This window comes from Fundulus heteroclitus, chromosome 16 (genome assembly GCF_011125445.2).
Source record: "Fundulus heteroclitus isolate FHET01 chromosome 16, MU-UCD_Fhet_4.1, whole genome shotgun sequence".
NCBI classification, from domain to species: domain Eukaryota; kingdom Metazoa; phylum Chordata; class Actinopteri; order Cyprinodontiformes; family Fundulidae; genus Fundulus; species Fundulus heteroclitus.
In genome coordinates, this window is record NC_046376.1 from 36,752,014 (window position 1) to 36,896,192 (window position 144,179).

Genomic DNA, 144,179 nt, shown 5'->3' on the forward strand with positions numbered 1-144,179 from the left:
TTTTTGCACATCACAGGTTTTCACAGAATCTGTTCTCAAACTAAGGAAAACTGAGTGAGCAGGTCTCAGATGACCTGAGGAGTCCACATGATCTGGGGTTGTTGGCAGAACCGATGTGCAAACAGGAACTCGGGAGAAGCAGGGTGAGTAAATATTATTGGTATTACTTTACAATAAGGCTCCCCTTAGAGAATAGTTTATAGATACAGTATTGATTAATCAATAAACACTATAAAACTAAGTGTTTCTTATGCATTACCTTATGCATTCATTAAGGGTGAGCAAGAGACCAAACTGGCTGGTTTGTGCTTACATGGTAATAAATTAGTCAGAAATGTTTAATATAAGGAACTCTAGATTAAATATATAGTTGAACAGATTCTATTTGGCAAGACTGGACATATTTAATGTTTTACCACAATATTTATTGGGTGAAAAGAAAACTTACAATGACAGGTAAAACAGGCCAGACACAGGCTTAATACTAATCATCTTTATTGTCATTGCAACATATTCCAATGAAATTTGTTCTCTGCATTTAACCCATCCCATTAGGGAGCAGTAGGCTGCCACTGTGCGGCGCCTGGCAAACAATCTGGGGTTGAGGTTCTAGCTCAGGGACCCAGAGGTGTCTGTGGGAGTTGAACCCAGAAACTCTGGGACACAAGCACAATGCTCTGAACGATGAAAACCAATGGTCTGAATAATGGGAGAGAGAGGAGAAGGCAGGACGAGCAGATGTGACAATCAGATGGAAAACCTTCCATCTGATGAAAGAAGGAAATGAGAGAGAGCTGAAGGAGAGGAGAAAAAGTAAATGACACTACACACTTACACAAGTACATACTTCATAGAGGGACGTAGGGTGTAGTACGGGTATTGGGACTAAGCCCAAAGCTGAATTCTCACACTACACTTTAGACTTAGACAACTTTATTTGTCATGTTGTATGCTTAGAGTGCGTACAGAACGAAATTTCGTTGCATACATCTTGTAAATTGCAGTAAAATTAAATTACAGTATAAGGTGCAGCAGTGATTTAAAAGTGAACAATTGAAATGTAGACAATGCAGGAGAAGTCCCAGTGTACAGGTGAGTATTTTTAAAACCATTTGTATGTGCAGAATTAGGGCATTTGTGCAAGAATACAGCTTGTAAATTACAGCAGATTTAAAATACAGTACAAGGTACAGCAGTGATTTAAAAGTAAAACATTTGAAATGTAAACAGTGCAGGAGAAAGTCACAGTGTATGTACAGAATTTGATTGTGCAAAGGGAATTTGTGCAAGAATGCATTTAGAAACTAAGAGTTCGGCAGCATTTGTAATGCTAGAAGCATTACTCATTACACTCATTACACATCTAAAAATAAGGTGTGTATGTATGAGCATTCACTGGACATGTGAATGCTTACTAAAAGAATCAAAGTTACATGGCTTACTAAAGGAATCAAATTACAGCAATATTTCTTTTTGATTACTTAGTTTAGATACAACTGATAAAAATATATATAAAAAAATGATGAGCTGTATAGTGTGTTTTATGTCAGAGTAGGGGTCCTGCTAAGAAATAACTGAGAGACATGTAGATCTCAATTTTTGTTGACATTTACTATTTACATTTTGTGCAATGAGATTTAGCACAAACATGTTGTACTGTGCAGCCTTGCTTCTGTCAGTCTGTTAGAGGGCAGCTATGGCTAAAATGTAGCTCACCACCATCAGGGTGTGGGATGTGTGCGTGAATGGGTGAATGACTGTCTGTTGTGTAAAGCGCTTTGGAGTCGTCGAACTTCATAAATAATAATAATAATAATACATTTTGTTTAGAATGGACTTTACATTTCAAATAAAATGTCAAAGTGCTACAATAGCAGGGGGTTAAAAACAGTTCCCAAATTATAATAAAAACAAAAAGGCAATAAAAAAACAAAAGCAAAATTGAAATCATAAGTGTTAAAAGGCAGTTTGAAATAGGAATGTCTTTAGGTGCTTTTTGAACACCTCCACAGTTTGTGAGGCCCTCAGGGTCTCTGGGAGGGCATTCCATATATGTGGAGTGACTGCCTGGAAGGCCTTGTCTCCCATAGTGGAGAGTTTAGTCCTAGGTTGGTGCTGGCAGTAGGTAGAGGTGGAGGAGCGGAGGCTGTACAAGCCATTTGCCAAGCCATTTATATATTTTGCTGTAGTCCTCAGGCATGCGCTCATAAAATAATAAACGTATAGGCTGGTCAGAAACCAGCAGAAGCCATACCCTGCAAAGGACTCCAACTGCAGCTGATATCCTCCTGCGGAGGATGAGGAGAGCCCACCTGCCCCCGCCCATCCTCACGACCTTCTACAGAAGCACCATAGAGAGCATTCTGACCAGCTGTCTCTCTGTGTGGTGTGGAGGCTGCAGCGCCTCCGACTGGAAGAACGTGAGGAAAGTGGTGAGGACAGCAGAAGGGATCATTGGGGCTCCTCTTCCCTCCATTAAGGACATTTCATCTCAGCACTGTGTGTCCCGAGCCCTTAACATCATCAGGGACCCCTCACACCCCCACCATGGACTGTTCTCCCTGCTGCCCTCTGGGAAAAGGTTCCGCAGCATCCGCTGCATGTCCACCAGGTTCTGCAAAAGCTTTTCCCCCACTGCCATCAGACTATTGAACTGTTGATCTATAAACTGGTCTCAGCATCACATCTGTACATCTGAGCCACCACATCTCTATCTGACATTACCAATGCTGCCGAACTCTTAGTTTCCCTTTACACAACGGAAATGCATTTTTGCACAAATGCCTTTTTGCACCAGATCTCAAAAACACAGCCACACAAACAGCTGACAGGCAGCAGGAGTAATGGCGCACACCGCCACCTGCCCAACTATAAAGGCGTCTGCCCCACTCATCAATCAGTGGTGCGCTCTGATCAACACCTAGCGCACACAGAGTAGGACCTGTATTGACTAATGTATACACTCTTATTTTACATTAAGGATGACTCATATCAATATGTTTTTTGGGTCTTTTGTGATTTGCTGCAATAAGTTCTGAAATAAAAGAGTACATTTCTATTGTAAATGCAACAGTTACATTTTCATTGTTATTTTGTTGTTTAGTTTTGTTAAGCAACAACAGTCGCTTAACAAGCAAGGCTTTTTTTGTTGTAAAATCAAAAGCTAATATAATTTGTAATGACAGATGGTTCTGGTGGTGCTTCATTTGTTGAATGAATGATCACATTTTGATCTTACATTTTCAAGTGTATTCGTTTAGATTATGTTGCTGCATGAAGATTATAACTCATATGGCACTGTTAGTACGAATAACAAAAAAATTAAATCTATGTAAAAAAACAGACTGTGAAATATAAAATTTTTAGTATACTGGATTACAACAGTAAAAAAACATCAAAAAAGGTAAGAAACAGTAGATCACTGGCACTCTAGCTGCCAGTAACCTACTGTAACTGCGAAATAATACATTAATACACAGTAATCACCAAACAGTAACATACTGTAAATTTCATGACAGTAATAGTACTGTGACATAACAATAAATTGCTGGCAACCCTGCAGCTAGTATTTTACTGTAAAAATTCAGACAAGATATCTGGAAAATCCCGACTTAGTCCTCTATCTTGGTTTAGTGAAACAGCCCTCAAGGTTTTTTTTTTTCTTTCAGAAAAAAAACAACAATCAGATAGCTGCAGCTCATCAAATATGGTGGTACCAGAGTCCAGACTAAAACAATGAAATAGATCGTATCACACTTGTCCTTATATCCCTGCAAATGGTTTAAGTTGTGTTGAGTCTAGTTGTATCCTGATTTCTAACTTTGTATCTAAGGGACCAAAAACAATTAGTTTGGTCTTTTCTGCATTAAGCTATACCAATTCAGTCATGAATATTTTGGATAAATCGACTCATAGCTTAGTAAGTGGAGACACAGAAATACAATTCTGTGTGTCATCCAAAGGGGAAAACTCCATTTCTTGGGGCAAGTGATTCCAATTCTCGGGTCATTTAAATTAAAAAGATTGTCCAAAAGATGTTTTACATGTTGCTGAATTAGTTTCCATTAACTGTACTCCTTTTTATGACTTCTACTTTTGTCGGCTATAAAATCAGGTGTCAAATTACCTCAAAAGTAAGGCAGGAAGGAATACAGTTTAAAAACGATCAAAGTTTAGGAGTTTACACTTTCCCTAGATCTTATAATGGTCCCACCTCTTCGGCTTTTAATCTGATGTTGATGGTTTTTGCTTATTGATCAGATTGAATGTTTTATAAAGCTAAATATATATATACAATCATTTATTGCTTTATTAGAGTTAGAAATAATGTACCTACACATTGTATCCTGCATAAGAATCAAGGCTATTTATTGTCATTTTGTGTTATCATTCTGAAATTCTAGATGAGACAAACACTGGCTCAGGATGCACACAGATTACGTATGGCACACTGACACAAGACAGGTTTCCACACTTTTGTTTTTGTCTTCTATGAAACGAATTGATTGTACTGACCTAGTCCTTACGATCTAATAAAAATCAGATATGAGTTAAAAAGTCAGATAGCAGTCCCTTTACAGGTGATAGATTACTGTGGTGTTGCATGAATTAATCACCCAAACACATACCATCATATGGCAATTTTAGACCTTCAAGTTACAGAACTGTGTGGTCTGCACGGATTTCCAAACAGACATTCAGTGTGCAAATAAGCATTACCAGTAGTGTGTTTAGAAACATGTGCAAGACCACAAACTGGGCTGGTGGTTCTTTGAAAGTCTGACACAAAGTCTCCCATAAAAAAAGCCAGCATAGCTTTGGGTACATCGGCTTTAGAATATTTATTCAAGAATGTTTTGAGAAGACTGTGAGGATGGGCTGGTTGAATGGATTGTATAATTATATTATTATTATTATTATTATTATTATTATTATTATTATTATTATTATTATTATTATTACACATTACAGCCGTCAACTCCAGCCTCGGGTAGCGGTTTCGGTACGTGTTGTGATCCTCCAATCCTATAGATGGCAGTAATATTTTAGAGATTTTGATGTGTCCGCCGCCAAAATGCTCATTTCACAGAGGAAATATTTTGCTTTTCGGAAGAAGAGCCCAACAAAGCGGCCCTGTATCTTTTCAGCAAGAAAAGTGAAAAAAAATCTTCCGAACCGACGATGTACGCCAGGACAAACACGGGCAGCACGCATGGAGATTTTCAGGACAGAAACGGAGTGAACTACGTTTCGTCGACAGAGTCTTTCGGTCACTGCTCTCAATTGTTCTGGAAAAAGGACCCGAACGATTCCGGAGTAAGAAAGCCAGTTGTTCCCACCACCGTTAGCTAGCGAACCCAAGCCACAAACATGCAGCCAGCGGCGGCGGAGACTTGCTCTGTTTGCCCAGTAGTGACTGAAGCATTGCTTCTGCCACCTACTTATGGCCCTGGAATGCAACCTTTGCAACACTCGGCTTCTCGCTGCTGCAGCTGTGCAGCAGTAGGCTTGTGAGCATCCGGCTAGCCTAGCAACCGTCATGCTGAGCGCCTCCTGGCCTAGTTTGACCATTAGCTGCTCTGTGCTAGCAAACAGGCTAGCCATTTTCTGCAGCCTTCCTCAAACTGTGTTCTATACATATACATGCATATGAACCGCGGAGCGCGATGCCACGACAGTGCTGCGAAGAGGCTCGCAACGATGACAGCTTTGACATAACGCATCAGAGCGACTTGTAGCATAGCCGAAGCTAATCTGTGATCTACTAGGTTTCCTTAAACATATACCGTTAAGTATGTAGAACAGGGCAGTGTGCTCCTTTGCTTAAGCGGAACGCTAGACGCTGTTCTAAGAGTTCAGCTGTTTAACTGGAGCTGTAGTGGGGCTCTGCTGAACTCCAACATGGCCAGCGCAAAGTAAACAGGAGCAAGCTGGTCGGCAGGAGTGGCTAGCGGAAGGCGGCCCCAGGAGGGTGTTTATGTTGATCACTGATGGCCGGAGTGTGGCCACGCTGAGACCAGCCCAGCCCCACTCACCACAGCACCCTCTGAGCTGTCCACGCTGGTTATTATGACTTTCTGCATTCACCGCAGCTCGGTCTATAGGTCACCGGTAATCCATCACTGTATTCCTAAACTGGATAGTTCATGTTTGGAGAGGTAGGGCGCTGTTGAAAGATGACGGTCAGTTAACACCCTGCAGGACCTGTCTCCATTCTGTTTAAATACAGAGGCTGAAAGATCAAGATGATGAGCAAAGTGTAATTTTTTATTGTTTTGGAAAACAGCTGCAACCTCCAACTTATTGTTGTTTATGCAAAGGTTATTCTATGACCCATTGAATGACTGTTCATGAATGATAGCGGTCTGATACCAGTATTCCCTGTGAAATGTACTGCAGAGCAGAACATGTTCAGATCTAGTGTTAACTTAGAATATAAAGCCGGGTTAAAAACAACAAAGTGTCATTTTCACCCTCTGTATTAATTTGATATGTTGCACTGTACTTTTTGACCATTTCCTTACATAGGGTTACAACAAGCACTTCTCACGTTCACCTACACATTGATTGTTCTTCTCTTTATGTCAGAAATATTACTTTTAAATACAACCCAAAGGTTGCACAACAGTTCTGTGCTCCATCAGTAAGAATCAACCAAGTAAAATCTTTCTGGTTATTGGACAAAGGCATCTAATGCAGAAACGGACTGTTGTTGCTTCGTAGGATCAATTAAACCTCCCTAACTTTTCTTTCCCACGCATCCTGAAATGTAGAAGTGCACAATATTGCAATGTCTTTTTTGCTGACAAAATCTATTTATCACAAATAACTGGTGCATCTAAGCAAAAAACCCAACATAATTCTAGACGTTTAAAGTGTAACTCACCCAGAAATTGGCTGTTTTTGCAGATAAACTGTATAAACTGGACTTAGGGTGTTACTTTAAAAAATTATTTCCTCATTTATCAGCGGTTTAACGGTAGTGAAGCTGACATTTTTGTTTAATATGAGTTTGTGAAGCTGACTTTTTGGTTAGCTGTGGCCACCACTGGTCATTATTACACAAATGGTCTGAATTTATATTCATACATTGCTGCGCATATCAGCAGACAACTTGGGGTTAAGTGCCCTGCCCAAGGGCAGATTGACATGTGGCAGGAAGGGGCTGGATTTAAACTCACAACTATTGACCCACAGTGGTCCCTGAGCGCAACCCAATGGGCAGATGTAAGTCTTTGTAGTTTTGAGTCTCTAAAGCGTTTGTGCCTTCTTTTACAGCCAAGTTCCACCATCAGCTGGTGTGATCAGCTGCCTCCGTCCTCTGCAGCCCTTTCTAGTTCCAGTCTCTCCTCAGCGTCACTTTCTGGCTCCAGTCTCTCCATGGAGTCCCGAGCACCGGCGCCTCCACCTCCGCCGCCGACCACAACAGCCTCGGACGACATGGAATCAGACGAGAGGCCGTACGTCTGTGACCTGTGTAACTGCGCCTACAAGCACGCTAGCTCGCTCCTCAACCACAAGCTCACCCACAAAACTGGAGACTTCAAGTGAGTGTTTAACGCTCTTAGTTTCTACACAGTGCTATCTTTTGGGTTTGCTCTAACCTCTTAACTCAGGGTTTCCGCGCGGTAGTAAAAGGTAGTAAATGAAATGAGCTCAAATTAAGGTCAGTAAAAGGTAACAAACAGAACCTGACTTGGTAGTAAATTTTTCGTCATCCCTACAATATATTCTGGCTTTTCTATTGATGCTGGCTTTTTGTTTTAACTTTGTTTAACTATAAAATCTGTATAAAAAATGATAACTACGGCAGGACCTGAATCGACGTTATAGACCCAATGGTCCCGCTGTCTGATCTGCTGTCTGATCTGCTGTGTGCCTGCACGCTGTTGTTTATATTCTTAAAAAACGTATTTCCTGAGTCTTCTGGAAATGCGTTTGGAATGTTTATGTGTGCGAGGTCTTAGTGAAGACAAAGTCACAATTACACCTTCAGGTAAATGGGGTAAAGTTTTGTCGTGGGTGAGAGATGGCCCATCATCATACATGGGTCAGTGCTGTGAATCCACCGCTCCCCCAGAAAAGGCTGCTTCTGGATTTTGTGTTGGTTGTTAAAAGTATTGTAGAGGTAGTAAAAGGTAGTAAATTCAGCTCTGCCATTCCTGTATAACCCTGTAACTACTTTTGCTCAGGTGCGACTTCTGCAGCAAGCCCTACACCAACTACATGTCTCTACGCAACCATATGCGAATCCATGGTCAAAAACGCTACATGTGTGATCTCTGTGGGAAGGCCTTCCGCCTGGCGCGGTACCTAAGGAACCATCAGAGGATACATGACGACGGACCCAACCGCTTCGACTGTCCATCGTGCTGCAAAAGCTACAGGACCATGCTGGAGCTGGCACAGCATCGCTGCAGCGCTGCTGCGTCCAACCAGGTACGTCTTTGGAAGGTAGCACTGCTGATGGTGAGGGCTTGATTAACGTTTCTGGAGTCACGCTTAGAAGAACATCAGTTGAAACATGTTGGTACCTTTATGTTTTTGAGTTAGACCTAATGTGATCTTGCTTTATGGCTGGAAACCTTCATGATGATCACACACAGACTTCTAACGACTAAAACAACACATTTGTCTGTTGTTGGTAAACTGTTTGCACATTTAACCATTCATACACTAAAATACCTCTTTGAAAATATTAAACGATTTCTTCATTTTTCTTTAAAGATTGTGTATAAAAGGGGATTGTCTGTCTTTTAAGTATTTTGAAATCACAGAGTTAATTTTGTTAGGCATTATTACTGCACTACTTTCAGCCATTAATACATTTAAAATCCAACATAACTTTCAAAGAAAACAATGTTTCTGCATTCTGAGCTTGAAGAGTTTGATTCTGTTAAAGGTATATAGCCACATTATATGCCTATAAAAAGACCAAAAACCGTTTGATCATGATAAAATAACATTATATATACCAAGCGTCCATCCTGATAGTGTGTGGATAGTCCTTTTTGAGCCTAAAAATAACCACCTCAACAGGCACAATCAGCAGATATAAACAGATGTGGCTCCATCTACTGGCAGTAGCGCAGAATTCATGTGGTGACATATAAATCAAAATGAAATAATACCGGACCGAGCCTGACCCTCTGAATAGCCTCACCGTAAAGCGTTGGCTCAGCGTGATCGAGACCAACCATTATTAATTTAATAAAGCGATTTACCGCCACTCTAAGAGCCTCATATCAGAACATCACGGAGAAAGAAAATTCCCGTTCATAAACGCAAACAGGGGCACAGCACCAAGGTAAGAACCAATCAATCTATCTATGTATTTCTAATGTTGTTTTTCCTTCAGACTGTAGAGGCTAAGAAGAGCATTGCTATTACTGTTATCACAGTGTTATTAAGGACTATGACTCACGTCAAACAACTCTTGCAGTCGCATCTGATACTCGGCAGCTTTAGCTTCCACTTCTTTGAACACCAACGCTCATACTGTATTCCCAACGACGTTTCAGTCGTTCCCTCTTGAAATCAAATGTTTTTTTGCGGGGGGTTTTCCACTGGATCTTGGACCTTTCTTCACTGTTTTCTCACTTCGTTGGGGATGCTAATAGCTGTTAGCTGCTTCCTAGTTTATCCCCTGCTGCGCACGTGCAGTGTTATAATTCCGCTGTTATTATAAATATACTCAAAGGGCTTTATTTACTAACAAATTGAGCAAAAACAAGCCAAAAAATGGCAAAATAAAAACTAATACGTCAACAGGATGTTATAATCTTTCAAAAAAACTTTGTATCATATAAATAAAAAAAATTTAAATAACGTGGCTATGCACCTTTTAAAAATTAGAAATATCTGCAAAAAACTGATTGTTTCTCTCTATAAAGATCTGGTGATTAGGATGTGTAAGATTTATTGTAATTTTTAGACTGGAAAATTCTAAAGAATGCTGGGAATTGCCCAAATGTTCTAGTTATAAATGTGATGTAAAACGATGAAGCCTAAATATTTCTGGAGTAAATTGAACTGAAGCATTTCACCAAGTTGCAAATCAAAAACTGAGTAAATAACGTTCAATTTCCAAAATCCATAGTAGAGTAAATTTATCTTGAATTTGGTTTAGTAGATGAACATGCAATGCCGTTTCCAACTGCAGATCTTAATGTCACAGTAAATGAGATATTTGCAAACTAGGGAGTCTCTGGTCAAAGGGCTAAAGGTTGTGGTTTCTAAGTTTTTGACTACGTTGTGTCATTAAACACTATTATAGATGCAGCTCAGTCAGAAACTCATTGAAAAGGTACTTTATTTCAGTAATTCAACTCGGAGTGAAAGTCAGTTATAATATGGATTCATTACACACAGTGGGGTTTAATTTCTTTTTAAGTGGATTTTGAGGATTCTGGCTTATAGCAAAAATAAACTCGCATTTTTGTGTCTCAGAAGACTACAATATTAAATACATTTTTAAAAAATATTTTTACAAAGAAATTTCAGAAATAAGTTTGATTCCAGCTTACCTCTTAAACTTGACTTTGTGCCTATAGGCCAGGCACTTAACCACAATTTGCCTACCAGTCAAAGTCTTGATGAATGATTGTGTGAAATTTGTGGGTGTGGCTAGGTGAAAGAGATTTGTTGGATAAAAGCTCTTAACGTGGTTATTATGGCACTATAAAGGCACCGACTAGAAGTTCAGTCCAATCATTTTTGTCATGGCCATATTTTGGCCAACACAATCATGGAGAAAGCTGCTGAGTCGACAGTTGTCCAGCAGACCATCATTACTTCCCTGCACACAAGAAGAGTCAGCCAATAACGATCATTGTTAAGAAGCAGGATATTCAGTGTTATATCCAATCACATTAAAGGAAAATTGAGTGAAAGGAAAGAGTTAATGAAAAATACAGACTAATTAATCTAAATAATATATGGCAAACTTCTGAGTTTTTATTTGAATTACTGAAATATTTATAATTATCAAGATATTTAATTGTATTGATATCTATACTAAATAACAAAATTTAACCTTACTCAGAGTTATTTGACATTCTCCGTGCTGTCCAACATTTCTCTGACTTGCTGTTGTTGAAATCTGCTTGTAAATATGCTTCAGTATTTGTGTTTTATACAAAATGCTTTGTGAGCATAGAATAAACATTTGGTGTATGTGTGGGGCTTGATTAGATTAGAAAAAGTGAAACTTATTAAGGTAGGCTGTAACTCAGAGGAGTGTTTTCTGTTCAATACTAGCTGAAGAATTTAGTGTTTTACAGTCAAGCTATTGATGACATGTCTGGAAAATGCTGTTTTCCCTGAGTTGACTTGGTAAGGCTACTTAGAGCCTCATTTTTGGATAACAAAAAGATGGTAGAAGAACTTGCATGCGTGGATGTTGATGTACATGGCTGTCATAAAATGTAGTGTTATTCTCCTTTTTAAATGTGTGTATGTAACCTAATGTGACATGTTTTTCCTTGACTCTCTGTCGGCTTCCCAGCTTTAGTTTTCACCAGCTTCCTAATGGGGAAGAACAGACCCACTGAGTGTAGGTCTGTTTAGACCCAGTTTAGGCTTTTTTCAGGGAGAGGTTTAAAACTGAAAGATTGGAAAATAGTTCAGCAGATTTTCTGCACAAGTGTAGTAATCCAAACTTCTATGTTTGTGTTTGTTTTTGGTTGTTTGTTTGTGTGTGTGTGTGTGTGTGTGTGTGTGTGCGCGCTTATGTGTGGGATTGGTTCATAAGAACCGGTTCAACTGCCCGTCCTGCTTTAAGAGCTACCGAACCATGCTGGACCTGGCCCAGCACCGCTGCAGCGCCGCGGCCAAAAACCAGGTTGGTGTGAGCGTGAGTGAGCATGTGTGAGAGGCAGAGGCAGCTGAAAGGCTTGGAGCTGAGAGGAAAGGTTAACTTTTACTGGAGTTCTACATATGATTGGCACTACCAACATTTTATTCACCAAAAGTTCTCAAACACTGACCTCAATTAAAACTGCAGCAGATGGAAATTCTTCCCATTTCTCACATGGACATTACAGAACCCAAAATCAGCATTTCCTTTATGCTGCAATCTGTCACTATGTTGCTACACTGCTGCTATTTTAATAGTTAATACATTCAGGTGAATTACTTTTCTGGATGTTGTGGTTGAACTATACTGGGGTAAAAACCCTATGACCAAAATGATCCTTGTTTTCAGACGTATTTCTATCTCCGGCTAGGATCTTGTACTATAAGGCTGGGGCGCTTAGCATAGACAGAGCCGCTCTGAGGCCTCACACAGACTCAAGACCAGTCTCAAAGTATCAAAACTTAACTTATACAAGATTGTTTAGTATATTGTGGTCAAATTGTATGCTTCTGGAGATTCAGCTGTGAGATCTTAAGCATTAAGGGTAGGCAATCATACACAGTTCAGACTTGATGAAAAAACTTTGCTGTGTATCTCACTTGTTTTGGAAGTGACAATAAAGTGCATATTAAATGACCGAGCCATAAACATTCATACATATTTTCACTTTTCTTCCCCAGTTGATGTTTAGGTGCTTTCCGTGTACAGCATCCTCTGCATTTTTATCTAAACTTGTATACTGGTAAATACATAAATCCTTAACTGATGTAACGGCAACTGTAAGATCACTCCATCCATGTGGAAGTGTTCCCCATGCTGAACTGACCCCTGACAACAAAGATGTAATTGTGGTGATAGTGAAGCTCACAGTGTTACCAGAGACATTTTTTGCCTTGAAAATGTACATACAAGTTATAAATAGTGTAAGTGAAGTTATTTCAAGGTAACCAGGGAAAAATCAACATTTAACTCCAAATTTAAATACCAAACGTATTATAACTAACCTAAAAAATTTATCAATAACGGTGTTTCCTGCAGGAATTTGCTTAGGCGAGGCGGTGAGTTGTCGGCCGGCACAAGTTTTGCGCGGATTACTGGCGGGGGGGTTGTTTCGGCGTCTGCATCGAGCCATTGCAAGAAAGCAACAGCAAAGAACCGCGTGTTAACGTCAAATAAACATGCAAGCATATCTATTTTTTTGGAATGTTTGCGAGGCGGTAGCGTGAGTTTGGCGAGGCAGCCGCCTCGCCAAGATAGCGCTGCGGGAAACCCTGCACTACTTATTAAACTCTGTGCAAAATCTGAGTTCTGCTAACTTATAGCTGGTAAAGACTACGTTCACACTGCAGGGAAATGCGACCTAAATCTGATCTTTTTGTTCATATGCGATCCACAGCCATCTTTTTCATGGCAGTGTGAACTTCCATGTGTGGTACTAATTCTGACACGTATCGGATATTTTTTAAAGCGTCCGCAGTCTGAAAGCTCATGTTGCATTGTTCCGTCTGTCACGTCACTCTCCTGTCTCGCGCTTTAAATCCACACACAGCAGTAGCAGTTAGCGTGCTATAAAAGACCGTCAATAGCTGTGCTCTTACCTTACTTCCTGCTATCATGTGGTCTTAATATTGTCGGCTCCCGTTGATCAACAGCTTTGTAATAATAACAAGGAGAGATGCCAGCTGGTATCTGGGTTTGCTTTTTTTTAGTTTTTTTTTAACAAAACTTTATTCAACACTTCTAGAAACAATTACATTCACCATTACTTCCGTAAACAGTGCACTGCTCTGTGACGTCTCCTGAGATCTGCGCATGCGGGTCACTTTACGGTCTTGAACCACTCAGACAGACTTCTGATGACTGCCACATTTAATAGTAGCAAAAAATCGGAATTGAGCATCAAGACTTGCAGTATGAACGTAGCCAAAGATTGAAATTATGCGAGCAGAAGTTGCAACAAATAAATATCCAAAACACATAAAACACAGCAGTACAGGCATGAAGCATCACCTATTCATTTAACTGCCTACCTGATACAGGTAATTGTGAGGAAACTTAACATAAAAAAAAGAAAACCTTTTTTGCTTCCCTTAAAAAAATATGTCTGGCTTTCAAATTTATTTGTATCGTAATTGATACGCCATACAAAAAAAAAACCTTTTCCTCATGTTTTCTGTATTTTTACATAGGATGTGTAAAATATATTCATTTGTACATTGTAAATTGTATGTTTAGAAAAAATACAAATTTTGTTGAAGAGGTAGAGGTCTGAGAAAAATTTGTATCAAAAATGATACATTTGGAGTTATGGGGTTACAATTTTGAACAGAAATTGAGTTGCCTTCACACAGACAAACAGGCGGTAGATCCCTATCAATCACTGTTGTGTTCAGCTCCTCATGAGGTCCGTCAGCCGCATATCCATACATCTTTCTAGACTCCTTTTAGGTCTTGGGAAAGGAATAAACACCCTCTAAACATTTGGGATAATGTGTGTTTGAATCGTACTCTCTCCACTGAAAAAGTTTAACTATATCTACTAAAATATATATATATATATATATATAATAAATATATATATATATATATATATATATATATATATATATATATATATATCCTGGAATGTGGTTGGAGGGGAGCTTCTGCAGGTAAGGGGCGTTTCACTTTAGCACAATTTGAGATCTCTGATTGATCAGTTGCTGACAAGCTTCCAAGATTGATTGACAGGCGATGTCACGTAGCATTTTCTAAGACCAAATACAAAAAACAACTTCAGTCTGATAACATTTTCTTAGTAAAAATGATTCTACATCAAGAAATAATTGTTTTTAACCAAATCGTTAGCTTCACACCAACTGGGACCCTTAAAGCTGCAGTAGGGAGTTATGAGAAAACCATGGACTTTGAATAAGCCTTACAGGTCCCTCCCCCTGCTCTCTGTTGGCTACAGCTCTCTCTTAATAGCTCCTCCCCCACAAAGGAGGCTGTCATGCTGATCCAATGTTCACCTGTCTGTTTTCTGAGCAGGTGCCACTCCAGAATTCAGCAGTTTTCCTGTAAAGTAGCTTGTTTCTCCAGCATTTCTCCATGCAGCTGCACGCAGGACTGGCAATCTTGAGCTTGAGTGACAGTAGAGCTGTGTGGAGGAGGGTTGTGAGGAGAACAAGAGTGATTGACTCTGCTAACAACCAATCAGAGCCAGGACGAATGTCGGGCTCTGATTGGTTGTTTCTGACCGTGAGCAGTGTGGTTCTGCAAATGGCTGTAGGACCACTGGGAGGAGCCAGAGGAACTTGATTTTTCTTTTCCTCTTATAGTTTACTGTCAGGACAGTTTTAATAAATATGTCAAAAATACATTTATACAAAAGTAACCAACTTCTGCTTTAAACAGTCCTAATAAAGTTATACCTGAAGTGGGTTTTTATGTATGCTTTTATTTTTTTTGTTTATCCGCATTTCTAAAAGCCTTTAGTTAGGTGACCTTCAGTTTATCTGGCATCCAAGTATGACATAAATCAAAGGTGAGCTGTGATGGACTGGTGACCTGTCCATGGTGTACCCCACATCTCGCCCATTGACCTCTGGAGATAGACAGCAGCAAGCCATTTTGACTTTGACTTTTTTAAATATATGTATAAGTCAGTAGCTCACTTTGGTTGCATATAAAGTTTTTCTGAAAGATTGTCACGTCCTGTTGGCGTATTATTTATTGTTTTGGGGTTTTATGCTTTTTTTGCTGAATTTGTTAGTAAATAAAGCCTTTTGTGTTTACGATTTTAACAGAAGTACGTACTGCGCATGCGCAGCAGGGGTTAAAACAAGGAAGCAGCTAACTGCTGTAAGCATCTCCATACGAAACAATGAATCTAGAGCTAGTGAAAAAAACGCAAACAAAATATGATTCCAAGGGGGGAAAAGACTAGAACGTTGGCGTTCCCTGAAGCGGACGCCAAACCTGCCGATTACACAGATGTAACCGCAGAGTTGATTGACGTGAGTAAATGTTCTGATATAAGGCTCTTAAAGTTGCTCTTAGATCGGTTTATTTAAATAATAATGGTTAGTCTTCCACGATGTCGAGCTGCCAATTTACTGCGAGGCATTTCAGAGAGTCAGGGTCGGTCCAGCATTATTTAATTTTGATTTATTAATTAAGCAAACCAGAACTGTGATAGTTCTGTAATACTGTCGCTAGATTGTGCCATGTCTGTTTATATCTGCTAATCACACCCGTCAGTCCCTCCCTGACCAGGAAAACAGGTAGCCATGACTGACCTACCTGGAGTGGTTATTACCCGCTCCCTCCAGGAAGTATCTATCTATCTATCTATCTATCTATCTATCTATCTATCTATCTATCTATCTATCTATCTATCTATCTATCTATCTATCTATCTATCTATCTATCTATCTATCTATCTATCTATCTATCTATCTATCTATCTATCTATCTATCTATCTATCTATCTATCTATCTATCTATCTATCTATCTATCTATCTAGATATATATCTATCTATCTATCTATCTAGATATATATCTATCTATCTAGATATATATCTAGATATATATCAGACTCTTGGAAGGCTTAAAAAGCATGATTATAGAACTTTTAATATCAAGAATCTTATTCTTATGAAGAGTTTCAGTGTGAATGCTGTTTAGTCTGATGCATCCAGACCAGCAGTGTTCACTATTAACATTTTAAGTAAAGACCAACAGACGTTTGACTCAGAATTGATGGTCTGTATTGGAAGGCGTGTTCATAAGTTTGTTGTCTAACACAGCATCTATTAACTAGGGTGTGGTAAAATGTTAACAAAGTTTAACTATTACTTATTTACCTAGTTTAGCTGATAAAGTGGAGATAAGGTCATTAAAATAGTGCAGTGTTTTGTTTTTTCCTTCAAAATTAGTGCACTTTTTAGAGTGTATAATGTTAAAACCAGTTAGACTGATCCCTGATCATCTATCAGGGATCAGTTCTTTGTTAGTGTCTTGGCTGGAAGACCAGTTGGTCCAGAACTTAATGATTCTTGAATATCTTTCCAGATTTTATTTACTGTTTAGGGAAAAAGTGATCAGTTAAATTAAAGACTACCTAAATTCCAGCGCTGTCAGTGTTGCAAGTCAAAAAAGTTGATTCAGTGACCATCCTAGGAAGTTCTATGAACACACAATAATAGTAAATAACTTATTTACTATTATTTTGTGTTCATAGAAACTACCTAGTATGGTCATAAAGTAACCTTAAAGCAGGGGTGGCCAGCTCCAAGCCTCAAGGTCCGATGTTCTGTAGGCTTTAGATGTGTCTGACTTAAATGACAGCATCATTAGCAGGGTTCTGAAGACACATCTAAAGCTTACAGTGCACCGACACTGGAGGACAGAGGTTTCCCATCTCAGTCAGATTCTGTATCTATTAAGACTTAGGTGTAACAGGAGAGTTTGTAAAGGTCTGTGTGAGTGGGTGTGTTGGTGTGTATGTGCATTTTGATAACTTCATCTCATATTTGTGGGTTTAGAGTAAGCAGGCCACTGAGCAGTAATTAGTCTGGGAGACATAAACTGTGGGGAGCATCAGAAGCTGAGTGTGGAGGCAGAGAACTGAACAGTCACATTCATCTGTCACTTCTAAAAGCTCACACTGTGATCTGCTTGCATGAACGGTGTGCTGTGGATGACAGAGGTATATAAAAGTTCTGTTCTTTTCTGTTTCTTTGCTGGTCTTCAATCCAGACTGGCGGTCGGCGTTCCAATTTCTCTGTGACCCCGCGCCGTCAGCAGCAGCAGCAGCAGCAGCAGCAGAACAGTGCTAACTCTATGATGCAACCACAACACGGAGGACACAACCAGCAGGATCCTTTACCTTCCCACTGTGTCGCAGCCATGTCCCAGGGTGGGCAAGGTGCCGGTGTGGCCGGCCAGCCAGTGCCGGACCCTCACCAGGTATGTAACACACCCCAGAAGACTCATCCGTAGAATTACCAGTACAGGTTAATTATCAGAGTGCTTTCTGTTTCTGTGCACCAGCAGGGCCGCCCCAGCCCAGTGTCTTCTCAGAGCAGCCAGCCAAGTATGAGGAGCTCTTCAACCAACAAACACGTCCCCTCTAGTGCCACCCCATCCTCCTCCTACTCACTACTCCAACCCCTGGTGCCTGAGGTAAAGGAGATGAACTCGGGATACACTAGACTGAGCGCCAACCCCATGGTAGGAGAGTGCCCCCGTGCATCCGCTTTTTGCTCTCTGCCGGCTCCCAGTCTGCTACTAACACTAGGATGGGGTGGGGGGACTAACACTTAATGCTCTGTGTCCACTAGGGGCCTCTGACTACAGCTCAGGCCTTTTCTCTCTGTTAACGGATGCTGTTGAAAAAATATCTCATAACTACTCAGTTTTAATTTACTTGATTTATTTTGTATGATGTAAAACTGATTGGATATCTTCAGAGACATCTGGTATACACCGTCTTAGCTCTTCAGGTTATCACGTATAACCTGAATCCTTAGGGAATTTAAATTGTACGCTCAGCTGAACTTTTGTTTTATAAAGATTGGGACGGGATTAGCTGTATGTTTATACGGCTAAAGCAATAAAGGCTTTGCATTCTTGAGGCACCAAAGTACCTGTCCTGTCTTGTGGGATTCGTGTGGACAGATGCGCAGAGCTCAAATTTTGCATACACGGTGTCACAATATAAACTGCTCGGTGGGAAGAAGTCCTCACATCGAACTGTTTTATATGATACACTGAGCTGCTCCAAACAGGCGTCGCCATGGTGTCCAGCATCACAGCCCCTCTCTGCACCACACTGACAGCTTTGCAGAGGGTGCCTGCTGGAAAAGAAACGGCTCTAGACACTCAACTAGCTCATCAAACAGGCTACTGTCCATTCCCCCATTTTCTACATCCATTTCTGCCAGAGGCACTGGCAGAAAGAGTAGCAAATAAGAATTTGTTAGAGAAAATGTAGGCAATTGGTCCGCTCGACTTAGTAAAATGTCTGCGGACGGTCCATGCTCACAGTATGCGGGAGCCTTTAGTGCATTTCTGTAGTGGCCCCTCATCTGAATTCTTTTACTTCAAACGGCAGCTCTGAAGCTTGCTACATACTCCACGAGAACAGAGAATTTTGTCCCTGTAGTTGGGGTGGCAGAAGTTTGTTTTGACTCCGTCTATAAGACACTGAGCTGCAGAAGTCAGCCCCACTAAACAGACTTCACTGAAGATCGAGCGGTCAGGGGAGGGGGGCACAGAGAAAGCCAAGCACAGAGCAGGCGGAGAGCTGAAAGTAGAGGAGCAGGAAGAAGTAGTAGCTCACGGTGTGCTCTGGCGCTATTTGGAAAGACTGCAACACCAGGAACATGCGGCGCTACTGGGGGTTTCACCTAATTTCACCAGAGTTAAACAATGTGACTACACAACTACAGGAAGGTTCCACAGATGTATGAGACATTTCTGCTTTTCCAACCTAAACATGGCCATCTGTCCAATCACATTACAGCAGTCGGCCATCCAATGAGAAAGTTCTGCCCAGACGTCGTGTCGAGGCCAAGCAGGGAAGACCCTCCAAGACAGGGCTGAGAGATCAAAATGACATTAGGGCTGGACAATAGTTCATTAACAATATATATTCATTGATAGACGTATATCGATGATCGAAAAAAGGGTCAGTAAAAAGTTCAATCGGAAAACAGTTTTCCTTCCTTATGCATTCTAGCCATGTAGGTTAATATTACGTTCAGTACATCCTCCCAACCAATCACAACGCAGACCCAGGAACCAAGCTCCGCCCCTTCAAACAGTTCAGAGAGCACATGTTCTTTTTTCTTTTTTAAAAACTTGCAGTTTTGGTAAAAATCTGAATAAAGGGTTGAGTTTGAATTCATTGTTTGTGTGTTCTGTATATAACAGCATATGCAACAGCATAAAAGGGCCAGGACTGCACTTAAAATATATGTTTTGAGTTAGTTGATAATTATCGATATCAATCAATACTATTTCAGTTTTATCAATATGCTTTTTCTATATCCTAAATTATATCTTTCGCTACAGGAGCGAGAACAAATGTCTCCTTTCTCGTGGAGTATGCAGCCTCTGTTGGTCTGGACAGTCTTAGAGGCTGTGCAGGTTTTTTTCAGAGACAAACAAGCCAAACTACTTTATAAAATAAATGGTTTATTTTTGGACACATTGCCATTGCAGTTTTCCCGCCTCTAACTGCCTTTTGCCAGTTTAAAAAGTCTCTTGCCAGCAAACAGAAGGTGTTTCTAACAAAGTGCTCCATTTAATATGTGGTCTTTCTACCATTTTGAACAGTGTGGCACCTTCATGGCCTCTGTTAGTTTAGCTCTATGCAGCAGGCCAGCTCTTTATAATAGAGCTTGTCGTGATGGCTTGCTGCCGGCGTTGTAATTTCCCCACCAATACACACAGCCACCTGCAAAGAAAACAAGCAGAGGGAAATTCAGCTGACCCAGGGATTCTGTGTGTGTGGGTCCTCTGTGGCAGTAGGAGGCTCTCTACTACTAACCACTAACGTGGGGCCGTGCTGCAAATTCAGTCTGCTTACCATGCTGTCACTCCTGCTATTTCTTCCATTTCTGTTGCACATCTCAGTAGCTGCTCATCTGTGGAATTTCAGAAACCTTTCTGTTTCACTCCTACTATAATGTTAATGCTTTCACTATTTCTGCTCTTTATAGTATATTTTCACTATATTTTCACTAGTGGTGTCCCAATACCAGTAATGGTATTGGTCTGATACCAGCATCAGGTACTTGTAAAAGTCACCCGATACTCTGAACCGATACCAATTTTCCTCCTGGGCTGGGCTACACTGCAACTCAAAGGTTAGATACCACTCTGTGCAACACACCAAGAGCTTGTTTGATGACCCTCCTAAAGAAAAAGGAGAGAAGATAACTGAAGCTCTAACTGAATTCATCGCCCTTGATGGTCAGTTGTTTTCAGTGGTCAGTGATATTGTTAAATTATTTGTGATCTATGAGTATCAATTTATTAAGTACTCAGTATCGGTACTTGGAATCAGCAAGTATCTGAACTCAAGTACTCGTACTTAGATTGCTCTGGAATAAACTGGTATCGGGACACCCCTAATTTTCACTTCATTTCTTAATGATTATTAAACAGGCATACATTTCCTGTCCCCTCAAAGAGTCTCTCTCTCTCTCTCACACACACACACACACACACACACACACACACACACACACACACACACAGCAGATGAGTACAGAAAACAGAATCTGTAGAAACAGTCATTTAAAAAAAAAAAAAGACATTACATGCCAGCATCAGAATCTTTGTTTCTTTTTTTTTATGCCACTAAAGGAAACAGTCAAACATGGTTTTCCAGAAACCGTCACCTGTCTGCACTGCTTCATTTTAGCCAGTTTATGTTTTTTTTGTTTGGTGTTTTTCATTTTTGCACCCTGTTTCCTTCTGCTTCTCCAAAACATTAAAAATGGTTGATGTTTTTAAAAGCTGCTCCACTGACACTGATGTTTCATTAGTTGTTTTTTCTCTCCACCTCCTCTGCTTCTTCCCAATCTGTCCTCTGACACAACCCTGTCCCTGGCTCTCCTCTCCTCTCCACCCCTTCCCTCTCCCACCTGCCTTCTTTGCAGAAGCACCAGGACACTTTCTCCCTGGCCCCCCAGCGGCCCCTCCCCACCATCAACCCCATAGGTCACTCTCTTCATCCAAACGGCGCGCCCTCACTCAAGCCTTCCCCTGTGCCACGGACCATCCAGGCCATGCCCTGGGAGCAGCGCTCCCTCTACAATCAGTGAGACTCCTGACAGCCAAGTACTTGTCATCAAGTCCGCCACCCAACAACACAGCCTCTTCTTCCACCCTGCCCTTTTCACATCCAGCATCGAGGATCGAGGACTCCTGAATGCCCCCTGCTTTCCAAACCTCTCCTGTGGGATGCTGTGTGGGAACGGGGAGGGGCACTGTTGACAACTAGTTGAGATTGATTTCTGAGTAGTTAGGTTTAAAACAATGTGTTGCCTTGACCCTCATGTATGATCTATGCCATGTACTGGATATAAGTTAAAATGTCTTTACCCTGACCTGCCCTCTTGATAAGAATTTATCTCTCCCATCCTTCTTACCCCATAGTTATAAAAATATCTATCCTTCCCGTTATGAATAGTGGAATCCCACACCCTTTTCCTTATGTTGAATAAAATAGAAAGCTGTTTTTTTTTTTTTTTTTTTTTTTTTAACCAGGAGCCAATTCCAGATCCGGAACAAGAACCAAGTTGTTGTTAAATGTTACAAATTTCTTCCGATGGTCCAGTATGTTGGATTTTTAATAAATGCAGTTTCTGGAAAAGAAAAAAGGGGAAAACAATCTCTTTTTTCCCCCTGTAACCCTTTGACGTGCTCCAAAGTGAGCATTGTGTATATTGTGCATCAGGAGCTGTCATCCAAGCTACTGGACTCTCAGCAATCACCTGTTATGTCCAAGCACAAAGGACCACAGCTGAAACCACCGGTTTTAAAGACATCTTTATGGGGAATTACTTCTGGGAGATGCAGTATATCTCCAACTCTTGGAAGAGTTCAAACTGACTGTTACAGTGTTCAGCACTTTAAGATAAGTGCAGTCAAACTATAGCTGTAGCCTACGCCCAGGCACTGTAGAGCTGTGGCTGCTCACATGGTCAGAGACGTAATAATGTTACAACAGCCCCTGATCCAGACTGGGCCGGTTGTCCCCCCAGCAGTGTCTAGAACGGATCAGGACTGAGCTCAGCAATGCAGCCAAAATCCAGTTTTCAGCTTCACAGTTAATCTCTGTATTTATTTAAAAAAAAAAAAAACGATCATGCGTGCGTCTCCCTGTTCCCAGGATGGATTGACTAGGTCTCAGTAAGCAGCCAATCATGATTGACTTACGTTAACTTTAGAGTATTTTGTAAACTGTTGAATTTGATGAATAACGGTTCATTCATGGATCCAGCATGTAGTTAGTTTATCTTGCTAACATGATGGTTGTTGAAATACCCACAATTCTGCTGTCACTGTCTTTCCTCTTTTAAAAGTTGTTTCTATTTTTATTCCTGACATGTTTTCATTGTTGCTTTCTCTCCTTGTAAAGTGTCTTTGAGTATTTAGAAAAGTGCTATACAAATAAAAATGTTTTATTATTATCATCAACAGGCAATGATTGAAGCCTACTCGTGCCACTAAGTTCTCATGTCTGTTTTATGGTTAAGGGACTCCTGGTTTATTAGACAGGATTATAACAGTAACATTATTTTAGGAATTGTCAAAGAAGTTATGGGGGTTTTGTCATTCTGTGGGTCTTGCCAGCATCTGCACAGAGTATAGTGGGCCTGGTTGCCTTGCAGTGTCAGTTTTCTTTACAAAGGAGTAAAATGAAGTACCTTTTCTGTTGCAAAGTATCTGGGGAGGAACATTGGGCAGGCTAAAAGGGAGAGTCAGAAACAACTGTTAAAATATAAAGACACTAATAATTAAATGATACTAATCATTTAATTATTAGTACTGACACTAATTATTAATACTGACACTAATAATTAGATGAGAAGACAATAGCAGGGGACCAAACCTGAGCTGCTAATGTATAACTGGCAAAATGCAGAATTCAATCAAAGGATAAAAGCGCACCACAGTGTTATCTGTTGAAGACTGAAATGCATGCAGGTTCTAGAACAGGGGTCACCAACCTTTTTGAAACTGAGCGCTACTTCATTGGTACAGTCGTAAAAAGACCCACCAGTACTGACTTTTGAACTAAAAGGAGTCAGAGTTCACCTTAACTTTATGTAAATTAAACACATTTTTCATGCTTTGTTATAAATATTGCCGTTTTTAAATCTATATAGATGCAAGTGTGAATAAACAGGAAGAGTAACGGAGAATAAAATAAAGTTATTTGGGGCTACTTGGTGCACGTGGGCACCAAGTCGGTGACCCCTGTTCTAGAACAAGCAAACACAACCCCCACCCCCGACTGGCAACCAAAACCTGTTTTTACTTTGTCATTTTTGGTAGTTCCAAATTTAAAACTGTCCAAAAGGTTAATATATCAGAAATGTGTTGCCATAATAGAAACATCTCTAGTATCAATATGGCAAAGGACTGATTGGACTTGAGTGTATCAAAGATTGTCATATGTTTTAAGTGCTGTGCATTCTGAGCTCCGCGATAACACTGGGGTACAGTACTCGCCTTATGAAGTGCACTTAGTATTTGGTAAGATTACTTATGTTGAGAAAACCTTAATTACGGCAAATAAATCTGAACCTGTACTTTTAATCTGACAGAAAAAAGCCTCTTGGAAATGCATATTCTAATTTGTTGAATATGGCTATATGTATATAAATATACACACACAAGTTGTCTATAAAGTAGAATATTGAAAATGTCTTCCATCCATCCATTTTCTGTCACGCTTATCCCTGTTGGGGTCGCGAGGGGTGCTGGTGCCTATTTCCAACATCAGTGGGTAAGAGGCGGGGTACAACCAGGACAGGTCTGAAAAATATTTGTCACTAAATATTTACAAAGTGAAACAGATGAATGTTTCTATTTAAGATTAGAATATTGCACCAGACCCACAAAAAAGCATAATTTTTCATGTAGAAATGGGGGCTTGATGAAAGGTATGATTAATACCGGGTTAAAGGTTGTTCTTTTCAAAAAGTACTTTTAAGCTGACAAAAAAAGCCTCTTAGAAATGCATATTTATTGAATATGGACAATGAAACTGAAACACCTCTCATTTTAGTGTGGGAGGTTTCATGGCTAAATTGGACCAGCCTGGTGGCCAATCTTCATTAATTGCACATTGAACCAATAAGAGCAGAGTGTGAAGGTCCAATTAGCAGGGTAAGATCACAGTTTTGCTCAAAATATTACAATGCACACAACATTATGGGTGACATACCAGAGTTCAAAAGAGGACAAATTCTTGGTGCACGTCTTGCTGGCGCATCTGTGACCAAGACAGCAAGTCTTTGTGATGTATAAAGAGCCACGGTATCCAGGGTAATGTCAGCATACCACCAAGAAGGACGAACCACATCCAACAGGATTAAATGTGGACGCAAGAGGAAGCTGTCTGAAGGGGATGTTCGGGTGCTAACCCGGATTGTATCCAAAAAAACATAAAACCACGGCTCCCCAAATCAGAATTAAATGTGCACCTCAACTCTCCTGTTTCCACCAAAACTGTCCGTCAGGAGCTCCACAGGGTCAATATCCACGGCCGGGCTGCTACAGCCAAACCTTTGGTTACTCGTGCCAATGCCAAACGTCGGTTTCAATGGTGCAAGGAGTGCAAATCTTGGGCTGTGGACAATTTGAAACATGTATTGTTCTCTGAGTCCACCTTTACTGTTTTCCCCACATCCGGGAGAGTTACGGTGTGGAGAAGCCCCAAAGAAGCGTACCACCCAGACCGTTGCATGCCCAGAGTGATGCATGGGGGTGGATCAGTGATGGTTTGGGCTGCCATATCATGGAATTCCCTTGGCCCCATACTTGTGCTAGATGGGCGCATCACTGCCAAGGACTACCGAACCATTCTGGAGGACCATGTGCATCCAATGGTTCAAACATTGTATCCTGAAGGAGGTGCCGTGTATCAGGATGACAATGCACCAATACACACAGCAAGACTGGTGAGAGATTGGTTTGATGAACATGAAAGTGAAGTTGAACATCTCCCATGGCCTGCACAGTCACCAGATCTAAATATTATTGAGCCACTTTCGGGTGTTTTGGAGGAGCGAACAGGTACAGGTACTTTTAATCTGACAAACGTGCCTTATCAGACCCTGTTCTAATTTATGCCTATATAAAAAATAGGTTTTGAAATAAAGTGGACTTTCAGAGACAATGCTCTTTGCAATGAATCACAATGCATCTGGTAAGTGCTCAATCATCTGAAAACAAGGTGATCGCAGAAACTACAGGACCCATTTTCAAAAAACGTGTCATGCCAGAACTTTTGACATACTGCATAACTAAACCATCCTCATTTGTTTCCTCGTGCTCTACATATGAGTAGAGAAAAATATAGTTTGCTTTTGAAACTGGCTTCTAACATCCATTGGTCACTTTCTGACGCAGTCCTCTTAAACACTTTTCTTGTTTCCAGTATGGAACCAACTCAATCGAAATGTATAGATACAAACTTAAAGAAAAGGTTGTATTTTTATGTATGTATGTGTATTCTTAACATAGAGGAAGGAAGGTGGTAGAGAGGCATATAGCTTGTTAGAAGGTACCCTCCTGTTATGTTCTTCAGCCTTCTTTTCCATTATGTAGCATTACTGTTTAATTATTCAGGTTCTGGGAAGTTGTTCCCATTCTTCCTGAATCTTGGCTGAATCCATCATCATCCCTCCAAACATAGCTCTGGTCAATGAACAAGTAACTTCTGTCTGCTGACTTCATAGACTTCTTTCACGAGGGTTTTCCCCAGTGTATTAATTCAACTGTATTTATATAGTGCCAATTCATCTCAAGGCACTTTACAAAGTCAATTCTCTTAATCTTCTAGACAGATTGGTCAAAAGGTTTATTGTCTGTGGAAACCCAGCAGGTTGGATTGAGTCATTGACACGCAGCATTCACTCCTCCTAAAGAGCGTAGAGCCACAGTAGACAGTCATCCTTCAGCATCTCACTGCCGGGCCTTCTAATCACAGGAGCAGACAGAGAAGATTTAAAGAAGAGCAGCAAAGGGGGTTGGAGAAGACAGACTAGAGACACAAAATAGTACAGCAGCATACATAATCCAGGAATCTTTTCTATGTTAGAAAGGTAATAGCAAATTACCTGACAACCGCCCCCCGCCTGATGCTGTCACAGCTAACAGAACGCCAGACCAGGTGTACCTAGAGAAAATGTATTTAGTTCACTAAATATTTACTATGTGAAACAGATGAATGCTTTTATTTAAGAAGAGAAAACAAGACAGCGAGAACATAAAGTTAAAAGTTGAAATAACAAATTATGCAAAACTGGAGAACAGTAGGAGAATTCAGCAGAGTGAGAAAAAAAAAACCCTGATGTCCTCCTGCAGCCTAAGCCTATAGCAGCATAACTACAGAGATAGCTCAGGGTAAGCTAAGCCACTCTAACAGTGTCTGTTAGTGCATTGTGGAGCATCTGCTCTCTTTCATTTTCAGATCAGTAAACCTCTGATAACAGGGACACGAGAAACCCAGGAAAAAGGCACTTGCTGTGCCTGGCTTACCTGCTTGAGAAGGTTTTGCAGCCTATTATAAGTTGATTCACATACATTTCTGTGTCAATATGCATAACAGTGATCATCGTTTATCATAATCACATAAGGATTACTTTTCTGCTTTGCTGTTACTTCTACTTGTGAAAGCTCAAATTAACTGATGTTCTTTAGAAATATGGGTACATTTCTGTGCAGAACAGAATGACTGCACTGCAAAAACAGAGCTAAAAATAAGTCAAATTGTCTTGGAATTAGTGCATTTATCCTTGATTTGAGCAGCTAATTAAGATTATCTGCCAATGGAATGAGTATTTTGACCCCTAAAATAAGATAACAAGATATACTGCACCTGAAATAAGATGATGGAGATGAGTTGTTCCTATTTTAAGTGCAAAAAATCTCATTCCATTGGCAAACCATCTTATTTACCTGCTCAAATCTAGGACAAATACACTCATTTCAAGAATATTTGACTTATTTTTAGTTTTGTTTTTGCAGTGTGCTTTCATTGCCTGCTGCTGGGGATTATGGACATCAGGATTTATAGAATAAAGACATCAGAAATCTCTCTATTTTGGGATGAATAAGTATTTATGTCTCAACAAACCGTGCTCTTCCTTACTGCAATCAGATTTTGTTTTCTTTTAAACAGTACCTGATAACTAAGGACAGACGTGTCCAACTTTACAGCAAAGAGCTTTATTTTCACAGGAATTTGAAGTTATGGTTGTAAAGAATTGCTTCATTACCAACTAAAGGGTCGTTGGTTCAATGCCCACACTTCCTCTCATGTTAAGATATACTGCTTTCAGCAGCAGAACTGAACTCAACAACGCTTCTGTCTCGGTCACAACATATTAATTCTTGATTTCCACTTTGTTCATAAACTTCATCTGCCATATCTCCACTGGAATTTGCATCTAGTCACGCTGTGTGGAGCCCAATCATCCTGAAGGTAACGGTTTTAGAGCACATTGTTTATACCAGTATCAAAGATCTTTAACAAGATAAATTAATAAATGTTTTTTTTAAGGAAGACAACACACCAAATGAGCAACATTGAATCCTTGTGCTAATCATACAGATCAATTTAGATTGAAGGGTTCATAAGAGCCAGAACTCAATGATGGTTAGTTTACATTCAGTAGTGAGTGGACAGAAGATTTTATGTAAATGTTAAGCTATTTAACTGTAGAATGTTACATATGTAGGCTTTTGAGGTTGTGATAAAATAAAACTCCCAAACCCTGCATCATCACACAACCCTGCGTATGTTCAGACTTCGGTTTTCTTGCTAAAGACGACTAAACACGGTGGATATGAATGATGCCAGGAGTCAGCCACTGACACTTTAACTTTTAAAGTTTAGGGAGGAGAGCTGGGATCAATGTCTCTTTAAATTTAAAGAGGTTTTTTAATAGACAAAATCACTAATCATACAATAATAATAATAATAATGATAATAATAACAATAGTAATAATAAAGATGATTATAAAAACCGTCCCACTTTGGCTCTGACTTTATCCTTCAGTCTTATTTTTGAAAGGTTCCAAAATGCAGCGTGCACGTGGCGGGAGCGCGCATCGGAATGAAAGTGTTGAGCCGGAACACGCGCCTTTGTCACGCAGATTGTACGATGTTCGGCTTCTGGCCGCGCGAGCCTGTGGTGCGGGTCGCTGGGAATTAAAATCTAGAATTGGGTGGGTGGAGCGTTGCTCCGGTCCGTTCGGTGGTTATCGATCAAAAAATGTTTCCTATTTCGATACGCGGCTCCGTTGCGCCATTTTTTTTATTAGTACATCGGCTCGTTACGGGCCTCTGTGCGTCCAGCACCGGCTAACAACCGCACCGTTTTTCGTTAACACGCCCGCAGTAAACATGCTTATCAATTAATTCTGACGGCTGATAATCAATCGACGGGAGCAGAATACCTACATGAACTGCCAGATTGCGTTTACACGCCGAAAACGTTTTAATTAATTAAGAATATCTTTAACTTGCCCTCTAATAAAAAAAAATCCGGGACACGTTTCTGAGACAAACATTTAAAGAATACGCTGTTTGTTTTCGTGACAATTCTTAGATGTTGCTCGATGTCTGATTATGACTTATTATAGATGTGTGAAAACTGAGCAGGACTATTTATATTGTTAAGATGTGGGAGAATTTCTTAAGGCAGTAACCTTCAGGTCTGTGTTATATCTGATAAGAGGAATAGTTTCTGCCTTGTTTGACGAGTTTCCCCCCGGACATATTTAAGGCCTCAGCGCGGTCGCCAGACTGGAGGCCTCAACTGCCACAGCACAGGCCTGGGTGTCGTGCTACAGCTTGACCTATAGGTGGCGGTGGTGAACCAGACACGGAAAGAATAACGCCTTCTTGATATCCTAGACGGTTTTAACAGGACTTCAACAAATGTCCACGTTGAGAGGTAAACTGCATGCTTAGCTAAACCAAAGGAACACAGTACTGTAAGGTTTTTTTGTTGTCTATTAGCGAGCCAAATATTGTAGGAGGAAGTTGAGTTGATAAAACAGTTTTAGGAGGTTTCTGCGTCCCGCCTCTGCCTCCTGTTTCTACCTACGCTGAATGTTTTTTTTTTTGTTCGTTCAACGTTGCAAGCGAACTAGTCTTTGAGGTAAGTTGAACACTTTAAATAATAATATACCATGATGAAAAATAACTTTTCGTGCCAGTAGTTCCACACTAATGTATTGTCCATTTATGAGATTGTTCTGGAAAAGGCACCATGTTTTAATGAAACTTATATTCACCGACCGTTTATTAAAAAAAGAAGAGGTTTTTGCGTCTTATTGTGATGGTTCACGTTTGTTGGGCTTTGTTCCCTAACGCTGTGAGCTCCCTCCCCCTCTCTGCTCCCAGCTTCTAGCTCCATTTTGTGAGGCAACACAGAGCTCCTCTCCTGTGGACTCCTCTCCGCCACATGAGGGCTTCTGGGCCTGATACTCCATCGAGATCGGTGAGTCCGATTCACAATCCGCTAAACTCCCATAATAATAATAATAATAATAATAATAATAATAATAATAATAATAATAATAATAATAATGGTGTTTTGAGCGGCGATGGTGAGAAGTTGAGACCCACCTGGAGGAGCACATCCTGGTCCTAAATAACAGATTTAGATTTCAGTTAGAAGTTTGCGAGCAGCCTTAGAACGTCTCTTCCTCTCTTTTTAGTATTTTGTAAAAATATTTAACATGGGAGTTGCTTCTACAGGTATTTATGGCTATATGGCTACACCACACCCCTTCATGTTCATATGTTTATGCGTGTTTTTTCTTCTACTTTGGTAAAATCAGTTAGTTTTAATTAACACCAGAGACCTGCTTCGTGCACTTGTAGTCCTAAATAGTACAACCAGTGCATGCTGTTTTATTCCTATAATCTCTCATTACCTTCTTTTTCTATTTTAGTTTAAAAGGAGGGTGTACTTTAATAAACAGTTAATAAATAAATAAATAAATAAATAAATAAATAAATAAATAAATAAGACCTCTGTTTATTCAGTCAGATTCCATGGTAGAAGCATCATTTCTTCCAGGGAGTTGTACTCAAGATGGCAACATAAACATCAACTAATACAGCTGCAAATAAAAACTTTATCAGAAAAGATGGTGTAAGAATAAAATGAAATTAAGCAACTAAAGTATGACATGGTAAAATGTATTGTACATAAAAGGAAGAATTTGAGGGACGTTTTAAGTGGCGCCTTCAAAGATATGAATGGAGGTAAGAGTCTCTGAAGATATTATTTTTTAAATTTTACCAAATGTAATTTTCAAGCCACAGAATTTTGAAGTTGGACTTAGTGCAATATGACAGATTGTTTGAAATCTAAGTTAAGTTATCCAACAACTGTACCAAAGTTAATCACAAGGTGTATTTTTTTATTATTTTTTTTTATTCATCAGATGTTATTAATTACCCTAAGAACATGCAAGAGTAAATGCAAGTAAAAAGTCCAAATCTACAAATCTAAAGATATCAAAAAATCCAAATATTATCTACTAATGACTAGATGGTAATATTTTAAAGCATACATTAATACAATTTATCATTATCAACATAAAACCCAACAAATGGTAAAATAAAATAAATTTGAAGTGCTTGAATGTTAAAAGGGAACAGAGCCAAACTATTCCAGGACCTGTGTTGTCTTGTTTGTTCTGGATATTGAATCTGTATTTGCACATAACCATTTTTCTTTCTATGCAGCAATAAATCCATGGTGAAAGGTGGATTTTTATGATGGCTGAAAACTGTCAGAGATCACATCCTGTTTCCATGATGTCAGCGCAGGAAACAAGAGCCTCCTGCAAGTTAGGTAGCCTGCTTCCATTTTCTGTTTTTTCTGTTTTTTTGTGTGATTCTAAAGAGTGAACTTTTCATCTCCAATGTTGAACTTAAAGCATTAAGAGATGGCCCTGTAATGTTAGTTCATATGGACTCCCATCAGAATCTGACAAATTCTACTGCACCTGTCTGTGGAGGCTTTGCCTGAAATTTTGCTCTAGATACACTTATTAGCAATCCAAGTGGCAAAACAAAAATGACGCCAATCATTTTACAATTTTGAAGTCTGGATGAAAAACAGTTATTTTTGTAGACATTTTTGTTTCTTTTGTTTTTCTTGAAGTTTTCTTGAAGTTAAACCTGAATACTTTGTTGGTTAGGCAGGACTTTTTACCAGTAATTACCTCAGATTTAACTCTGGAGACTGTTGCCATAAGATCACAATTCAGGTTGAGCAATCATCAAAAGTACAAGCAAGCACTTGCAGAAGTTTAGTTTCCAGCTGTCCTCTTGTCTTGATTGCAGGTCAACATTTCTACTGGTAGACTATAAACCTGTTAGGAAAAGGGTAGTTCATGATTATTTATTTACTGCTGGTCTGTGGTTTTTACAGTTGCTAACAATTATGTTTTAAAGGCCTGAGCACCATAGAAATATCTGCTGGAAATCTGTGGTAAACTTTTGCATCTAAATGTTAAAAATGGACCAAAGAAATGTTAAAATTTTAGTCTTAAGAAAATTCCAAAGTATGGGAAGCGTAATTAACTACGTTGGATGACAGAGTAACCTTAAATGTTCCGAAAGGAAACAAATAAATAATAACTTATAATAATATAATAAATAATAACTAATAATTTCCGTTCCATTTCTTGCCATGGACTCGTTAGTTTCATAACACAACAAGATAAGTTTTGTAAAACAGGCTTAATATATCTTTATTCTTCCTGTAAGATGAAGATGACAAAAGAATACCTTTTTTTTTTTACTTAACCAGTTTTTATTTAGTTTTTTAAAACTTCGTGAAAACTCTTTTTATATCAACAGGTTAACTGAATTAGACTAATTGGTTAACAGTAAGGTGAATTTTTTTCCCCTCAAGATAACTAAAAAGTAATTTGTCTTTTAAAGTATTGATTAAATCATTGTAGATTAATCAAACATCCACTTGCTGAGTTTCAGTTAGCAAAATAACAGTTTAATATTTGAAAATTTTAATTTAAAACTGGAAAGGCCAAAAAAAGATGACATTTATTGTGGAAAATGGCACCAGCTGATAACAACATACCACCTTAAGTCATTTAAAGCAACTTTCATCATAATTTAATGATTTTATTTAATTAATCATCTTTATTATCTTCAAAAGGGCAATTATTTTGCAGCATGGCTGGTTTAAAAGTAGTTGGCCTGACAGCACCGCAACATAAGCCAGAAAAAACTATCAAATCACATCAGGATTTCCCATTTAGGATAATCTTAAATTTTATCTGATGATTTAAAAACTAAAGCTCTAGATCAAATGCAATGAGCAAGCAGTGTTGAAAAGTTACTGATTTACTTCAGTTTGGCTCCTGTCCACTTGGGAAGCATGTGTGGAGCATAGTTTTCATCCCCCTTACACTCCAATTTCTTTGGAAGTGACAACATTTGAATGCATTACTAAAGCAAATCTTTTGATCTTAATTATCCTCCTGCTTTAGGCTTTCAACTCTTCTCAGTAGAGGTATTGTCAATTCCCATGTCAAATATTTTTGCTTTTTTAAAGAAGTAACGTTGTGAACCTTGCTGTGTTTTTAACAGGGCTGCTGTAGTCCCGAATGGTCTGGAAAACTGTTTAAATGGAATTATTTCAAAAATAAGATTTGGTATGAAAATTAACTTTTTCTACCCCATTGTGTAAAAGTTATAAAAATCTGAATTTCTGAAACTGTTTTTTTTTTTTTTTTTTTTTTTTTGTATTTACATTCAGATAAAATGTTTTTTATTTAACTTACCACATCAGAATGTAATCTATATGAAACATGTTTAGATGAAGGGAAAATTCCACACTGATTAAAATAATTCTAACCGGGGACACTTCACAGCATTTTTTATGTTTAGCCACTCTTGTATCAGGGATTTAAAGTGGACCACTGGTTCTTAAACCTGACTTGGCTTACGGACCAAACAAACCATGCCTTGACACATTTATTTTTGTATTTTTGAAAACAATATAAAAGTTTAACGGATCACATTCAGTGATTTAAATAATCTAATGTGAATTGATCCAGTCCAGATAGTGTTAGTCTTACAGTTGACAAATGGAGCAGATGCCAACATCTGTTCAAACCTAGTTAGGCAAAAGTTCAGATTGTTGTAAAAACTGCTGGGGAAAAATCTAGAAATCTGATTCTTAGAAAGTCTGGAATTTCGAAACAGAAAATTAGTAGGAAGCATATTTTACTGAAGTTACAAATTAAACAGTCCATCTCCCACAGATAATGAAGGTGGAAAAAATATTTCAGTGCTTAGAAACATACATTTGGCTTGTAGGAAGTTGGCTTTATTTACTATCAGCGTCTGTGCTGTTAGTGGAAGCTTGGAGCTGTCAGGGTTTTACCTGAGGCAAGGGATGAGTCCATGTTGCTTTTCTGCCCCTTAAGTCTACATGTTATGCATACACTCGTAAACACAAGTAATACATTAACATCTCTACATCATTAGCTTCTCACATCACAAAGGTGACTTGTCCTGGTTATAAATGTATGTCTGAGGTCACCATATAGGAGAGCTTCATCTGGCAGAAATAAGTGGCAGAAAAGGTGATGTAAACTGAAAACACATGCAGGATGTAACTGTGTCTCTGCACTGAGATGTTGGATCTCATTAGTGAAACAACAGGTCCTGGAAATGTGCAGCAGAAACATCAGATTACATTTAGGCAGCATAGTCTCCTTCACATTTACACCACACTGTATGGCAGGCCCAGGTATTCTTTACCTGGGGCCTGAAAGCTCTATTGACCGGAGCTCTTTACATAAAACAGGAGAGAGAAGTGCAAAAAGAAATGTGAAACATATTGCCAACATGTTCAGATTTAGAAATGGAAGGAAAAACTTGGTATCTAATTTTGAAGGTCTTTGCTTTATCTTTATTCTCCTTGTCTGAATATAATAGACTGTCTAATACGGACTGTTGTTTAAATATGTTTGTCTTTGCAGGGAGGAAGTTACTTTACAGAAGATCTGCAGACCTGCGCTACAAGAGAAGCCTCATATCTATAAATGACCCCGTGAAAACAATCTTGTGATTTCTTTTTGGTTTATTTCCCTTTCAGATTCCATTAAAAGCATTCTTAAAGTTTTTATGTCTGTTTTCATTTTCTACATTTTGGGAGCAAGTGTACTCAGAGTTTAGGTCTTCGCTTTGACCCGAGGCATCCTACTGTGTTACAAACATCAAATAAATGAGATCTGTATCTCCAGTCATTTTCGATGAACTAGAAAACCATCGAAAGATTTATTTCAGGAACTGGATTCACTAACAGAAACTCGACATATAGATAAATTACACACAGTTTTCAAGCCTCTATTCCTGTTAATTCGGATCATTGTGTGCTTACAGTTAATGGAAACACAACATTTAATATTAGAATATTACATCAGACCAATAATAAAAATTTCAGAACTGGCTTTAACCTCCCAAGCTTGTGCATGCAAACAGGGAACTGACTCCACTTCTAAATGAAGATATTTTAAATATAACCATAAAAAGGAAACTTAGAATATGGTTCCTAATTTATTGAATTTGACTGGACTTGAAATGTGTATCTATTTGTTTTTGTCAAATGATAGTATGATTAAAACATCCAACTGTTGCTGTGATCCTGTCTCTAGAATCTGCGAGCAGGACAATCCACTCACCTGTTAAGTCAGCAGCTTTCAGCCATAAAGCCATTTGATGAATATTGCCGATGGCTATGTTTCTGAACCCAGTTTCTAATCAAAAACTATTAGTTTGTTATATACTAATTACAAAAGCGGTTATTGGATTTGATTCAGTTGCTCCTCTTTAAATGGGGGAAAAATTAGGTGTGCATTGTAACCCTTGGTATTTTCAGCTTGTAGCTGCAAATAAAGAAACGTGGCAGATTATTTTGGATAAAAAAAAACTATACTTGATAAGATCCCGTCATATTAGTTCACATCCGTTTGTGGAATTAGGATTATTTACACACCCACACTTCAATCCTGCAGATCCTTAGAATAACTGGTGCTCTTAGAATTGTGTGTATTAAAACCTCTTTATCTTTTTCTCACAGGTAGCAGATCATTTGAAGGTTGAGATTGGCTCCCCAGCTTGCTCTGGTCCTCCCACATGGAAAATCTCTGATGGAGGCAAACCTATATAGTGTGGAAATTAATTCTGGCAGACATATTCAAACTGTTGCTAATCCAACCAGATCTATAACTCCATATCTATTGCAATGCATAACTGTACTCTTGCTGCTTATCGGCTCTTAGGAACACGTGTAGGGAGCAGGTGTGGGTCAGAGTCTCTGTTCTTAAAGAAACTAAATATTGTCAACAACACTTCAAAGAGACAAATTGACTTGAGTGATAATATGACCTGGAATGTGGTGATCTCACATTCCATGAGTGAGAAGCAGAGAATACTGGAACATATAAACACTAACTGCCTGTCTAGGTCTCCTTCAACATTCCCGTTCAATTCACCCCATTTCTCCCCAACCTTTGACCTCTGCATATCAGCCCCTCCCCCAAGTACACAGAATGCTGCTCATATGCTCCTCTGATGCAGAAGGGACAAACAAGATAAATCATTTCACAGTTGATCTTTTGTTACATGTATGGTGATATATATATATATATATATATATATATATATATATATATATATATATATATATATATATATATATATATATATATATATATATTTTATATATATATATATACACTAGCTAGTGTAGAAATCTACAACTCTATCTTTTCATACCTTGTTTGTAATTTCTATCCATTCTACTTTGAACTCTGCATGCATGTTATATGCTCCAGGTATTCCTTTTGGTACCTTGAAGATTAAAGATAAATTGGGTTTATTCTAATTTCTTGTTTGTTATACTCGTATACTTACTTATAGCCTGTTATTCTGTTTATTCTAAAAACTTCTCTTGCAGGCATGGATAGAAAAGCTGTCAAACTTGCATGGAGCCCTGTGGTGTGTGAGGTAAAAGTTCATGGATCCCGACTGAGATTATATGTACATATGTGTAAGACAAAGGTCTAACTCTGCTTAAAACAAACCTGATTGTGTAAAGATTTGGGAAACATGCACGCCACACGGTCCTGACTGGCTGAAAACAAATTCTTACCTCACTGGGTAAAAGTGGGACACTTGATATACCTTAAATAAAATCATTTTAAAATGATTGTCCCTTTATGTGCAGCAGGGCCATGTATGCATATATATATATATATATATATATATATATATATATATATATATATATATATAAGCATATGACACAGTGGACACCTTTTGTCCCGACAACATGTTGCTGGCATTTATATTGAGCCACAGAAACTGACCTTTGACCTGTTTGCTTCACTCAAAGTAGAAAGGTGGGTTGGGGAAAAGGAGCTGAAGTTTTCTCGGGGCATGGAAAAACCCTGAAAGTTATAAACTGTTATAAACAGATAATAGAGATCGATAAATGCAACAGCTAAGTTATGGCATTTATCTATGATCTATTAGTGCAAGTTTACCATTTTGATCCAATAACATATTTGTTGATTGTGAATCACCCCAAGGCTTTTGGATGCATTTACATTTTTCAATTAAGCATTCCCACTGTCCAATAAAAACATAAATACTAAGAGGTTTGTATAAGCCGTTATGTCGTTAAGAAAAATCCCAGAAGCCTTGGATTGTCGCATTTAGCATGCAGTGTTTGCTGTAGTAGGCTGTTCTGGAGCTACATTCAGGGTTTGGGTCCATCCCGTCAGTTGCAGGCATCTTCTAAACAAGCAGCTGAGCGATGCCACGTAGCAGCCGCTGATCGTGGCGGCATGATCCACACCTATCATCGTGTTAAGTTAAGTTAGATTCAGGCGAGGAAGCGGATTATAGCCACGCAGCGCCATAATGACACAGCCCTACTCCACGTAGCCTGGGTCGGGGGGCTGGGACAGGCCTTTGACGGCTACAGCCTCCATTTTGAGAGGCTGGAGGTGTGAGACACACTACGCCATGTTATCTGTTCATCTGTGCAACGCAGTAGGAAAACTGAAGCAAACGTGAACACCCGCCATCCTGGCAATTCAGCGGAGGCGCATTTGGACTGAAGCCGCTGTCCGTTCACATGTGTGGCGCAACCTCTGCTTCAGCTGCAGCAAGTTAGAGGCAATTAGAAGTTTTAAGGCACGGCCAACCGATGAAGACCAGACAGGCAAGGCTTATGCAAAGGTCCAATGGAAGGCGCCATATCTGACAGATTGTTCCAATTAATGCGACCTCTGCCGAAGCACACAGTTGATCAAAGTGACGGACGGTCAGCGAAGCTTGCGGGGCCGTAGAAGGAACATTTGGGGGTTTGTTTTGTTTCTGTACGTTTTGGAGGCTTCATTAGCAGCCTGGGGTAGGAGAGGAGTGGCTACACAATAACACCCATTTACACATTACCAGGCGGTGTAGGAAATATCAGAATGTAAAACAGAAATACTGCTAACTCGTACAGGCTAAACTGCAGACAAGCAGCAACAGCTACTGGTTAGCACGTCAGCCGGCGAAGACAAGGCGGCAAAGATCCATAGCATTTCCAGTTGCACGCAAACGCTTTCATCTGGCGAAGAAGCTAGAATGTGAGTGGCCCCGCCCCCTTCCGCCTCTCTAACCTACTCCAAACAGAACACGTGGTCGGGACTACGTCGTGAATCGGAGTCTGAGGAGAGGGCGGCGTCATCGCCAAGCCGGCAGCTCGCTGAGAAAGACTGGGGTAGAAAGGAGAGAGAGCGAGAAAGGACAACAGCAACATACTCCCGATTTGATCCGGTCCCGCCAGAGTTTTCCACACTCTTCAACGCACAGACCCATCATTCACCCAATAGCTCCAACCCGCTAAAAGCCACAGTCCGACAGACAGAGAGCCCGCAGGCTGCTGCTTCGACTGCTGGAGCCGGCTTCGAATCAACGGATTTTATGTCTACTGTTCCTCTGCTCCAACGGGATTTACAAATATATCCACTAATCTCATTGTTCAATTTTTGATTTTTTTAATTATTACTTTGGCTTTCATCCGATTTGCAACTTTTGTCCAGTCCTTCTGGTTATCAGTCTTACACCTTTTATTCTTTAGCGTCAATTCCAGTTTCTGTTTGAGAGCGGCGTGACAGGGGAGCTGGTTACACTATTTGATTTCACGATCGAAACTTTTTGGATTCCTTAAATTAGAGCTTTTTGGCTGTTCTTCTCCCCCCATATTTTTGGACTCTAAAAAAAAGAACAAACCACCATGCACAAACTATACATTGGGAATCTAGGCGACAGCGTGACCGCCGAGGACTTGATCAAAACCTTCGAGGATCACAAGATCCCATACTCAGGACAGTTCCTGATGAAAAACGGCTATGCCTTTGTGGACTGTCCTGACGATCAATGGGCAATGAAAGCGATCGAGACGTTTTCGGGTGAGTTGAAAGCGATAACTATCCGCCAGAAGCTCATTTTTAGTTTGATTCCTATTGAAATTGTAGATGCCGATGTGCAGCCCCGGCTCCACGCTCACCCTCAACAGTGTGGCCCAATTTCATTCTTGCACTTCTAGGCTTCTGTGAGAATGTAGCACATAAATACATGGATGCTATTGGGGAACTTCTTTGATAGTGGCATGAGGGGGTACCACACACTATAGGCCCAGGGGAGTCATTCAACTTTTACAGGGGGTCACGTATAGTGCAGATTTCCAATCTGTGAACGTGTATATCTAATTTACGTTGCTGTAATGTGCCAGACGAAATAACGTCATGCTTTTGTTTTATGAAAAAAAAAAAATGTTTTAACTGCTTGCCCTCTAGGAGGCTTGATTGAATAGTATGATTTAGAGTGAAGCTTTACTAACCCCATCCCCCATGAAAACGAGAGTCAACCATGACGAAGATGGATGGATAATAAGCTGACCTATGTTGGACAGTCTAGAGAATTTAAAAGCCCAGTTTATATCTCCAGTTCCCTTTCCCTCATCAGTGCAGCGGATTTTCATGGTTTCCTCCATGTGTAACATGAGGAGAGGCGAGGTCGCCATGCTAGTCAGCTGCTTCTTCTTCAGCCTTAAAAAATATTTTTAACGAGTTTCACCTAAAAGTGGCGAAGACAAGTGTACGCTTTTTTAATTAATTTATTTTTTATCTCAACGTTTGGTTTGGAATTACGCATTCGTGTGACAGGATACCTTAATACTACACAATCATCCTTTGAAACATTTAAATGTTCCCTTGAGTCCTCTCTCCGCCTAATCGCTGCTTAGGTTTGTTAGGAAGCTGGAAAGTTGCTAGTTGTAGTGACTCCTTCACTGGAGTTCTGCAACTTAAACTTCAGCCCCTTCCATAGGCCTGCACAGCTAGTAAACAGTTAGCATGTAGCCGCATTTCCCTCAACTCCCCTTGTTTGTTTGTTTCTCAGGTAAAGTGGAGCTTCATGGGAAACGTATCGAGGTGGAGCATTCTGTACCCAAGAAGCAAAGGTACTGAAAACCTAAAAAAAAACACTTTTTACACTTCTTTTCCCTAAACACACCTGCCGTTTCATGAATATCCCCAATGAAATTGCCGTACTTCCAGCTTATTGACTTAAAAGTGTGCGCTATAAAGTGTGGGTGAATTTTCTGCTGTGTAAACTCTGCATGGGAAGCTAGCAGAGGAAGAACAGTGCTGTGTCGTGGGTCTGACCGCTGGCGGCCATTGCTGAGGAACTGCACTGAGAAGCAGCCAGCGTTGGTCACAGAGCTGCCTGCTGAGCTCTGGAGACTGCTGCTTCTCTCCTCTCTCTTTTTAAACCGACGGATGTTAGTCGGTTAGTGATATATTAGCACGGAGATGCTGTAAAGTATGAACTACAGGACAGATTCTGCACAAAGTCAACTGTTGAGTTCCTCAACAGGCGCCCCTGCCTGCTTTAAATGAGGCCCCAGTATGTCGAAAAGGCAGGGGGTGGGGGCGGTGTGGGATGCTCTGCAAACATGTTCTTTAATGCTTTTATCGTCTGCTTTAGAGGACTTATTTTCCGTGTAGCTTTTGGTCAACGTGATTTCTGCATGCTTACAGTGTGATCCAAATGGCGTCTGATTTTTGTGTGTATTGCTGCTTACCACGTATTTCCGTGCTGGTAGTTTTCTGCTGTTTGATATGTTGAGATTTACTTTATTTGCACCGGAGTCCTGAATAAAAGAAACTACTTTTGGATGGAAGTCTATTTTTGGTTTAGTAAATGCAATATACTGCATTTTCCATAACTAATCTAGCTGTAAAATATTCCCTGTATTTTAGGGAGTCGATTTGAATTCAGTATCACCACGGAGGTCTAGACAATAATGGCGTCTAAAATCCCTCGTTTACGTGACTAGTCCGGTGTTCATTGTAGCTCATTTGTTCCGTATTGAGATCCAGAGCAGACCCATTTTCAGCAGCTATGGAATTGGCTTTTAGTCCTTGATTCGTGGCTGTAACCTTTGGCACAGATACAGCCCAGCTCCGCCATTCGGCTTTCTGCGCGCCTCGTTTATGTGCTCCATAATCACAATAACCCGAAAACACGGGGTGTTAAAGAAATTCCACTTAACTATATTTATGTAGACGGCTCTGTATATTACAGACACTACATATTTAATTAGAAGCAGTTTTTTTTAGGTGTCCGCCCTGCTGCCTGATGGCACAATTAACAATGTGCAACATTGGAGAGTCGCTTTTACGTTCGGCTCTATGGAGCGGATCTCCAAATGTGAATTAAACTCGGCCAGTCCAGAGAGAGGAACGCTTTAAACGTTAGAATTGTCCTAATAATTATTCTGGTGTTGCTGTGTTGGGCACGGGACTCCCAGGCCTTCTGTCTGGTAACCTTTATGTAAAAAAGAAAAAAAAAAAGGTTTGCAGGGATCACCGTGGGCGGCAGGCTTTCTTTGCGCGGCGCTACAACACGTGTTTCCATCAGGCGAAAAAAGAAGCTCTCCACGTCAGGCAGTCGGCAAAATGGCGAAGCTTTGAGTTGAAAAAAGCTGGCTGCAGGAGTGTGCAGGCAGCAGCCTTCACCAACCCCCACCCGCAGCGAGTGCGCATGGGTCTCCTCTGCGCCCGACGCACCCTGTTTTAGCGGCACAACAGAAATACGGATTGTTTGCGGGTCTGGCGCTCATGTCATTCCGCCATCTCTCTCTTGGCCCAACTTCGGGAAGCCCATCTTAAAATGGCCGTTCCCACAGTCTCAGCAAGAGCAGGATCATTCAAACGTTGTCAGGAAAAAATGCGCAAATTATTTCAATATTAACAGCCTGCTTTGCGCTCAAGCACGTACGTTTCTGAGACCATTAAACGACGGGGACGAAATTTCCAAAAAACGATTTCTTTTATAAATCAGCAGTGGGATCCCATTTAATCATTGTGTATAGCTTAAATAAGTCATAAAAAAAAACAATCCAAATATGATGGGCTGTCTCTGTTTTAATATTGCATTCTTTGCAGATTATTTGTAAAATTAGATGTTTCTAGTGTGTGTGTGTGTGTGTGTGTGTGTGTGAGATGGGTGCTGGTTCAATCCCAGATCGGTACTGCAGTCTATAAAGAAGCGTTTGGCGTTGCTTTAAAATTTCATCAACACCTTTAGGTTGCAGGATTCAGTTGTTTGTGAAATGGGACCTCAATGGAGGTGTGTGTGTTTGCTGGAGGAGGAGGAGGGGTGTTCAGAGGGAGCTGTGGAGGGGGAGGGGCAGGCCGCTTTCTACAGCCTTCAATTCTTTCTTTTTATGCTGCAAGTGGCAGGTCTGAACTTATTAGCTTCAGGGGGAGGCAGGGCAGCCCCTGACCCCTGGTCATGTTGTGAACTTGGAAGCAGAGAGTGTGTGTCTGTCTATATTGTGTGGAAGGGTTTTAAACATGCAGAGACGGCAATAGAATCCATCAGGACGTGATTTTGGAATGTGTGTCAAGCTGCAGTGAGTTGGTGGAAGGTACTGGTGGGGGAAGATTGGGCAGGGGTGCAAGGTGGGGGGGATTGAATTGTGTGTCTGTGCAAGTCCACGACGGGCTGTTTAGAGGAAACTAGGTGGTGTGTGGAGCACACACAATGTATGGAGTCCATATTGTTGGGGGGGATCCCTTTTTAATGTGTAACAATGATTGGTCGGAGAGGTGGGCACACAGTCTTGTCAATCCCTAGTGTGATGGTCTGAATATGGATCCCATCTGCAAAATAATGTTTTTGTGTAGATCAGCATACAAATAAAAGTATTCACAAAGCATAATGAAACTTAGATTGATTTGGATGTCAAATGCATCATGACAGATATGTAGATTTGAGTTAAAATTATGTTACACTAACACTAGTATTACAGGCTTGAATTTAATGTGTTTCACTAGTCTTCAATATTCTAGTAGTTGTGTGTGTGTGTGTGTGTGTGTGTGTGTGTGTGTGTGTGTGTGTGTGTGTGTGTGTGTGTGTGTGTGTGTGTGTGTTAAATATTTGTTGAGACTTTGGTTAGTTTCATACTAATCGTGTTCTAATTTATGGGACACAATATAAACTGAAGCCTGTTTTCTGACTCATTAACGTGTTAAATATTTTACTCAAAATTTCCTTTTGCAGCTGTTTAAATATTTTCTACATGATTGGCTTTAGATCATGAGCTTGAAAAAAAGCCACTACAGATGATTTATCATTATTAATATTATTTTTCTAACATTTTCTCCTTTATTTAGTTTGAGGATTTGTTGTGCGTTGGATAGTAACTGCTGCACATCATGACACTACATATATACATTACTTTTTAAATAGCTTGGATAATGGAATAACTGAGTAAGTTTCTGTTTTACCTTGAACAGTTAATCGAGTGAAAACAAATTATTTGCCCATTACATTGCTTATTTTCAAGATTAAATTAATATCTTAATTGATAGAAGGCAGAATATTTTAAGTGACCCAAGGTACCCATAATGCATCACTCCAACTGTCCTCTAGCTTGTCTGGCTTCATTTGGGCAGAGGAGAATGTAGCAGAGAAAACAACAACGCTCTTGTTTGGATTCTTAGCTGAATTTTTTTTCCCATCAACCAAAGCTGAAATTGTCATTAGAAAATTTCTGGCATCTTCCTGAACTCCGCCTACTGCTGCCACCTTCACAGGCTTCTGCAGACAGAATGGGTGCTGCATCTATTTTTGACCCCCAAAGTTTTTTTTAGCACATTAGAAAAATTACACACGTCAAATTTACAGCTGGTCATATGAAGGGGCTGGTTAGGAAGTGCATGTTTTAGGTTTTTCATTTTCAATTGACTAAAAGGCTTATATTGACTGTTCAGTCTTGGGTGTGTTTTAGTGGTGTTCCAGTTTTGTATATTGGAAGTGTAGAAAATCCTCCCTCTGAGGGGATTTACTACTCCTTTCCTTGCTACAACTAGTATGGTTAACCTTGGTGTGCTTGTTGTCAGATCATAGATCCCATCGCCAGCCCAGGCCTCATTGTGGTTTCACTGTCTGAAAGGTTGAGTTGATGAGTAAAACCAGCTATTTTTGACTGGAGCTAAGGTTCCAGTTGGCCATAGATGACTGACAGTGAGCTGGAAATGCTTGTGCAGACTGGTAAAGTACAACAATCACATCAGTTTGTGTTCTCTGCTTGTTGCTCCCACCATTTGTGATTTATCTGCAAAGTTTTTGCACAAAAATAGGATTTTTAAGAATTACTTTTCCAGCCATTGCATGGCTATAGCCATAGCAAACTGAAGACTAACATAGAACCAGACTAAACAGACATTTCTATGAATATACAACTAATTTTGGTCTTCGTGTTTTTTTTTTTTAATCCAATATAGAGAGAGCTCTTAATAAAAAGAGAACTTTTCAGACACTAGTATATCAGGTTGATAGACTTACACTTTGATTGTAATTGAGTATACTTATTTGCACTGCCAGTCCCTGGACCTGAATGTGATGATATGATTGGATTGTGCTGGAATGAATGATTTGAATATTTGGACCAAATTAGATTCTTTTTTAAATCTTGGGAGCATGGCGTCCTGCACTGAGTTGTAAAATAGGGGAGGGAGTGATGGGGTGTCTGATTTGAACTGGCAACCTTTAATCTGCCGGAGGCCACACAACATGATGGATGTGAAGGGCGGAGAGAGCATATTTACATTTTCTACATGGAAACACATATGTTATGCATTGCTACCCCAAGACATTTCTTCTACTTGTTCTGAAATGAGATTGTCTTTTTTTTTTTTTTTGTCAAAGTTCAAAAGTTCACATGTCAGATCCAGTTATTGTGTATGATGGTTAAATGGGGGCTGAAAGCAGCAGAGTTGATGTGAAGCGCTCCTAAAGGACGTTGGCCAGAGCTCACAGGCTTCCAGGAGCCGGACGTTAGTTAGCTTTAAGGCTGTGTGGAGGTGGAAAATACTACACCACCCAGATTTTATACTTCACTGCTTTGATAAACATCTGCAGGTGCATTCAAATATTGCCCTGGAGAATAGCGGTTATTCTTCCCCACGACATGAAATGCATGCGTGATTAAAGTGTAGATAAAACGCATGGAGCATGGGAGACACTGTGTAGCATTCAGAGAGAGGAGAGAATGAGGCTTTGAGAGGGAGCCATGGCTGCATTTCCTCCCCTTGTGAGGCTGGCTAATGGGAGGGGGCGGTGGGTGGAGGGAGCAAGGGGGGTGCGACCAATCGTCTGGCAGAACTACCTGTGGTCACCCAGCTCTCTGACTAGAGGAGGGAATGGGTCCTCCCCCACACGCATGCTCTGACAGCTCTCTTGGTTTGAGTCCACGTTTACTCGCTGGTTTCCGTCCTTCTCCAGTACAGTATGTTCATTTCTCCCTCTCTCTTGTTATGCCTTGCTGTCCCTTGGCGTGTTGCCATGTTCGCTGCACCACCCTAGTGCTTTCCACAAAGAGCCGATGCTGAGCGATGGAAACAAAAGCAGACTGCGAGATGAAGCGATCCGGGGAAAATGGCTGGAAGATGGATCCATGTGGTTTGAATTTGAGCTGCATTTTTGCTGCGTCTCGGACAAACAGTTCGGCTGATAGAAGGCGAATGTGATCGTCAGTAGACCTCTGTGTCCTGCAGGGAGGAGAGCAGTTGTTTCAACCCGAAAGAGAAAAAAAAAAAGTCAGCTTGAATGAGTGTTTCCTCTTATTCAGCTCAGCTAAGAGTTAAAGGAGAAATAAATCTTCAGGAAATCCTGTGTACATGCATACACTGGTGTTTCTAGTTTGAGGTATGTATGAAAGGCATTTTATAAAAAGCTGTCTGCTATTTCTCTTCAAATCACATCAGAAAACATGAGTTTTCATGGAAACTGCAAGAGTCCCTGATTTGTCTTTTTTATTTTTTTTTTTTTTAAATGGGCGTTTGTATTAAACACGCTGACTGGCGAAGCTAAGAGTGACACATGCTGGATTCCTCTTGATTATCTTACAAACAATCGTCAGATGTACCAATTAGATCATTGTGCTTTTAAATAATTTCAAATAAGTAGTTGAAAACTGTTGTTAATTTTGGGTTAGCTTAATGTACATTTGGGGAATAAAAGGCTTTAGTGAAACCTCAGACCACCTGCCTGTTGGGTCTGTCTTACTGCACACCGTTTGGCGTGCAGGAATTTGGGAGTGATACTGTAACAGTGTTCCAGCTGTTGGTAAAATGCTTTGGTTATGTAACGTTCATAACCCAGCAAATACGCTGTCAGTGTTTGCTTGTGACTGGCCCAGATTTTCCTGCTGCTCTTAACTGTAGTGGCAGTTTGTGTTTACTAAACGCTGCTGCGTTCCAGTCGCTTTATCTAGCTGGGATTCACAAAACACACATTTTTGCAACATGAACTGGACCAAAAACTCAGTGTATTTGCAAAAGTCTCTGCAGACACTAATAAGGGAAGTTATTTTGAGGCATTTTGCTAGGTTATTATTTCTAAACAATGTATTGGTAATGCTATCACTAAAGTCTGTCCATTGGGATCATTATGGTTTCTCATTCCATTATAGTGAGGATGGACAAGTGAGATGAAGCAAACGGAATGTTTTTGTTTTTTTAGAAGCATGACAGGACGTAGCTCATTCTACATTGAACTGAATTACTCTCCCTAAACATTGTCAAGCCGAATGTTAATATTGTAGCTAAAGTCCAACTCCAGCTGTCTATTGCTTTCAATCAGCTAGAATGCTGCACTGCAGGAGAACACAGCAACACACCAGCAGATGAACGGAGGGGGTTTCCCTACAGCTGCACTTTTACGCTGCATTCAAGTACAACCGCGACGCTGGATCGTCTTAAATCAAAAGAACTCCACAGTAATTTTTAACAAAAAATTTATTTCCAAATGTCAGCACAATTTTATTGGAAAAAAAAACCCAGTGGTTTTATTATTGTATATTTAATTCAATTCAAAAATATTTCTATTTAATCCCAAATGGAAATTACATAAAGTTCAACAAAGTTAAAAATAAAATTCTATCCATGCATCCAGACATTGGCTGCACTCGCTAATCCTAGTAGATGATTAAGTCCAACCAAATCTTTGGGCAGTTCAATCTTGGCCACTTTTTAAAATTCTAGAACATAATCAGATATATGTAATGTTCATTGCACCACTGAATAAAGTAAAAAAAAAAAAAAAAAAAAAAAAAAAGTCAATTGAATGGGACCTAAACCCAATTATTCTGGTTTCCATTTACCTGTGACTCCACCCCCAGTGATCCAGTGAGTATTCCTCTTTAGATCTGTACACACAGTTTGCTCTGCGTATGTGTTGCACATTCTAGTGTTGGGACGGGCCGCTTTGAGATTCTTACAATAAAGCAAACTCATAAAAAACACCCTCAAATTGCTTTAAAGTTAAAATGGCCAGGAGCAAACAATTGTATTTATGTAGTATATATTTTTTGACACAAAAGACCAACGCAGAAATGCTGAACAGACGTCTGCTAAATGTAATACTATTAGTCACCTACTTGTTGGGCAGAGTATTAAATGTTTTTGCTGTTCTGCTCTTTATAGCAAGTGTAACAAGCAGATATTAGCTGCTTAAATCTGGAGCACATTGCTCCCAGTTTTTAAGACCCATTTTTCTAAGCAACCAACTTTGTCTTCCTAAGAAGAAATATAGTGGTATAGTCATCTTCTTTCAGCCAGCTGACAATCCTTCTGCTACAAAAAGTAGGGGAGGGGCATTGCTGCATTATTTTGCACCCCCAGTCCCTTTCTCTGGCTCTTTCTTTGAACGGTAGGAACAGGTAAGATAAAGATTGGGGTGGTTTGGAAAATTTTTATTTTTTTTTTAAACCTTGGCATTCGTTGGTAACTCACCAGTCCTTACTCTCATGTGAACAGAACAACATATTTACAGAGAATTTTGCTGTTAGTGTACGGCTTGTAAATGGCAGCTAATACTGACTGCCAGTGTTTGGGATGATACGCGGATGCATAGGAAAAAAACAACTGCCTACACAAGCAAGGTACAGCAAAGGTAAATATGGGGTTTTCCTTGAGAAAATCTGGTCTTGACTGAGCCATTCAAACAATTTATTTCAATCGGATCTTATTTCTAAACAGAAGCTCCAGATAATAATTGCTTCTGTTAGCTTTGAGTAATGTAGCTGTTCCCTTACAGGTGGTGGACCAAGTGCTTCACATTTTTCAATCTGGAGTTACAGTCTACTTTTACTTCAATAAAAATAACATTTTACTTAATTACAGCGGGAGGCCATTATTGATTTGCAAACAGTTTCATCCATACAGTATTTAGCTTACAGTTCAAAAGCAACATATCAGGTTTTCATGTGCATGAAAGTTTTGTAATTGTATCTCATTAAGCATATGCTTCTATAATCTTCTGCAGAGATTTGAACCCTTGTTAATGATTGAGGGTCAATTTGGACCACAGTTGGGCCTTTTACACAGTCTGTGAGACTAATGGAGCTAGAGCCGTTTTCCTTCCTGTCTGAGTTGTGATCCTCCAGTCGGAGAAACGCGTAGGGCAGGAGTGTCCAAACCTTTTGGCTTGTGGGCTGAAATTGTCAAGTCAAAAGCACTCGAGCTCAAAGCAGAGCTCTAACTTTATAAAGGAGCAGAGGAAAATGTTTCTCTACGACTTGGAACTGCACTGAAATATGTTACAGCCTGAATCATCAGCAAGCTAGCTTTACCCTACCATGAGATGTTTAAGCAGAATTAGAATGTGTAAAACTAATAAAACATTTGATATACATTGAAAGTGAAACAATGGGGAAAAAATTTGATATAAACAAAAAGAAAAAATAGTTTAGCTAGCGTATACTATAAATACAAATTTGGGTTTAAATTGACTCATCGGAATAAAGTTATGTCAAAGAAGTCTTTTTTTTTTTTTTTGTGCCATTCTAAATTGAAGTGGTTTTATGTCCAAGATTAATTATGCTAAAGGGGGCTTACAAGTGGAAAATTAGGAATTATCAGTAAATAATTTTGATGGCATCCTGATTATGTTAATCACATCAGATTAAGAGCTAGTTTGGTGTCACCAAACACTTTTTTCTATAGCATGAAATTCAGGCATTTGCTCCTAAAGGCTTTTGAATAAAGGGAGTTCCGAAATACCTGGAGTGCCGTTTCGCTGTGGTTCTCCGATAAAGTTCACATTAATATGACGTTTAGTGATATTAATGTGAATTAGTGATATCACGTGTATGTCCATGTACCCCTGTCTGGGTGGTGTGTACAAAAAAAAGTAAATACAAAAATGAGACTGGTGTAAAACTTTTTTAAATTGTCATAAAGATTGTTTTGTTGTTTTTCGCTTGGAGAGAAAAAAAAAACCCAGAAGTGGTGGCCTAGTGGTTAGAGAGCCAGACGTTTGGGTCTGGCTCTTTAACCACTCTGAACTGCAAGATAAGTTGTACGCAATTTCTGACCAGGTTCGTCCTGGAAGCACACAGCTCAGTAAATCAGTAAAACATTTGAATAAACGGTGTACTAACCCAGGGTAGGAGCTCAGAAGTACAGCAAACAGATAAAGTGAAACTGTGATCTTCTTTGTTTGTTCCAGCAGCAACTGCAGCTTTACGTTTACTGCCCGGCTCGTTTATGCTGGAGGAATTGCAGCAATCCGCGGTACATACACTTGTGTGAACACTTGATCTCAAGAGTCCAGTGTTCTGTAGAGGGAGCCTCTACGCAGTCAGTGGGTCAGGAAAATCTGTACGGATCTGTCCGTCGGATTAGATAGTTCGGTGTGTTTCGGCCTTAAGGGATGGGACGAGACAAATTTCCCCTCTTATAAAGGGGAATGTCTATTCAAGTGGATGTGTGTTTAAAATTTTCTCAACTTTCAGGTAGATAGATGTTGCCTAAAGTATTCAGCAGATTGTAAAGTGCTTCATTAAAAAAGAGCTTTATCAGTTAAGAGGTAAACATTTAGAAATCATTGTATTTGGGGATTTTTAGGCTTCATTCAGAGACTTGGAGTGGAGAGATGTGGCCACATTTTAAGGAGGAGCTAAATAAAGCCTGTCTCTTTAAGAAGCCCTCCCCTCCCTTGCCCTTTTCTGATTGTTTCTTCTCTCTGGTTCAAACCATCTGTCCCTTGTTTCTTTCTGACGATTTGCTCTTTCTCTCACCAAAAATAAACTGCACACACATCTGGTTACATGCATGACACACCAGGAGGAATGGGAGGGGGAGGGGCTGGAGGAACAATCAAGACATGAAGACAAAGGAAGGACGGGGTGGAGGCGTGTTGGTTGGGGCCCAGGGGCCGAGTCTGTGTGGTGGCTGGGAGCCCGTGGTTATTATGCGTTTGTGAGCATGCACAGAGAACTGCTGCAGTCATGGCCTGCATCAACAAACGCTTGTTTCCCCTTTTTCTTCTCTCACATTTTGCAGAAAAACCCACTTAGAGTAAATTTCAACAGGTGTTTCTGAGAAATGGCTGCTGTTGCCTCTTGTCTGTGCAATTTTCATGTATTCCTCATTCCCTTTTAATGATGAGTTTGTCCGCCGGTTGTTAGCTTTGGGTTGTCTTGGCCATAGGCCTGTGGGCCTTGAAGATTGGTGACTTTAAGTTTACTATACTTAAGATGTCTGCAAAGCTTTCATTGAACAATAGGAGAAACCCAGAGCTACGATATAGCAGGGAGTAAATGGTTGTATCCTTCCACCTCCTCAACACTTGGATGTCTTCAAATTCTGAATTTGGGAAGCAGAAGCGAAATGTTCATGAGCTCAACGTTCTATACCTGCAAAGTTTTCCAAAAATCCATAACAACTAATGAGGAAAAAAAGAAGCATCGGCCTCTCTGGGAGTCACACATTATAATAACCTTGAGTAAAGATTTTATCATGGACAAAAATGTATAAGATGATCTAATTGTTTTCATTTAAAATAAAAATATAACAATTAATGAAACAGCTGCCAAGATTATTTCTAATATCCTGATTACTCCAATTAAAACTGTCAACAGTAGTTTTAAAACAGTGTTGCATAAAAAAGTCTAAAAGGTGTTTTTTTTTCATTCTTTATTTTCCACATCATCACAAATCTTTATATCAACTTTTCAAATATAATGTCTAAACAGTTTTTCTCCAGAAAATAAATTACCTTAAAAACGTGAGATCGTCTACAAGTAGAAAGTGCCAACTCCAGCATTATGAGACCAACTACAATGAAGCCTTGATCATATGTAAGAAATAATAATCCTGAAAATTCAGAATATTGTGAATATAGTGTGACTGAACAGAAAATGGGCCTTGTTTCAGTGATGGGAGTAAGAATCTGTTTCTGTTAATCCCTGTTTGTTTTAATTCCCTACAGTGTTTACTGGGCTTAAAATGAGCAGAAGCAAAGTGAACATGGTGGTGTTCCCATGAACACTAATCAAACATTGGTCAAAGTTCGCTCCCACTTTAGTTCAAAGAAAAAATGTTGCAGATGTACATTTCCCACTTCAGACAGACGTCTGACTTCATAGGGGGCTTTGTCTTTTCTATCATCTCATAAGTGTCTGTGACTCTGTTAAACCAAGGAAACTAACGGGGGGTCCACACCTCCAGTTTCTCTTCACCGACCCTTCCAGTACCCCTCAGAATCTCCTGGCCGTTGAAAACTTCTAACCGGGCTAATTTGTCGCTGAAGCAGACACTTTATCTGGCAGGATTGGTTAGGGAGTATGGCTGGGATGAACAAACACACCCAGACACACACGTGCAACAAGAAGTATTTTGAGAAAAGTGTGTTGACTACAACTGAGAAGTCATCATTTTAATGTATCATAAGAGTCATGCTGAAATAATAATCCACTGATTTACCACTTTATCACCCCCCCCCACCCATTATTGATGGGGATTGGGACTTTTTTTTACTGTTGTTCCTACGAGAGCATCAGTAAATGCTTCGATGCTCTGAAGTTTTAGATTTATAGCCAAAGCTGTGATAGATAAATAAAAAAAGGTATTTAGTGTTTATTGTGATTCCAATAAATACTGCGTACTATCATAACATCTTATGTCTAATTGACCCACACCTAATGTTTAAAAAAAGATTTTTAAAAATCTATGTGCATGGATTATTGTAGTCAATGTTAGTGAATAGTCCAGGCAGTCCTGATCCACACCATGGCTGTTTGTGTTTTTATAGCAGGAACCATCTGAAAAACAGCCCATCTTTCATGGCTCTGTTATTGAAGAACACCCACAGCTCCAGGATGGCAGCTGTGGGTGTTCTATCGCCACAAACCTGTTGGTCGGTTCTATCCTTGAACCGAGCCTTACACATATTGTTGTTCATTCAGGTGATGCTTTTATTTTCACAACTTTGGTTTATTTGATTTGATTTTTGGAGCTCTGACTTAGAGCTGGAGCTCATTGTGTGTGAGTGAAGATGAATGATTACAGTCCCAAAAAGGTTGTACAATAAAATGTTTCTCTCATTAATACCACAATCTTTATGCTTCATTGCAGTGACATCAAACATATAATTTGATATTTGCCTCCTGACCCAGTTCTCTGGTTTTATTAAGCTATTGTTCACAAAGAGCAGCACTGCTGTGCTGGACCTGCCTCAGTCAAACTCTCTGGAATCTTCAGTTCATTTTCATTATTGTTGTTCTCCATTTCCAGTTTTCTGTTAGACATAACAAATGCCTCACACCTTGTTTTCTTTTAGATGTATTCATTTTGATGCACAAACTCATCAGAACTTGATAAAACAGTCCAAGAACTGATCGCTGGTAATGGCTGAATACACATGGGCCCGATACCGGGCTGTATCAGAATTGTTCTATGGTTTAAAGCCCTTCTGATGACAGGCCAGAGACAGTCCCAGAGTTTTCCTTGGCTGGTTTGCCCTTCCCCCACCTATTGCTCCACACTTCCAGTCAGCTGTCTGAAGAAGGGTCTCCCTCACTTAAGACTAATTTAGCTCAGACTTAAAAACTAAAGCCAGTACATTTTACTTTGATGTTCTATTGAAGTATTTGTATCAGTCACAGATAGTTTCTATAACATGCAATAATTGTATTTGTTTATAGTAATAATAAATGTTATTTTCATTTTACAATGAAATCAGTTACATCTTCATATACATTTTCTTACAATTTTCATCCAGGCAAATGATGCGTGATATTTTTAAGAGGACAATCCCATGAGGATTTCTCACTGCCTACGTCTATAAATTAAAGGTTTGTAATAATATTAATAATAAAATGTTGATGTGAATGATTACATTTTTTACCAGAACTTACTGATTTGAATGTGAATTTCAAAAAGGTTTTAAAATGATCTTATATTAGTTGCACTAAATAAATTAATTATCGCATAAAGCAAACGCAGCATGTACATGCTGAATTTAACACAATATCCTAACGGCTGAATTACTGTTCATATTAGGCAAAAGGGCCCCCATAATGGTGACTCTTGACTTTTCTATCTTGTTAATTGTGTGGGTTTTGGTATTATAATTAATAACTCAGTTGTCCCACAGACAGTGGGGTGGGGGAGGTCAGCTTATTGCTCACGTTTTCCTTTTTACACACCCTGTAAATAGAAATCGGGATAAAAGTTTTTTACAAGGTCTGTTAAGGAAAAAGAACGACAACTGCTCTGCTTTTTGTATCTATTTTTGCCTTTTTGTTCTCTGAAATATGCAATGTAGTTTTTGGTGAAAGGTGGAGACAGTAACCTGTACTGATATTGTGTGGGTTCATTGGAAATGTTTCTGTTGCTTAACAGCAAAGAAAATGTGTGGTTTGTCTGATGGAGGATGTCGACCCCTCAGTGACCCATTAGAACTTTGGGGGTAGATCAACCATGATGCCCTGGCCAAAGCCTAGATCTGTGGAATCATTCAGCACTCTTCTCATTCCAGAGTTCTCTAACTGCTGGCCATTTTGCAGGGAAAACAAACCTTTGGAGCCCTCTGGCTTGGACCAAATGCTTTTAATAAATCTACACTTGTGCATCATGTGATGTCGTTTTTAACTGTAATTAGCTCTGCCAGTTGGCTGTGGTCTTATAGAAAAATTATTCAAGTGCGATTTGGAATAGATTTCTTTGGATTATGTTTCAGGATGGTGAGGCTAGTTGTTGATACAACTGAATTAGTTATGAATTTCTCTGCAGATGAATGTTTCCACTCTGTTTATAGGCCAGAATCAGTGGAAGGTTGAGCTCAAAACAAAGTGGAGATACAGAAACAAAATGCAAGTAATATAATAAAAATAATTATTGTAATGTAGAACAGCAAGAAAATGTGTTCAAATAGGGATAATAAATAAAAAGTTGTGTGAGATTAAATATCAAAGATAATCTTGAATGAAAAAGGAATTAGTCTGAGTATAAAAATGATTTTGGGTTAACTAGGATTTGAATCTAGATTATCTAAACAGGGTTTTAGTTTCTGACCCAACAGAATAACAATAATTTCAGTTTTGTCTAAGAAAAGTAACTAGAAATAAAACGTTTATTTTTTTTGTAAAAGCAAAGTAAGACACCATGCTGGTCTGTCAGATTTCCTTTGTTGATGTTCTCTGTAGTGACCCTTCCTGTCGGCTGGTGGAAGTAAAACTAAAGCTAAACTGACTGCCGCCATTTTCCTCGAGCTCTCCTACTTCCGCCTCTGTGTTCTAAAACAACAGGCCTCGTGTGAAACCATCACAGAAAAACACATAGCTGTGCTTACACACTAAAATAGAAAATTTAACTTGGAAGTGGTCCTTAACGGCACCGTCTAACATTCAAACACAGTAAAAATGTCTTTTTAGTCCATCCTGGTAAATTAGACATTTTAATTTCTAAAAAGTTTAACCTTTTAATCATACGGGTGTACATATTGGGACTTCCCTCATTTTGTATTTTATTTTTCTTCTGCACGTCTTAACCCTATTTCTTTGTTTTTATATTGTTACAATTTCTTTTTTGGAGTGTAAAACCTTTGGAGCTACCTTGTAGACCCTTCCCCCAACACTGAGCAGAATATTGTGGGGGGGGGGTGCTTCAGACAGGGTGTGAGAGGAAGGATAGGGAAGCACACTGCCTGCTTGATTGCTGAAAAAATGCAAAGAATTCAGGTAAAGGGGGAAGAGAAGCTGAAAGAACCTATAGGGCAGCATTGCTTCTCATTGGCTGCTGCTCGGCTCTGATTGGTTCAGAGCCCTTTCTATAGTTGTATGTATATAGAACTGTGTTTTTTTTTTCTTTTTACTGCTCCTGTATGTAAACTGTCGCTCTGCCAGCAGCAAGCCTGTCTGACCCAGATTGGTTTCTGTTCTTCTTCTCATCTCTAACTCTACACATCACATATATCAGCAAAAATCTGTTCATTCATTTTCCCTACCCTATAATATGATAGGTAGTGTACAAACAACCTAGAGGCAGTACAGAGTGACCAACAACCCTTTCAGCCACATTTGATTTCAGACTGTGGGAGGAAGCCAGAGTACCTGGAGAGTACTTGTGCATGCAAGCTCCATGCAGAAAGAGCCAAGGCTGGGATTCAAACCTGGGACCTTTTTGCCCATTGCCATCAGCAAACATATCATTGATGAAAAAGTAACAAGTATAATTTAGTAGAATAATAAGTTTAGTAGAATTTTCTGATTATTAGTAATTATTAATTATTATTATTTGTAGTCTGGGGGCTGACTACAAAAAAAAAAAAAAAAAAAAAAAATATATATATATATATATATATATATATATATATATATATATATATATATATATATATATATATATATATATATATATATATATATATATATATATATATATATATATATATTAGTGTGTTTTTTAATGTCCTGTAATCAATTGTTCTGCATTAGTTCAAATGTTAAAATGAATCTAGCAAAATATGCTTGGTTTGATCTTAAGCACCCTGTTGGTTAATGACTAGCAGCAGCATTTTAGTTGGTTTAGATTTTGTCTTTGTCAAACGAATTGTGCTGCCTTGGAGCTGCTGCAGTCACATGATTTGACACAGGATGGGGTTAGGCCTCATGACTGAGTTTTTCTTTTTATATTTCTTTTTGAGTTTCCACCAGCATGGGCTTCATCACCCCAGAAATGAATGAAGCAAAAAAGAAGAAATGCTCTTATGGAAACTCAAAGAGACCTCTTCATGCGTTTGTGGAAATATGTTGGTTATATTTTCATGCATATTTTATTGTTATTATGTCCAACAAGAATTTCTAAGTTGGGTGAAAACTGATCAAACAAGATTGTAGGAATCATGTTTTTCTTTCGTTCATAAATCACAGATCAAAACAGCGTTTGGTTTGTTATAAAATGTTCTTTACTGGGCCGTTCTAACTAGATACTGTGTTGAATGTAATAATAATAATAATTTTAACCTGACTCGACTCCCTATTGATTATTTATAGTCATACTAAGCACTGTTTGCACTATAATTGTTCAAAATTAAAACAGAAATAAGGGGGAAATGGCAGAAAGGGAAATGGAAAACTACTTTCAGTTTGTATCTCAGTTCTGCTATCTAGAAATAACTAAAACTGCTGAATTGGGTAGAAAAATTAAGTGGAAAAAAACAAGTAACATTTTAGAGAAAAACTTACCAGATGGAAAATTAAATGTTTGGGGTATAATTGTTGGCAGACTAGATCTAATTCTGAAAGTCATCAATAAGGTTTTCCTGCAAGAGCAGATCTGTTATACACAGCACACTGCAGGGACTGTCAGGATTTAAACACTGCATTCTAGAAACTATATAGAAAATAAAAGAAAAAACACTAATAAGCAGCATCTGTTACATTCAATTTAAAATGATCTATTTTTCTTCTTTTATTTCTATTTTAGTACACCAGCCCTAAATATCTGAAAAATGCAGTTCCTGTTTTAATGAAGCTGAAGGAGAATGCAGGGCTAGTCACTGTAAAGCTTAGACTAACCTTTAGAATAATCCAGAGAATCACCCAAAAATAGATGGTGAAAGATTTTTATAATCTGGAAACCTGTTTTTCCCCAAATTGTCTGAATTAAGGAGGCCATCTTAAATTTTATAGGCCTATGTAAAAATGTTTTAAAGCAAAACAAATGACTGTAGCCTATTCTAAAAGGTTTAGTGGTGGATTTAATACTTTATCTACTTCCAAGCTGTCCTTTTGCGAGACAATGAATCGAAATTTAAGTGACGAGTTGGACATTTTTGCAAACCGAAACCGTCCAGGCAACATGCACATGTTTTGTGGAGTTCATGCAGTTTAAGATTTTAACTGAAATAAAAAAGCAACACCTGTTTTTCTTTGTGGAAGCATCATTTTTAATGTCGGTTGTGCATTCATGCAGGGCTGTGAACCCAAATGGACAGCATGTAGTGGTAAAAACAAGGAGCAGAATGTCTGTGGGTGCATCCACTCTCCATCCTGTCCACGCTCAGCGTGCACGAAGGTCTGTCCGACTCCTGCAGGAACTCTCTCCTCTGCTCCCCGCCATCAAGCAGCGATTTTGAAAGAGTTAAAATGGAGGCTATGCCTGTTGGTCACATGTCTGACACGACGGCATGTGCTCCGGACTCGCGCACGCACACACACTCATGCACGCTCCCGGGCAGACATGTATGAGCTGCAGCGAGAGGAACGGAAGCAGGATCCAGAAAGGAATCCCCTCCCCTAGCGAGGATGTGTGTCACAGCTCCCGCCTCACGAGTGGGCGTGGCCGAGTGGGGGTGTGCCGTATCACAGCCACTGCGCTGGCTCACGTGGCAGGGAGGTGTGTGTTCACAGGGGGGTGGTGCTCCAGCAGTAGTAGTAGGACATTGTTATGCTGACCAAGATCTTTCGAGAAAACTCCGAGGAGCTTATTGTCTTTGAATCCTCCAGAAATCCTCTGACGGGTTAGAGCATATTTCTCCATCTGGAAAGGCTCCTTAGGTGTGACCAGGAGTTCTGTTAGGGTTAGGGTCTGAGCAGAGAGCCGAACGGAGCCCAGGAGAGCACCAGGCCCACTTTTCCTGAATCAAAAGGCCTGCTCATCATCTTAGCTCCACTACTACATGTGAAAAGTGTTAATGATAAACTTAATCGTAATTTAAATAAGACCATAAATGAATGACGAAATCGGTCTACTTGTTACTTTAATCTTCCTAAAGCAATATAATTCTGAAGGAGGGAATTTAATTAAGCACGGTACCCTGTTTTCATTTGTTAATTGTGCTGACTCTTTGCTTATGTCAGAATTGATTAAGTTAGAAACTGAACTGCTGTTTTTTTTCCTTTTTTTTTTTTAGTGTGCAACCATAAAGTTCATGCATAGCTGTGGTGTTCTGTTTAAGAAAAAAACAAAACAAAACAATTTTCCTCCAGAATAAACTCCACAAAAAAATCAAATTAATTTGTAATTAATTAATGTCTATGTCTGTCAAACAAACTCGCATTCTGTCATCTTAAGTAAACACAACCTGCTGCAGTTTAGTCCACAGCTTTGTATTTACGGCCATCCATTTTGATTAGAGTTAAGTATCTAATGTTTTGAAAAAGTGCTTACAAGAAATGTCAGAATATGATGGATTTGTGCATTCTCAGCATGAATATACCCAGATGCATACAGAAAACACTCTGTATAGACTGTTTTAGGAAATGTTTTAGTTTAAATGTACAAATAGTTTTGACCAAATAAACAGCTAATTTGAAGAGAGCAGTAAAATAAAAAGAGCTGTACTACAAAAGTGAGACAGTACTCCAAACACTGGGCAGATGGATTGCCCACCCCTCAAAAACACCATCTAATCCTTTTACTATTTCAATGCAACACTTGTTAGATGTAAAGAAATGGGACACACCAATTAAGACTATCTCAATCTTATTTTTCCCACACATAAATCCTATTAAATCGAGTGTAGATCCTCCCTTTAAAGTCCATATGCAGTAAGTTGATGTACTGAAGGCTCAGCAGCCTAGTAAGAAGACAGTGTGACTCAGTTGGCCCTCTGCTGGTCCAATCTGTAACTACTTGAGGAGATCCAGGGAGGCGAGGCGTTCAGCGGTGTGGACAGAAGACGGGCCCCTCTCCGTGCTGCTTCTCGATTGGCTGCTGCTGGACCCGTCCCCTTCTCCCGAACAGCGAATCAGGGACGGCTCTCTATACGCACTCACACACCCTCGAGTTTCAGGCAGCATGAGCTCTCCCCTCCGATTCTGAGGTTAGGGTCCCCATCTCAGCTTGAAGAAAGAAAATAAATATTGTGGGGGGAAGAAATTGTAAAACATTTATGACCTGATTTCTGATGAATTATTCTTGAAATTTAACCAAATTTCACCGTTGATTAAAAAAATAGATAATTGATAAATGTATTGAGCTATTAATGGTGATTTTTTTTTTTTACAACCAAGTTCTGTTTATAAATATCGTTTTTGTCCAGTATATAAATATCGGTTTTTATTCTGAGTGTCCAAAACTCTTTCCCCCTTTTTTGTTAAATTAAATGACGCTTATATTTAACCTTTTTTTTTTTTTTAAAGTTTTGCCCTGAAACCAATATTACAAAAATTTAAAGGATGTAAAAAGAAAATAAGATGAAATAAATGCTTTATCATTCCAAGCTCCAAACTGTATTTTTCCTTCTGCTAGTTTGTTATATTCTAGTTTTCCAGAAGTTTCCCTACAAAATACTGCTAGCTGTCAGTTGTTTGGTCAGCTGTTAATTGAAAAACAGGTAAAACATTTTTTAGTTTATTGCCATGTTCTTATTTATTTATATATATGTCTGTAAAGTTTTTGATTTGTGTAAAAATAAAGTGATGAAAAGGATTGTGTTTTTTTTCCTGCTAAATTCTTATTTTTTGTTTTGAAAATAATTCTCAAATGTTAACGCATAATTTATATATGTAAAGAAATGTGTTTATATTGTAGCGGATAAAGCACCAAGCAAAATGATATGTAATAATGGAAATTTTCTGTGGAACTTATTGTGAGCCAAGCAGATTTCTGCAGTTCAGAATTTGGACTATCACTACAAAAGCAAACTTTTAGTCTAATCAGTTCTTCTGAATTTTAGTGAACTCTTTCCCACTTTAGTTTTTGTTGTTTTCTCTGAGTGGACTTTGAAACATTTAACTGCTAAATAATTAAATTTGCGGGCTTAAATTAAATGCAATGTAAAGCAGTGTTAGTGAAACATTCATTATATGCAGTTAATTGAGTGCAAGGCTTCTTTTCTTTCTTATCTGGGTAAAATCCCGTTGGTTTATTTTACAAATAATTATTAGAATCCTCTATATTTCGTTTTTTTTCTTTAGCCAGGAGTGATTAAAGGGAAAATGTGACACTTCATATTTCTCTTTAACAACCTCTAAAACCAAGTTACTCTTGTAGTAATCTAGTCTTCTTGCCCAGAGCGGATCATAGAGGAAGTGATAGACGGGCTTTCAGCGAACCCCGAGAAACGGTTGATGTTCTCCCTCCCACCCATATTTGAGGCACTGAATGAATGAATGGTTCTTTCGTCCCCCGGTCGAAGCGGTTTTGGCGCACTTTGTGAACGGTGATGCGCGCTCCGGGGCTCTTCACGGTGCGCGCGCCACGCTGCCAGCAGCAGCTTTCAGTCAGGCGCGCGCCCGCTAGATCGGGAGGAGATGTTGGATCAGACAGAAGTTCTTTAATGGTAGATAATGTGAGCGTGTGTAAGCTGTACAAATGGCGTGGATTCCACCTATTGGTGAAAGCAGGCGTGTTCCTGCTGGATGCTGTGGATCTCCTACTTGTAATTCAAACAGATTCAGGACTTCTACTGCAGCCTAAAGCCAATGAATCTATCAGCGACCTCTCCGGGTAGTTCAGCTGTGGACAGGATATCTGCACAGCCCATTGTTCTTGTTCTTCTAGCATCTATCTGTTTCCTCCCCCCTCCATGTGCATTCTGCTCCTTTTCTGGTGAATTCTCCACGTCACGTGACCACCCACTCTAGTAGTAAATGGGCGTTGCCTGCTCAAGATGTCGGCATGCTGCCTCCCACATGTATATATCCTGTGTGAGAACATGAGCTGGACGGGAGGAGGGGGGAGGTGGTGTTGCATTTCAGCAGAATATTGGTTCTACATGCGCCATTTGCCGAGCTTTTTTACAGGATGCTTTTGTTAGTGATTTTTTTTTCTATTGAATGAGTGATAAAATATATAATTACAATCTTGGTTGGGTTAAAGGTTTCTGATGTGACCTGTAACCTCCTCGCCGGGTAGTGGTGCATACAGCTTCTACCTCACTTGGTCTTGGTGTTTTAGATCTTCATGGTTTCCTGTTGCTCTGCCGAGATCCCGTCAGGCGCAGAGCCTACAGGGAGGAGCGCAAAATGGCGACAGGGAAGGGGGGGGCGCCATGGCCGTAAGGTGCTGCTTTTTCCAGGTTCATCATACATACATAGGTCCTCAGTCTGTAGAAAACTGTCAACCCGGATCACATCATACCATGACGTCACAGCTTCTTTCAGGGTAATTCCAAGCAGTGTGGCTCTGAGCTACAATTGCAGGGTTTCTGCTTTTGTAGTCCTTAGCTAAGCCTCCCAGCCAACAGCTTTAATTTACTGCATAGATCTTATACATCTCACCTAGAACTGAACGCCACATGTTGAGATTTATTTCAACTGGGATGAAATCTGCTGTTTTGCCAACACCAAGCCCGTCGGCCGCCTCTCTCAAAATGGATACCCTCACTTGTTTAAAATGGAGCCGTGCAGCAGGCGGGGGTGGTGGTGGTGGAGAACACAACCTGAACTTTGACCCATGGCACCCCCACCTCTCCTTTGGCCTTAATTAGTTTCAGAACAGAGGTCTCTCTGTCTCTCTTAAACATGCTTCCCACCTAGTCTAATTTAGATAAAGGGATATTTGCAGATGAGTTTAATTAATCACACCTAGATTTACTCAGAGTTGCACATTGCAGTGCTATTTTCACGTATGCTGGCCACATGAACCAGCTCTGAAACATAAGCACTTTCCTGGGAAGTAATGAACAGGAGCAAACAGGGTTGGAAAGCACAGAGAACAAGCAAACAAGCCAGCATGACGAAAATGATAAAAGCTCAAACCGCCACAAAATGTGTGCTTACGTTTTTTTAAAGCAACGGCTTAACTTATTTAGCAGACTTCAACTTTTAAAGAGTTAATTGCGTGTAAATTACTTATCATTCATTTTAATAAATTTCCCTCTTTGTTGATGTTTAGACCTTCAAATTGAACATCAAACAAAAAGGTTCCTAAATCACTACTTTTCCAAAAGTCTTCACAGCTTTGTCAGGTCACAAAGTCAGATATAAGCAAGTTCATATTTTTTTATGTTATCAATTGTGTATAATAAAAAATGTTTAAGTGCCATTTTACATAAAAAAATAAATTGCACCTTATGATTTATTATTTGTGGAACTAATTGTAATATTAGTAACTGGTCTGCAGCATGGTAACGGTCTTATTGTTGTTCCACTCTAATTAACGCTGGTGCTTCATTTCTTCCCCCTCTGTTGGCATTCTAAGCTTCCTCCACTTCCATGCTAGCCGTTGTGTAGATTTGTTGTCATGCTTAGGTCAACCTTACACATGAGTCCACTCTGTGACATCTTCCTGTAGTTTGAAAACAAGCTGAGTTTTTCAGCTCTAAAACTGTATCTGACAGCGAGTATGAAGGTTTTGTGCTGATGTGTTGCTTTTTCTTTGTTTTCCACCATTGCTCTGTGCCATATAGGCCCACTTGTTCACTTTGGTCTTGGCTTCTCAAACATTTTTCCAGAAGTCTTGTGGTTCATCCAGATGAACTTAACTGATCTATATTGTGTTGCTTTGTTTTGGCTTTCATTGGGCAAACCTTTCAAACTAGTTCTTTCATATTGAACGTTACCATTTAATGCGTTAACTGAGGCCTGTAGAATCCCATGGAGCATTCAAGTTTTTGTCTGACCTGCTGAACATGCAGGAACATGGCTGATGACCTTCCTGTTGGGTGATACAGACACAGCTAAGGTTTGTAATATGCAATAGTTTTTCTTTTAGTTTTTAAATCAATGTGTGTGCCGTGTCATAGCCATGTTATACTATCTATCTAATATTCTATTTCCAAGTTCTTATAACTTTGTAAGGACCTACTGAGAGGTTTATACTTAATTTTACTTTGACAAGACTAGATGTTGGGTTAATGACTGGGTTTTAAGATGGCAGCACCGTTAACACACGTGTTGGCTTGTGTTTAGTTTCCTCTGTCTCCTTGCTCGGCACCACTGGCAATAAAATATTCATCTTTCCTTTTTTTGCCGCTTAGATTGCTCCTATAAAATATTAAGCCTCTGCACTTCTGTGCTTTTGGGTCGGGCCCCAGCTCATGCGTTCTACCAGGGGAGATTTGAGAGCAAACTGTGTTCTAATTGTTTGGTCTTGTATTGCAGCAGGTAACGATGGCAGATCAACTTGCAGGCGTCATGTCTGGATGAGCAGCCTGGCTTATTTCTGTGTAGCCTCATGTTGACACCTTTCTCGCTCAGACATAAGGGCTGATTTATAACTCACAGGACAGATTATGTGAGAACTCCGCACAGGTGGATAAAAAATAGCCTAGAGTTGATTACATTGACATGTATTCTTAATTAAAAGGGATTAAAATGAAACCATAAATGGGTTCTGTCAGTAGGTGGGGCAATGCAATGTCTTGCAGAATTGTTTTTTGATTTGGCAGCTTCTTCACTGTGTTGGACACACTACTCTATGAAGAGTGGTATAAAATGTTGATATTAGCCCTATAATGCCTGAATCCATCTTTTTTAAATATTTATGAGCCTACCATTGGAATGTGCTTAGTTGGACTGGAGTTCTTCTGGTTTATCCTGCTGTGTTAACTGCAGCACAATAGCAAATGACATAACGGCACGTTATAAACCACCACCCAGACAAACCGACCCTTGTAGAAGGGAGCTAACTCTTCAAACCATTTCGGATGCATTCCTCTGGGAACAAGTACAGTTTTTTTTTTTTCATGGGAAACATATTGAGCTGTGTGAATGAACAGAAAATGGAAATTAACTAGAAAAAGATCACGTGTTTTTTCACCAGGGTGCCAATTTTAAGCATTCTGAAAAGAAATTACAAACATGCAAAAAGATCCCTGCTAGTTTTGGACCAGCCAGAATCCATATCAGCACCGAACTAAGCTAGCAAACTAGAGAATGTCAGTGATGCATTCAATCACTCACACTGGGCCACACTGAGATTCTCTTAAATCACATTTATTTATAAGCCATTTATAACATGTTTTGTGAGGTTAAAATGGTTTAATGGACACAAACAATTTTTTGAGCATAAGTGATGTATGCTCAATGCCTGCACAAAGACATCAAATAATTTCAACTCCCTAAATTGCACAGCAGTAAATATCAGGCTGCTCGCTGGTCTTTGTTGCACACATATCGCTGTGCCTCATAATCCTCAACAAACTGTAAGGATTAACACAGTGGGCTGTCTTCAGCCAGCTGCTCTATACACGCTGACACATGATTGCCAAGCCCGCTATACCAGCAATCCTATCTTGAGCATTATCAATAAGTAACGTCAGTAGCTGTATTTTCTTAGGATGTTGAAAAAGGTGAGGTTAGTGTACAGCATTCTGCACTCCTACAGTAGATGTGTGGTGGAGAGCACGCTGACTTCATGCATAGCAGTGTCACTGAAGCTGCACAGTATTCGACAAACAGGTGGTGCAGGTGGTGAAGTCTGCTCAGAGGACCATCGGGTACAGCTCACTGTCCCTTTCAGATATCTACCAGATCCAATGCAAGGAGAGAACTGTCAGCATCGTGGAAGATCCCATCCTGCACATGGAGGGGTTTCCCTGCCTCCCTTCAGGGAGGAGACGCTGCAGCATCTTTGCAAACACGACTGGGATGAAAAACTGCTTCTTCCCTGATGCTGCTAGGCTGTTAAACTGTCCAACTGTTCTGCTCTGTTGTATCTCTGAATAGCATCACACTTTTGCCCTTTCACTTTACTGTGAGTAATTTTCTGCTGTTGCTTCTACTGTTAAATCACTCAGTCTTTACAGGTTGTTAGGTTTTAAGGTTTTATTCAAGCTGATTTTAATTTTTCTACTGAGTACTTACCAATTATCACAACTATTATCTTATAGTACCATTTAAACTGGTTCCAATCTTCCAACATTTATTTTTTTCATGTTGTGAATTACAATAATCATAATATAAAATCAAATATTAGTGGATGTTATTGAAACATTGAAACCTTTTTATTCGGGGGAACTTTAAGATTATTGCCTCACATTGACCCAGGGCCGGCCCGAAGCATAAGCGAACTAAGCGGCTGCTTGTGGCCCCCTGGCCACCAGGGAGGCCCCCAGGAGGCTCGGGCCGGCACTGCGTTGACCTTATCTTTCATTAGCCGATGGTCTTCTTGCGACCAAAGAATACACATGGTCTTCTTTCTAAGTTAAAGGTATGTTAATACTCGAAGAACTTCTAAGTTTCTTTAGACCTCTTGGAGAATATAAAGTGTGGTTTGTAGAGCAGTCCTTGTTGGTTCTTAATTTAGGTGAACCATATCCAGGAGCTGCTGTCATTGTGATCTCATTTTATATGCTGATTGTATGACCAATGAGGTACTGATACCCCAACATTTGGTACCACTGAACCTAGTAAAACTTGTAGAAAAGTCATGTTTGGTAGCTGGATAGATTCTGACTTTGCTGTAACTGACAAGCCTCTGGATTTTACACAGTACATGGATGTTTTGATTCCTGATAGCATGTATCCATCTCAAGCTGCCACGGGCAGGTATAGCACATGAGTTTTAGAAAAAAATAATTCTATCTAATGCTGCCAGTGAAGCCATCTTGTTGAACCACAGATTAACCCGTTTCAGTGTTCCACTGTGAATCAGTCTGGGTATGGATGCTTTCGATTGTATCCTAATGTCCCAGACATGTTTCATCTTTGACTAATATCTTGGAGCAGCCCCCCAGGTGTAGCCTCGTGAGACCATCCTGATCTCGCGAGCTTTCAAGGTTTCACTCGCAGATCAGTCTGGCTACTCTCCGTTGAAGAAAATTTGGAGCCGTTCACCAAACGAACGTCCAATCAGCGTTGGCTTTGAGGCGGGTTGAGGTGTGACGCAACGGGAAGCGCGACAGTTCAGTCTAAAGAACATGGCGGCTTCAGCCGATGAAACTAGCGTTAGCGTGGCTATCGAGCAAGTTTTATCGGAATTACAGAGTATTTCTTTGCTGAGCTAACGAGCCTTTACCTGCAGCAGCAAGAGTAGCTTGGCTTGTGGTTGTGTTTTCGTCGTCGCTCGTAAGCGACGACGAATCTGATTGGTTTATTTGGCCCGTCAATCACCAACACAGGCCAATCAGCTAACCAGTATTTTCGCCCCTTCCCAAAATTACTTCAACGGAAGGTTTCCAGATGGATATGCGGAGCAAATCTATCTGGCAGAGCCAGGTTACCCCAGGTGGGCTCCTCCAGTAGATTTGTAGCTGATCCTTTGACTGTCTGAAGTTTGACTCTTTTTATTTATTTATTTTTTATTTTTTTAGCTTGGCACTGATGTGTGGCTGTAATTCTGTCAGGAAGTCTTAAGATCAGTTTTAAGCCCTTGTGTCAGCTGTCCAACATATAACACATTTTCAGACCTCAACCAAGGTCGGCCTAATTCTGAACAACACGGCTGAGTGAAGTTTCATATTAGAGGGATGTTTCATCCATTGCACGGACATCTCAATATAGAAGTAATTTAAATTTTCGTAGGAGAAGTTTTTGATCTGTTGTTCTGGATCTGTGTTTCATTGTGTTTCATTCACTATTGTCAAAGCCTTAACTATACAAATCCAAACCAATCGCATGCTCCATCTCTACCACCCGCACCATTGTTAAGTCACTGCCTACACCCAGCTGAGCATCAATGGGTTTAAATGGCCACCCCCACTCATGCCACAATACCCCCTCCTATACTAAAAGCCATCCAAACTCCTAGGAGGCGGTACCATAGATGAATAGTCTTTGTGTCTTAAAATACCTGGCAGCCTCAACGGAAAAATAATTTTTCATAGCTTGATTGTAAACTAACTGGATTTGGTGGCTGCCTTTGCCACCAAACCCAGATAAAAATAGAAGAGTCAGAGGTACTACCACCAGCCAGATCAAAGCTCTGAATATATTGAAACCATCAACATTAACCCAGTTAGTCTTATCAACACCTGAACACTCTTCATCCTCCCCCATGCCTCGGGAAACTATCAGTCCCCTAGTCACCATCAAATAACTTGTTTGACCCCTACCATTACCACCTGCTGACCCATGGCTTACACCATAGGCTGTAACTGTGGCAACAGCATAAGAATGGGCTGGATAAGAAGATGGACTGATAAGAACAACATGCCTTACATTTGAATATGCTTTGTCACCAACTTGCTGTACTTTTCCATTTGTAACAGCAATTTGGGCTAGGGCTGGATGGTAATTCAATAACAATATATCATTCGATAGACGTATGTTGATGATAGAAAAAAAGGGTCAATAAAAACTTCAGTAGAAAAACGGGTTTCCTTCCTTTTCCATTCTAGCCATAGGTTAATATTACAGTTATTACACCATACCAACCAATCACAAACGCAGACCCAGGAACGCTCTGTCACCAGGCACCGCATCCCTTTAGAGTTGAGAGAGTACACGTTTTTTATTTATTTATTTTATTTTTTTTAAACTTGCAGTTTTGGTAAAAAGTTGGTTGAATAAAGGGTTGAGTTTGAATTTAGTCTGTGCGTTTTGTATCTAAAAATAGGTCGCTAAGCAACCGCATTAAATGGCCAGGGCTGCACTTAAGATATATGTTTCGAATTAGTTGATAATTATCAATATGGATCAATATGATTTCTGTTTTATCGATATGGTTTTTTTTCTATATCGTTCAGCCCATAGTTAGGCCCCAGCCAAAGGAAGCTGGGATTGGCTGTGGCCAACTAACTTCTTGGTCAGATAAGGGGTCCCATCAAGACGAAGCTGCTACATATGAAACCGGCTCCTTAAGTGGATAAGTCTTGATACCCCTATCTGCATAACTGCCTACACACTTGGGTGTTTGCGCATGCAAGTTAACGTTGACCTTGTCTCTCCGTTAACATGCACTCCCTAGCCAACAACAGCAATGGCAATCTCCATAGTTACAGTTGTGCTTCAGAAGAGTTTCAGTCTAATATAAGGCCACCAGATGTCCCCGATTTCTGGGGGCTTCTCCCCGTTTTGGATGACTTGTCCCCAGCAAAAGATGTATCTGGAAAACTCCCTGACTTTCAGAGTTTAGTGAAGTGAGGGGGAAAAAATTAGCACACTACTCATGCTGCTTTTTGCTTTACAGACAAAGCAGTAGAAGAAGAGGTGAGCACGCCATCACCCCACTTTCATATTAACGTGAACAACCAGGGGTTGTTTAACTTCGTTTTTTCCCCCAGTAGTTTGAAATGTGGTTGTTGAGTGTGTTGCCCAGTGCTACTAAGTTGTTTAAATCTTTGTATCTGACCAAACAGAGGAAGTGCTTATAAAGGTGACCTTGAGATCACATAAAAATACAATTGATTAAAGTTCTTGTTTTTTTGTACTCACATTTGAGACAAATTCTATCCTAACTTTCTTCACCTTTTCTCAGCTCTGCTCACAATGTAGGTTGTTGAAGTTTTCTGATTTCCATATTTTTGCTTCTACAGGACCAGAAAACTGCAGATCAGAAACATTCCACCTCACCTGCAGTGGGAGGTAAGTCCTTGTTTCTTTTATTCCCTTTCTTAATAGCCCCTTTTCGATTGACACTTTTGGGGCTTTGCAAATCATGTGTAGCTTTTCCATACACATTTACCCAACTAATTTCATTTACCGGCGCTTTACTTTCCCGGGGCTTTGGTCCCCCAACCAACCCAGTGTTTCTCTGCTTTCTCTGGGCTTTGCTCGATGGGCGGGGTTGCGTGCAGTAAGAAAAACTGTCCGCCACAAGGGTGGAGTAAGGCAACACATTCTCACTCCCTACTTGTCATATATTGACGCTTGGTCAGGTTCCCTCTGAGTAACAAGTTGATGCACGAGGTACCCCATTTCATCATTATTTGACATACAGGGTGCCCTTGTGGAATATTCCAGCAACCCAGCCTACATTAAACATTTAAGCAAAACAACTGTGTATACATGCATTTTAAATACATTTTTAGTGAGAAGAAAATATGTTCGGAATCTTGTTTCATGGAAGGTAGATAATTTTTCATTGATCAGTTTAGCCAAATATTTTAATGCGTTCTGTCTCACAAAGATGGGAGAAAGTGACGTTTTATGAACTTTCACATTCATAAAATACAATAACAAAAACATTGCAGTTCAATGCATTTTTATGACATCTCTATCAAAAGATATGCATAATATAGTTATAATCTTCGTTGAGGGAAGGTAGACAATCTTTCAGTGTCACGTGTTCTACCGCATGTAGGCGGACTAAAGCAGACTGCGTTCCAATTACACTCAACCCATCCGCCATACTTATAGAGGGAAATGCAATATTTAAAGACAGAATCTGCAATTCGTTACATTTTGATGACATTTCTAGCAAAAGAATGCAGAATATTTTCATATTAATATATCAGAACGTATTAAATTATTAAGCCATTGAATGAAAGATTGTTTTTTTGAGCAGTGTGTGTGTGTGTGTGTGTGTGTGTGTGTATATTTGTGTATGTATACATATCCATCCATCCATTTTCTGACCCGCTTAATCCCTCATGGGGTCGTGGGGGTTGCTGGTGCCTATCTCCAGCGTTCACCGGGTGAGAGGCGGGGTACACCCTGGACAGGTCACCAGTCTGTCACAGATGTCTGTGTGTGTGTGTATATATATATATATATATATATATATATATATATATATATATATATATATATATATATATATATATATATATATATATAAATTGCAAAAAGCAGCTTCTTTTCTGAAGCTGTAAAGTCAATCATCTCACTGTAATCAGACACTCACATCCCATCTCACCTTCTCACACACACACACACACACTGAAGCTCACATAAACACCCCTTATGTATTGTATGATGTTTACACTCCGCTGAGAAAAAAGCCAAATAAATGTAGCCTGAATATTCAATTGTTGGCTTCTTACCACTCAGGAAATGTAGAGAGCACATAGGTGTCTTTGATCAGATTCCATAATAAAGTCCTCTCAGAAGCTCGTATCCAATACTGACGTTGCTCTGCATTCCTATGGGGTTTAGAAAAATCACTGAAAAAAACGTCCTCCATTTGGTCACGATCAACATATCACGAGTCACTCCAGCAGATAAAACAAGTAAACTATTCAAGCTCTCCTGCTCAACATTTTTGTCTGAATCAAATATGGCCGCGGCGCATGCACCCTGGCACTGAAGCCTCGTAGGGTCCTATGATCCCCCGGTCCCTCCCCTCTTCTGTTACAACCTGTCTGTCAGACAACCACGGCAGAAAGCTACTTGCACTGCAGCAGGCACAAGCAGTGTCCAAAATTAACTTCTTGATTCACCGGCCAAGTTGGCCAGTAGATGTAAAAATCAACCGGCCAGGCATATTTTTTAACAGCCAAAATATTAATCCTCACCAGACCTCTCAATTTTTACCAAAAATTAACAGTGTGATTATGTTAATTTGGTGTGTGTGTGTGTGTGCGTGTGTGTGTGTGTGTGTGTGTGTGTGTGTGTGTGCGGTGGTTGGGGGCGTGGCTGACTGAACCCTGGAAGAGAAATCTTTGTTTCCTACCTTTGATAGGAAAATATTAAGTTTATTATAAAAGGCACAATATGAATTATCATATTCACATCCAGGCAATAAAAAACACTACAGATTATCATTATTCTATCCATGTTGGTCTCATTTGTGAATGAGGCAGAGTTTCATCAAGCCTATGGTCCAACATTTTTCCCTCAGCTGCCACACTTAAAGCACGCTGGGGTTCGCGCTGCGTCTTTACGCATAATCCAGCTGCCGGATAAACAGTGGGGAAAATGCATAAATGAAGACTGTAGGGCTCCTTTAGAGGGGAGAGAAGGAAAAATGGGTCTGAGCTAAAGCCCCTGATGTTACAAGTTCCTTAAAATTACCCTTAAAAGTGCGCACCTAAATTATATGTAACGTAATTTTGCGTACCTGAATTCAAGCGCAAGGAACCACGCCCACCGAAGCACCGCTGGTTCTGTGTCGTTAAAAACAAGAGCATGAAATACAGCTACTGACTCTCCTGTTGATTTCAATTGGGACATTTTGGTACGAGTGGAAGGACATCCGCTGGCCGCGGATAAAAGCAGCTGGCTCCGAGAGGGCGGGGGGCAGTAAGAGCGGCGAAGCACAGAAACACAGCGCACGTAGTTAAAAAAATGCAGAATAAATAAGAACGAAACTTATAAACAGACTAACTGGCGTTTTAAACAGCATCTGGTTAGCAGATCTGTTTTCTGATCCAGCATGCAGCCATGACTGGTTCTGAATGAAGGCTTCATCTGGGAGCCGCTCTCCCCCCATGCCTCCTGCTCCGCAGAAGGCGGAGTTTAGACTGAGCTCTGGATGGACAGCTGTGAACGGGTCATCCGCAGCCCAGATGGGTTTTGTAATTTACTTGGTACAAACATTTACTCGCCATGTGGCAGCTAGCCCTCTGAAATTCACTCGCCAAACGGGAAATTTACTCGCATTTGGCGACTGGCGAGTGTTAATTTCGGACCCTGGGCACAAGGTGCCAAATACCCACAAGTGGAGGCGCTGTGAACATTGTCCGTGAGGTATGGGGGGAATCAGAGGCCGCCCTGGATGAGTAACACCCTTGGGCGGCTGCCCACGTTGCCCATATCAGAAACCACCACTGCTTACAATACTATACAGCAATAGTCTTTCTTTTTTTCAGAAATGCATTAAACAATTTAAGACTTACTCAGAACTACCAATCATTTAGTTATTTATTTAAAATTGTAACCTAAAATGTCATGAAGTAGCAATTATTAGCAACAAAAAAACAAATTAAAAGATTATTATCTCCCATGAAATAAATAATAGGGGGTGGGACTTTGGTGGTAGAGTGTTGAGCATGTCAAAGATTAGCAGCAAAAGAAATTTAATCTTCCATGCCAAAGATTAGATTAGAATTACATGTTTTATCTAACTGCCATTACAACACAAATCATTGTATTCTGGGATGGCCGCATGTAATTTAGAAGAAAAGTAGTGATATATATATATATATATTTATATTAAAGCAGAATCAACCGTTTTCACACTGTAGGTGTAATATTATTGGAATTTTTTCCATCTTATTATGGAGCCAGAGTTGAGGGAGTTTTTAAATTGATTTCAGAAAAAAAGGAAAAAAAATCCCCATCAAATTTGTTACCAACTGTTTGATATATTCATGACTCTAATCGCTACAAAACTTAAACGCAAACTATTGAAAAATCCCTTTTTGTGATTTTTGTTCTGATTCTTTTTGTTGTTGTTATAGTGAATTGTTAAATAATAAAAACAGACAGAAAAGGGCAAAAATTCTGAAAGTGATGATCTTTTTCTGTGTTTATCAGGTGCTGGATGGTCTGCTGGCACAGTGTGGAACCGTGGAAAACTGTGAACAAGGTGAGTTTCTGAGCAAGACTCTGTTATCTAAAATTAGTGTTGTTCTTATTTGGTCTCTTCCTAGTGTACGTCTTCTTCTCTGTTTTACTTTGCATCTAAAATGTTTAGTTCTACTTGCCTAACTGTGCCCCCATTTCTATGAGTTTCATTTTGTCTGAGGATTGATAATTCACCAATCATACCAATCATATCAATCGTTTTTGATTTTAAGAGAAGGCCTTGTAGCTTAAAAGAGAGGAAATATCCCAACTTATCACCATTTTTAAATTGATGTTTGGTCTGCATAGTTTTGTCATTTAACAGGTTCATTAAATTCAGCGTAGCGTTCTATCAGTTTCCTCAGATTGTCTGGTTAGTCCCAAAGCAGACTAGGTGTTTCAGTCCAGACAAGTTCTTCAAGCAGGATCCACATGTGGTTCTCTGTTCTACCTAAATGTGTGGAGTTCTTGATCCTCTAAAATGTTGGGCAGACTAAGGGTTGATCGTCACACATTTTTTCTTACATGAATTGTTCCTCATTGAAAGATCCTTCAGAACCATTCCTTCATTCAGAAGCAATGGTTCTGAAGGATCCATTCTTTCTATTTCTACTTTTGCAATCACTTGTAACAAAGAATGATTAAAAGCGTGATGACTGAGTTTTCCTTTTAAAGACACAGATTTCTAAAAGAAAACTTTTTCATTTTTCTCAAATAGAGATTTCTGTAGGCTTAGAAATGGATTTCAAGAGCTAATGCTCTTGAAATAAAATGTGAGTCTTCAATAAGTTTTGTACATAGTTATGGATTATTCTGTGTATCAGCTGTTGACTTTAAGCAATTTAGAGCAGTTTAATAATGTCAGCTTTAGACAACCTCCAAAACAGCTGAGAACACATTTCTCCCACATGGTACAGCCTGCTGGTAAAAAACTGAAAACTTCATCCTTTTGATAAGCTTCTGATTTTGTAGAAAACTAGTGTTAAGTGGGGGGTCGACAAGTACATTCTCTACAACCAAATAGTGAGATTTGATATCGAAAGCAGGTGAACCCAGTCTACTTATAAGAATGCTGCATTATGCTACTTTCTAACTCAGCTTTCTGCAATTTTTGTTTGATTTGTTTCAGTCAACACAGAGAGTGAGACTGCAGTGGTTAACGTTACATATGCATCCCGGGAGCATGCAAGACAGTAGGTTATAACTCTCATTCTTTATTGTTCTCCTATCACTTTTAATTGAACATATGTTGACCTTTTTTATTAACACCACAAAATGTCAGTTGTAAATGTCTGTTTATGCTGAATGAGTGATGAAAATGTACAACACCTTTGTTCAACCAAGGAAATGAACATGAAATATGTTTAACTTGGAATAATCACGTAATCAAAAGTGCAATATATATTGTCATTTATATACAGACCTGTCTGTCAATAGATAACAAATGGCTCTATAAAACAGTTTTTGTGTTGTACGTCTGCCATCTGGTGGCCATTTCTATAAAATGTTTAACTTTCCCCCCATTGATGGAGCAAGTTCTGCCACTGATCTTCTTGACAACTAGTTAGATCTTCCAGGGCAACTAAAAAGATTCCTCCCAGCAAGTTTTATGTCTGTCCCCTGGCTCATGATTTTAACATTTTACCTGAAACATAAAGACAAAACAATATATAAAGTAAGGTGTCCAAGGGCCATCTTTTTTGTACCGTATTAACAGAGTTGCAGTTGCTATGTGTAATCATAGACATCACGGCTTATTGAGCTCTGTTTTCAAAAACTAAAGCCCTTTAGTCTGAACAGGTTACCTCTGAAAACAGCTGTTGTCACAAATCTGAGACTTTCCAAAACAAATAAACCAAACAAACTGAATCAAAAATACTTGGTTCTTCTTTAAAATAGTTATGGAAAACATACACATAATTGAATTAAATAAATAAAAAAATTTGGTGTTATCCCAGGCTAGTGTTTGTGTTAGCTGTGATAGCATTCTGGTCTGGAGTGCTGCAAACTGTATTAGCTGATACAGCCTAGCAAATCTGGCCGATATAAACGTTGGGCCGACAGCACTCTTTTACTTTAACTCTACAAGTCATATTAAGAAGAGTGGTGTTTGTTACTTTATCAAAAATACAAGAATAAAGCTTATAAAAGTTTTTAAACAAACTTGCCTTGGCTCATTGTGCCTGAAAACGGCAGAATTGAGGGAGAGTTAAACTCAGGCCAGCTCTACTGTGATTGGTCGAGTTTGTTGCCCCGACAACGCCCCTCCCCATGTGTGAATTTTTTGTACAAGTAATTATTTAGTTTTTGAAGTTTAAACATCTTGCTGTACATTTTTACATCATAATTTACAGGTGTTCACATTCAGAATACAAGTACGGATATTATGAAACACTTTTACCATCATAAATAATACGTCATCCTGCACAAATTCAAACAGTGACTGAGGTGAACGTGTTAGTTTGAACTGTAAGCTCCGCCCCAAACTGTTTTTTCTCCCCCAGCGAGAAACCCTCCTTCTGTCCCTCCTGGATTTATTTACACAGGGGAGTTAGTAGTTCTGCATTAAATCCCAGTCAAGTAAGATACGATAAGATAGACTTTATTGATCTCACAGTGGAGAAATTCACGTGTCACATCGGCTCCATAATCAAAAGAAGGTGCCAAATGGAGGAAAAGGTGCATGAGGTATATACAGTGCATCCACATATATACCGTGGGTCGAGAAAAAAAAGAAATAAAGGATATAGATGACTTATGTACATTTAAGGTGACTTGTATACATATGGATTTGACTTTGTACATTAAAGTGGTACACATTATTGCACAGGTTATTGCACAGGGTATTAAATAGTAATTGCACATTAGGTATTGCACTTATAATGCAGCATTGTAAAGTCTGATGGCAGCAGGGATGAATGTCCTGTGGTAGCGCTCCTTTTTACAAACAGGATGTCTAAGTCTGTCACTAAAGGAGCTGCTCAGCTCCTCTACAGTCTGGTGCAGGGGGAGGAAGGTGTTGTCCATGATGGATGTAAGCTTGGACAACACCCTCCTCTCGGCCACAGTTCCGCCGTGAACTGGATGTTCACGGCGGAGTGAGGTGGGGGTCTTCTCCTGAAGTCGATCACCATCTCCGTGGTCTTACTGGTGATGGTTTTTCTCACACCAGTTCAGAAAGTCCATGATGACCAACCGGTACTCCAGTTTGTTTCCCTCAGACACACAGCCCACAATGGCCGAGTCATCAGAGAACTTCTGAAGATGGCAGCTGTCCGTGTTGTAGGTGAAGTCCGAGGTGTAGAGAGTAAAGAGAAATGGAGACAGAACGGTGCCCTGGGGGGCCCCGGTGCTGCAAAGTGCCACCTCTGACTGACAGCCGTGCAGCCGCACGTGCTGAGGGCGGTCAGTGAGGTAGTTGATGGTCCAGTCAGCTACATGTTTGTCCACCCCAGCGTCCTCCAGCTTCCCCCTCAGCAGCACCGGTCTGATGGTGTTGAAAGCGCTGGAGAAGTCAAAGAACATGACTCTCACAGCGCTTCCAGTGGTCTCCAGGTGGGTGAGCGCCCGCTGCAGCAGGTAGATGATGGTGTCCTCTACTCCAATGTTGGGCCGGTAGGCAAACTGCAGCGGGTCCAGAGTGGGGTCCAGAGTGGGGCCCGGCACGGTGCGTAGGTGTGCAAGGATTAGGCGCTCCATGGTCTTCATCAGATGGGAGGTCAGAGTGACTGGTCTAAAGTGGACCGGTTTCTTGGCGTGCAGCGTTTTGGGAACCGGTACCACACAGGAGGTCTTCTACAGGGTGGGGACCACCCCCAGGCTGGGGCTCAGGTCGTAGATGTAGCTGAGGACCTCACAGAGCTCGTCTGCACAGGTCCTCAGCAGCCTTGGGGGGTTGCCGTCTGGTCCTGAGGCTTTCCTCTGTTTCAGCCTCATCAGCTGGCCTCTCACCTGCGTTGAAGGGACTGTGAGGGGGAGGAAGGCAGGACCGAAGGTGTGGATGAGTCAGGGGTTGGTGAGAGTGGTGGCGGGGGTGGGGGGGTGGGTTGGGGGGGGGGGGGGGGGGGGTAGGTCTCTGGTGAGCTGGGGGTTGGAGACGTGTGGAGAGTTGAGGGCAGGCACCGTCTGCAGCCCTGCTGGTCCTATGCCCAAAGCCGGAGATGTTCTTGAGACCTCTCCACACATTTCTGATGTTGTTCCGCGCTAGCTGCTCCTCCATCTTCCTCTCATAGTTTTTTTTTTGCTGCCCTGATCCTTCATTGGAGCTTCCGCTGAACTCTACGCTACTCCTCTCTGTCCCCTGAGTTGAAAGCCTTTTTCTTCTGGTTCAGGAGGACTTTTAGCTGAGGGGTCACACAGAGCTCTAGAAAAGTTGGAATATTAAACGTCATTGTAACGTGTAGTTATTACTGTCACAGCAACCAAATTTCTTACGGCAATCTCTGAATAATGACAGCGTTAATTCAATTCAATTCAATTCAATTTTATTTATATAGCGCCAAATCATGAAACATGTCATCTCAAGGCACTTTACAAAGTCAAGTTCAATCATATTATACAGATTGGGTCAGATTATACAGATTGGTCAAAAATGTCCTATATAAGGAAACCAGTTGATTGCATCAAAGTCCCGACACGTTAGTGAAAATGTAAGGTATACTGTTGTTCTTCAAATGGATCTACAGTAAGGTGAAGTATATAATTAATCCTGCTGTATTGCTATGTTGTGTACCATCAGAGCTATTCAGAAACTGAATGGATATCAGCTGGAGAGCAACTCCCTGCGTGTCTCCTACATCCCCGATGAAACCTCAGACATGGAGGGGGGCCAACGTGGGACCGAAAACGGACGTCGTCCTGGCTATGGGCCCCGCGGCGGACTGCGTGGAGGGTCCCCGAGCTCTGGAATGCCCCCTAAACCTCCACACACCGACATCCCTCTCAGACTTCTGGTGCCCACGCAGTACGTCGGCGCCATCATTGGCAAAGAGGGAGCCACCATTCGCAACATCACCAAGCAGACGCAGAGCAAGTGGGTGATTATGTTGTGGAGTACTTGAGTTTGTGGTGGAAAACATTCTGTATAATGTGCTTGAATATGATGTCTTATAATCTGTACATTAAAATGCAAACAGGGGATTTTAAAGTACAGATTTATTTATATAATACCAAAATTAATTGTGATGTTCATTCAATTTAGTTGATGTTTTCCTTTATTTTTTAGGTTTTCTGTATTTTATAAAGATTAATTCAGTTCAGTTTATTAATATAGCACCAATTCACAACAAGTCTTCTCATGGCACTTTACAAAGTCAGGATCGAATCATCCAGGCACATTGTTATACATTTTTTGTCTAAGGAAACCCACTAGCCAAGTCATTGACCTGCGGCATTCTCTCCTCCTGGATGACCATGTAGCCACACTGGACAGTACTCTCCATTGTCGTTGACTTTGCAGCAATCCCTTATACAGAGCATGCATGTAGCGACAGTGGAGAGAAAAACTCCCTTTTAACAGTAAGAGGCCTCCAGCAGAACCAGATGTTGTGCCATTACTCATGTTTTTTAAAGTTATTTAATGTTTAATAAATAATTTGGTCTGATATGTATTGTCGGGTGAATATCAGCTCAAACAGCTGATATTAGGACAATAGTTGAAAGGGTGATTCGAGGACTGGCATTCTTTTAACAGCAGACTCTACACACATATGGAATAAATGAGTGACAAATTCTCTTCAAGTTTTATTTATTAACAGAAATAAAAATTAACATCCAGAGAACACCACTATAGAATGCTGTTTGTCTGAATTAACACTATATTTCAATCAACAATTCCTCTCTCCTAGGCTTGTGAAAATTAACTAAACTACTAAGCAAAATTAAGATAAAAGAAGCTAAGGAGCTATGTACACAAAAAAGAAACAAAAGACAAGTAAAACGGTTGAAAAACATCAGAATGAATAAATTAATCCTTGTTCACACCAGATCCATGTTAGAGAACTAAAGTTCATCTTAAAGAATGTGGAATGAGATCAGATTAGCTTAACGTATTTAGAACATTTGGTATGCGTTTGAACCCATACACAATGCAAATCTTCAGTTAAACGAATTAATGTTTGAGAAAATAACATTTTAAAGAATAATTTGCGCAGTAAAATTAATATCTGTAGGACCCTTGATTTTATTAATGCAATTATTCCTCTTGGAAGCTAGGGAGCGCTGTAGCGATCGGTTGCTTGATGGGATAATCCTAAAGTTATACAAAACACCATTAAATCGACATTAATCTTCCATATTAATGCGGTAATAACACTCATAGCACTATTGAACGATGGCTGAGTGAAACGAAAATAAGCCTTATGTTTAAAATAAACTGTAGTTGCGTTGACTTGGTTGTAACTCTAATGTTATCTGGGAAGCTAATAGCGCTATGCTAGCTAATTTAAAAAGACTTTTAGAGCTCTTTTTGGTCATAATGAACAGATCAGACAACACAAACATTAATATCCCATCGGTGTATGAAGACCTTATGGAAATAGTTTGTTATAACCATAAAACCACACTCAAACTACATCAGCATAGCATGGTTTCAAAGAAGCTTACGGGAGCTATATGCCTGTTAGCTCCAGGTGTTTAAAAAAAAAACCCAAAAAACTCTGAAAACAAATTACGTAAACCACTGTTCGGGTAAGGGAATTGTTTGAGGAGCAAACAATAAGCAAAGCACTTCTCCACCGCCTCAAGGAGAGTCCTCTTCATGGTTTTGATTCCCTGGTCCATGTCGTCCTCCCGACAGAACACGTTTGAGGACTAATGAATAAATGAATGAATGGTTTGTTTCCAACAATATTAATTAATGTTACAATATAAATAAAAATACAATGACCGGGATCACATCAGCTGCAGTTGAACGTTCTCTGTTCACATCCCTGGTCAGCTGGTCAAAGGGGGCAAGCACATCAGCTGTCTTTTTCATCAGCTCCCACTTGGTGGCTGTCAGTGCTGCTGGTAGAGATTGCTCAGCTGCAGACACTGAGAGTTCATTTTTATTCCAGTAGGCTCTGCAGCATGTAGAGGCTACTATTCCATCTCGTCTGCACATGGGAAGAGTGGAAGTAAAGTATTAGCAGCCTACTAAATAAAGTGTATGGGAATAAAAAAGGGAATGGGGGGCAAAGAATGTTATGAGAGGGATTTCACCTCCACATGTTGTTGTATGCGCTTGATTTGGTAAATGACTTTTACTTTTATAGCGCTTTAACTAGTCTTGACGACCTCCAAAGCGCTTCACACTACAGTTCAGTCATTCGCCCATATTCACACACACATTCACACCCTGACGGTGGTGAGCTATGTTAGTAGCTACAACTGCCCTGGGGCAGGCTGACAGAGGCGAGGCTGCCATGCACCGGCGCCACCGGGCCCTCTGACCACTGTCAGCCATATTTAAGTTTCCATATTTAGGTCCATCTGGATGTCTTCAAGGCAAGAGTAGGCCAGCAGTGAGTGTTTGAAATGGCCTAGTATACTCCTTTGATATGCTATGTCTGCTGAATTCTGCTCAGAATGGATGTAGAACCATTGATCAGGGTTCATATAATGGGCTGGGTGATAAATTGATTTTAGCACTTAATTAGAATTTGCAATTTATGAAGATTTAATTTTTGGAAGATGCAGTTTTTTATTTTTATTTTTGCCAATGCACCCCTTGGCCTCCACTATATATATCAATACTGAAATGGGAAATTGTTTTGGTAAAAGCTTGCAATATTGAACACATTTTTATGAAAACAAATTGTGCAAATACTCTTATAGAGGAAACTTTTTTTTACCCCAAGAGGAATGTTTCCGGTACATGTAATTGATCTTGGCGCACCGCCACACCAAAATAAAAGCCGCCACACCTTCAGAATCAATTCAAAAATATGTCAAAACAATGTAAAGCATGTGATATAGCATAGCTACTGTATATTTGTGAATTCATTCAAATCATAATCAGAGTTTAAAATTAATTGAAATATCAGGAAATGTTGAAATTTACTTTATTTTGAAAGACTCCTCAGGCTCCTGTCTATCACTGCGAAAAGGGGTCAGTGTATGAAGCTACTGGTGGCTACTGCGCTGCTCTCGATAGTGAAGGAAAACTAGAGATGACAATCCAGTGTTTCCTACTTAACGACTCATGTTTTGGGGCTTTTCAGACCTCTGTAGCAACTTTTAATCAAAAAAGTGAAATTAAACTAGTGACCTTTTTCTGTGTTTTTGCTGATTTTGCAGCTTCACTTGAAAGCAGCAATCTGTCTGCCATTACTTTCTCACGACAACTGCTAGAGCAGTGTGGGGTCTCCCTATTCCCTCCATGCTGTTGCACATGTTCTGTGGAACAAAATCCATCTGGCAAGAGTCAGGTTAAGTTATTACGCTACTAATGTAGTATCTATTGTGAAAAAAATCAGAGATTTTATTTTTAATCCGTATCACCCAGCTCTAGTAGAAGGACATATTCGCTGAATTCTGTTGTGTACATATAAATGAAATCGCCTTCTCTGATTATGTATGTAACCCATGGCAACCTTACTGTCCCAGTAAAACTTCACTGCATCAGGTTAAAGGTTGATCTCACTGAGAATGAAGTCTGCTATTTCTACTGGCAATACAGCAGCACAAAGTGCCAGCGAGGTGCTTAAATGGTGGATGCACGTCTGGCCCTCCCAAAGACAAAACCCAGACTGCTAGTCCTGTCTCCACTTATGGCTCTGATGAATTCCGCCACTCTAATGGCGTTACTTGATGCAGCAGAGCACAATTCTTTGCACACTGCTTTGCATTGGGAGTTGCTGGTGTTACATGCAAGGAGTGTGTAGGTCACTAAGTTCTTGAAGAGAATCTCTTTAAGTTTTGTTGCCTCTCTTCAGGTAAGTGTGTGTCCCACTCCAGCATGTCAGTGTTTAGCTCAAGTAGAAGGATCCTTCCACTTCCTGTGACTGGAGCAATGAACCCAAGGGGATCAAACAGACAGTTCGTAATGGATAGGACCATGGGCGTAGGTTTGATTTCAACTTTGGTAGGGACACTACTGGTCTCAAGTTTCATTGGTTGGATGTCATTGGTCCTATGCAATATGCATGCCCCTATTTTTTATACTTGACGTGAGCATCAGGGGACATTTCGTTTAAAGAGAAAAGCAGCATTTTTTGCTACATTAATACAAATTTTATAAGCACTATATATATTGTATATAAATAAAAAGCTGCTCCTTAATTTGTAATCAAAATAAATTAGACATCACCTGAAGCACTGAAGGGCCAGCTGCTTCACCTTCAAGCTGCCCTGCATCATTATTACTGGATATCTGTGTTTCCTATAATTATATAATGTTACTATTATACAAGTGTGTTTTTAGTATTACAGGATTAAATGTAACACAACCTTTTATATCATCCTATGATACTTACTGTCTGAGTGTTAAAATAGCTCCTTATGTCTCTTTTCATTTTTGGTGGCATCATCTACAATCACAACACTAAGCATGAGCCTAAGTTTATTCAAATATAAAATCGCTTTTAACAATTATTAAAAGAAAATATAACACTATCTTATCCGTAATGTAATAATATCCAAAATAAACAGCCAGATTCAAGCATTTTACCGGACACTAATGTTTGTACTAATTTACTTATGGACTGTGTGGAAATCTATGTAAAATCAAACCAATGTGTTCCTCTGTTTGTACTTTATCCTATTTCCAAAAGTAGAAATTGTGAATTAAATAGCACTATTATTATGTGGAACCCTAATTATGCTTTCTAAAAAAAATTAGCAATGTTTAGGCACCATCTCGTATTGTTATACTCTATAAAACGAATAACACCTGCTATTTATATCTGAACCGCCTTAAAGGGATTTTTTGAAAGCTTACGTTCTTTGCTTGTCGATTTTTCCAGCAGTCTTCAGAACTCCTGCCTGACACAGAATATTTTTGTTGATAAAATGTATTATACTTCAGAATTAAATATTATTTTAAGATGCTAACGTTGGTTACTTACATTTCTTAAGTTCCACAAATGAAAACTACTCTCTCCTGCTTCTTCTATCGCCTGTTATAGCGTGCATAATATAATTTTTTTTAATTGGGACTAGTTTCGTAGTCTAATATTCGTTGTAGTAACCGCAGTATTCTAGTGTGAATTAAATTTAAATTTCGCGCTGCAAGCATGCACGCACATGCACGCACTAGAAAACAGCCAACCAGGGAGAGAGAAGGCGGGACTTAAGGCAAAACAACCAATGAGAGTGGAGTTAAACAGCACACAGCACAGTTACGTGTGCTGCTAAGTTAAAGCGACAGAAAAGACCGACTGGACACGCAGGCTGGCAGACGGAGCTGCAGCAGCAGCCGCCGCCAAGCAGCGGAGCTGCGAGAGGAAAATAAGCGACTGCTGTAACAACGATGTATTGTAAATTATAAACATGTTATTCACATCGAATTATTGGTAGGGACATGTCCCTATGGTCCCTATACAAACCTACGCCCATGGATAGGACGCCCCATCACATGAATGGTTTGTCCCTGACAGAAATACTGAAGGTGAAGGTATCAAATGCTACCTCTCAGCATAACACCTGACTGCGCTTCATGTGCTCAGTGTGTTCACTCGAATCCAAATCTTTGCATGGTCCTCCGGGGGAAATGTCATTGGGCCACAGGAGCTTTTTGAGGTTCCTGTGGTCCAACCATTACGGTTCTCCATTACTCAAACAGTAGAACATTTGAATAATGTCGGCCGTGAATGTCACCGTCTCTTTCCTGATCTAAGCAGGACCCCAGGTAAAATGTTATTGAGATCTGGCCTATTAAGCACCATGTTCAGCAAAATTCCATGATGCTGAGCACTTGAATTGAAGACAACTCTGATCTGCCCCCGCTTTTAAGGGTGGTAAACCCCAAGGGATGGCAGGTACCAGCACTCTTCATTCTCTACTAGGGGGAGCTATCTCAGAATTTATGTTTTCAACGATCTTCTTCATGAAGCTCTTAAAATGTGCCCCCATTTTCGTCTTACGACTGAGTGTGCAACACAAAGAGATGAGACGCTTTGCAGCCTGCTCAGGGTTGTTTGGTAGCCGTGCCCTGAAGCTTTCTGGATGGTCGCCGAATTTGCAGAGACATGTACGCATCAAATTCTGTCATGCTAGATAACTTAGCAATGTCAAACTTTAAATCTGGGTGACTTTGATGTGATGAGTTCTCGAATCATAAAATTCATTGAGCCCAAAATTAGCTGCCTTGAAGCTTCCTTACGTTATTTATTCAGCGCACTGTGTTCCAGCCAGGTGGCTAACGCTAATAGTTGCCTAGCCTGCTAATACATCGATGCCAAGTGTGGTTATCTGCTATGGAGACAGACAGCAACGAGCAAAAAGCAGCGCAGAGAAAGAAACCTAAAGTTTTAAAGATGGGGGGACACTTTAAATTTAACAGAAAATAAAACCACACAAGCTGCCTGGGACGCGGTATTGACTGAGTTTCTATCTGCTTCTCGCTGCACGGCCCCACCTTTCCTCTCTCGCCTGAGCTTGTTTTGATTGATCAACATGGCGGCCAAACAACAGAGAGGGGTGCAGTGAGTGCAGCTGTGAGTAGAGTAATGGGTGAGTTTGTTAGGTTGTCCTGTAAAATGAACTATGAGGGACAAAACTAAAAACCAGATGCTCTGTTTTCTTCTAAGTAGTGATGGGTAGATGAGGCGTCATGAACCGTACACGTTGCCAAACTGTATTGATACTGTGTCACTGAATACTGACACCTGCTGGACCTTAAACATCCCTACAGGCAACCTAGTTGACAGAGTTAACTGACACTGATTTGATGACCTAGTATACACAATAATACAATTTCAGTGGTATGTTGCATTGTATTATTTTATATTTTCATTTAAGTTTAAAAAATCTTTGATTTTCTTTTTTTTTAGATAAAGTCAATAAATAACGTGAACCTGTATCATAATGTAATAACCTCTAAGTAAACATGTTGTGAATGAGGATGCTTGTGGACTGGCTTTTTTTACAAATTCTTATAAAAAAAAAAAGTTGTTTCAACGTTTTGAAACAAACAGTTTCAAAACAATGAAAAAGACAACAGTCTTTTTCATTGTTTTTCAATCCGTCATTTTTATTTTTCTGAGAAATTTTGTGAAAGGGACAAATCTAAATTGCTGCCCTTTGCTGTGTTGCTCTGTGATACTGAGGAAATTGAAAATGTAACAGATTCTTTAAAAAGTTTTGCAGCACTCTTTGGTAATGATCTTTTCTAATGAAACCTTCTTTCAGGGGGTGGAGGACTTAGTTAAATGAAACTCAAAGGTTACTAAAAACTGCCAGACAGGACAGGGTTATGAGGAAGAACTGTAATTTCTTCAATTGTAATGAACAGTGGCACAATAAGACGAAGAATTAAGGAACCTGCAGAGTAAATATAATCTGTTGCCCTACAGGATTGATGTTCACCGCAAGGAGAATGCCGGTGCTGCTGAGAAGCCTATTAGCATCCACTCCACTCCTGAGGGCTGTTCAGCCGCCTGCCGGATGATCCTGGAGATCATGCAACAGGAGGCCAAAGATACCAAGACGTAGGTTTCCAACACGGATCCAGCAGCATGAATGTAACGGAGCAGAACATGATACCTGGCTGCCAGTCAGCTTCATGAGGCCCGTGTGATGAGCAGTAATTTTGGTTTACAGAGCTGATGAGGTTCCTCTCAAAATTCTGGCCCATAACAACTTTGTTGGCCGCCTTATTGGAAAGGAGGGACGCAACCTGAAAAAAGTCGAGCAGGACACAGACACCAAGATAACCATCTCACCGTAAGACACACTCATACATCACCTACAACCAGTTCAGCACCATTCACTTTAATACTTGGCTTCAGTATTTACAGTGTCATGAACAGGTGTTTACACCCCTTAAAGTTTTTCCACGATTTGTCACATTACAAGCACAAAATCTGATGTGATAACCAACACAATGTACAACATTTTTGGGAAGTAGAGGAAAAAGAATAAATGTATTTTATGCATTTATATTTAGTTCCACTCTACTTTGATGTCACTTATGAAATTCCACTGCAGTGAATTTGCATTTGATCTAGGAAATGGGGGATTCCTCTGTGTGGAACTTAACTTGAGTATAAATCCAACTGTTGTGTGAAGCCATCAGAGGTTTGTTAGAGAACATTAGAGAACAAACAGAAAGGTTAGAGGTGGCTCAAATCACATCACTTTATTTATATAGCGCCAATTTGCAACACTTCTTCTTAAGGCACTTTGCAAAGTAAATTTAATCAAATCATTCTGGCAGATTGGTTAAAAGTCTTCTAAGGAAACCCAGCAGATTGCATCGATGGCAGTAAAAAATGGTTCTACAGAGTATTGACTCAGGGCGTCGTACAAATGCATGCTACACTTTTCTGAGTTTTATTTGCAAGAAACAAAACATGCATCCTCCTCCTTTAACTTAACAGTCATTTAACTTAACTGCATCAGGCTATCACGTAAACACCCAGTAACCAAAACCCCTGACACTTTTGGCTGTAACCTGGCAAAGTCTGAAAACAGTTCAAGGACCATGAATACCTCTCCAAGGCACTAGAAGTAAATAGTAGTTATTTATGCATATGCAAGTATTGTCTCTTTACTGTTATGTCAACAGTTTCTTTATCTGACCCTGGAACCTTTCTATTATTACATTTCCCCCCTCCTGTAATCACTTGCTGTCTGATTAGTATGACCAAAGGCCACAAGTTTGATTTGTGATTTGATTTACCTAAGAAATAGGGTATAGTATAGCTCTCCACAAATTTGCTTCAACTATGCTTTTACATTTTATGTCAGTTTAAAAAGTTATTATTGAACCTTGAGTCTCTCAGCAGCAATAGGAACATTTAGAAGTATTGTAGTCCAGCATACCGCACCCTCGTCAAGACCCTGTCTTCAGGTTTATCCGACCTTGAGACCTTTTAAAGAACTTTTTTAACCTCAATAAATTTTTAGCATCGCTTCACATGTTGCAAACATGGTGTATTTTCATGGGAATTTCTCTCAGTAATGTCAGTGACTGATCCTTACTGTGTTAGGTGAATTCATGCTAGGTCGACCAAGCCAAAATGTCCACCAGGAGGTTGAAGTGATTTTCAATTGAACACACTGCTTGTATGAGTAACCATGCTTGGTGTGATGATCTGTGCAGTCTCCAGGACCTGACCTTGTATAATCCAGAGAGAACTATCACAGTCAAAGGCTCCATTGAAGCTTGCTGTAAGGCTGAGGTCGAGATTATGAAGAAGGTCAGAGAGGCCTATGAGAACGACATTGCAGCGATGAATGTAAGTGCACACGCATTCTCACCATTGCTATTGTCTCCAGTAACATTGTCCTTTAAATTGTAGATCATGTAAAGTATATCTTTTCTACTTTTTTCAATGATTACATAAAGAATCTGCAGCACAGATGGAATGTAAATGTTTAAGAAGCCCTTAAATATTCAAGCCACACGTCAACAAACCTGTTTGTAAAAAGAGTAGAATAGAAGTGAAAAACATTTCATTATGAGATGGATCAAATGTATAGGGTGCATATGTATTTATATTATGTATACTTTTTATGTTTTCTGGTGATCACAGTATTGAGCACCTGTGGTGTATGGAATAGTACAAGGATAGTTCATAAAGATCTAAAAACCTTTACAGGACTAGCTTTGGAGAGGAATCTCTAGGGTTGTCAGGGCAACAAAAAAAAATCAACCTTGTCTTCCTGTAATATCCTTCTCTACAGCAGCAAACTCACCTGATCCCTGGACTTAACCTGGGTGCTCTGGGGCTCTTTCCTCCATCATCCAACATGCCTCCCCCACCACCCGGAAATGCAGTTGGAGGAACCCCCTATGGCTCCTTTGGGGTAAGAGAATCCTCACTGGGAGCCTAACTGACATGACTCCAACTGTAAGATTGCTCTGCCCACATGGAAGTATACCCCAAGCTGCTCTAGCCCCCCGCCAACAAAGACATTGTAATGGCAGTGATTGTGAAGCTCACAGTAGAGGTATTTTTTTCCTTATCTACCAACATTAAGGCAAAAGAGACAGTTACTGCAGACTGCAGTTGTTGTTTTCATGCTGCCATCGAGCTATCCATGGCAATAATTACCCTTTAATTTCACTATAATTTAACCAAGAATTACTTTTTATTTTAACCATTAATCAGTGTAATTATGAACAAAAATTACCAATGTTTTTGTTTACGAAATCCCTGTTAGCGCAATGGGTTTGTAATGTGAAGTCCCAGCAATGTTGCCGGAGGTTGCTCCGCAGCTCCTGCATGTAAGGCCGTTCAGGTTCAGATACTATAAAATTAGGTTACAGTTCAGATCCCTTTCTGGAGGTTGAGGAGAATCTGACCTCTGTACTGTGTTGCCTTTTTCAGGACAAATTGCTATCGCTCATTTACATTTGGATACCTTGCCTTGAAGTTGAATCACGTTAAGGCATGGTGAAAACTCTTGAGTTAGACGTAATTCAAGATGTAACTCTGCATCAATCTCTTCTGGTTCTGGCAGCTGGCTGACTGTTTAATAAACCCAGTTGTTTTTCTTAGCATCAGAGTGCAGTTTGGCATAGCTCTATTTTCAATTCAATTCAAAAGTATTTTATTAGTCTCAAAAGAAAATTAAATGCTGGTGTAACTCATGTTACAGGATTTTCTTCTGCCTTTGTTCATTAAATTCTATAGGCTTGAGTATGCACAAAATGTTGAAGTACAATTAACTTGTAAACACAAAGGCAGCCTGTTTTGCTGCCTTCTACACTTACACAGACTCATTAGCTTCTTACATAATGTTAAAAATTACTTAAAAAGTAAGCTTGCAGAATGGGGATGTCTGTTGAACAGCTAAATTTATTTTCTCAATTTCTATTTGAAGACAAACAGACCAATCACTCCCTTGTATCAGACCAGGACTTTTTCCCCGTGAAATAAATCTCCAGCAATATTTGTACTGAAAAGCCTGATGCTTTAAGGGCCCGAAACAGAATACTTGAACAGAATGTTTCTTGATTAGCATTTGGTAGGGCGTTCATTTTAATGCATTGTTTGATTCCAGTTTTCTTGATGAGATTATACATTTATCTGAAAAAGTAATAACGTTTCCAGGATGGACTCAAGTCAATGCATGCTTACATCTCTGATATTTTTTAGTTATTTTTGGTGCTTCTGTTACAAATACTTTATGGCATGGCTCCTTGTTTGCTGCTGCTTATCTGACCCCACATCTCATCACTGGTAACACGGTGTTTAATTTCAGGATTACACGCTTCTTATTCCCATTTTCTTGTCAAGATTCAATAGACTTATTGCCGTTTCAACTATATATATGTAATAATGTATTTTATGAATGGAGTCAGATTTCCCTGACGTCCCTGATGCAAAACAAGAGACTGTATAAGATTTTTTTTTAAAGACAACGATCTTCATGAGACTAAACTGGTTCAATACTGGTGTGTCGATCAAATGCTGCAAGATGTCATGCCAATCATAAGACAATACAGGGCTCATGAACATGGTCTGTATTATTAGGTCTTATTTGAACACAGTTTGCCATGTATAACAATAACTGTACAATGTATTGAAATAATGTGTCTGTGTGCTCAGGCCCCAGAGCAGGAGACTGTTCATGTATACATCCCAGCACAAGCAGTGGGGGCCATTATTGGCAAGAAGGGACAGCACATCAAACAGCTGAGCCGCTTTGCTGGAGCCTCGATTAAGGTTTGTTAAATATGGAGATGTTTGTTTATTATGGTTGAGCAGCATCGGGCTTTTCCTGAAATAAAAATCTTTACATATTTTAGGCGTCAAGTTAAAAATGTCAGATATAGATTTCTACCAAGAACACTGTGACTCTCTAGTCCTTTAAGAATTTAAAAGTATGTGCTCCAGCGAACACCTTGACATTCAGACATTCCTCCATTGTTCTCCAGATCGCACCAGCTGAAACTCCAGACTCTAAAATGAGAATGGTGATTGTGACGGGACCCCCAGAAGCTCAGTTCAAGGTGAAAATTAACTGCTGATTGATATTACTCCTATTCCATATAGAGTCTTACTGCAGGCAGATTGCTGGATCATTTATGTTGTTTTAAAATAGAATAGAAATACCTTTATTATCACAGAGTGGGTAAATTTGTGTGTGACGGTAGCAAAAACAAGTAGACAGAAGACACCAGACTTGCACACAAGATTGATTAATATGAAAAAACTAAATTTAAAGTTATCCTGTACAGCAGAAGAGAAAGACTTCTCACAAAGGAAAAATACTGTGCAATTAATAAGTAATGAGGCATATTCAGATAAATATAAAATGTTCAAGTTAAAAAAGAAGACAGTAGATTTACAGAATGATGAAAAATAGGCTGTTTGTATGAATGTAGAAACAGTCACTCCCTGAGAAGCTAAAAGTGTACAAACATACATTAGCATCTGAGAGACGGTGTAACAATTCCTAATCAGATCAAGAACCCGTGCAACCAGTTGCATGTGACACTTATCAAGTTTGTTGGGAGTAGCTAGGAGGAAGGATCTGCAGAAGTGCTCCTTTAAGCATCTTTTCTTTCTCTTACCTATAGGCTCAGGGCAGAATCTATGGGAAGCTGAAAGAGGAGAATTTTTTTGGACCAAAAGAGGAAGTCAAACTGGAAACTCACATTAAAATGGCTGCTGCTGCTGCAGGAAGGGTCATTGGCAAAGGAGGGAAGACGGTAAGCAGCAGAAAGTACATGTTTCTAAGCCTCATCTTCGTGTTTGTTCTGCCATCAAAGCAAATTAACAATCAAACAGACAGGTTAGGGCTGTTGCTTATTCCTAAAGTAACCAAGAATTATGTTTCCAGGTGAATGAGCTGCAAAACCTGACAGCAGCTGAGGTGGTGGTCCCAAGAGAGCAGACGCCTGATGAAAATGATCAAGTCATTGTCAAGATTAATGGCCATTTCTACGCCAGCCAGGTACAGTTTTGGTGCTTTGGTTAAGATTAGAGTTGGACACACCGTTTGTGGGTTGTAGGGTTGCTGTTATGTAGGACAGCATATTATGTTCATGTGTCATATTCTGTCATGTCTGACAAACCTTAATGTATCTAAACTGTGTGTTATCTGATTGACCAATAATAAGTACTTCTTAATTGTGAATTGGAAGGAAAATCACACTTGTTCAATATGTTTTGGAGATAAAAATCTGAAAATAACTGTCTGTACTCGACTACTTTAAGCTGATACCCCGTAATCAAGAGTACACCTGTGTGAATTAAAGGGGACATATCTAGCAAAGTCCACTTTTTAGGAATGCAGAAAACTTGAATGTAGTCTGTCCAGGAGCTGCATAAATACCTTTATATTCTTTTTGGGTCATAATTTTCAAGCCGTTCAGTTTTCTCTATTCTACTTTTTTTTTTTTAACAATTACGTCACAGTATTTACTGCGGAGTTGCTGAACAAGGTCATGGACTTCTGGCTTACCAATTTCACAAATCCACCATTTTTATGTTTTTGGCTGCCAAAGACATTCTCTCTTATCCCACTGATTTGGACCGGGCCCATTGCTCTCTCAGCTCCAAACCAGGTCCCACTCCAGAGCGAGTCCTGTAATTCTACATTTCCACTGTTTTCTGATTATCGATCCAGTTGTCTAGGAAACTCGTAAGAAAGAAGTCTTGTCCCACTATCGACACAGGATCCATCTCTTTGAGGGTTGTAGCCTACAGGTGGCGCACTTGTGTGTGACCTACTGGAGCTCCATGGCTGAACTTTACCAACATGGTGCTGTTTCCAGCCAGGCTGCGCATTAGGGCTACCTTCACACTGCAGGGGAACGCAACACAAATCTGATTTATTTATTTTTTGCCCGTAACAGGGTTTGCCTTTAGGATTTTTTTAAACTGTGGTAGTGGTGGGGGGGGGGGGGGGGTGCATTTTTTGCATATTTTACCTACATTTGTGACCCAAGCTGTAGGAGAGTTATCAAAAATAGTGATTAAGTTATCAAAGGCATACAATATGAACAAGATGAGTAAGTGTTTGAAGCTGTGTGTGAATTAAATTCAGGGAATTATTTTAGTGCAACAGACAAAAAAAAGACTACTTTAAAAACTACATTTATGTGACAAAATGGCCCAACAGTGGGAAAGACCTCCTTAAAAAGACGTGGCGGGACAATGTCATTTGGAGAATCCGAGGGCTTCAAATGATCCACAGTCTCCTACAAAAAGGGCAGGGTCCAAAATTAACACTTGCCAGATGCCAAATGTGAGTAAATTTTCCGTTTGGCGAGTAAATATTTGCCATGTGGCTAGGTGCCACATGGCAAGTAAATATTTGCACCAAATAAGTTGTTTTTCAGTCACACTTGCACATGTGATGTGAGAACTACAGCAATTACGTCATGTATGTTTGCTAACAACTACCGTTTAGCTCAGGCTAATTACGTGGCGGGTTTACTTGGAGATATTTAGCAGGGGTCAGTCAGATTTAATACTTTGGCCAGTAAAAAATATGCTTGGCCGGTTGATTGTTAATTCTACCGGCCAACTTGGCAGGTGAATCAGGAAGTTAATTTCAGACACTGGCAGGGTCACAGGATCAAACGTGTACGGCACAGCAGAGCAAGGGACAAACACTGAAGGATCTGAAGCAGGAGGTGAAATAAGTGCTTTGGTAGAAGAAACTTTATCAACGAAGTAGTGAAGAAAATTCTTACACACAGTGGAGGAGGCCTCAGTCCCAGTCTGTGGTGGATTTAGAGCAGAGTTGATAACTTTAAACAACACACAAAGCTTATGACAGTTTAACAGAAGAATATCAGAAAAAGATTTTTGCCTCTTTCAAATGGACTAATAATGACACCAGCAATACCTCAGTATTTGAAAGGACACTTTGTATCATTTCCACTTTCGCTCAGCGCTTTAACATTCCTTTCTGGCAGTGCGGGTTGTGTCATTCAGCCAGGGCTCTGATATAGCTTTCTGCTGTCTGGTCTTTAATGGAGCTGCAATGTCTATGGCAGTTTGACAGGTTTCTAGAAACCATGAGTTGAGAGACTCTGCATCCTCACATACAGACTCAGGAATGATGCAGTTCTGACTGAAAACTGTAGAGAGGTGAGCAGCAGTGGAAGAGTTAATAACTCGACATCTGTGAGCAGCAGTGAGAGTTTTGACTGTGTGACAGCAAACAGCAGCTTCACATTGTACAGGCCTATGGTCCGAAAAGAAAGCCTCACAGACCTCCAGGCTAAGATCAGGCAAACCGTAGGAGAGTTGTTGCTTCTAGTTGCTTTTTGAAAGAAAGTCGCTAGAGGGGTCTGAAAAGTTGCTAAATATAGCAAAAAATACGCTAAATGGGCAACACAGGAGTGTCGTCTCTAGTTTTTCTTCCCTCCTGAGAGCAGAGTGGAACAGTAGCTAGGGGCGACGTGGCACAGAGGTTAGGGAGTTAGTCTTGCAATTGTAGGGTTGCCGGTTCGATCCCCTGCACTGCCTGTCTCTGTCGTTGTGTCCTTGGGCAAGGCACTTCACCCGCATTGCCTGCTGACGGTGGTCAGAGGGCCCGGTGGCGCCGGTGTCTGGCAGCCTCACCTCTGTCAGTCTGCCCCAGGGCAGCTGTGGCTACTAACATAGCTCACCACCATCAGGGTGTGAATGTGTGCGTGAATGGGTGAATGACTGAACTGTAGTGTAAAGCGCTTTGGAGGTCGTAAAGTTAAAGTGCTATACAAGTACAAGCCATTTACCATTTTACCATGGTCTTGATGGCGTGAAACTAAAATGGCTGCACATTGAGAAACTCATGCACATTAGGCTCCTTACATTTCTCTCTGGATTTTTCGCACAACCCATAGCCTACTAGTGTCTCCATTAACATTGTAGTCAACAACTCTTTAAAAATCAGGTCACAAATTAAACTGTTTTGCTACTCCCCCCATTCCTTATGTGTTAGGTGACGCCTGATTTGCAGTCTGAGCTTGGCACGGTATCATACAAGTAAAGGACTTTTATGTAGATGATAAGGTTGCATCTTTTGCACCAGTTATCCATGCATTTGTATTTGCCATTTTTTAGGTATTTACTTGCCAGAGACTTAATTCACAAAAACAACCCTATTTTCCCTGAAATTCCGAATTACAGCATTCTTTTTTTGTGGTGGAAACATTGCGTAAAGGATCCATAGCAAAGCGTTATAACATTCTATTCTCTAGCCTGCATGTTTTTTCTAATGTCACCTGGGATGCCTGGTCAAGCAACTTTAATGTGACAGCGTGGGAGTTCATTGTGAAGCAAGTACATTTGTTTTCCATCTGTACACGTCATGCAGTAATTCAACGTAACTAGGGCTGGGCAAGTTAACGCGTTAATTTCGCGTTAATTCATTAGACTATTAACGGCGATATTTATTTTATCGCGCATTAACGCATGTTGCTCACATGCTTTCAGTCAGTGTCAGTCAGCACGCGCGCTGAGTGCAGCGCGCTGTGTCACGGCAGCACTCTCCCGCTCCCCCTCCCCTCTCGTACATGGCTCAGCGGCGCCAGCCAATCAGCACGCAGGCTCAGCCTAGCCCGCCCACTCAGCTCTCACACAAATTTAACACACAAACAGCTGAGAGAGACCGCAGCAGCGAAAAAACATGAACTGGGGAAGTAGCACCGTTTGGCTTTATTTTAATACCGTAAATGAAATCAAGCTGTATGTTTTGTAAAAAGCCGGTTCATTTCAGTGGAAACACAACAAATTTATCTAAGCACGTGAAAAAACATGAGCAAGAAAAAACGTCGAGTCACAGAAACGTAGAGAGGAGACGAAACTTCTGTCATTGCCCCGGCAGACCCACAGACGTCTCTGACTGAGGCGTTTCAGTCCTCCATGGAACATCCAGGTAGATCAGTGGTCATCTTCAGCAGCAGTTCATGTTAACTTTCAAAGTAGATATTATCTATCATATTTTACTGGAGCCCACACATAACATGTAATTAAGACCTTGAAAGAACCCAGTACATATATTAAAAAGTGTTATTTAAGATAAGATAACAATAGCTAATCCTTTTTTTATCCCACGACGGGGAAATTTATTGGATTAAAGCAACAGGCAGGTGCACACAACACAGACAAAATTACATAAGGATTGAAATATATAAGAGGTGGATTAGCGAAAAAACACTGAACATAACATTATTGTTATTATTATTATTATTATTATTATTATTTAATTGTAATAATAAAATAAAAACCACAACACCCAAAAGGTCAACAGTTTCATGATACATCAAGCTTAGGGACTGGCTAATATACAGCAGGTCAAAAAAGGCCATATTTTGGCTGCAGTGCTTGCTGTTCTCTTATGAAGAAAAGATCAACTGGTGCACTAAATTCAATAGATGGGTTGAAAATATCCAGTATATAATAAGTGCTACAAATGTTACAACACTTTTGTTCATATGGCAGCAGAACATTAAAATAAAAGTGCTCTTTACACTACTTTTGAATTCATTCTTGGAGTTTGCGCATACAATGCGATTAATCATGATTAATCGGGCAAATTATGCGATTAATCGCGATTAAAAATTGTAATCGTTGCCTAGCCCTAAACGTAACATAATTCATAAAGCTTATTGGTCCAGAAGCAGATTACTGCCCCAAAACCAGTTGCTCTCAGATGCATCTCAGAACAGGGGTAAAAGAGGGGCTGTGTGAGGTAACAATATACCCATTTCCACCGACCCTTCTCAATTTGACCTGAGCTTGACCTTGGCTCCTCGCCATTCGACTCAACTTTACGTAGTTTGTGTTTCGACCGGCCTAGAAAAGCCTGGGAAAGGGAAACACCTCCTGGGTTGTGGGTTTAGCCCCCACCCTCCGCCCCACACTCCATGGATTGTTTGCGTTATTAACACTTTAAAGAAATCTGTGAGAAATGGTAAAGAATAAAAAAATTAATCATTCTAAATAAAAAAACAGTAAATAAAACTATAATCCCCCAGGAGACTTTAATAGCACTAAACCACAGATTTCTGACCACAGTGAAATTATTTTTATAAGATGGATATTGCATTTTCATCATTGGTCAGAGGAGCTGGCAGCCCACACCTGCTTCTTTTCTCACCCAGGAGAGGCAGACAGCTCCTTCTGCACACAGTGGAGGGATCAGGGACCATGAAGACATCTTTGAACCAAACACTCTTGTCAGGTCTAAGCACCTAGAACATCATACTACACAGGGAAAGAAAGACACAAAGACAATTAGTTTGGTTTCATTCTCGAGGAGAGTAGGAAGAGACTGTTGCAGTTACAATCTCCAAACTCTGCCGGTCTCAGCGTTCTTAGAGACAAAGCTTAACAGCTTTCAGTGTAAAATGAGAGAGAGCCTTGGTAAATCTGTGGGTCTGTGTATAGAAAGCTGAAGTGTCTTTTTGATTTTCTTTTGTTTCCTTCAGGCATGGATCATGGCTTGTAAATAGTAAAATTGTATTTCAGTTTGACCCCCTCCATTCATAGTGGTCTTTAATATTGATGTTGGCGTTCTTCAGTTTTTCTGGACTTCCTCAGAGAAAAACCTTCTAGTTTCTCCTCGCTGAAGGTAATTGATTGCACATTTATTTAAGGGTATCATAAAAGGGGTAATGAATACAAATTCAAGCGACATATTTCAGATATTTATTTCCAAAACCTTTTGAAAACCATGTATCCTTTCAATTTCACTACATTTTGTTGGTTTGTCAAAGAAAATTCAAATGAAATACGTCAAAGTTAATTGTTTTAACATAACATACTGAAAGAAAATCCGTTTCCCAGGACCTTACTAAGGATTATCATGTGTCGCAAACAGACAGCCCTCAGTTTTTTTGTCTGTTGTTCTTTGTCTTCCAGCTGGCTCAAAGGAAGATTCGAGATATCCTGACACAGGTCAAAATGTCACAGAAAGGTGGGATGGGTATGGGCCCTGGCCCCCACCCTCAGGGTTTCACTGAGATGGGCAGCCCTACACAGGGACTCTCTCAGGATCACCAGCCACGCAGGAAGTAAGGGCCTCCACCCCATGTGACGGACATGCGCAGACGGACAGACGAACGGATACAGAAGAGTAATACACGGACCCAGCAATAGACAGGAAGAGAGATTAAGAAGGGTGGAAGGAAATACGCCTGATAGCCACTGAGAAAGATCCTAAGAGAAAAAAAATCAAAAAATGAATTCAATCAAATAATGAAATGAATAAAAAGAGGGTTTAGATAAAAAGAAACTTGAAAACAAAGACCCAGTGCCAGGCCAGAAGAGAGACTGAGTGTGGATGAGAGGATGAAGAAAAGGAGGGATGGCGGGGACAAGTGAGGGCGTCGTTCTGGTGTGCCATGGTATGGCTGCAGAAAGCTCCTTGCTTGCTGCAGCTTCTCATGCACATTTTGGTTAAGTTTGAGTGGCAGACAAATGTAGTTCTCCATGTAATGATGGAGAGTTGGGGTGATTTCTGAGACCCGTCTGAGCTCATGCAGGGAGGAAAGTCTTAGCCACACTAATCTGTGTGCAGACACACTGGAAGCAGCCGCTTGGTCATGCTTTGTTCCTCCTCTACAGACCTCTCCAATCATCTGCAGTCAGTCTTATATTTTAAGGGCGTTTTTTAACATAGAGATATATGTATAGAAATGTTATATTCAGAGCTATTATTGATTTAAATGCAGTGATGCAGAGCTGGGAGAGGGAGTTGGGAAGCTGCTGCAGAGGGAAAGGGAGCAGCTCTGGGGTTACCCATTATGTACCTCCAAGTCAGTGAGGTTTTTGAGGTGGGGGCCATAGATGCTAACACTGCTCTTTAAACAACTCTCTGAAAAGAAAATATGAGGTTGTAAATATATAATCTTCATGTTATTTATAAAAATGCTGTGTCTTACCACACTTTAATAAAAAAGGAGGGGCTCCCTTTCTATTTCCCTCTCTCCTGTTTATGATGTGTAGCATTCTGTAGCCTACAGTAAGACAAGGAGTGAGAGGGGCCCTCTGCATCCTCTTCCATGCTTCGCTGGTAGAAGGACACAGCAAGAGACAGTAAGGAGGCGGAAGTCGCAGCTGGTCCTGCAGTTCTAATGCAGTGACTCAGCTCACATGGTGATATTAAGAAGCCAAGTTTACAGAGTCCAGCAGCCATGCTCGCTGGTCAGCGACCCGCACCTTCAAAGACATATTTTATATATATTATATATATTTGATATGTGAGTTAGCCTGGCCCCCCTCTAAATATACTCTGGAGTGTGAGTCAGGTGTGAGGTTTTGCTGCACCTGAAAGTCCTGCAATGACAGACAGACGAGGTGTGTCTGAGATCCTCTGCTCGTTGCATTCTTCCAGTGCTGGGCAGCCAAGCCCTGTCTGAAACAGGCTGGCTTTCTGCTCAGGGTTTAGGACCATCCCTGCACTGAATGCCTGTTTCTGCCTTTACAAACTGGTGTACTGGCAGAAATCGTTTGTAGCGCACTTGGGAAGGCTTGCTATGAAAGCACAGGAAGCAAAAAGCAAAGTCTTCCTAAACTCACCACCTTGACCTCAGTAGTTGAAACCTGACTTGAGTAGAAGCAGCTTGCCGGTTTTCTCTCCCAAATCTGCCAAAGGCCTGTGGGCAGAGCCTCCAGATTCTGCCTTTGTATGATAAAGAGGGGCAGGAGTATGGATGTTTTTACCAAGATTAGAACAGATCAGAGAAGAAATGAAAAAGAAAAAAAACTACCTCAGGGTAAAATTACCTCAGTATTCCTAACTTTTTTTTCCCGCTTGCTGGTGTTTTATATAAATAGAAAAAAAGAGCTAATAGTTCTGGATATTTTTTATTTTTTTAAGAAAAACGTTTTTTTAAGTATTGTCTTGTTGCTTTGGTTATTTTTTTTTCTGTTTTTAGTTTTTGTTTTGTTTTTGTTTTTGGTAGGGATGGATGGGTGAATGAATTCAGGATGACAAGGAGGCTGTTAAGTAGAGAGATATAAAATGCTGGTACAGTACAGAACACTGAGCTATTTTGCTTTTTTTTTTGGTGGGTTAACATGCCACCTGTGTACCTGAAGTGTGATTGTATCAGCCACTGCCTGAAGTGGAAACATGGCCAATGGGGAGCAGTGTTACCTCAAGAGGAGGGTCCTACCAGGCCCAAGGATAACCAAACACACCACTCTGAAGGTCTTTAATTGACCATTATAAATGGGTTTATTCCTCCAAGCAGACAGTCTCAAGCTCTGACCAGTTGAGTCCCTGCCTCTACTCTTTGTCAGTGTGCCTGCCTGAACCCTGAAGGTCCCTCCTCTGGTGCCTTATTGTATTGACATCATCAGGAAGCGCTATACAGGAGCTGTGTTTTCTCCCTAGCAGTTTAAGAACTTCATTTTACCATCAGTTGTATAATGTGGTCCATGTAGAGCCAAATGGTACATCTGATAGGTTTGTTAGCTGGGCACACTGCAGGCAGCTCTGATGTCTCTAAATGTGAATATTTATTACCTGTGCACTGACCATGATGCTCCCTGTTGGCTGCATGGACGTGTGTGTAAAAGCAGGCATGTGCAAGTATGCTTTCAAAGTTGTTTATTTTTTGGTCAGGGAATGTGTTTGGGTAAAAGAAAAAAGTAGGACGAGAACCTATGGCCCCGCCATCTATGTGCAAACCCATCAGGGAAGGAGAGGATTGCAAACCTGAGAAAATGGGAGCAAAACAGCAGGAATACTGCTCTGAAATAGTTTAAAACCTGTTGAGTGATCATTATTTTTTTTGTACTTTTGGAGACAATTTCAGGAAAAAAAAGATTAAGAAAAGGAGTTGAGAACAGAAAGATTACGCTAGTCATTGCAAAACACTGCCAAATGTAGAATTCCTTTGAAGTCCTCGCAGCACTCAACGTCACTGACACCAACCTCCATCGGCTGCCCTACAAGTTAAGCATCAAACAGGGACAAACCTTTTCTATCATGTCTATGCTTCCATTTTTACCCAGAGGCCCAGGTTTCACAGCTCAGCATAAATATCCTGTGTTGTTTCCACCTCTTTCCAAACCATAGAGCTCTGTTCTCAGCCACCAAGACACATTTATCTTTCAGCCTGCAGGGTTTATGATTGGTTAGATTTGATGTGTGTGTGTTTTGTTTTGTTTTTTGTTTTTTTTTAGCTTCGACAATACAGCAAGCTTTATTTGGACATAACATCTAGGGTCGTAGTGTTGCACTAACTGATGAAATATGCTGACAACAACTAACAAAATGACTGGGAACATCCGACCCGCCTTGCGAAAGAAAAATATGAAGTGCAAAGTAGAGGAGAGATGGAATGATGGGAGGAAGCAGGGGTCGTCATCTGCTTGGGATGGGGAGTAGTCTACAAAAACATTTCATCCTAATGCTCCTTCCTGTTACTTCCACTCAACACTCTGTCTTTCCTCTCTTTTGTATTCTTGAGAAAAAATATTCTATTTCCTTGACTTTATGAATAATGTTTTAATTTTGGAGTGGGCAGGAATGTCGGGGTCTCTTGCCCTCTCTTGCGCTGGTCTCCATTTTGTTCGTTTTGCTCACTTCTGTTGAAGACCTGTTGGTTTTCCTATTTAGTCCACTTGTTTTTTTTTTTTAAATCAGTGCTTAAACTTTTTTGATTGGTAAATCTGAAAATAGTTTAACTTCTATATGAATACACACATCTTTTAACGAAATGGCTACTAAATATGATGAAGTACTAACAAATGGGTCAGGACAGAAACTGTGCCAAACTCACAGTCAGGACTTGGTCTAAAATGCAGAGAAGTCAAACTAAGAATATCTGTACAGTCTCTGAGATATTTCTGAAGGAAAGGCTATTTCTTTCAAACGACAGCATCTCATCTTGGAACTGAACTCCTCTTTTTTGGTCTTTTTTAATGTACAGTAGAGAAAACACCTGTTAGGATCAAACCGAAACACAGGTGCACATTGTGCTACCTACAGCTGCTGCTCTGTAGGACAGAATGTAGTGACAAGTACTCTTTTTTAATTGCTCTCAACCATTTGAAACCTAATTTTGGCTCATTTCTGGCCTAAATCCAGGTTAAGTGATCTATTGTTATATAAGATTGACAAAGTTTTAGTAGTGTGATGCCACCTTTGGAAATAGGTCAATATTAACTTCACACGCTAACACTAAAGATGTAGACAATTTTGCTGTATTAAACTTTCCAATACTGTTTGAATCATCATTTTAGTTTATTGTGCATGTTTTGCCCCTTTCCATTTTAAAGTGCTTTATATTAATGCTGACCATTTCTATAGCAAAAAGCTGGGCTTAACTTTTTATACTATGCTCTAAAATATCAAATGTGCTGGTTTCATGTGTGTCTAATTAGAGACCACAACAGAAGTCACGTTTTCCTTATTTTACTTTAAGTCGTGTTTGTTTGATAAATTCTAAATATTCTTTGTCAACTAGACGTCAACATTATCCATTCTGATAAGAAACCCTGAAATACTCCCTTTTGTCTCGTTTTTGACTATAATGGAAATGAGTTAACAGGAATTTTATCTAAGCACACCACTGTACATTATGGTGTTTTATCAGCTCCAATATTTACTCATTAAAACCTGGCAGAATATGCTAGTTTAGTGGTTTTCAAAGTTTTCTGTAACAAGTAACAATTTGGTAGTTTTCTATTATCACCAAACGAACAGACTTTTAAAAACAGATGTACAACAGAACAAAGAAAAGAATCCTCTCTATTTGCACTGTTGGTTTAGTGGACAGAGGCAGTGTACAGTCATGGCCAAAAGCATTGAGAATGACACAAATATTATATTGTTACATGATCTGCTGCCCTCTGGTTTTCATGTGTGTATGTCAGATGACATACACACGTACAGAAATACAATTGCAATCATATTATGAGTAACAAAAGCTTTTAATGACAGAATAAGTTAATGAAGCAAGTCAATATTTGCAGTGTTGACCCCTCTTCTTCAGGACCTCTGCAATTCTCCCTGGCATGCTCTCAATCAACTTCTGGACCAAATCCTGACTGATAGCAGTCCATTCTTGCGCAATAAATGCTTGCATTTTGTCAGAATTCCTAGGTTTTCGTTTTTTCACTCATCTCTTGATGATTGACCACAAGTTTTCAATGGGATTAAGATCAGGGGAGTTTCCAGGCCATGGACCCAAAATCTCTATGTTTTGTTCCCTGAGCCAGTTAGATATCATCTTTGCTTTATGGCAAGGTGCTCCATCATGCTGGAAAAGTCATTGTTCATCACCAAACTGCTCTTGGACGGTTGGGAGAAGTTGCTCTCGGAGGACGTTCTGGTACCTTTCTTTGTTCATGGCTGTGTTTTTAGGTAAGACTGTGAGAGAGCCCACTCCCTTGGCTGAGAAGCAACCCCACACATGAATGGTTTCAGGATGCTTTACAGTTGGCATGAGACAAGACTGGTGGTAGTGCTCACCTCGTCTTCTCCGATGTCCCCAGATGTCCCAAACAATCAGAAAGGGGATTGATCAGAGAAAATGACTTTACCCCAGTCCTCAGCAGTCCACTCCCTGTACCTTTTGCAGAATATCAGTCTGTCCCTGATGTTTTTCCTGGAGAGAAGTGGCTTCTTTGCTGCCCTCCTTCAGACCAGGCCTTGCTCCAAGAGTCTCCGCCTCACAGTGCGTGCAGATGCACTCACACCTGCCTGCTGCCATTCCTGAGCAAGCTCTGCACTGCTGGTAGCCCGATCCCGCAGCTGAAACACTTTTAAGAGACGGTCCTGGCGCTTGCTAGTCTTTCTTGGGCGCCAAGAAAGATAAACATTTTTTTTTTTTTTTTTCACGGCTCTAGTGGCTCGCTTTTTTTCTGAAAGTAGGCTGATAGGAAGGGGGTGGAAGAGGGGGAGAGAAATGCGGCAAAGGACTGCGGTCGGATTTGAACCCGGGTCGATGCGTCGAGGACTAAGGCCTCCGTATATGGGTCACGCTACCTGCTCGCCACAAGCGCGACCCCCTGGAGCCTTTTTGGCAACAATGGAACCTCTGTCCTTGAAGTTCTTGATGATGCGATAGATTGTTGACTGAGGTGCAATCTTTCTAGCTGCCATTCTCTTTCCTGTTAGGCCATTTTTGTGCAGTGCAATGATGACTGCACGTGTTTCTTTAGAGATGACCATGGTTCACAGAAGAGGAACAATGATGCCAAGCACCAGCCTCTTTTTAAAGTGTCCAGTGGTGTCATTCTTACTTAATCATGACAGATTGATCTCCAGCCCTGTCCTCATCACCACCCACACCTGTGTTAATGGAGCAATCACTGAAACCATGTTAGCTGCTCCTTTTAAGGCAGGGCTCAATGATGTTGAAATGTGTTTTGGGGGATAAAGTTCATTTTCTAATATCATTAGAAATATTGACTTTGCAATTAATTGCTGTTACGCTGATCACTCTTTATAACATTCTGGAGTATATGCAAATTGCCGTTATAAAAACTGAAGCAGTAGACTTTGTAAATATTAACATTTGAATCATTCTCAATACTTTTGGCCATGACTGTAGCTATGAGTCCCTTTTTAAATTTTGAAGTTGGTCAGATATTTCTGACTTCTCACTCAGAATTCCAGCTTTTAGGAACCTTTCCTTTAAATTTAAAGTGGTTTTCTAGCATCTACAACGTAAGAATAGCTGGACTAAAAAAAGATTTGGACATCTCAAGATGAAATGTATGTTATTAAATATTTCATACACTCAGTAAAACAACCTTTTTCAATGAACATTTTACTACATTATTTGTATTAAATCCAGTGAAACCATTGCTTGTATTGCTAACAGTGGTTAGCCTCATATCGGAGCATCAGTCAGCAGATTCCACTGGTTTTCTATCATGGTTAATTTAGAACCAGATCCAGGGTTCTACCTCTGAAGTAAATGAAGCATTAGTAACCACCAGCACTTGTTCCTGGTTCGTTGTCATCAGCAGCATCACAATTTGTTGGATATTTACTTAGTTAATAACTTATACCGCTTTTGTCAATCAGTGGTACTTTTCAAGCTCAAAGTTGCAATTGAGCGCACAACTTATTTTCCTTTATATAATTGCATGTTTTGCAGCATGTAGGCTCTGATACAGACAAATGGCTTAGGTGGAAAAAGAGATTTTTCTTGGTGGATGTTACTTGCAAGCCTGTCCAAATGGCAACTCACAAGATTTCAGACAGCTGGACAGAAGTATTGCCAGCAGTGGTGAAGCCAAAATCAGGAAAACGACTGTAAATGATGACCTTAAGAAGGAAAGCATCAGGATGCCATAGTTTTATTTTTGCACGGCTTACAAGCTTGTGTCTTAGACTGTCTGGTTTAGGGTACTTTATCTGGCTGGTGTTTTTTGGACAGTGCGCTGATCCTCCATCAGAGCTACTCCCTGCTGTGCTTGAACATATAAACCCAAGTCTAAGGAGTTAACTAAAGCAGGTTAAAACACTCTGAGCACTCTTCAGAGAGTGATTCTTTGCCAAGAGTTACCCCTACTCACTACCTATTCAATTGTGTTATTGTGAACATCCATATTATAGCCAGTTGACCACAACAGTGTAATGACAGAATATAGACATAAATATTACTGAAGGTAGTGACATGGTCAGCATTAATGTGAAGTAGATAATAAATTGGCAAAAATACAAAACAAGAAAAAAATAGAATAAATAAAAAACTGATAAAAAATATTTTCTTTTAAGTGTAGAACCTTGGAAAGTCAGACTTGGATGATGAGTCAAAGCTGCACTATAAAGAGTTGAGCTGCAGCAGGAAGATCTGCTCTGACAGTATTCTGAGGAACTGACAAACTCCAATGTGGTATAATGTCCCAACAACAATACCTCAGCTGAAATGGGGCTCAGAGTTGGAAGATTACTAAGAACACAGCAGAGGCAAACTGTAACCTGGAAATAACTAAATGTGATCCTCTTAACACATAACCAGCAATGCTACCTCAAACAAAGAATCTAATTCAGTTGGAAGATTGTTTGTTTTCTGTTTGTAAGAATAGACAGGAGCGAGCATTCAGAAAGTTGGACACATGCAAACTAAAACGAGGACACAATAGTTCATAGCACAATTACATTTTTCACCCTTAGGTTATATTTTCCAGTTTTTGACATTGTACATCTCCAGCTAGAGTTAAAGCAGAAAATAATGTAAGTAAAATAGTAAAACAGTAAATTTAAAAAGAGACATTAAAAATAAAAATCCAGAATGCGCACATATTGGTGCAGGGTAATGTGTGGCGGAGGGGTCTAGCGAGGTTTTTTAGAACCTAACTGGACTAGTGTTTATCAGTCACAGCTAAGTGTTGATTGCTTGTATTTCAACCAGATTGACTGCTCACGGCTGAAATCATTACTGTAGCATGTGCTGGATTTTAAATGAGAACCGCTAAAATTAACTACAGTCCCATTGAATTTCTCCCCACTGAGAGACATTAAAGATTATTTTTAACCTCCACCCCTAGCTCTACAATCCTCTCTGTGATTCATCTCCGGAACAACCGGAAAGCATGTAACTATTCTGTTAATCTACCTCTTCAGGAAACCAGTAGATATGTTCTGTTGAAAAAGTGATTTCAAAATAACACCCCCTAAAGAAATCTAGACTAAATAACATGGAAGGGGCATCTCCATATACTGTAGTGGATAGTCTATTAAAGGGAAAAAATGTATACTTCTTCCAAAGATACCTTTATGTACATTCTCCATTCTTAGTTGATTTGGAAGAAAATGTTTGATGGGATATTAACCAGACAAACAACTTATTTCTCATCTTCACCAACCGAACATATATTACATTTCTTTATTCAATTTGCATTTGCAATGTTTTAGTTCATTGAACTTTATTGTTTGTAACTTGAAAATATTCTTCATGTTTTATTTCATTTTGGTTGACTCCTGTTTTTGTCTACCTTTTCTGACATCAGATTGTAACTCTTATGTTCGGGTGCATCTAGCATTTCCTTTCTCTCAGTAAAAAATTGAAGCGCCCTGCAAGGACCTTTTACACCAACTGTGATGTATTTTCATTTTTAACGATTCGTTTTAAACAAGCAAAAGGACCTGTTCTCTAAGCTGACTGTGTTGATGCTGGTGAAAAGAAGGAGATCCTGTTTGACTATTGATTCGTGTTGGATTCATCTACACTGATCAAAATTAGAGTTGATCTCTTAGAAGAAATGAAAGGATTTGATAAGCTGCAATCACAGTCATGAATATACACTTTCTATAGGACTTTTTGATTTTCACAGTATATGGACTTTCACCCTCTGCCTGCCTGATTTCTTTATTTCTCATCAACACTTGTTTTAATTCCTTGTAAACAAACAGAACATAGTTATGAATGTGTTATTAAAAGATGAGATAACAGACCTTGTTTACGTGGTGTTTTTGTTTGTACAGATCAAAATGAAAACATCAGTAAATTAAATGGTAGAAGGTAACTTTAATTTGGAACCATCTTGAATTATTGCGAAGAAATCGTCACAAAAATGTTGACGTTAATAAAGTTCTCTCTTTTCAAGTAGGTTTATAAGGTCCTTTGATATACAGAAGAGAGTTCACAGATCAACTCTCAGTACTTTAATAGTTTTATACATCTAAAATGTATTAACATATCACAGTTATGGATGATCATCCTCAAATACAGTTTCTTAGAATCAATATAGGATCACTGGTATGAGATTAGTTATCAGTATTCAAATCAACAACCAATTAATAATTTATTTTATTCCGATTTCTTCAAGATAATTATTACATATTTAATTTATCAACTCGATATAGTAATTATTCTGTAAATATAATGATTCATACTTCAGGCACACTTCTGCAAAAAAAACAATGTACTGCTCTTTTCAGTCACTACGGCGTTGGGGTACGAGTACTTTTCTCTGTGTTTTTGATCATTTCAGCATGGAAACAAAGATCCCACTCAATTTTGACACAGGTAAATCTCCATCTGACAGTAAAGCCCTGGGGTCTCATTTATCAAACTTTGCGTGGAACCCATATAAAAAGTGTACATGCGGCAAAAAAAAGAAATTGCCGTATGCTAAAAAACATTCAGGCTTATAAAACCATGTGCATGCAAAGAAGCACGTAGTTTTCCTTTATAGATCACAGCTGAACCTAAACGTTTGCGTACCTGGTACCACCTCATGTTCTGACCTCTATACGACCAGATTCATTCATAAATTATCTACGCAAAGCACTTCATGAATGTTAATGTGTGTTAAAAATGGGTCAGCCAATCGTTTTTTCGTAGTGGTCACGTGGGAGCCACGGAGAACGAACAAAGAAACTCCGGAGAATTTTCGAAGAGAGACGTTTATTAAATGAAAAGACCAGAGATAAAAGCACAGATTCGTCCTACATTAAAATAACTTAAGAATTAAACATGATTGCTGTTTTCAACATCAGATGAATATGGGATTCCATCTGTGCCAAAAATCTTTTCACACATCTTCTGATGTGTTCATATGTCTACATAAGGTGTGTATGTAGCATGCTTATGTAATGGAAGCTGTATATGTAGTGGGTTAAAGTCTATATGTCAGATATGTTGTGTCCATATGCTGTGAGTATATGTATTGTGTCTATGTGAGGTTTTACGTGCATATCATGACTTGCTCACTTTGTCTTCATGTTATGTTGTTTGACCATGCTGTTGAACCTGTCATCACGTGATCTCATTTCCCTGTAGTTCTCCCCCTCTGCTACAGTGGCACCTCCAGAAATGTTTCATAGGGGTGGCCAGACAGAGCCATTTAAACTCTCACGGTGGCAAACTGAAACTAATAGCCATAATTTCAGGATTTTATTCTACTGTTGTAGTAAAGCTGCCTGTAGAAAACTATCTTAAAGACTTAAGTAAACACCTACTAATATATTTTAGTTTATTGTTTGATTTTTAATGTTACTAATCTACTGTGCATAGACCAATAACAGTACAGTTAACATTTTGAGTTGAGCAACAATTCCTTTTTATTGCGTAATTATATTAGGAATAAGGTGTACATTTAATTTATTGAAAAGCAAAACAATTACTGGGGGAAAGTAGATACTGGCAGATACACATAAAAGTGCAATAGAAAGTCAAGAAGAGCAGCGGCCTTGCTGGCTGTGTATAATGGGATGTAATATGGGGTTCCAGTTGTGCCAGAAATATGTTCACGTATCTTCTGATGTGTTCATGTGTCTATGTAAGGTGTGTATCTAGTGTGCTTATGTAATTGACACTGAATATGTAGAGGGTTAAAGTGTATATGTCAGATGCATATGATGTGTCCATATGCTGTGAGCATATGTATTGTGTCTACATGAGGTATCACATGCATATCATGACTTGCTCACCTTGTCCTCGTGTTATGTTGTTTGACCATGTTGTTGAACGTGTTCTCGTTTTCCTGTCGTTCTTCCCCGTCATCTCCTCTGCTGTTACAACCTGTCGTTCTCCCTTATTTACCTGCTCAAATCAAGGACAAATACACTAATTTCAAGAAAATGTTACTTATTTTTAGTTCTGTTTTTGCAGTGAGGCCACCATACTTTGAAAAATGTTTCACTCACTTTCATAAAAAGATAAAGTTTAAAGACACAATTTTTGAAGAGTTTGCAATGATTTGTTTACTTTGAAATTAACAATTCAAAGTGACATGAACACAGGAATGAATGGGAAAAAAATTAAAACTTTATAAATGCAGCTCAACTTGTCAATAGCTGCCAAATCAGATTAACCCAAATGTAGGGGACTGCAAGATTCCAGACTCCATATGTTCTAGAACTAGTCCATGCATTTGTTACTTCAAGGCTGGACTATTGTAATTCTTTACTATCAGGAAGTCCACAAAATGCAGTTCAAAGCCTTCAGCTGATCCAAAATGGTGCGGCAAGAGTTCTGATGAAAATCAACAAGAGGGATCATATTTCTCCAATTTGAGCTTCCCTTCATTGGCTTCCTGTTAAATCAAGAATAGAATTTAAAATTCTTCTTCTAACGTATAAAGCCCTTAATAATCAAGCTCCATCATATATCAGAGCTCTGATTACCCCGTATGTTCCTAACAGAGCAATTCGCTCTCAGACTGCAGGTCTGCTGGTGGTTCCTAGAGTCTCTAAAAGTAGAATGGGAGGCAGATCCTTTAGCTATCAGGCTCCTCTCCTGTGGAACCAACTCCCAGTTTTGGTCCGTGAGGCAGACACCCTGTCTACTTTTAAGACTAATGTTAAAACTTTCCTTTTTGACAAAGCTTATAGTTAGAGTGGCTCATACCCTGAGCTATCTCTATAGTTGTGCTGTGATAGGCCTAGGCTACTGGATGACATCAGGGTCTAATTTTCTCACTCTACTGATTTCTACTGTTCTTCAGTCTACTGTTCTCCAGTTTTGCATTGTATTACATTGAAATGACTGTCGTCATTTCAGCTTTTAACTTTTTGCTCTCTCTCTTTTTCTTCATAGTAGGTACACCTGGTCTGGCGTTCTGTTAACTGTGACATCATCCAGAGAAGACGGCTCACCCGCTACTACCATCTAATGTAGAACAGATTACTGGATCAATGTGTGCTTCTGTGCTTTTTTGTCTCTCTTGTTGTGTCTCTGCTCTGTCTTCTGTAACCCCAGTCGGTCGAGGCAGATGACCGTTCATACTGAGCCCGGTTCTGCCGGACGTTTTCCTTCCCGTTAATGGGGAGTTTTTCTTCCCACTGTCGCTTCATGCTTGCTCAGTATGAGGGATTGCAGCAAAGCCATGTACAATGCAGATGACTCTTCCTGTGGCTCTACGCTTCCCCAGGAGTGAATGCTGCTTGTCGGGACTTTGATGCAATCAACTGGTTTCCTTATATAGGACATTTTTGACTAATCTGTATAATCTGACCCAATCTGTATAATATGATTGAACTTGATTTTGTAAAGTGCCTTGAGATGACATGTTTCATGATTTGGCGCTATATAAATAAATTTGAATTGAATTGAATTTAATTGAATTGAATTGAATAGAAAGAGGTCGTAGGTAGAGTGAACAGGCAACCGCAGTAGCACCCCGCAAGTGTTTGCCTCTGGGAACATGCGGTAGTTCCCATCTTCGCTATGCAAAAATTTTAATTGTTGGACAGGTAGAAAAGCCAAGCAGTGGGATGGTGTCCACGCCAGAAGCAAAAGTTAAAATTTGCCGCAGTGTCACTGGCCACGTTCCCTCTGGAAGACATTTGAGGGAAAAACTACAAAAACAAAAAAAGTTGTAAAATTAACTGTCCAAATACTTTTCGTTTTTGGGGTGTGCAAAGATCTATGTGCTCAATGTATTGTAACATATACAATAAATTCAAGTCCAATTGAACTTTGTCAAGACAAAATTATTTGGTCTCCTCATTTAGCAATAAAACTGCAAACAATTCAGTGTAGTAATAGCGAGTGAAAATGTAGTTAGAACAAAACTGCTAAAACACAACCTGACTGATGGGCAAGGGCCCAAAGACAGTGCTGTGCAAAATTTAAGGAGTTATAAGATACTTACAGTAAATAATTCTCATTTGTCACCCAGGATGGAAGTAACATTCCCTATAAACAATCGCTTGAATGTCCAATATCCAACTTCAAACCAACTTCACTGCGGTGCTGGATCATGTGTTAAGACCCTAAGTGTTGCAGCTGAGGGGAAAATGTTGGACCGGCTTGATGAAACTACGACTTATTCACAAATTAGACCAACATGGATAGAATAATGATAATCTGTAGTGTTTTTTTATTGCCTGGATGTGAATCATATTGTGCCTTTTATAATCAACCACAATATTTTCTTATCAAGTGAGCTCTGCACAGGGTCCAATGCAATTCACCCAATGCGGTGGGAGACTCGTTTTGGGGAAACTACGGTTGTAGCTCACTGTCTGCCTTGCTGTGGTTGCGGAGAGGTGTCTGTTTTGTAGAATAAATCATCCGCCAATGAGTTATTGATCTGGAAAAGCCGAATCTGAAACCACAGAAAAACATTTCAGATCCCAAATGTACAGCGTTCTAATTCTTCCAGTCGATTAGCAGCTTCCCTTAAGAGGTCGGACACTGAATATAAAGGTAATCTTGTTCCAATAGGATTTGTGCATTGTAAGTGTGAATTTGAAGTTGTAGAGGGAGTTAAATTCTAAGTTTTGTATTTGTAGAATTAAAAAAAAAAATTACAAGTACAATTTTTTTTTACACTTGTTCAAATTTTAAGTACAAGTACATAAATTGTGTTCTGTGAGTTGCACATCAAAAACCTCTTACATTCTCAGTTTTGCTCCAAATGGTCCAGAACTATTGTTGCAAAACTATTTGTGCATTGTAACTTTGGTGTTTTGTAATTGTAGATTTTTAAAAATCTGTCACAAGTACAAAATAAAGTTACACCTCTTCAAATTCTTGAGTACAAGTACACAAATTGTGTTCTGTGAGTTGCACATCATAAATGTCTGTCATTCAGTTCTGCTACAGTTGGTCTTAAACAAATGGTGCAAAACAAATTCAAACACGTGTATTAAAATCTTCAAAAAAAATTTTTTGAAATATTTTTTTCCCTTAATACAAATACAAATAAACGAGTACAACTGCACAAATCTGCTGCTGTGAGTCACAAATTCAACTTTACAAGTTACGCCTTCATTTTGAGTTTTGACACAAACGACCCAACGGTAAAAATGATCTGTGACTTGTGGGTAGTACCCTTGATCAGACAGCAGGGGACGCTGCCTGCTCGGTCAGGCTGTACCAACCGGAAATACGGCCTACTGCCATGTTGCCTTCGAAGAACGCAGCTCTCACTGTCATATAGTGTAGACTATAGACATAATATAAGAGTAGACGCGTCATTGGGCGGGTTCTGCCTATGCTGCGATGCGTCAGAGTGTCCGCCATCTTAAATGTGGCAAATCTGCAGTTACTCAGTCACTTAAACAGTATCAGAGGGACTTTAATCTCTGAATATACTTTGTATTCGTAGTATTTTTTTTTGTAATATTACAAGTTTATTTTCATATCCCTTTAGCTTCATTCTCCTGAATTTATTCTCCTAAAGAATAAAAATATTTAAAATAATCTAACCTGGCCCTACTACTCCAGGAGTGAAATAATTCTGCAGACTGTGATTATTTTGGAAATGTTCCCCCTTAATTCTCATGATATTTTTATCATAACATTATCACTTTTGTGTTTGTTTGTTTATTTTTACTTTATTGACCTAGGACTTTTTTTCCTCATATTGTTAATTTTACCTCTTTAATACTCACCCAAAAAGTCTGTTCCTAAAGGTTCACATGTGACACGGTTTTATGAAATAATGAAGACCACAATGTTTAGATTTAACAAATTGATCCTTATACTCATAACACATACACACACACATACATGTATATATATATATATATATATATATATATATATATATATATATATATATATATATATATATATGTGTTGTGTGTGTGTGTTAGTGTTGTCTCTCTCTCTCTCGCTCTCTCATCTCTCTATCTCTCTCTCTCTCTGTGTGGTGTGTGTGGGTGTGTGTGTGGTTAGTGTCTCTATCCCCCTACTCTCTACTCTCTCTCTCTCATTCGGTGTGTGTCTGTGGGTGTCTCTCTCTCTCTCGCTCTATCCTAGTGTGAGTGTGTATGTGTGTGTTCTCTCTCTCCTCTCTCTCTCTCTCTGCATCTCTCATTCTCTCTCTCTCTCTCTCTCTCTCTCTCTCTCATCTCTTTTCTCTCTATCTCTATCTGTGTATCTCTATATCTCTCTATATCTATCTATATATGTCTATGTGTGTATATCTATATATGTGTATATATATATATCTATATGTATATATCTATATATATCTATATATATATCTATATGTATATGTGTGTATATATATATCTGTGTATATCTATATATATGTGTGTATATATATATATATATATATATATCTATATATATCTATAATATATATGTGTATGTGTATATATATGTAAGTGTGTGTGTGTGTGTGTGTGTGTGTGTGTGTATTTATTGCAGCACAGGAATGAGGCATCTTCTCTGATCCACGTACACAATAACAGAACTCAACTTTTTTTCTGCCACATACAATATGGCGGTGACGTGCGAACCTGCGACCTATGACGCGTCTACGTATATATGTCTGTGGTGTAGACATTTAAATTTTTTAAATATTTGATTTTCTCTGTACTTAACTGTGCACTCCCACAGTTTTGATCACGCAATGGATTCATTTGTAATCTTTCGTGACCTGCAGTTCTTCATTGAAAAGGGGATATTTACCAAAGATGTGGATTTTATTCCAGAAAAAATAATAAAATAATAAAAAGGATGTCCACATTTTTTATTCAGAGGTAAAAAAATTACAACGGAAATTAATATTGTATTTATTATAATATATAATAATGTATTTGTTATATATTTATTTAGTCTATATGTTTAACAATTTTTCAATTTAATAATTAAATAAGAATAATACGATTTTTTTTGTCAGAGCAGGGGATCAACCCGCCATTTGCAGGATGAACTCCCTAACCTCTGCGACACAGATACCCATTATTAGATTGTGTTTTGTCTCTTGGGCGTGTATTTATTTTTTCTACCTATTTTGTTCCAACTAAACAATAAATTGTTAAGTTTTTACATAACCTTTTTAGTATTGGCTCTAAATGTTACTTCCCCCCTTCCCCCTAGACAAGTTGGGTCATAACAGAAGAGAAGATGGATGACATTTCACCTGGTTTACAAACTCCTTTCCCTGATCTTGTATTTTTCTGACTAGGCCAAACGTATACAGCTTAGAGATGATTACTGACTGAAGAAACTTCTGCATCGTCTTTGTTCATAGAGGCTCAACAACCACCCAGTTGGTATACAGATTTGATAACAGTAAATATATAGGTGTTTCTCAGAGAGGTCTCTGGTAATGGCCCAATCGGGGCCAATCCAAGAACCTCCCAAGGCTCCTTGACCTGCAACACAATAAAATAACAAATAATATAAAAATATCACGGAAATATTTACTTATGGGCTATTTTGCTTATACAAACGGTGTTTGTGTGTCAGTTTATTAATTAAAAATAACATTGAATGTAGAACTGGTGACGCAGTTTTCATAGGATAATTAGGTTGGCAGCGGTGACAATGCTTGACTTGAAAGGAAAATTTATTGTTTGCTAATGCAGGCTGATGAACAATGATATCAGAAAAATTCAACATATAGCTTGTACTATGTGTCTGTTCCAATAGGATTTGTGCATTGTAAGTGTGAATTTGAAGTTGTAGAGGGAGTTAAATTCTAAGTTTTGTATTTGTAGAATTAAAAAAAAAAATTACAAGTACAATTTTTTTTACACTTGTTCAAATTTTAAGTACAAGTACATAAATTGTGTTCTGTGAGTTGCACATCAAGTTTTTACATAACCTTTTTAGTATTGGCTCTAAATGTTACTTCCCCCCTTCCCCCTAGACAAGTTGGGTCATAACAGAAGAGAAGATGGATGACATTTCACCTGGTTTACAAACTCCTTTCCCTGATCTTGTATTTTTCTGACTAGGCCAAACGTATACAGCTTAGAGATGATTACTGACTGAAGAAACTTCTGCATCGTCTTTGTTCATAGAGGCTCAACAACCACCCAGTTGGTATACAGATTTGATAACAGTAAATATATAGGTGTTTCTCAGAGAGGTCTCTGGTAATGGCCCAATCGGGGCCAATCCAAGAACCTCCCAAGGCTCTTTGACCTGCAACACAATAAAATAACAAATAATATAAAAATATCACGGAAATATTTACTTATGGGCTATTTTGCTTATACAAACGGTGTTTGTGTGTCAGTTTATTAATTAAAAATAACATTGAATGTAGAACTGGTGACGCAGTTTTCATAGGATAATTAGGTTGGCAGCGGTGACAATGCTTGACTTGAAAGGAAAATTTGTTGTTTGCTAATGCAGGCTGATGAACAATGATATCAGAAAAATTCAACATATAGCTTGTACTATGTGTCTATGAAATTCTTTATGGCAAAAGTCTTGACATGTGTGGCAGCGTGATGGCACAGGCAGAGGGAGGAGTCCGGGGATAGGGAGCAAAGGACTGTGGAGCCATCCCAGGGAGCCAGCTCCCCTACTGACTCCAATAGGCAACCCCGAAAGCCCCACCCGGAGAAGGGGGCCCCGCCAGCGGCACCACCATAGCCCGGGGGCCAGGGAGAGGCCGCAGGGTCCGCAAGCCAACCACCCACTAGGACCAACACCTCCCCCCCCCCCCCCCCAACCCGCAGACAGGAAAAAATAAAATGAAATAAATAAGAGGGAGGACCCTGGCCAGCCAGCCCGCACAAGCCATCCCAAACCCCACCCCCCAGGCAAAACCCGCACCGGGAGACAGCACGGACCAGGACCGGAACAGGGGGCCGGACACAAAGCCCACCAAGCCCACCAGGCCCCAGACCCACCCCGGATCCACCCAGCGGCAGCACAGCTACCAGGTCAGTAACCCACGTCCGTCACCGTGTAGCTCCCCAAGAGCGCCGCATGCGGCTGCTGTAGGCCGCCCGTAGGCCTCCCAAGCCTCTCCCAGATGGGGGCAACAGACCCTGGAGTCAGACCCACCAAGTGCCCCACTCCGAGTGCCCCCCAGAGCCCCAGGAACCCCTCCATCCAGCTACTGCGCCCTACAGGAAGCAACCCACCGCCCCCCATTCCACTAAGTGATGGTGCTGATCAAAGGAGCCCAAAGAGATCGATCAGATGTGGATGCAGATGCTGTCTGAAGATTAATATGATCCAACAAAAGATCTCTACACTGATTGATACTGAGATTTTCCTTACTTTTCCAATTCATGAGGATAGTTTTCTTTGCGATACATAATGCAGTGAAGACCAAGTAAACTTTTTTTTTTTTTTCAGAGGGCTTTCCTCAAAATTACCGAGCAAGCAAACTAATGGGGAAGGTAATATTTTACAACTCAGGCACTTTGATAAGTCCTTAAATATCTGTGTCCAGAACCTCTGGACTGGTGTGCATAACCATAATGCATGAGTATAATTATCAGGATAATTGCCTATGCAGTGTGGACAGATATTAGATTGTGCCAAACCCATCTTGAATAATGTTTGTCCTGTGTAGTGTACTCTGTGAATGAATTTGTATTGTATTAGTTGTAAGTTGGTGTTTGTAGTCAATTTGAAAGTTCTTAGACATATCTGAGCCCAGAAGTTTTGTTCAAAGCTGACTGATAAATCCTCTACCCATTTCATAATAGGAAGAGATATTGAATCATCTATTTTAGTCAGTGTCCTGTATGATTTAGACAGTAGTTTGGGGGGGGGGGGTTAAATCTAGGAACTCTAATATATTAGTTGGGATTTGTAAACCACCTTTAATATGCTTAAATTTATTTATAATTATAAATTTAGTTTGTTCATATTCCAAGAATTTATTTTTACTAATGCCATATTGCATATTTAGTTTGGCAAAATTGATAAACTCGGTTCCGTCAAGTAAATGTTCCAGATATTCAATACCTTTATTCTTCCAGTATGTAAAGTTTATCATATTATTATTTTGTAGGATGTCAGGGTTATTCAATTATTTTATTTTTAATGGAATCAATTTTATTTATGAAGAATCCCATAAAGTCATTACTGCTAAGAGCTTAGGGAATGGATGGATCAACAGAACTGTGACTCTGAGTAAGTTTGACAACTATACTGAAGAGAGATCTAGGATTATTTTTATTCGGCTCAATTAATGATGAAAAATATGCTGCTCTAACTCCGCGAAGTGTCTTTTTATACAACAGTAGACTGTCTTTCCAGATTAGGTAGGATTCCTCTTGGTGTGTAGAGCGCCATTTTCTCTCCAATTTCCTAACATTGTGCTTCAAGGAACACAGATCTGAATTAAACCAAGGAGCCAGCTTCCTGTGAATAATCACCTTCTTTTTTAAGGGAGCTACATTGTCTAATGCAGAACGCAATGAGGTATTAAAAGGGGGACAGACTGTCATGATTTTGTTTTGGATAAACCCGGACACAGCACACACACACACAGAGCTGGTTTCCAGAGTTTATTGAAGCAGCAGGAAGTGGACGATGAAAGCCAGTCATTTTACCAGACGGAGGTTGCAGGGGTACAGGAACTAGCAGACGAGAACAGACCGGAGCAGACAGGAACAGGAACAAGACCAGGAGCCGAGCAGGAACAGGACAGGCACAATGTTTGGGAGACTGAAGACGAACCGGTAGCAATGGACAAACTGAGGTGAGTCTACATAGTGGTGAGAGCAGGTGGAATGAGTCCAAGGTGATTGCCGCCTGACAGGTGTTCCCAATAAGGGCTGCACAAGGGAAGGAGCAAGAAATGTTCAGAAGGCTGCCTTCAGGCTGCATCACGTCACAGACTCTTTAAGGTTTGATACAGCATTCTCCGATAAAGATGTACTATAATGGAACCCTCTTTTGGGGGTGGAGAACTCAGTTAGATTAAACTCAAATGTTATTAAAAAATGATCGAATAGGACAGGGTTGTGAGGAAATACTGTTAATTATTCACAATCAATGCCATATGTCAACACAAGGTCTAAAGTATGAAGCCAAGAGTGCGTCGGTTTATGAACATTTTGAGCAAAACCAATTGAATCTAGGATAGTTTTAAAGGCTCTCACTAAATAGTTCTGGCCTGCCAACATTGCACAACTCTTTGATTGTCCCAAACCCACTCCACTGCATAGAAATCTGGGGATTGACATTTAAAACCTATATACAGCCTGTCAGGATGCAGCTTGTAGGCTGCATGCTGAGCCTCTCTCCCTCTCTCTCGTTCCTGCGCAGCCTGATCGGTTTCACCTGGCAGGCTGCAATTAACCCCCAACTGCTTCCACCTGGTTCCACCCTTATTTAAACGTACCTCTTTCTGCTCTCGTCGCCGGCCTGTAGTGTTCACTCCAGCTCAGTCTCAGTCAGTCTCCAGTTCTGCAACTCTGTTCCACGCTCTCAAGTCCTGCAACTCTGTTCCACGCTCTCAAGTCCTGCAACTCTGTTCCACGCTCTCAAGTCCTGCAACTCTGTTCCACGCTCTCAAGTCCTGCAACTCTGTTCCACGCTCTCAAGTCCTGCAACTCTGTTCCACGCTCTCAAGTCCTGCAACTCTGTTCCACGCTCTCAAGTCCTGCAACTCAGTTCTACGCTCCCAAGTTCTGCAACTCAGCTCCACGCTCCCAAGTTCGGCAACCCAGCTCCACGTTCCCAAGTCCTGCACTCAGCTCCACGCTCTCAAGTTCTGCAACAGTTCCACACTCACCGGTCCCGCAGCTGCTTCACGGTCTCAAGTCCTCCGCTCCAGAGTCTCCTCCCGGTCAGTCTCCCCGCGCTTCTCCTGTCAGCCAGCTTCCGCACCCTTCATCTCCGTCCATAAAGTCTCTGGTTCTTCTCGTCGTTAACCCTTCACTCTGTACAATAAAACTCACTTCAAGAACAAGCTCTGTGCGTGCGTGCTGTGTCCGGGTTCATCCAAAGACAAATCATGACACAGCCATTATTTATTTTTCAGTAAAAAACAAACCTAAAAATTATTAGCAATAGTCATTTTAGAGATCCTTCCAATCCATTATTCATACGACATAAAATACTCAAAATTCATGACTGATTTAACTGAGACAAGATGGATGTAAATACTGTAAAAAAAATTGTATCAGAACTGATGCACCATCATTTTAAAAGCAATTTCATAATCTCAGTAATCTTTTATATAGGACACTTATAGGACAATCTGACACTTCATGAGTCAACTGTCACGAATCCATTTTTAAAAACAACCTCTGAGCAATTTTATAATGTAAAACACCAGGGATACAGCCCCAACGCTTCAGCAGCTTAATTCTGTAGAACAATAACCCAAACGAGCCGTTATGTGCACCTTATTCTCAGTTCCAATTAATTATTTCTAACAAACTTGAAATATTTTCCGTTCAAACCATGTTATCACTCCGTGTATCAATTTAATTTGGGCTAGACATGTAACAGAAAACAACAAACTTCTATGTTATGAAATTGTCTCTCTTTTTCCTCTTTTAAACTTTTAGTTAAACCCTTTTTTTCTTTATTGGAGGTCTCTAAAATGTATTGATGTTAAATGCTGCAGACAATCAACACAAATAAACATTTTTGAAACTATGGTATTTTATAGTTTAAACTGACCCGACTGTCTTCATTATTCTTTTTTCGCTTCGGCTCCATAAGGATTTATCTCTTTATCTCGCAGACACCCGGACCCATATTCATTTTTTACACTTTTACGTTGATTTACACTAGATTCTAAAGGTTTTTTACACAAGATTACTGGTCTTTCTCTAAAATGCCCTTTCCGCAGTTCGATGTTTTCATACTACTGCTTTACACTGGCGAGTTTCTTACAGCATCATTTACCTGTACTTTCATGAAGTGTCTGTGGATAAGTCAATTTTAAAGTGACTTTAAGAGACCTTAAGGGAACCATTTAAACCCAATATCCACCCACGACTTGGGGCCTCCCCATCAAGGTGTTCTTCCTTTTATCTTTACAAAAAAACTCGGTTTAGATTAAGAATGTTCAAACTTTAACCCCAAGTCGACCGCCTGCCTGTTTGTCAGAATGGCAGCTTTATTATTAAACACAGAGGAAGACGCATTTTCCTCTGTGCCTAACAAGGGAGCTCTAAACCCACATTCTCAAGGCTACAGTATTTCTCAGGGACCTGGAACAGAGTCCCTCGGACTTATCACCGTTTGCAAATAATTATCCTGAAACATTCCTCTGCCACTAAAAATTCTGCTCACATAGGATCTGACCTTACGGCTCCAAGAGATTTAATAAAAAAGAGGAAATCTCACCTATTTTGTTGCTGCGCAGCTGCTGTGATGCCATCTCTTTTCTGCAGACTCAAAAATTCAAAACAAACAACACTCAGATCGGGCTTCGGGATCATCTGTTCAACTATTATCAACCTGTTCTCGACCTCCCCTGATTCTTTTATCTGATAATGTGGTGTTTGTATTGTAGACTTGTTTAGTAATAAAAAGTCTCTTCAAACCATAACTATATTTTACCATATTTAATCTAAAAGACGGAGGAATGTTTAAAGTCAGTACTGGGTTCTCTTAACAATACAACGCAACCGGTATCTGAGAACCCCGTTTCTTCTCACAAACAGACATTAAATACCAAGCATGTATCCACCCATTCAGGGGCGTGCACAGTATGATATCAGCTTTCCGTTCATCACATTGGTGGAGAAGATCATGCAGTAATGCAGACGTCCTTGCTGACACATAACACCCATAACAGTCATTCTGGCCAGTGTGAGTATGTCAGACACTTTGCCTTCAGAGTCTGTTTATCTGTAATTTCCATGGCAACCAACTTTGCAGTTCAATCTCTGTAATGTCATAACCTCTTACATAAGGGTGGGGCAGTTTTTTAGCCATTATCTACTTAGAGCTTTCTAACTGGCAACCAATAAAACATTGAAGATATATTTATATTTCTTTCTCAACAGGACCGGGGTAAGGAACCAAAGTAAATAGTTTTGAATAGTTTTTCTAATGTTCTGTGGATCTCAGTCTAGTACTAGAGGATTAATGTGCTGGCAAATATGAAAATGATATACATTTCCTTTTTCTCCACAGGTTCTTCAACAGGGGATTTTGTTGGGTCAACTTGTATTGTTCAGAAGTTATAAAAAATCTGATTATGTTCTTTCACCCAAATTCTCTCCAGGTCAAGGAAGAGGTGCTTTTCCGTTGTAACTTCAGTATGTATTTGAAGTTTTCAAGTCCAAATTAAAATTACCTTCCCTTGCCCATTTTCTTTTACATGTTGTGTGTTTACTCCTTCCAACCGGTTTAATCCCTCATATATGTTAGAAATCTATTCACTTCCTGGTGTTGATTTGTATACCAACAGGAACACCTTCAAAACCCCTGACTCCACAGCGTCCAACTCCTTCTTAAATATACTTGTTACATAATGTCTTGTAGGAATCTGTGGAAGTCCTGGGTTGTTAACCCATCCATCCATTTTCTAACACATCTATCCCTTGTGGGGTCGCGAGGGGTGCTGGTGCCGATCTCCAGCTGTCAATGGGCGAGAGGCAGGGTACATCCTGGACAGGTTGCCAGTCTATCACAGGGCAACTCAGAGACAAACAATACAAACTACAATTCACCTAGGGAGAATTTAGAGAGTCCAATTAACCTAACAGTCATGTTTTTTTGACTGTGGGAGGAAGCCGGAGTACCCGAAGAGAACCTACGCATGCACAGAGAGAACATGCAAACTCCCAAGGGTAGGACTTCAACCTAGACCTCCTTGCTGCATGGCAACAGCGCTACCCACTGTGCCATTGTGCAGCCCGGGTTGTAGTCGTTTAAATCATCAAAGGATTTCAACGTATTTCTCTTGAATAAATCATAGTAAATGACTAAACCTGCCTCTTTCCATTTTTTAAAACTACTGTCATGCCTATTCGGGATGAATTCAGGGTCGTGTGTTATCCACTGCAATAATCTGTATGGTCCTTTGTTTGTCTTTTGTTTTGACACCAGGTGTTTGTATCCAAGGGTTGGATTCATTAAGGTGGGGGTAAAGATTCCATCACCCTGTTATTGCCTGTATTGGAATCTGGCTTGATATTTGGCAATCAATCTCTTTCCACTGGCATAGATCAGATTAAATATTTCTATCAGGGTTTTAATTTGGGCTGCCTTAAAGTAATGTCTGGAATTTGGCAGAGAGAGCCCTCCTTTGTCTTTGGCAAGCTGGAGGGTCTTAAATTTAATTCTGGGTCTCTTACTGCACCAAATGAAACGACAAATCCATCTATCAAGCACTTTAATTTTTTTTCATAGGGTTCCATTGGTATTGTCTGAAACAAGTGTAGTACTTGTGGCAGTATATCCATCTTAACTACTTCTACTCTTTGAGCTACACTTAAAAAGGAGATCAGGCTCCATCTTGTCAAATCAGATTTTATTTTGTCCACAAGGGGGTTGTTATTTATTTGTACAATATTGGGAAGAGTTTTGGGAATGGTAATGTGATTGATTTACAGTCCCAGTTCACCTTAAAGTGATCCAGCACGTATTGTTTTAGGATTCATCTTTAGTTTGTAATCGGATAGATTACCATAATCAAGCAAGACTCAAATGAGTTCTGGAAGGGATAATTCTGGGTTACCTAGGTATATTAAAAAATCATCTGCTAATAGTGCTAGTTTATGTTCTGCTTGATGTATTTTGATGTCTATTATTTTTGTACATACTGTTATACATTGACTCAATGGCTCAATGAAAATAGCAAAAAGAAGCGGTGAGAGAGGGCAGCCCTGTCTGCAACCCCCCCCTAATTCAAACTGTGAGATGAGTTTACTGTTGATCTTTATCTTAGCTTTGGTTTTTGGTAGAGAGCTTTGATAGTTTGAATAAAATCCTCTTGGAATTTGAAATAGAATAATACTTTGTACAGAAAAGACCAGAGTCGAAGGTCTCTGCAGTCCAAGAATAACTGCACCCAAGTTATTCTTTTGAATGTGCTGAATGATATGAAGGGTTCGTCTCATGTTATCGTTCTTTTGTCTCTGTCTAATGAAACTAGTTTGATCAAAAGGTATAATATCTGGCAAGTCGTCTGGCAGTTATGATAGTAAACAGTTTGTAATCTTGGTTTAAAACACTGATAGGTCTGTAATTTGAGCATTCTAACTTGTCCTTGTTGGGTTTTGGAATAACACCAATGGTCCCCTCACTCTAGAAAGGGGGGGGGGGGGGGTGTTGTGGTCGCACCGGTTTGAAGCAAATGGTTGAAAGTGCTTGATAACAGGGTTAAGATAGCTGTTTACCGAAGGTTTTGTACCACTCCGGTGTGAAACCATCAGGCCCAGGAGATTTGTTTGCTTTGAGATAAGATAAGATAAGAAAAGATAAGATAGACTTTATTGATCTCACAGTGGAGAAATGTCACATCCGCTCTTATAATCAGTGAAGGTGCCAAAAGGAGGTAAAGGTGCATGAGATATATACAGTCTGTGACTGGCAAAATATGGCTACTGAGGCTTCTAAAAAAGCCTCAGTAGCCATAGTTCCTTTGTGTGACTGTTGGGAATAGAGATTTCCGTAATAATTTTCAAAGCACTTGTGAATTTCTGAGATTTAAATTTAATTTGTTTTAAAACAGGATCCCTAATTTTGTAAATTTTCCTTTCTGGTTGTTGTTTTCTTATTTTGTATGCTAAATGTTTTGAAGACTTACAGCCCACTTCATAATAATTTTGTTTGAAAAACAGCAACCTTTTCTGTATTTCCTGTGTGTGTAAATCATTTGTTTGGTTCTTTAAATCTTTAATTTTTTTTGTCAAATTGGAAGGTTGGTTTGTAAATTTATGTTGATCTTCCAAGTTCTTTAGTTCAGCCTCAAGTGGGTTTAATTTCTCCTTTCTTTGCTTTTTATGAAATGCCATTTTTGTAATAAGAACTGCTTTGCAGGCATCCAAAAGAGTTAAAGGAGACACTTCCCCGTTGTCATTTTCTTTTAAGAATATCCATCTTTAACTGAGTTCTTGTTGGTTCTTGCAGTGCATTTATATTTAATCTCTAGGTGAAGGCTACCTTTTTCTTTTGCTGAATGTTTGGATCCATATAAAGAGGGCTATGGTCTGAGAGATCCATGCCTCCGATGGTAGATGATTCTATTCTGTTTATGTCTTTTTTAAACATAATAAAATAGTCAACTCTTGAATAAGTAGAATGGGGGTGAGGGTTGGGGGGAAAGATGTAGTCTTTTACTCTAGGGTTACATTCTCATCAAACATTGCATATTCCCATCTCTTCTAGTAGTTTTTTTGTTGTTGTTTTTTTTGCTCAGAGCTTTGGTGTGGTTAATAGAGGTCCCTGAAGCATCCCAATAAGAATCCAACCTCAAATTAAAGTCACCCCCGCAAATAACTAAGCCATGGGCCCTGGATATCATTAAGTCAAATATTGACTTAATGATATCCAGCTCAGGTTTTGAGAGTTTTCTCTTTCAATTACACTTAATTAGTCTCGCTCATGTATCCACACATCCCATTTTTTGACATAAGTTTGTTTTAAAATTATGTATGCTTGTAGCTGTAGGAGCTTGTGCACTTTTGGAAAGTTTTCCATAAAGTTTTGGAGAGTGTTTATGGATTTTTTTTTTTTTTTACCATTCCTTCTATTGGTCTTTTGTGAGGTCTGTTAGGGTAGAAAATGAGGTTTATGCATGGTGGCATCCATCCAGCAAGTGGTACTGCCTAAGAGGCAGACTTTTTGTAGTTTTTGAATGTGGCTGTCACGAGATAGTGACTGGTTGCAATGAACAACTGCTAAGCTGTTACAATGCCCTTCATGTATGGGGGACTGTGGCTAAACGGGTACAGTAGTTGTTTTGCAATTTGAAAGTTACGGGTTTGATTTCAGCTTTCTCCTGCCACATGTTGCTGTGCACATGGCCAAGGCATTTAACCTCAAGTTACCCACTGATTCACATTTATGTGCATAAATGTGACTATAACTTAAAGTGCTTTGATGTAGAACCGATTACTGGATCAATGTGTGCTTCTGTGCTTTTTTGTCTCTCTTGTTGTGTCTCTGCTCTGTCTTCTGTAACCCCAGTCGGTCGAGGCAGATGACCGTTCATACTGAGCCCGGTTCTGCTGAAGGTTTTCCTTCCCCTTAATGGGTGGTTTTTCTTTCCACTGTCGCTTCATGCTTGCTCAGTATGAGGGATTGCAGCAAAGCCATGTACAATGCAGACGACTCTCCCTGTGGCTCTCAGCTTCTCCAGGAGTGAATGCTGCTTGTCGGGACTTTGATGCAATCAACTGGTTTCCTTATATAGGACATTTTTGACCAATCTGTATAATCTGACCCAATCTGTATAATATGATTGAACTTGATTTTGTAAAGTGCCTTGTTTCATGATTTGGCGCTATGTAAATAAAATTGAATTCAATTGAATTGAATTGACTGTTCAGTGAGTCTAGGAAAGCATAGTAGAAATTTGGTTTAATCCCCTATTTAAAAAATATCCATAGCCTCTTGAGGAATATAAACCACTGTCTAATAGTTCTGCTGATTTTAATTTCTCTGAAAGGATTTCGAATTTTTTTAGGAGGTGCAACACTGGCATCTAGTGGTGAATTCATAACATTTATAATCGCTTGAGCTCAACTGCCAAAGTACCCAAAACAATGATTTGGTTTTCTCAAAAAGAAATAAGTTAATCTGATTTCTGTGTATGTATTATACCTATTAATAGGCAGTATATTTAATAATAAACCAAAAATACCAGGTAAGTAAAATTAAATCAGCATATATCCAGCTGTTTGACCAAGTATTGCATATTTGCAGATATTCTAAAATGTAACATGAACTTCAACATAAATACATTTTTGTTTATGCAAAAAACGTCAAAACATTATGTCTTTCAGGTTCCACAAGATAAGATAAGATAATATAAGATGAGATAAGATAAGATTATCTTAACTACAATAACTTAATTGTCCATCACATTACCTGAGACAGAGATTTGACTCTGACATCTGGCAACAGTTCATAAAAACACATAATTTAAAAGAAATATCTAAAAGTACAGCTTTACTAAAAAATAATATTCAACACACTGAAAACCGTTCCGTAAAAGACAACCTTAAATAAATGAATGAATAAATATATTAAGTGAGACCCACATTGATGTGATTAACTAAAGGTCACGGCAGAAGGAATGAATACATGTTTGTACCTGCTTATCTTTGTTAATGAGGCTGTCACTGTCCTGCCAGATTGCAGCAGCTGAAAGGAGGATTGCAAAAGATGAGTGGGATTTTTCCAGATGTGAATAGCTTTTTTCCTCAAAGCCTTTCTATGTAAATCAAGAGGAAGATTTGATATGATGACTCTCATGAGGTTATCATAGCTGGACTTTTAACTCCTGTTTTAATTATTGTTCATTTTGTGCTATCTTTGGTTTAAAAAGTTTTCTTTAAAACTGTAAAGCTTTTACTTTTCAGCTAAAGGTTCTTTATTTAATAAAATATTGGAAATATATTCTCAATAAATAAAAGTAACAAACATAAAAGAGCAGCAAACCCAAAATACATGGAACATCTACACAAAAAGCGGTATATTCCAAAAACACACAGAATCTCAATAATGACAATTGTCTGTTTCACAGTATCTGGGGGTTACACAGCAAAACTTTACTAATGCAAAGATAATTTCCCCCAGTCTTAATGTAAAAAATATGCCCCCTTTTTATTGGTATAATCTTCAATTGTGTGATATGGCCTTCCTTGTTCCTTGTTAGACTCTGTACAATTTTGGAGCTTTGTCGCCATCTTGTGACGTTCATTAACAGTACTCTGCATTTCAGAGCAAGTACTTGATCATTAGGTTACCCTTCTACATGCAATTACTTGTACAAAACTGATTCAAAACATATACTTTTCTACAATGCCAATTGATGCAACTTTTTCTGAAGTAGATTAATCAAAGTCTGCATTGTTTAAACATGTTAGATTGTGTACCTGGGTCCTTTTAGCTAGGTAAGGCAAGGCAAATTAATTTGTATGGCATATTTCAGTAGAAAGATAATGCAAAGTGCTTTACAGGATTAAAACATAAGAAAATAAAAACAGAATGAAAGCAAGTTGGGTTAAAATTTTAAAATTCAAACAAAATAAAACATGGGAAAATGGAAACTAAAAGCAAATATTAAAAACAGTTGGACTACAAAGTTTCAGTAAACAGTTTAACTGGAACAGTCAAAAGCAATCCTCAACAAATGTGTTTTTGTCCTTGATTTAAAAGAATTCAGGCTTTTAGCACTTTTACAGTTTTCTGGAAGTTTGTTCCAAATAAGTGGAGATAGGAACTAAAGAAAAAAAAAGTAAGAAATCTTGGTGTTATTTTCAACGAGGACATGCCATTTAAATCCCATATTAAACAGGTTTCCAGAGTTTCCTTTTTTCACCTCTGGAATATCGCCAAAATTAGAAACATTCTGTCCAGGGGTGATGCTGAAAAACTAGTCCATGCATTTGTTACTTCAAGACTGGACTATTGTAATTCTTTACTATCAGGAAGTCCACAAAATGCAGTTCAAAGTCTTCAGCTGATCCAAAATGCTGCATCAAGAGTTCTGATGAAAATCAACAAGAGGGATCATATTTCTCCAATTTTAGCTTCCCTTCATTGGCTTCCTGTTAAATCAAGAATAGAATTTAAAATTCTTCTTCTAACGAATAAAGCCCTTAATAATCAAGCTCCATCATATATCAGAGCTCTGATTACCCCGTATGTTCCTAACAGAGCACTTCGCTCTCAGACTGCAGGTCTGCTGGTGGTTCCTAGAGTCTCTAAAAGTCGAATGGGAGGCAGATCCTTTAGCTATCAGGCTCCTCTCCTGTGGAACCAACTCCCAGTTTTGGTCCGTGAGGCAGACACCCTGTCTACTTTTAAGACTAATCTTAAAACTTTCCTTTTTGACAAAGCTTTTAGTTAGAGTGGCTCATGTTACCCTGAGCTACCTCTATAGTTATGCTGCTATAGGCTTAGGCTACTGGAGGACATAAGGGCCTATTTTTCTCACTCTACTGATTTCTTCTGTTTTCTAGTCTACTGTTCTCCAGTTCTGCATTGCATTGCATTGAAATGACTGTTGTCATTTCAGCTTTTAACTTTTTGCTCTCTCTCTTTTTTCTTCATAGTAGGTACGCCTGGTCTGACGTTCTGTTAACTGTGACATCATCCAGAGAAGACAGATCACCCGCTACTACCATCTAATGTAGAACAGATTACTGGATCAATGTGTGCTTCTGTGCTTTTTTGTCTGTCTTGTTGTGTCTCTGCTCTGTCTTCTGTAACCCCCAGTCGGTCGAGACAGAAGACTGTTCATACTGAGCCCGGTTCTGCTGGAGGTTTTCCTTCCCGTTAATGGGGAGTTTTTCTTTCCGCTGTCGCTCCATGCTTGCTCAGTATGAGGGATTGCTGCAAAGCCATGGACAATGCAGACGACTCTCCCTGTGGCTCTACACTTCTCCAGGAGTGAATGCTGCTTGTCGGGACTTTGAAGCAAACAACTGGTTCCCTTATATAGGAAATTTTTGACCAATCTGTATAATATGATTGAATTTGACTTTGTAAAGTGCTTCGAGATGACATGTTTCATGAATTGGCGCTATTTAAATAAAATGTAATTGAATTGAATTGAAATGCTGCTTCTCTGTGTTTGGTTCTGGTTCTAGATATGCAGAGTAGGCTGGAGCCAGAAGTGCTTAGTGGTCTGGACGGTTTATACACTGATAACAAGTCTGTGATGTATTTAGGTGCTAAGCCAATCAGTGATTTATAGACTAACAGAAGTATTTTAAAGTCTATTCTATGATATACAGGTAGCCAGTGTAAGAACTTTAGAATTGGGGTGATGTGCTCTACTTTCTTAGTCTTAGTGAGGATGCGGGCAGCAGCGTTCTGGATCAGCTATAGTTGTCTGATCGACTTTTTAGGCAGACCTGTGAAAACACCATGGCAGTAATCAATTCTACTAAAGATAAACACATGGATTAGCTTTTCTAGATACCGCTGAGACATTAGTCCTTTAATTCCTGGAATGTTCTTCAGGTGATCGAAGGCCGACCTTGTAATTGTCTTTAGATGCTTTTGGAGGTTCAGGTCCATCACTATACCCAAATTTCGAGCCTGATCGATGGTTACTTGCTGAAACAACTGAAGCTGTGTGCTACCTTTTGATCACTCCTCTGTTGGTCCAAAAAGTATTACTTCAGTTTTGTTTTTAGTCAATAGAAGAAAATTTTGGTAACTTTATGCATTGATTTCTTCTAAGCATTTACTCAGTGCTTGAATGTGTTCATAGTCACCTGCTGACATGGTGATGTAGAACTGCGTGGTGTCTGCATAGTTATGGTAGCTGATGTTTTATATCATCTGAGCTAGAGGCAGCATGAAGATATTGAATAGGAGGGGACCCAGGATGAACCCTTTGGGGAACCCCGCATGTGATTTTGGTAATCTCTGATGCAAAGTTACTTACTGACACAAAAAAGTCCCTGTCCTTTAAGTAGAATTTAAACCACTAGAGTGCTGTACCACAAAGGCCAACTTAGTTTTCCAGGCGCTCTAACAGAAAGTGATCGACAGAATCAAATGTTGCACTTAAGTTCAATAATGCTAGCACTGTGGTTCTCCCACAGTCTGCATTTATGTGGATGTCATTAAACACATTGACAAATTATGTGGACACTACAATGGGAAAGTAGGAGAGTAAAGGAAGAACAAGAAGAGAAAAAAAGAAAAAGGTAAGAGAAGAGGTGAAAGAAAGAAGAGATAAAAGGGAAAGAATGATAAAACATCTTCCGTCTGCTTCATCACCTGGAAAGAGAGATGTGAAAAGAACAGACATAGTGTAACAGATACAATAGAGTAACACCTAGATACCATTGCTAAATCATATGTATTATTATTTAAGCTGACATGTGTAAAGTGATACCTGAGAAAAGAAAGTGAAAAATAAATAAACAAATAAATAAATAAATAATGGGCTTTCTGTATATAACTGAACACTTAGAACCTGGAACCCAGCACCTGTGGGTGTTTGTGAGAGTGCACTTGTGTATGTGAAATTTATCCAGAAGGAAATTGCTCAATAGTGGTTGTGAAGAACCAGAGGCCCAAAGGCCCGCCTTCCCCGAGGCAGGCGCCAGGGGACCCAAATCCCCGGACTCCCAAAGGGGCCCCCAAAGTAGGCCAACACAGGAAATCTGCAAGGAGGAGCCGTGGGGCGAGCCCCTTTGGGTCCGCTGGCAGCCAGCTACGCTGAAGTGGTTCAGGCCATGGGCCCCCAAGGGGGGCCAGGCCCCGCAAAGCAGCCACCAGGAATGGGCCGGCACCCACCTGGGAACCCGCCCCAAACCCAAGGACCGGCAATGCGCCAGCGGGCCAAGGCGTCAGCCAGCGGAGGGGCGCAGGACGTGGGGGGATGGGCTCCGCACCTAGCGGAGACTTGAGATGTTCTTTGGAGAGGGAGTGGACCGGACCCGAACCTGGCAAAAAAAAAAAAAAAAAAAAAAAAAAAATCTCATTCACACCATCCCACCCTAGTGCCCCACTCACCACACACAGACTTACAAAAAAATAAAAAATAAAATAAAAAAGACGACGCTGTACACACATTACCACATAACACTTATATCCAACAATCCCAAGTGGGGGTGGGGTTGGGGGCACCACAGTCCCACTATCCGCCTGCCTGTCCCCGACCCCCAATCCCGCCCCCGGACCAGACGCCCCCCGGACCAGGCCCCCCAAGGAGGGGGCCAACATGACCCATACGGGCCACCCAACCAGAACCCCCCTCACCCCCTAAATACCTAAGAAACCCAATCCCTTCCCCACCTTACCCTAGCCACCCCTCCCCCCCTCTCTGGGGAGAGCAGAGGCGTCAGCCCCAGTCCTGGCAAGCCGCTCGTGCCCCACAGCAACCCCTCGCCAAGACCCCAGACCCGGTGGCCCGCTCCTCCTCCAGGCCCCAGACTCCGTGCCGCAATTGGAGAATGGGGGTGTGGAAAAGACCCCGATCCTCCCTACGCCCGCTCAGATGTGTTGTTGCATGTTGTTCTCAAGTGTGTTTAAAACTGGGAGTGCCAAAGGGGGTGCCTGGCACAGGCCACCCCCCCTCCAGAAGGTAGCTGGTGCCGGCGCACCCCCTCCAAGCACCTGCCCATAACCCTCAATGTCTAAATGCGAGAGGGGGTGAAGGGAGCCATCTGAGGCAAGGCTCACAAAACATAAGCCCCCCCCCCCCCCCCCCCCCCCCCCAGATGTCTTCACCCCCACCCCCCCCAACATGAATGTGCGTTGTGAAAATGTTTGGAGTGAAAGTGTCTAAAATGCATGATAAAATTGGGGTAAGGGACATCATCAGAAAGTGGCAACCTCCAGTAATGCCCCCCTCCCCAATGTCCTACATGTGTGGCAGCGTGATGGAGCAGGCAGAGGGAGGAGTCCGGGGAGCCAGCTCCCCTACTGACTCCAATAGGCACCCCCGCTCCCCGAAAGCCCACCCACTCGGGTGCGCGCTGGCCCAGATCCCAAGCAGCATACCCCCCGGAACCTGAACCCCCGAGGCCCTGCCGGGGCCCCCGCCCGAGGGCGGCACACCCCAGGGACCCAAGGCCCACCCCGGACCCACCCAGCAGCAGCACAGCTACCAGGTCAGTAACCCATGTCTGTCACCGCGGATCTCCCCAAGAGCGCCGCAAGCGGCCGCTGTAGGCCGCCCGTAGGCCTCCCAAGCCCCTCCCAGATAGGGGCAACAAACCCCGGGGTCAGACCCAAAAGATCTCTATACTGATTAATACTGAGATTTTCCTTACTTTTCCAATTCATGAGGATAGTTTTCTTTGTGATACATAATGCAGTAAAAACCATGCAACTATTTTTTTTCTCAGAGGGCTTTCCTCAAAGTTACCCAGCAAGCAAACTGATGGGGAAGGTGAAATTTTACAACTCAGGCACTTTGATAAGTCCTTACATATCTGTGCCCAGAACCTCTGGACTGGTGTGCATAACCATAACGCATGAATATAATTATCAGCATGATAGCCTATGCAGTGTGGACAGATATTAGATTGTACAAGACCCATCTTGAATAATCTTTGTCCTGTGTAGTGTACTCCATAAAGGATTTTGTATTGTATTAGTTGTAAGTTGGTGTTTCTAATCAATTTGAAAGTTCTTAGACATATCTGTGCCCAGACGTTTTGTTCAAAGCTGACTGATAAATCCTCTTCCCATTTCATAATAGGAAGAGATATTGACTCATCTATTTTACTCGGTGTCCTGTATGATTTAGACAGTAGTTTGGGGGGGAGGGGGGGGGGGGGTTAAATCTAGGAACTCACCTTTAATATGCTTAAATTTATTTCTAATTATAGATTTAATTTGTTCATATTCCAAGAATTTATTTTTACTAATGCCATATTGCATATTTAGTTTGGCAAAAGTGATAAACTCGGTTCTGTCAAGTAAATATTCCAGGTATTCAATACCTTTATTCTTCCAGTATGTAAAGTTTATCATATTATTATTTTGTAGGATGTCAGGGTTATGTCAAGATCTCGGCACTAAGGTCTGGTTTGATCACCTATACTACACACCTGTTTAACTCCGCCCTGTTTTTCATTACCGCTCACCTGTTCCACCTGCTTAGAACAGTTTATATTCACTTTCCAAACCAGACAGCAGTGCCAGATTAATTTCAAGCCTTAGGTGCAATCTTTTCCAGCTTTCTTACTTTTTCTGATTTCCTGATCCCGACCAGTTCCGTCTATTGACCACTGAGCCTGCCTGACCTCTTACATTCTGTCTGCCTGATTGTGTACCGTACCTTGGACCTGTGACCTGACCATGTCTTGGATTATCCTCTGGCGCCTCTTCGGATTTCTGACAACCCGGCTCTGACCTAGGACCGCATCTCCAACACCGATTCTGGATTGTCCTTTTTTGAACACCCTGCTACTGTTTCCCTCCAGGGCTCCGACCATCCGCCTGTCCGACGACTGCCGACGCACCAGCGTCCGGTACACCCAGGGCGGTCACCGCCGCACAGCGTAAACAGCCAGCCGGCTGGGATTTTACATCGGACTCCGGAGCAAGTCTGAACATTGAGCTGAGGTTAGTGACCGTCACGTTTCTGAACAATCATCTCCTAATAGACGTGGTCACTAACCTACTGTCTCTGTCCTCAGTTTTCCTGCCGCTGACGGCGTTGATTGCGCCGTTTCAGTTCAATAAGCTGTTTATCGTTACTTACTGTTTGTCTGGTTTGGACACTGATTCCATCTAGTTCCGATCCTTACAGGTTATTCCAGATGGGTGTACGACTGCACGGGATAAGTGATGACTTCGTCATTTTAAGAAACTCCCACCATGCTGTATTAGTGGAGCTAATATTAATATTTTTAAAGCATGTATGCCGTTTTATATTTGAGCTAATAAACGGCATATCTGAAATCGTGATATTATTGCATATTTTCTGTTCTATATCTATCCAGGGCTCGTCTAAAGGATTATGTTTTATCCATTTAGAGATGTATTGTAGTCTATTTGCTAAGTAGCAGGAAATTAGGCAGATCTAGTTCCCCTCTGTCTTTAGTTTTCTGTAGTGTCTTTAAGCTGATATGGGGGGGGGTTATCTTTCCAAATAAATTTAGAGAGTCTAAAGATTTGTACCAGTCGGATGATGGTTTATTGGGGATCATTGAAAATAAGTAATTAATTCTAGGTAAGACCATCATTTTTATGGAAGCTACCCTACCCATAAGTGAAATTGGAAGCGATTTCCATCTTTTAAGGTCCTCTTCTATCTTTTTTAAAAGGGGGATGTGGTTTAATTTTATTATATCCGCTAGTTTAGACGACACAGTAATACCCAAATATTTAATATTTCCTGATTGCAAATGTAAATCTAGGGGGTTGCTGAAAAGAGAAATTAATTGGCAGTACAGTAGATTAAGACCAGTTTATAGAGTAATCTGAAACCTTTGAGAAAGATTCTTGTAATCTAATTACTTGAGAGAGGGAAGAGTTTGAGTGCTGGAGATAGAGTAATATATCATCAGCATCAGAGGCGGCTGGCCCATAGGGGGCGCTCGGGCACTGCCCTCCCTAGATGCGGAGGGGAAAAGTCAAAATATATATAGATTTTAAAAGTATTATTAATGTCAGTTTTTACTTAATAGTATGTGGCTACATGTAATAAGAATTATTAAGACACTTCTACTCTCATTTAACAGCGCATTTCCACCAACAGAACGTGTAATTTCTCCTCTTCTACACTTGTTGGGCTGTCACTCAAGGAGCCCCACAAGTGTAGCGAAATAACCAATCGTATACTGTTGCTAGGGAAAATTTTTTATAAATTTTAATATTTGGCCAATCAGCATTGCTAAATGAATGGCTTTGGGGCTCCTGGAGTCTTTGCCCTTGCTACACAGTGATAGGTGTATAGACCATTTCACGCGTGACGTCATGAGTTACATCCGCGCTACATCCGGGTCAGGCTGGTAGGCAAAAACAGTACTGTTCTCGTCTACTACCATGACAAAACGGGTGAATTAGAGCGTGCTTTTAGTTAGTTTATTTTTGGAATCTAAACAATGCCTACCACTTGTTGTGCTCCTGGTTGCACACAGAGGCATTCCAAATTGTCGGATGTACGTTTTTTTCATTTACCGAAGGGTGAAGAAAGAAGAAAGAAATGGATAATTTCAATCAAAAGGACACAGGCAGACAATCCCAATCGACTGTGTGAGCCATCATACCACGACAGAATTTGCAGTCTACACTTCATCTCTGGTACATACAACTTAAATTTGCACTAGTCATTGTTCTACTTAAATAATTATATAAATAAAAAATTAGGATATATATTTAAGTCAAGACGTACACGTTCGTTTCGTAATAATATACGTACATGTACAATGTATGCAAACCCTCTGGCATGAGTCTGTGAAAAAGAATTAATAAGACAAAAACACCAAAATAATCCTTTGTGAACAATGTTTTTTTATTAAATAAATTCTTATTGTGGAATCGTAGTAATTTTCCAACTTTTAATTTAAATGCATGTACTGGGTTAGGCAGGAAAATCCATTGGCCAGCCCCACCAAGATTTTTTTCACCAGCTGCCACTGATCAGCATAAAGACTAATCTTATGCTCTATATTCATGCATTTTATACCTTTGACAACATTTGTTTGTCTAATTGTTGCTGCTAGTGGTTCGATAAAAATTGCAAAAAGTGAGGGAGAAAGTGGGCATCCTTGCCTAGTGCCCCTCTGGAGACAAAAGCTGGAAGATGTTTGATTATTTGTCCTGACACAGGCTCTAGGAAAGCTGTATAAAATTTTTAGCTGATTTATAAAAATATTGCCACAACCAAATTTATGTAGAGTAGCGAATAAAAAAATTCCAATTTACTCTATCAAATGCTATTTCTGTATCTAAAGACATTATATTAGTTTTAATATTTGTACTGTAGGAATAATCTATTAAATTAAGTAATCTGCGTGTATTTGTGGATGACTGTCTTCCTCTGATGAAACCAGTTTGATCAGGGTGGATTATGAAAGGAGTGACTTTATCTAATCGTTTTGCAAAAGCTTTACAGATTATTTTAATATCTATGTTGATTGAGGATATGGGACGATAGCTGGTGGGAAACATAGGATCTTTGCCTGGTTTAAGCAGAAGACTGATGGTGGCAGAGTTCATATTAGCTGGTGTTAAAGATTGGGTTTACCGAACTGCTGTTACATGTCTATTGAAAACCCATCTTATCCCGGTTCCAGATTTGGCCGCAAGTGAGAAAACATTAATCAAGAGGTAGAACAGTTTAAATGCATATTTAATTCATAGAAATTAAATATGGAGACAGAGTTTACCTTACCATTCAAGATGATTTCACCGCGTGGTCGAAGTCTGTCTGAAGTCAGTTTTACCAAGACATTCCTTTTATCAACTTTAAAACTCCTCCTGCAAGCTCAGGGGAAGATGACTGACCCCCTCTCCTTCTGGCAGAAGGACACCACTCTGCTTGACTAAGATATTTTCTTAACACTGGAAATCTGCCATTTTCCTGAATTTCCTGCAACATTCTGTGGAACGTTGGTGCCAGAATATTCCAGAACTCAGTAGGGAATCCATCTGGACCTGGAGCCTTTTTATTGGGCATGCTTGTTAGAGCTTCCTGAACTTCAACTGTTGTCAGCGGTGAGTCCAGTGTCGTTCTTTGGCTATCTGAAAGTTTAGGAATTTTATCCCGAAATTGCTTGATGTCATTATCTGATGGATTTATCTGTGATGTGTATAAAGATTTGTAGAAATCTCGGAAGGTGTTTTTTATACATACCGGATCACTTAATGTATTACCAGTTGAGTCTGTAACTGCAAATATAGTCGTTTTCTCTTTATTTATTTTTAGCTGATTAGCTAAGAAGCTTTCTGGGTTATTGCCATGTTTAAAATTTTCTATTTGAAGTTTTTGTATTAGAAATTTATTTTGCTTTTCAATATAATGGTTTAATTCTAATTTTACTTTATGGATTTTACCCAACTTTCCCTCTTCTTGAGAAGTTTTTAGTAACTTAAGTTTTTCTTCTAATTCCTGAATCTTTTTGTTTTCTATCTTCTTTTTAATGAGATGAGAATGAAATTATTTTACCTCTCATCACTGCTTTCCCTGCTTCCCATAGTATAGATGCTGATGTGCCTGGCAGATCATTGTATTCTAAGTATGAAGCCCACTCTTCTTTGAAGCAGTGATGTATAAAATCTCCAGCTCTTGTTTTGTGGGGTAATTTTTTTTATTTGTTAGGGTTAAAGTAACAGGAGCATGATCACTAATAGCGATAGGATGAATTACAGCCTCTGAAACGTCCGACAGCAGCGAGCTACTGATTAAGAAATAGTCCAAACGAGAATAAGAGTGGTGGACATTTGAAAAAAAGTATATTCCTTGCTATTAGGATGAAGAGAACGCCATGCATCGCAAAGACCAAAATCACTCATGAATTGTTTGACTACATTTATTGACTGCCAACTGCACTGAGCCCCTGTTGTATTCAGCCTGTCTATTTCCTCATTTAGACCAAAGTTGAGGTCACCCCCAATAATTAGAGAACAATCCCCGTGTTTTGAAAGTGCATGGAAGAGTTTGCGGAAGAATGAGGGTTCATCAACATTTGGACCATATATACTGACATAACTACTGTGGAATGTATTAACTTTGATTCATTTTTAGTACACATTTATGAAGGTATAACATGCTTTTATTGTGCAATATATTTGCTTTGAGGCCTGTCTGTTTACCAGAAGAAGAGAATGTGAATAGGTTCAGTGTATGAGTATCAGGAAAACTTTCAAGGCCAGTCCGAGGCAGTGGGAAAGAACAGAAACTCCAGTTCACATGCAGCTGGAGAAAATAATGAGGGAAGATAGTTATTAGGGAGTAAGATAGCGATAGGATGTGTGCGTCATTCATTGTGTGACTTTGTATAATCTGTGTTCTAACTTTAATAAAACTAGCCTGAGCGGGAGAGAGAGGGAGAGTTGTTGCCCGGAATCGGCAGGTGTACCATCTCTCCCCTTTGCAAAGGTGAAACTGAAATTCTGCGTCCATGGCTGAGTTATTATTTTAAAGTCCTGCACAACGAATTAACGAACCCGGGGAAGCAGACGGCTTCAACATTTGGGGGCTCGGTCCGGGATTCGGGGTGACAGGCAGAATTGGACTTCAGATTGGATCGAAAGGACGAGGGACACTGGCTGGCCACAACAAAACAAGGTAGGCAGAACCTGAATCTGCATTTTCGGCTTAGAAAAATAGTCTAAATTAAGTGTCCCAAGTCTCAGTAGAACTAAATCTGCTAAATTAATGCTTTGGAGTGCCTTGGAGCAGTACTGAAAAAGTGTGGTTCAGAAATGTATTGAGAATTTTGAAAAAAAAGAGAGAAAAGAAAAGAGAACGAGACCAGGCAAAAATAGTTCTGACATAAAATAACAGAAATAGAGGAAGACCTGTGAGTTCTGAAATCTAAAGGTGTTTCTCGAGCGTGGCGGCTCACTGCGGTTCTCGACGGGGAACCGTCTTTTTGCTGGGTTAGAGGCCCGAGAAGTTGAGAAATCTCGAATTCTACATAAAAGGTTGAGCGAGATCAGGCAACACACATTGAATGGATGCGGAGATAACAGAGTGACTCTGTGAAGCTCCGATTACAGACGAAATAAAGTTCTGATATAACATTACAGAACTAAGAACAGAGTAAAATATAAGTTGTGCGGATAACACAACAAGAAAAAGTCCTGTGAGCTTTAAATCTTTTTTTTTTTAAACAAACCGTGACCTGACGTAGAAACAGGGAGACCGGTTTATGAGCCGTGAGCTGGACACACACACACCCAGCGAGAATCGGACAGGGAATAAAGATAAAGATAAAATGAATGAGCTGTTGGCTGAACACACAATCAGCTATGACAGACTTTTGTTAAAAAAAAAAAAAAAAACAGTTTGAATGTTGAGTGCTTGACTGGGGGAGAACGCCAAAACGCGAGCGATCCCCATTTGCTGCGGGTTTGCATGAGCCATAATATTAAACAGCAGGACCCACTCTGATAAAATTAAACATTTAGCTACATGGGTAAAATAATACAATTCAGGTTTAAGAGGTGACTTAACAAACAGAAAATAGCTAAAATTCCAGGAAGCTATCATTAATAAATCTGGAAATCTAAAGGGGAAATACAGAGCAACACTCTGGGAGTTTTTTAGAACAAGGAGGTTTTGTATAAAAAAAGAGAGAGAGAGACGTCTCGCAGAACACTACGCGCAAGCTGTCTGTCTGTCTTGTACAACATATTGTGTCTGTGGAAATGAGACCATTTTGTTTGAGTGAGTGGGGGAGAGACTGCTTGGATCCGCGGAGATTGATGTCTGTGCGCAAATGGGTTTTTGTGTGTAAGTCTGTGTGTGTAGATTTGTGCGTATGACAGAGCTGAGAATAGCAACTGAAGCGTAAGAGAATTACGGTGCATTTGATCAGGATATTAGTGAGAATAAATAGAATTGTGCAGCATGAATATCAATGGGAGGACAGATCGATGTATTTGTGGCTTTTTTGGCTCAGCAGAGCGTTCTGAGTGCAACCAGCAGTTAGTCGAGGCAAAAAACAAACAAAAAAAAAACGGAACTTTAGATGCGCATAATTTCGCGGGGGAAACATTTTAGTAACGGACCGAATAGATGATTATCTCGGCTAGTGGGGGAAAATGACTAAAAAAAGCCGTGAAACGTAATGAGATAAAAGATGACAGGCGAGTGGCGAGATGTTGAACCTTGTTTCTGCGGAGGCGCGGCGTCGGACAGCCGGTAAATTGAGCGGTTACGGCGGTGCGGGGCAATTTTGCCAACTAAACTTCCCCGAGAAGTGACAGAGGCGCGTTGGCCAATAAGCATAATATTTCGGCAAAATATATTTCGGCAATCTAAACTTTTCAAACATGATCTGTGAAAAATACTGTTAAAAGGAAAGACATGTGTGTGTGTTTTGTTACTAATTGTCTTATTGTATGCGTTATTGGTGTGAAAGCTCTGTTCGTCTTTGGAAAATAATCCAGATTAAAATCCTAGAAAACCATGGTTTCAAAAAGTGTTTATTTGCGCTGAATGTCTGCAGCATTCAAAACAAATGCACTTTGGAAACTTCCATTAAACAGAAAGGTTTAACTAAACGGTTGTAAGAGAAAAAGACTTAAGAATTAATAATATAAAAGTTTGTCTAGCCCAAATTAAATTTAAACACGTAGATATTAACATGACTTAAATAAATATATCTCAGGCTTGTTACAAATGATTGAAACTGGGGATAAAGGTTTTTGGGTGCCTAATTATGGAGTACAGTTAACCAGAGCCGTGGGGAAAGTATTCAGTTACACTATTAATGCACAAAGCTTGTATTTGACAATGGATTGCATGACAGCTGTAAAAATAATAGAGTAGGGTCTTTTTTAGATTGTAATGTTATAACTTTATTAACTTGGCAAACAGCATATGGGGAGATTATAGGGGAGAAGTGGAGCTGGATGGTTTATGTGTAGGGGAGACTTTTTACACTGAGCTGAGGCAAACCTCGGGGGGACAGTTTGACCTAAAGCAGGACAATAGATATGATAAACAAAACTGACCATGATGAAAACATCTGAATGTGTTGGGCGGAGAGTTAACGATTCCTGGTGACACCCCCAGGAACAACACATTAGAAACACTCATCAACCATACTTGTCATCTGTTACTACACCTACAGCCCAACTTCGCTGAAAACAGCCTAGGATTGGTCACTGATAGTTGGTATGTTCCGCCTGCTGCTCAGGGCGCAGCCCTCCCCTCTAGAGGCAGACTTGCTGTCTCTGCATTTGATAAACTAAGGGACCGCTCAGGAATATGTGTTTGAGAAAGAGAGTAAATAATAAATGAATAATAAAACTTATATCTGTGTTTAGGAGTTAAAAATATATATATATTTCAGCATGAAATATTTATTTATTCACACATTTGTTTATACATTGTGTAAACATCAGGGCATAATAATTTGTGATTTAGCTCATTATTGGCTATAGTTCATTATTTTATGGCACCAGAATGTTGTCATTCCAATTCTGAAAAGTACCTAAAAAGAAAAAAAGTTTTTGTATAAGCATAATTTTAACTAGTGTGGTTTATTGCAAAAGTGCATATTAAAATTCCCAAATGAGCTTTTATTCTTTCAGAAATAAAAAGATAGAATACGAGATTAATTGAAATTAAAATTTTAATAGTTTGAGAGCCCTAGTTGAATATAATACACTAGACTTAAATCTGGTTGATCTAAGGAAAGCAGGAATTAGCTCACTAACAACTTCTGCTAATTGTAGGTCTAGGAATTACCAGTTAGCAGAAACAAAAGTTAAAAGTTAAAATGGAACTTAAAGCTGTTTGGTAAAAGTACAACCCGGTTGATTAGATAGATTTTATCAGCCCTACGTCTAGTCATGCATCAGTTTTACAGTTATCCTCAGATGGAGTTGCTGATGTTTAAGAATTTATGAAGAATGTTACTGGTTTAAATCGTTTTACTACAGAAGTTAAACTTTGCAGAGGGACAGAAATCAACAGGAACAAAAAGGATTTGGAAAAATTAAAGGGCAGATCCCAAAGGATTTTTTTTTTAATGTAAACACGTTCTCTAAATTAGATAATTTGACTAAAGGTACACATGGTTGTGTGCCCTCTTCTGCTGCAAATTATATTGAAAATGATGCTTGAACATTCCACATGCCAGATGTAACTTTGTTTTCTTTACTAATTTCTTACTTGGAAGATGGAGTTATAAAACATTCTCCCTTAACACCCCAGCAGTGGTTCTTAATTTGACTGGGGCACACAACAGCGGTGAATTATTCAGAAAAATGGTTTTAAAGGGTTTGTCCTCTTCAGCATTACAGCTGATTGTGATTATGCTCGCTGGGACAAAACATTTGGTACATCATTTTCCAATGTGGCTCAGGATGGGGAGAGAAAGAGTAAATAATAATAAAAAAAGTATTACAAGATCTATTATTTAAATTGCAATTACAAGGAACAAAACAGAAAGTGAGTAAAATGAAAAGTGAACATGTGATGTTTCAGCAGTTGGATCTTCAACCCTGAAGGTGTCACCTCAGTTTAATTAACTCTAAGGAGGAGGCTTGCCTATTGCCTCCTTTTCTCTATTCTTTATTTATTTACAGGTCTGTTGGTTGCTGAACGTGGAAGCAGATGGCTTGGCGGTCTGTGTGGCGTCGAGTATTGAACCCAGGGCGTGATGGTTGAGTGTTTGGAGCTGATATGGTGGACATGTTAAAGCACCCATCGACATACAATTGTGATTGTCCTGGACATTGAACGCCTGTGGGCTGTTTCACCCCACCAGCAGGTCCACCTGGTATAGAGCAACCAAGTCCTGACATGACCTCACCTCATCAAGGTCAGTACCCCTGCAAGGGGATAACTCTTCTGATGACACACCCCTGAGCATGGCCAGCTGCATGAGCACTGCAGACTCTGAGCTGTCAGCGGAAAAGACTGCATGAACTTTTGGTGGACACTGGAGATACATATGGGCCTCTGAGTTGTGGACTAAGACTGTCACTGAATATGATACTGAGAGAAGAAACAGTGTCTGCCGTTGTGATCTGAGGGGGAGAAAGCATTGCTAGCATCTATGGAGGACTGAGAACAGAGCCTGCTACAACTGGTGTTCTCTCCAGCTATGGAAGATGCAACGTCTGGGTTCCTGCTCTTCTTCCCACCTGACCCGCTACACGTCACTCTGTTCTACGACAGCAACCGCACAGACTGGTATCATGATTCTTTAAGGTAAAACACAGACAGTCATTCTAGGAATATGTATGTGGCACCTGAGCGTTTGGCAGCTGCTACTGCTGAACAATTTATAACGATATATGAGGTCGGATGAAATGATTTCACACATTTGTCTTTCTCTCCATGTTGAGCACCACAAAGAAGTAGGGGCATGGTTAAACATTCCCTTCAGGCAACTGATTGGGCTCCTACCAGCGTGCAGGTTTGTTGTTTTAAAATATAGTCATACCTTTTAAGTTATCTGTGATGTAACTGATAAGTTTATTTCAAACATGAGTTTGAAGTGTTACCATGGCCGGGAACGTACTGATCATCATTAATCAGCAGAAGGTCCACGGAGGTGGGAATCCTTTCATGTGTTCCACTTACATTTAAGGTTAGTAAAGATAAAATAGCAATTTGCCAAGGAACGTGTCTTTCCTGGACTGTGTTATTTTCCGCAGGAACAACCAATGTGTCCTCCAATAACAAGCAAAGCGTTCTAACAAACCCAAACTACAGCGTGTGGAAGACACATTATAGTTTTGGGACTAAATGGCTGTTGTGACAACTACATGGTGGGTACGTTGATCTCACGCAACCTTTGAGGGACCTCGGGAAAATATCAGGTATGATAAAGTTGAATAAGATTTTGATTTGGATTCAGGATTCGAGGAAATTTTTTTTTTTTCTTCTTACTTCACCATAGATTACCCTATGCAGTTGAATTGACTATTATGGACAGCTTCTTATGTAATGATGGGTGTGGAGCAGAACCCGATATTCTGCAGAACAGAGTTATTCCTTTAAACTGGATTTAATGGAAGACAGGTGAACATAAACAGGATCCAAATAGAGGTAAGGCAGACATCCAAACAAGCTGGACGGGAACTGGCGAACAGACTGGGCAGAGTAAACTGAAACAGGTAATCCAAAACAGAATAAAGGTGCCGGGGCTCTTACCAAAACAGAGAGAGTAACCGAGGAGGAACAGGAGCATGGGCATGTGAGTGTGACGGACCAACAAATAACTGAGGAGCAAGTGAGGCTTAAATAAAACAGGTGAGCAGAGGGAACTAATTAACCATAGGACGGTGGAAGCAATAACGATGCTGACAGAAGAATAAACCTAAGACTGAGGATAACACAAAGCACAGAACACAGATAAGGACTAATACAAAGACCGGAAAACTTAAAACCATAAACAGACTAAACAGGAACCTAAAACAAGATAGAACCTACAAAAGAAATAAAACCAGAGGCAGGAGAGAACTAACTTCACCAAACAATAAACCTAGACAAAAACAGAACGTTACATTTTACTGTTGTTTCTGGAATAAAACTAGTTTGATTCCAAAAGGGGGATGTACATATCAGTAAATGTTAGTGAAAAAAAAAAAAAAAAAAAAAACATAAAATAGAAAAACAGGGTGCAGGATTTTTGACATGAGAATGGCATCTATTGAAGCGGAACTGAGAGAGGAACTAGAAAAAGCTGTCCCTGTGTAACAGCGAGTGAGAATGCTAATCTGTAGAATGATTGAGCAGAAGATGCAGAAAACATTGAAATCAGATTTGAAGAATTGGAAAAAAAAAAAAAATAATAATAATTTAATTAAGAATTTAAAGGGATTTGAAGAATTTGAAAAACTTGAAGAAATTAGACAAATTTAAAAAAAAAAATGAAAGAATTTGAAGACTAAGAACAATTAGAAGAATGGGAAGAATTTGAAGGAATTCGAAGCAATTTGCATTGATTCCAATGGGAACAGCCAAAAAATCGCACAAAAAGTTAAATATTTTAAAAAGTGTAAAAGTTAACCATAACCATTAGATATAACAGGCATGCCGGGAACGAGCCGAACGTTTTGACACCAAAATTGTTGAAATTGGATGAAGTATGCGGGCGTAGTTAGACGTCGACGTAATAATAATAATAAAGAAAAACAGGAAAACAATAAGTGAGAAGGCTGTATAGCATTCTCACTGATTAATTACAAGAAGAGTGTAGGTGGAGCAGAGCAGATTCAGAGGTGCGTTAGAGTAGAACAGGTGCTGTAAAACAACCTCATGGTGTTTCCTCCAGGATTAAAACAGGAACTTTTTCTGAAGCACCCGGAGTAGGACATCTGGGGTTATAGAGGTTACAGCAATGTCGTGTGTAAAGTAGTGTGTGTGCGATGTGTGGTCATTTTAATCCAAGGAAGATTTGGACATCGTTATAGGAAAAAATGTACTTTGATTTCAAACCACAATTAACTAAC

General features: G+C 39.8%; 2 protein-coding genes and 1 long non-coding RNA gene across 13 annotated transcripts; all 3 read left to right on the forward strand.

The window, feature by feature from the left end:
* The first annotated feature begins 5,066 nt into the window (after positions 1 to 5,066).
* LOC105938771 (zinc finger protein 646) lies at positions 5,067 to 23,057 on the forward strand. 6 transcript variants are annotated; one of them, XM_012880684.3, is made up of 7 exons: positions 5,067 to 5,316; positions 7,279 to 7,547; positions 8,193 to 8,439; positions 11,753 to 11,842; positions 17,601 to 17,810; positions 17,895 to 18,074; positions 21,518 to 23,057. In XM_012880684.3, exons 1-7 carry the CDS (start codon positions 5,182 to 5,184, stop codon positions 21,677 to 21,679), a joined length of 1,293 nt encoding a protein of 430 aa, XP_012736138.2. In that variant the 5' UTR covers positions 5,067 to 5,181; the 3' UTR covers positions 21,680 to 23,057. The 6 variants fall into 6 exon arrangements, with proteins under 6 accessions (XP_012736138.2, XP_036004497.1, XP_012736130.2 ...); XM_036148604.1 differs by having other exon boundaries at positions 17,895 to 18,026; XM_012880676.3 differs by having other exon boundaries at positions 5,068 to 5,316; positions 21,515 to 23,057.
* A 5,677-nt stretch (positions 23,058 to 28,734) lies between these two features.
* LOC105938761 lies at positions 28,735 to 34,781 on the forward strand. Of its 4 annotated transcripts, none has more exons than XR_002426692.2 (6): positions 28,735 to 28,823; positions 29,384 to 29,761; positions 30,007 to 30,103; positions 31,363 to 31,471; positions 33,238 to 33,302; positions 34,638 to 34,781. It is a non-coding gene; the product is annotated as an uncharacterized LOC105938761 (long non-coding RNA). The 4 variants fall into 4 exon arrangements; XR_002426693.2 differs by having other exon boundaries at positions 28,744 to 29,554; positions 29,746 to 29,761; XR_002426694.2 differs by having other exon boundaries at positions 28,744 to 29,554.
* A 3,115-nt stretch (positions 34,782 to 37,896) lies between these two features.
* Positions 37,897 to 101,357, forward strand: igf2bp1 (insulin-like growth factor 2 mRNA binding protein 1). 3 transcript variants are annotated; one of them, XM_036148606.1, is made up of 15 exons: positions 37,897 to 39,125; positions 40,117 to 40,177; positions 68,884 to 68,932; positions 72,767 to 72,818; positions 73,926 to 73,989; positions 77,535 to 77,828; positions 85,291 to 85,425; positions 85,538 to 85,660; positions 87,042 to 87,177; positions 87,629 to 87,748; positions 89,497 to 89,613; positions 89,826 to 89,900; positions 90,471 to 90,602; positions 90,734 to 90,847; positions 95,997 to 96,741. In XM_036148606.1, the coding sequence occupies exons 1-15, from the start codon at positions 38,951 to 38,953 to the stop codon at positions 96,288 to 96,290; spliced, it is 1,941 nt and encodes a 646-aa protein (XP_036004499.1). In that variant the 5' UTR covers positions 37,897 to 38,950; the 3' UTR covers positions 96,291 to 96,741. The 3 variants fall into 3 exon arrangements, with proteins under 3 accessions (XP_036004499.1, XP_036004498.1, XP_012736084.1); XM_036148605.1 differs by having other exon boundaries at positions 37,901 to 39,125; positions 87,626 to 87,748; positions 95,997 to 96,740; XM_012880630.3 differs by lacking the exon at positions 95,997 to 96,741 and adding an exon at positions 96,757 to 101,357 and having other exon boundaries at positions 37,912 to 39,125; positions 87,626 to 87,748.
* The last annotated feature ends 42,822 nt before the right edge of the window (positions 101,358 to 144,179 follow it).

Coding starts and splice junctions, on each gene's coding strand:
- LOC105938771 (XM_012880676.3), top strand. CDS start 5,182: ATGTACGCCAGGACAAACACGGGCAGCACGCATGGAGATTTTCAGGAC. Junction 7,548..8,192: donor CACAAAACTGGAGACTTCAA/GTGAGTGTTTAA, acceptor ACTTTTGCTCAG/GTGCGACTTCTGCAGCAAGC. Junction 18,075..21,514: donor GACTGAGCGCCAACCCCATG/GTAGGAGAGTGC, acceptor CCTTCTTTGCAG/AAGCACCAGGACACTTTCTC.
- igf2bp1 (XM_036148605.1), top strand. CDS start 38,951: ATGCACAAACTATACATTGGGAATCTAGGCGACAGCGTGACCGCCGAG. Junction 39,126..40,116: donor AGCGATCGAGACGTTTTCGG/GTGAGTTGAAAG, acceptor TTTGTTTCTCAG/GTAAAGTGGAGCTTCATGGG. Junction 40,178..68,883: donor TCTGTACCCAAGAAGCAAAG/GTACTGAAAACC, acceptor TTGCTTCTACAG/GACCAGAAAACTGCAGATCA.